This window comes from Haliotis asinina, chromosome 8 (genome assembly GCF_037392515.1).
Source record: "Haliotis asinina isolate JCU_RB_2024 chromosome 8, JCU_Hal_asi_v2, whole genome shotgun sequence".
NCBI lineage: Eukaryota > Metazoa > Mollusca > Gastropoda > Lepetellida > Haliotidae > Haliotis > Haliotis asinina.
Window position 1 is genome coordinate 56,809,880 of NC_090287.1, and position 144,179 is coordinate 56,954,058.

Below are 144,179 nucleotides of genomic sequence, written 5' to 3' on the forward strand. Positions count from 1 at the left end.
TTTCACAAGATGAATGAGCTCCCAAACCTAAGCCAGTAAATGATGGTATCCTTTAAGTTTTGAAATAATGTCATCGGAGAATAGTAGCACAGAATCAGTTTACATTCCATAATTTGGTAAGGTAGTACCATGCATGAATTATTTACCATCAGTATTAGAAGGCACTAGCTCTTTGATGGGCTGCATATGGATTCATTGGGCTTCACACATTGTAGCTTTGAGAGGAATTGAACCTGCATCTTCGATGTGACAAATGCTTTAACCACTAGCATTACCTCACAGAAGATTCAAAGTCAGTATCTGACATTAATGTGACCAGTGGCACTCAATACAGTCTTCCACAGCACTGATTATGTTGTGTCTTTAAGTATGTACAGGTTGTTTAGATCTTGATGATTGTTGTCATAATTATGATATCTATTCCATCAGGGCTGTTTGTAAACAAAGACAAGAAGTCAAAAATGTAATAAATCATTTATTTAGGACAATACATGAAAGTCATGCACTAAGCGAAAAATGTGAAATAAATAGATGATAATAACAAGAATGTCCGAAAGCTGAGTTAAGTAAATATAAGAACAGATACTCAACTAAGGAAGAAATATACAGTCATACAAACTTAGGACTCAGGGCCTAGATTTTCGAAGCTCTTTTATTGGTAAAATAGTCGTAAATTAATGTTAAAATGTATGGCACTTACGACTATCTTAGCGCTAAGACAGCTTCGAAAATCTAGGCCCTGATGTGTCTGTTTCACTGCTCCAGTCATTAATGGTCCTTCATGCACAGTCATCTTCTGTTGATCATTGTGCAGTATGTGCTGTACCATATTAAGACAACTCCCACCGCAAGTTCTTAATAGTACCAATTCAGGTTGAATTTGCCACTACCAGTTATTGCATAGGTACATCAGTGGTATTCTGAAACAAGTTTTACATGATGGCAAAACTGGCACAGAAGCAATTGTCTCCTGGGGGTAACAAAGAATGCCTCTTTTTCCTCTTAACCTATATTGCCAACTTCTACCACTATGTTGCTATGAGATAACTCACAGTGGCAAATTTGGGCAGAATTGAGACTACGAGTATACTCATGATAGGCAGTCAACGTGTTAAAGACAAATTATAATTTTAAATGTACACACGGTCATTGTATTGCAGGTGCCATTTTGCTAATTAAAACCTGCACTGGTGCATGTTAAATATGGCAGGTTGCACCTGGTGCAGTTAACAACACATCCTCCAACATCTTATATCTGTCATTGTGTGCTTGACTGGGAAGCTAGGAACTGCAAGTGATGTGTGTCTACCCGTATGACTTGTTACAAGCAGAAATATTTGTACACTCATAAATCAGTTTCATAGCAGTAATCATATACTGAGGGGAAAAAATAAGGGGTCGCATGAAAGCACAAGTGTTTCCTTATTTGTTTCCATGTTTTTGTCACAAGCTTTGTATTGCATAGCTTGTAAAGAAACCTGGAATACAAAAAAAAAGAACACTTGTCTTTCATGCGATTCCTTATTTTTTACCATCAGTATATAACTGAGATTTATAAATGCAGGTAAAGCAAAACGGAAACAGAATCATTCTTAGTTTATCATCACTGGGTCAGGTTCTGTTGAATGTATCTGGTACTGAGTGCTTGCTTTCGAATTGGTATGTATGTTACTTTTTAGAACTGGTGACATATCATGGTGCAAGCAAATGGCTGATTGTGCAACCAAATATATAAACTAGGTTGCACTCAGTAAAGGTACTAAAACAAAAGTCGAAATTGTGCCCTGTAATTTTGAGTAAAATTGTAAAACTGATTTGAACTGAATGCACAGTTAAACCCCACCTGTTGTAACTTTTACTGTTATATACATTTTTTTAATAACCCATACGGTGAAACGTAACTAGTGTCACATATATCATATCAGCACATATCACTTTTGCCTAGCAACCATTGTTTCTGTATTTCATCGTCTGTGACACCACCATTGAACAACTGAACTTGAAGTCGTTGAAGAGGGCCCTCGCACTTGCTTAACATGTGTTTTACTATACAAATGTTCATGAATAAACTGAATAATAAAGAAATCTCTATGTACAATCGGTCCACCCCTAACCCTTGGATAATGTATGGGTCACCTTCTATCAAAACAAAACCTCAACATTTTCAGGTGAAATGCTATAGAACCAATTAGAAGCTTTCAGACAATTCTCCTATTTGTTCAGTTTGTAACTACCTTCAAAGTGATTACGTTGGCTTAGTAGAAATATAATCACCTTCCCTGAGGCAATTAATGGGGAGCCATTTCACTGTCTACATCTTCTCTGTGGCACCACATGGAGAGCCAATGTAATGTCTACACCTTAGATCCATAGATTTTATGTTATCAAGGTTACCAATTACTTTTTATCAAAATATGTGTGAAGATAATTAGAGGTCATATTAAACACGGTTTGGAATCTGCATTTACAGTGTTAAGCTGATTGGGATAGTGTACTTCCAGATCTTATAGATTATTGGTCACATTTTAACAGGGAATGTTAACAATTCCCCTTCTCTATGTCATTTGATTGTGAAGTCATGGTTATAACTAACAACAATGACCTGCAAAGCTTTGGGATGGGTCTTTATTGCAGCAGCATTTTGAAAGCCAGTTCTGATTAAATGATTTACCATACTTGTGTTCACAAACTGATGAAAACAAAAATATTTTGGAAACTGTTCATGAACTTGAATAGCAAATTGTGTATCTTAATGGTGATTACCAGCTACTGACTTCCAGAGAAATCCTGGAATTAATTCCATGCCAGAAGAGCTCTTAGAACTCCAATACTGAGCAGGCCGGTGTTAGCTGAGTTATAGAAAACCCACTGGTAGTGATAAGCTGCCATTCCTTTTGTATTTGATGTAGCACACAACCTAAATGAAGTACTGACATGTTCAGTTTCAGCATCATTATATTTGACTTGAAATCAATTATGTCAACAGTGTTTAGGGTATTTATCACAACAAAATAGGCGAATGTGTGAGTTTAGTACCCAAATGGAGTATTGATCCCAAGTGTTTGCCGTGACAAGTGGACGCTTTACCCACTAGCTACTCCACTTCCCCAAAAATAGAATAAAGAGTATGAAACACCGGTAATTCAGAGTGGGGAGAACCAAGCAGGTTCCAAGACCATCCTCTTTTCTAATAAAACCCAACCATCCATGCCGATTGTCTCACTTATGTACATCTCAGAAATGTTACATGACTAAAACACTTTTTGCAGGTAATGTCCCGTCCTGTGTTGATAGTGTATCTTATATAAACCATTATGAATTTGTTGTTACTTGATGCTATGTATGATGTTTGTTATTATTATTAGATTTATGTTTCTACTTTGTCATATTAATGCATTTTGCCAAGTAAAAACTAATAAACCATGTCATCACATGTCACACATTCATTCATATTCTTGACTCATCTGTTTTTTTCATGTTCTTATCATGTTCCTCTTTCATTTTCCTATTACGTCGTTCCTTTTTGTATGATTTTGCCTGGAAAGAAGACATTATAAATATGAGTAAACACACATACATATATAGTGATGAGCATTGATACATGCAACTGGGATACGATGATGTGTTAATGAAGTCAGCAAGTCTGACCATCCAATCCTGTCAGTCACCACTAACAACATGCAATGGGTTGCTGAAGACCAGTTCTTACATGGATATTCAGAGATACTCTTGAGTAAGTAAAATTTAACCAAGTCCATTGCCTAGAGTGAGTGAGTGAGTTTAGTGTAGTTTTATGCCACGCTCAACAATATTTCAGCTATATGGCGGCGGTCTGTAACTAATCAAGCCAGGCAATCCAGTGATCAACAGCAGGCGCATCAATTTCCACAATTGGGAACTGATGATGTGTGTCAACAAAGTCAGCGAGCTTGACCACCCAATCCCGTCAGTCGCCTCTTATGACAAACATAGTCGTCTTTTATGGAAAGCATGTGTTGCTGAAGACCTATTTTACCCCAGACTTTCACGGGTAACCTTCAGTGAATATGAATAGGGAAGTCATACTTTTCTCTCTGACACCTGTTTTGGGGGTTTTACCTTTTCAAGTAAGGTCTAAGGTTTTACTTTGAATAAGATAGATATTCCTTGAAGTTTTACTTTGAATCATAAAGACATCCTTGAAGCTTTAATTCAACAAGTGTCAAATCATTACCATCAAGATATTTTTTCACATGTAAAATACTAAATTCCTTTTGCTCAGCTTGCAATGGCACACATCACATCAAATTTTGTAACCCATTGTTTTCTAAATGCTTCCAATTCATACTAGGGATTCCACAGTTATATTCACTGAATCAAATTACTTACAAGACACGTAAAGCTTCTGTGAAAAAAGTAATCATTCCTTCTTACAGTACTTCATTACTTGAATTCGTAATGAAGTTCATGCAAGGACCTTATGAAATTAGGATTGTATCTAAGCCACAGTTGCAAGTGATAACACATGTTTTGAGACAAGAGTGTTTCTTAAAGGTCACATGAAACCAAAACCTCAAACATAATTAAAACACAGTTATCACTTGTTCATGATATATAAAATGCATTGGTGATTGTAAAAAAACAAATGAACAAAGTTATAAGCATATAGTCGCAAGTCAAATGTGCAATATTTTGTTTACCTCCCTTGAAACGAAGCAGCCAAGATACCGAACCCAATCAGAGCCGGTGGGTGTGCACTCATGTGTAACGACACCTTGTTGCTGGCTACTGGCTCATTTGCCGATACGCTTAGCCAGCTCTTTGTTTATGACTTATAAGCCCGATAGGTGTTAATTTCAAATTGCATGTTGTCAGTGATTGAAGTTGTGCATTGCATATTGTCATTAGCAGACAGACAGGCAGACATATAGATGTCAATAAACCAGACATTGAGATTTCTATATGACAGAGTCTGCTTTTCACAATCAACATATTTTTTTATGTGACAAATGAGATTATTTACTTGTTTGTGTACACAACCAAGATTAGACGCCTCTCATGTCCTCATACTCTGGGCAGGCATACTGTTTCAAACTCTGGGAACCTACTCACTGAACATGCCTTAGGAGCGCAGCATAGTTGTTGAAACCACTTTTTACCCTGAGTGCTAGGGGAAAATTAGTGAATCGTTTGAACTCTGACTTTGCAGGCTTTTTTCATCGCATTTTTGTTTTCAACTTAATTTATAGGTTGAATTGGCATATTTGATGATTTGTTTCGGTAAGTGCATACCAAAAGGTATCAGAATCTGCAAAGTTGTGTTGTACATTGCATGTGACCTTTAAACTTTTCTATTTATATGTTGCAGTATAACAAGTAAATGCATTGTTCTGGATTCTAGTGGTTAGAACCACAAACAGAAAAGAGATGTTTACCTTTTCATTAAATTTCTTCACCCGTCTGTCCAGTTCACGAATCCCCTTCATCTTTCTGTCAAGCCGCAACATACCTCTTGCTACAGGACAAAAGAGAAAAATGTATCTGATCAAACTAATCTGACTCTTCATAGGAAGTTCACCTTAGATGGTATAAAAGACAAATGAGTTTGAAACACTACAGTCTTCTGGCATGTTTGACTTCCATGTTCCAACAACAGGGATTGGGACAGTGAACTTTGAGAATTGGCTATGTTCAGGATTATTAGCCATTTTCTGAAATGGAATGGGCCACTGCCCTTATATCAACAATAAACTTCCAAAGTTTCATTGGTCATTTTTTATTCTAATGTGCAAAATGGCCCATGGCCCCTGCCTTTCTCAGTCTCTGCAACAGGATGAATCCTTTTCTAGCCTTCATCACAAATTCAGGGAGCATGGTTTTATGACCTTTCAGCAATGGAACAAGGGGCAGCATAATGGGTTCCACTTAATTTAATTATGTTTGGAATTGAGCATGGGTCCTCATCAGATTGCACACGTCATAGAGAGAGGGATACAGTAACTTGAAATGTATACATAGATTGTGGCATAATTTAAATATATTTATCTTCCGGACGTTATAAACGAGAAAACAAAGCCATCAGTATCCCCTACAAAGGCAAAATACTCTTCATGAATATGTCTACTAGCTATCATAATGTCAAATATTTTGGCAAAGTGGAAGGAAAATATAGAAAATATTTTATTCAGAATCCAGAACTACCGAAAGGCACACAACCAGTACACCACCAGACCAATCAATGTGCCAAGTTTGAGGAAGAAATATGAAAAGGTTTTACAGTTCTCCTCTGGAAAAGAGTGCTATCACCAAATTCAGTCAATCAAAATGGTTGCCATGGAAATGCAGAAATACATTTTATTCGGAAATCCCAAACTACCAAAAGGCACCAGTACACCACAAGATCTATCTATGAGGCCTGGTCAAAAAGTTCTTAAGCCTACATAACTTTACACTGGTGACACCAGCTGATCTTAGGGGTGTTGTTGGACAGTGTTCATTATCAGCATTTCCAGTTATTTTACTCAAATAGATCAACTAGCTTGAAAGCAGCAGGTCCTTGAAACACACTGGGGTTACAAACACTGCCTTCCAACATACCTTTTTTCTTGCGTTTTTTCTTTCTACGATGCTCTTTCCGGCTTCGTGTTTTAGCTTTAGACTTGCTACGACGTCTTGCCTGCTTCTTCACTTTCTTTAAATCTTTGCGAAGTTTCATTACCTGACTGTAAATGTACTTCTGGGATTTTAATAGACTGGATAAGTCTGTCAAGTCCTTTGATGTCTGATGTTAATGAAATGCAAAAAATGACATTCACGTTAAATTGTTAATGAATGTTGTAGCATTTAATTTTCATTGCATGAGGAATTTATCCCAGAATTGACTTTTAAGACGAATTCATTCACTCTGACAGTTCTAGTGAAAACTCATGTTAGGTGGAGGTCCCAAAGGGAGATAACCAATTTCAGTAGTGCTTGCCAACAACTGATCCACCACAAAGCAGTGAAATGAGCATTGTGTCATAAAACTGAAATAGTTGTGGATTTCATCACACAAATTTATCATTACCAACATAATTTGATAATATGCAAAATGTCATTAGTAATCATTCCACCCTGTTCATGGCTATCATATCTTTACTGAATGTGTAATCAAAAAGTGTAAAACAGTAACAAACTTGGGATGTATATTAAGGACATTTTCATAAACACGTTTGATTCTGAAAGTGGCATTCTATATTTTGAAAAAGTACTAATTATACGGAAGCAGGGATAGAAATGCAGTTTTTGCAAATGGTGACATAGATAACTTAGGTGTATCTTTGTGAAAATAAGTGTGCCCATACTTTTTGATGAACCGATCACACTTACAACATTACAATAATTTCAAGCATGAGCAGCGACAATATGTTCATCATTTTCATCAAAGACTTAACAATTTACTCCTTCACTCATGAACAAAGTGATTTTGTTTACCATCTCAGCACAACTTAGCTTTCTACAGACAGAATATATAGTTTTCCCATAGGTCACATTTGAACCACAAATCATATTTCTTGTGACTACCTGTTTTGAGGAATACTGTGTCTGTTTAATTTATTATTATGAATGACTTTACATTAAATGAATCATGGTGATTATTGTATAATTTTAGATGAGCTGCAGGACACTGAAAACGTTCCATCAATGCTATTTCATTACCAGGCCATTACCATACCATGAAACACAAGTTCATCACAATTTCGATCACTGGGAAGATAAAAAAATTGAAAAGAAATTTTGACCAGATAATGGCTTTTGTTAAGCTGTGCCTGTCTGCCAATGCTGAATGGCCATATTCCATTAAATTACCTGCTTCCCCTTCTTTAAGCCCTTTCCATTCCCTTTTGTTGCTCCTAAAAAATTGGCATTTAGCCGTGAAACAGCTTCTTCATAGCGTTCAAGTTTATGCATGACATTTATCTCCTTGATTTCCAGGTTGTGCAGAGCGGTTAGCACGCTGCGGTACACAGATGCCAATGTCTGAATCTTGGTCATCATTTGATCCTGAAAAGAAATAAATGCTCTAATATGTTGGTGCTTTTTCTATACAAACTTGAACATAAAATAATGTGAGATCATGTAATTAAAAGTATATTGATAAAGCACTCAATGACATTTGATTCATACAACATGTTCAGCTTGACCTGAGCTACTCTCCACTTGCATGACTCAGGAGGTCAAATGGCACAAACAGCAGGTCAAGTTAACTTCATTAAATAGGAGAGAAGAGAATGTTATTAATGTTGCTTTCATGCAAAGCATTCATGCAGCGGAAACATGAAACCATCTGCAGTTTTCATTTCATCGAAAGTTAGAATATTGCTGACAATTTCTTTACACACAGATGTAAAACGGCAGCCTTGTCTCTGCTGCTAACAATCTACTGACAAAGGTGCACCCCATCACAATAATAGACCTAACCAGTTGGGACACAGTCCCACAATTCATTAATATTAATTTGATCAGGTCAAGCTGAACAAGCTGTACAAGGTCAAAACAGCTATCCTGTCACATGTTTCTTCAAGTGATCCCAGAAAGTTCTATTTTCATGAAGGTTTCTCCTACTTAGGTAATTGACAACTTTCTCAGGTTAGTAATTTGCAAAATATTTCACTTGACTTCCTCTCTCTCAAATTCAGTGGGAATGAGTTGGGTTCAATGCTGCAATGAACTTATCCAGATGTATATCACTGTTTAAATTCTGATGAAATCTGATGTCTATCAGATATAAGAATTCATGCTGAAATTACACACTGAACATTTAACCATTATGACATCAGGCCTGTAAAACATCAATTCTCCATCAAAGATTAAATTGATAAATGTTATGGGAACAATGTTAAGTTACTGGGTACCAATGACAATGTTATGTGACCAAGCTATATAGGATCCACTATGCGTTCCGGGTGAAACGGTATACAGAGTTTTTTGTAGAACCAAGGTATTTGTCCTTCGGTTCAGTATACCATAATGGAATGAAAGAAATTTGGTATTTTCGGTTTTTGCACTGCCATTTTAAAAACCTTTTTATAGCTTTTCTAACATGTATAGAAACTGAATCATGTTATCCAAATCTATGCGGACGCTTTTTCTAATAAAAATATCTGTCCAAACATGCAACACCTTCTGTAACTGGGTACACTATCAGATTATGCAAACACATCATTTGCATTAATGACGAGTTGTTACAATATCGTAGGTATAAACTTCCCACTGGGTTTATCCAAATAGAATAAACACAAAACTGATCTGACACATAAAAAACCCTAATAGGAAGCCTCTCTTCCACACACACTAGTGGGTTGTGTTTGAGGGTTTGACTCAAACATGTTGCTGGTTGTGTTTCAGCACCCTTTTCTTGCTTTTTTTGACACTGTTCCATTTCATTCAAACTAATATTGAATTGGTTACATCAATGTAAGTTTCAGCATGTCGTTTAAAGTGCCCATTACGTGCACAAAATGTTTACCTATCAGCACAAATTACCTCACCATGTTTCTGTATACATGTGGCTATCATATTTTAAGGTGTTCCCATACTTTCTGTTTGTAGCATTATATAGAGATAACCATCAAAGGGCAGTTTGTCCAGTGAAAACATGTACAAAGAGACTAGGGTTCTTGAAAACAAAACATGAACATCCCTTGTGATCTGCCAGATCTGCTATCCTTTTCTCTCCAGCTCTTATATGTTAATTTACTTATTTTAATTGATATAATTTATATAATGACTGTTTTGTTCATTCAAAATAACAAAGATCATGAATGAGTTTTCCATGTTACTAAACAAGGTAAGGTTTAGTTTGGTTCTTGTCAATTTTCTGCATTGTGTTCCTATTTCACATACCGAACTGAAATGGACCGAACTGGAGGCCTTGTACCACAATATGTACTGAACTGTGGTGAGAGTGTACCGTTTCACTCCTGCTAAGCATCTTTAAGCCTGAACAAAGCAACACGTCATTTGGGATTACACTTTCTCAGTACACCAGGGATTTTTCAAATTAGAATAAAAAATGGTTCAATAAAATTTTGAAGATTACTACTGATAGAAAATAGCTAATAATCCTGAAAATGGCCCACTGGCAAAGTTCTCTATCTCAATCCCTGGTACACAAAGGTCATGGGGAAGACTACCAGCTGTCCGAGTTCCATTTTTGTAGTGGAAGCCAAGGTGGCTGAGTGGGTTAGTTACTTTGTGAACTGTGATCAGGCGCCTGACTTTGAGGTGTGGGCTTGAATCCCAGATGTGATTCAACCCAATTAAAGTACTAGAATCTGTACTTTACTAAGAAAGAGTAATCCCAAATATACTGTGTTACATTTGACCACTTACTAAATGGCATTGCATATTCATGGCTCTAAGCATCCTTTTCAAAATGCAGTGTAACCTATGAACTATCATGATTATAGCTTACTAGAGAGAACAGAAATAACTAGACTCAGTCTCTGGACAAGTGTTTAAAGATCAAAAACATACACATATCATGTTGGATAGTGTCAATGGAGCTATTCTCCTTAACCTACCTGATCAGACTTCAAAACCTTGTAGTTCTGTTTGGTGTTGAGATTGGCCTGTGCAAGAGTTTCAATGCTTGCAATGCTCTGCTGGTGTGCCTGTTGAATCCCTACAAGATCCTTCAACAGAGAGCTTAGCTCTGTCCTTGTCTGAGACATGTCATAGGTCACTTTCTTGTTTGCTTTTGACATCATCTCCAGTTCAGACTGAATTTCTTTCATGGCGTTAGTCCTCTCAATATTATACGATGACTACAATGAATAAATATCAGCATTTTGAGTCCACAAGTCTTCATAATGACAACACATAGACAAACACTTAAAAATGCAGGGTTTCATCTTGCTTTTCACAAAACTAGCACAATTGGCGCATGGATTTGAGAAAGAACAGGAGCCAGTTTATGACCTCACCGCTTCAGCTCTACAAGAAAATGGTATTCAGGTGTTCATGTCAGAAATGAAGTCCCTATACTTCAATCTTTGGTCCTGGAGCATCTGCCTGGAGAGCAGAAGGTTGCGGGTCATACCAAAACATGCTAAAATATGGTAATTGTTCCTTGCCTAGGTTGGCTCAGAGTCAGTAATGTGTCTGATTCATGGGGTATGGGGTATTCATGCTTATCTCAGTGAGCTAGCACTATAAAACCAGCTTAAGTCTGGGCTGGTACAAGCAGTCACACATACACATACATGCATACATACACATCATATGAGCGAATTATTCTAAGTATGATGTTAAACCTCACCTCACATTATCTTTGGTCACCTTTAATCTTATTTCTATAAGTATTACTACCAATCCAACCATTCACCCTTAATTTCAAACAAAAAACAGTATCAAGCCCATTTTATGTAATCATGGCAACAGAACACACTAACTTTTTCTCAAAAACATGATCTTACCTGAGGATTGATAATTTTTTTAATGTTTGCTCTCATGTTCTTCACAGCTTTTGTTAGTATCTGAAGAGCATCATTGATAGTTTTTCTGTGAAACTCTTCTTTTGTTTGTCGACCTCTCAGCTCATCAGTTCTCTCATCAATGTGTCTAAGTTTGCTCTGAAAAACTGTCAATTCTCTATCAATGGACTCAAGTGCCTCTGCCAGTATCCTTTGATTCTTTGTAATTTTGAAGACCGTTGGATTCATCTGAAAATATAATTGAGTCCATGTATCCAGTTAACAAGACTGAAATATTATTTCAGCCAGTAGTCACTTCCACCCAAACCTATGTTTTGACTACTCTTCTATGATTCTGCTTTAGAAGACAAGGTGATGTTAGCACTAGTGATTGATAGTTTGACATTGTATTAATATAAGCTGTTGTAGTTGTGGTTATAGCATTCGAATGTAAATTTGACCCTGGTTTGATTCCCCACATCGGTACAATGTATGAGGCACATTTCTGGTGTCCCAATGTAGGAAAAAGTTAAAAAGCGTAGCAGATACGCACCACAGCAATGGTGTACGGTCTTAGAATCATTTATGGACATATGTATCTGAAACGTATTGCTTTATTGTTCATTGACCTGTTTACACAAGAGTAGCAGTGTTGTGGTGCATATATGAAACAAAACACGAGATTACTTACATGCCATTAAATTCCATTCAGTACTCTAACTTTTCCCAGTACTCTTATATTGACAAAATAAGGCGTACGTACTCCTCATGTTGAAAAATTATCTGGAGCCCTGTTTGTATTCCCTACTCTCTCTGTTAACATTTGTTCACAGAGTGAGTGTTTTGTGTCATATTGTGTCATATTCCAAAAACACTTTGAAGTAAGGTAATCACCTTTGAGTGAGTGAGTGAGTTATAATTTAACGTCACATCATAATATTTCAGCCATATCGTGACGAGAATAAACATGATTATACAGAACATGTAGATATTATAAAACCCGTCATCAAAGTACGGTAAAATAACTAGAGTATCACAATTCGAGTCTAAAACTAGCATATGAAGTTAAAACTACAGCACAATTTGGACAATACATAAGATAAAAGTAGGCTATAGATCACCAACAACTGAAGGTAGATCACCATACTAGGAACCGAGGGGACTTACGTTACTTTAGCAACCTGCATGGCCCCTAGCTGGATTTACACCATCCCCTCAGCTGCTGGCGATTGTAGGAAAATGTCATCACCTTTGAAGGGATTAGGAAAGGCAGGGATCATGGGCCATTTTGCACATTAGAAAAAAAAAATGGCCCATTAAAATTTTGAAGTTTACTGCTGACACAAGGGCAATGGCCCATTCTAAATTCAGAAAATGGCTAATAATCCTGAAAATGGCCCATTGTCAATGTTCTCTTTCCCAATCCCTGCCTTTCCAAATTTGCATAATTTCATTGTAGTATATATACATTTTCAGCTGAGGTTTCTGTCAGATTGTAGTAAAATGCTATTTTAGGGATGAGAACTTACAAAAGTATGGTGTAGCATGGTAGCCTTAAATACTTGGCAGTAGTCCTGCAGGTTTGGAGAAGGGCCAGTAACTCTAAAAATGGAGAAAGACCATTGATGGCTACATAAAAATTGGTTAAATTTATCCCAGCATAAATCAAGGAAATTACCTCTGTTCTTGTTTTCAGTTCTGCCACATCCCTCATCAGACTTGCCAGCTTCCTGTCAATAACTGGGGAACTGCCACCAGAATCAGAGAACTGTCGCTGCAGCTCATCATTTGTCATTTTGATTGAGGCTACGTCTGTAGATACTTTGTTCAGTTTTGATGCCAGTTCCATGATAACGTTCCCCATCTTCCCCTCACCCTTCAGAAGTTCCCTAAGTCTTTCCTCCATCTTTTTCTCATTTTCCCGAATCTTCTTCAGGGCCCCTTCTTTACCATCACGAACTCTTTTCAACAAATTTGTTATCTTACCCAGCTCTTTTTCATGATTTTTCTGATTCTTCTTAATATTTTTAAGATCCTTCTCCTTCTTTTCCTGCTCTCCAGTTTCCTTTTCCTTTTTGGAGTCTTCTTGCTTTTCATCTGATTTGACTGAAAAATAAATAATTGTCATTCCAAGTGTCACTTAACAAGCATTCATAAGGACAAAGATCCATTTTATTGACACATTTCAGTTATATTTATTCCTGTACTAGTTTTGAAGGCAAGGTGAGGATTTTAATGCTAAGGAGATCGTAAGTCCCTTACATATAAACCTAAAGTGCGCTTCTCACTATATATTAGGTCATCTTGTCTTCCCAGAAAAAACGCATTTGAGGTTTTTTGTTTTGGAGGGACAGGTTTTAGTTTTCATTAGTAAGACAGCTTCCCATGTTTCACTTTTCGTTAGCAAGACCACTTCCGTGGGTTTACTTTTCCTAACTTTATATGAACATCAACATTCAAATGATACATGAGTATTTTAAATCAATCGAAAAATATCACAATACAAAGCTTTTGTGAAGCCGGATTGGAACCGCAATTCTCTCATCCGTAGGCAGACACTCTACCGCACTACCTCCATGAAGGTGGAGGGGTTAAATTACCTACTTATAGTTACTGTTATTAAATTGATTCTATGCGCACTTCAGTAATTGTTATGTAGCTTCATTAAATGATCATCTACATTGTAATTACCCATCATTGACGGTATGTATGATAGAGAAAACACTTTTCCTTGGTTTTGGTAGACAAAGTAAAACCCTCCCCTACCAGTTTTACATTGTCTACCAAAACCTTGGAGGCTTGTTTTCTCCTATACTTAAACACTGGCCCATGAGCTAAGAACACTTTGTGGATCCTGAATTGAAAGTCAAGACAAGTATTCAGGAAGTGCTGGTAGCCTTACCTTGTGGGATAACAAGCCCTCTGGACGTCATGAGTAAGCAAGACTTCCTTACTTTCATATATCTGTAGTATTTACACTTTATGAGGAATTCATTTTGACATGCTTTTTCGCAGTCACCCAGCTCTCGGCCTCTTCGGATCACCAGCAAGACTCTATTGCTTTTAATCAACTTCCCTGTTTTACTTAACAGTACAGACTTAGGCAAATCCTTATCTTGTCCAGGGAAATGTTGAACATCTTTTCCTGTCTTCTTTTCTTTTACTGTTGCTAAAAACAAAAGATGTAACACTTATCAGTAGTCTGATGGTAAACTTACCTCACATCACTCTGTAAGGGATTGGGGCAGAACTTTGACAATGGACCATTTTCAGGATTATTAGCCATTTTCTGAATTTTCATGGGCCATTGCCCTTGTATCAACAGTAAACTTCAAAATTTTCAAGGGCCATATTTCATTCTAATGTACAAAATGGGGCATTTTGCACATTAGAATGAAAAATGGCCCTTGAAATTTTTTTAATTTACTATCGCGATGCAGGGTCATGTCTTGACTGTATAGGACCGCATCGCGGCTCTCGGCTAGGGTACACCTACAGAATACCAGATACATGGCATATTGTTTAATGTCAGGTCTCCCTAAATCTAACCCTAAGGCTTAACGTTACCCTAAACCTAAACCTTACTCTAACTCTAACCCTAACCCAAACCAAAAGTAAGATGGCGATGGTATTCTGTAGACTTGGGCGGTGGTTCGGGACGGTTGGTTGGTGTCCGGTGTAATGCATGTGTACAGAACCTGTGTATACTGGGCACCTGTATACCCAATGGGACTCCCAAGGACACGTCCAATAAAAACGAATTTGAAACATATATTTGGAGAATTATGGTCCTGGATCTGCGTACGGCTATGAAATTGCCTCTTTCCGCTTTGACATCTAACATGTATGTTACAGCATTACAGGTCAACGTCAATATGTCAAAGCCAGAGAACCGGTTCATGTGCAGCCATACAGCGGATACAGCTTCTAAAGAAGGGTAGGGTGGGCGGTGCACACTTCTGAGAAAGGGGGCACACTTCAACTTCACCCGAATTTCAATGGTCATGGTCAGTTAACACGGGGTGGGGTGGAAAGGAGCATCAGCCAGGAAGCAAAATCCCAAACGTATTGAACTAAGATGAAACCTTGACGTCACCTCCATGCATCCTATTAAAAACTAATGTACGGCGACTACACGGCAGTGTAAGGAGTTTCAGGTCTACACCTGCTCAAAGTGTTTCTTGGTGCCGTCTGTTATCTTACAGCTACTTACCAGCATGTAGTCCTTGCAAAAGGAGGAGGAAAACCAAAAGACTTATGTTTGTCATTTGTGTTTACTCTTGCTATCAAAGTAATCCAAACATGGCTGTGTTATCGTATTTTACCACCTCAATCGGAAACCGGAACTTCGAAACATGTTACGTCACACTTTTCCATTACGTCACATTGTCGCTATATTGTCACAGAGCCACGTTAAATTTGGCGCCACAGTGTCTCGACTCGGACTAAACGGGTTTTTGACGATGCGACATGTAGTGCCAGCTTGTTGTCTGCAACACAGCTATCCTTAATTTACTGGGAGTTCAAAACGATAAATATGTGCAAGGGAATCGAGAACCTTTGTGATTTGATCAATCAAGCTGTTCAGTCCAGGATTTAACCCTCTGGATGCCACAGGAACATATATGTCCTTCCTCTTCACCCCTCACTTGTAAGTCCAATAAAATTCTAGATATACCACTCACATATATATACTTCACAGGTTTGAATTCTGTGGAAAATTCCGTTTCTTGATACCATCCGCTATCATCTCAGACCAAGCTAAAGTACTTAAAATTGCTTTTCAAAATAGACTTCATTGTAAATGTCGCCATTTTCACCTTATCTAAAATCGCGATTCAGAGCGTTATTTGCTGTATGTTTTGAAATGTGAAAATCGGATAAATACTGTGAGTGTTGAATCTCAAAAATAGCACATTATTGATCACTGATATCAAGTTTTCATGTAACCAGTAACGATAATTCTGAAACTTCGCCGATGAATCCATTGGATGGTGTTTACAAAATCCCGTTTCCAGAAGGCCGGTATTGAGATGCCGATTACGTCGCTTATATTTCATAGTCAGCTGCAAGAAATGCATCATTGAATTCCCCACAAATCTTAGAATAGAATTACAAATGGTCTTTGTCACCAATACCAACTGTCTAGCTAAAACGAAACGAAAGATACTAGGTATGAAAACGAACGCTGTGCTCGAAAGACAGCACTTGTTTGAAATGTAAACAAAAAAAAAAAAATCCGATATTACACTGCGTAGCATTTTCGGAGATTTTCCAGCATCCAGCCGTGTAATTATCGCTTACAATGGCTCAATACGCATAGCGGAAGAGTATCGTAGCAAAAATAGCAAATTAAAAATAGATACAATGCAATCATTTGATAATTCATATGAAACTGTCAAACTTTGAGTGCAGCGTGACGCCATGAATGACGCAAAAATGACGTAGAACGACAACGGTACTTACCGTCATTTCTGGCTTTTTCCGTCATTTACAATGTAAGCTATAAAAACATAGAACAATACACAGATAGTCAGAATAATTCTGATTACTTACATCTCTCATTTATGTACAAAAGATCCCTGAATCAAGGAAAAAGTCCTCATAAAATCCTGTCTACCCATGTCAGCGAAGCCGCCATTTTGAAAGAAATCTGTCATAGGTACTGATCTCACACGTCAACATTGTTGCACATATTAGGCAATTTCTTTGAGGTGAAGGTCGGTTGAACAAGAGAAAACACAATGGCCATATCAGTCCGATTGCACTTTCAGTACTGTGATGTATATTTTGCGTATCGTTCAGACATTTTTTTCATGAAACTGATTTCAGTATCTGCATATACCCATGTTCAACATCAAAGCATATGTGGATATAGGGTATGCGTTTTTATTCTTTGAAAGCTTTTGATTGAATAATATTTACATGGGGAATTGACTCAGTAAGTGTACTATACCACATTTTAAGCCATTACACAAGTGTTAGAAGATCACACGTAGCCATTACTGCAACATGTGCTTTAGTTCCTGTGATGTACAATATTCAATACGTTGGGACAAATATTGCAGTTTCATATGAACAGGTTAATAAACAGCGATTTAATTCAATCTTATAAGTAAAACTGTTAATATTAATGAAAATGATTTGTACATTGTATGAAACGTATAGGCACACATATTCAAAAGACTTGTCTTCTTCATTGCATTGGTTTGTGTCGTTTTTATAGACAAAATAGTTATGAAAATTGACTGACCAGGTGCGAGTTTGACAAAATCGTTTTATGATTCATTATCAGTGTTTCAGATAATAAAGTCAATTCAAATTAAAACTTACTTTAATGGCAGAATATCTAACTCAAACAATAATTATACCAAAATTGTTTAAAAATATATAAACCAGGTCATGTCTTAATTTGGACAAACCTTACGTCCATATTCTAATAGTTCCATACTGAAAATTGAAAAAGCGATCTCTTTGTATCTTTCATTGCATACTTATGAAGTGAAATAATTACATAATCATAAGGAGGAAAGTGTATATCCTAAATGAATATTCAATGAATATTCAGGCGTTATGAAATTTTAATTTACGCTAAATTGATGCCAGACAGGTGCGCGTGCTGCTCACAATAAGATACGTAGTAAAACCGTCTAATTGTTGATATATTCAGGACACTATTTCAGTGGTAAAGCCATTCATTTTATGTTTTGTCTAGAAAGTGTTGTATTCTGACACAGAAGCCGAGATCTTTTACACACTGAGTGGAAATTAGGTTAGAAATATACTAATCAGCAAACCAGTGCTTTTTCCGAGGTCACAAAATACACAAAACATGCCATGACGTCAACAAAAATGTCGTATTATTTTCAGTTATTTCATTACATTTGAGGATGTGTCTATTACTCCGTTAATAATGATGCAAAATTAATTAAAATACATACATACAAACAGTAGAGTATGGGAATGCAAGACCTAAATTATGAATCGGATTGGGACATTCAAATTGCTATTACCTGCTTTCTGATGTAGTACATTCAATTTGGTATCTTTTCTTATAAATTGAAAAACTCCCAGATGGTATCCGCTCACCTTGGGGAACTTTGTATTGGAATAGTTTGGTTCAGTGTGAACAAAACATAACGAAAATATACTGTCCGTATCCACAGCAATTTCTCCCCATGTGATCGGAGTTACATTGACCTAATGTAAAGCATAGCGGACTTATGCCCCCTTATCTATATACGTGCATGACCTCTCTGTCGATTTTGACGTCATAGAAGAAAATCGATTTTTTACATTTATTGAGGGTCATTTTTTATTTTGTACGTATGACGTTATGCATTAGCACATAAATCCACTTCATATACACTTATGTCATTCAGATATCAAGCTATATTTTCTTCGCTCACACTTTACGTTAAGATGACAAATTACAAAAATCATAGCAAAGTGCTTTTATCGTTGCACGATAAAAAACGGAGAAATGTACTGTTTTTTAACGCATACAAAAGTTTTGGACAACATTTAGCAGTGTCTATTTCTCAAACTTCTGAGGTCGTCGCAGTTATATATATACCAACGGATAGGAAATTAAATATTCTACAGTTGTGTGTAATTTTATAGCCGTACGCACATCCAGGACCACGCAAGCGCAATTCTTGCACAACGCTCACTTTTCAAACCTTACGAAAATGTGCGCCTGAAAAAAACAACTCGGCATCTAGGGGGTTAAACTACCGGGGCCGTATTTCCTCTAATACGATCCTGACGCTTGTTTTTTTCAACTGACTTCCATGCAAATGTATAAATGTTGGGAAATGTATACACCCAGTGCTGCTTTGCATGGGAACGGAGGTCGTTTCGTACTTCTTTTTCAAAATAATAACACATATAGTCTTCAAAGTTGGTTCTCCTCAGTCTATTCGACCGCCATCACTTTATACCTCATCCCATTACGTCACCATTTCCTACACAGAAACTATATCTAAATCAACTTGAGACTAATTATCATTGTGACAGCGGTTTGCTGCTGACTGACGTAAATGTCACAAAATATAATGATGACAGATTACATTATTAAATAGAAAAATGAATGTTTTACATGTAACAGAAAGTCCTTACACCAGAACCAGTACCTACCTACTACAAAATACATACGCATATTGTGGGGTGTTGGTGGTGAGTGTGCGTGCGTGCGCGTACGTGTCCGCGCGTCCCCGCTCAAGATCCGCCCCTGAAATGCATTTCTCTCAATAATCAACCCTCGATGAAGCTACCATTACAATATTAGTTAAACTTATTAGGATGTGTTAGAGTTATGCAAGAGTTGTCTCCCTTAGACCGCTGTATCGTTTCTGTTTTGTAAAGATGCTTTTTGAATTACCTCCCCTTCATGTCGATGCTAGAACAAGCAAGGAAATTAGTGAGATTAAAATTAACACATGTGCAAAAAAATTGGCAAAGGCAGAGGCCAAAACCAAACCAAAGATACCGGACATTTTGGGTGCTCTCAGGGAGCGTCTGAAGTTTTCACTCTACAATCTTCATCTTTGTTGAACCTTGACAAGGCCGATGGGGGATTACAACAGTCGCCATTTCGGATCTTAAATCGGACTGTGTGGAATTAGAGACTGACGTCATGAAGGTCAAACTTCTGGACAAACAGCACGAGCTCAAAGATCACATATACTCTATGGGGTAGAGTATAAGTGAAACCCCGTCACAAAACTACTCATTTCGGCATTTAATTACCTTAAATCGATCTTTTTGATAACAGTGCACAATTCTCTCCCGCGAACGAAATTTCAACCAATCAGAGGGACGCGCCTCTGTGACGTAATATGAGGTACATACTTGATTGGGTGCTGTACATAGTATCAGGGAGATTATAGACAGATTGTTGTAGATTATCCCTAATAGTATTCATGAACATTTACGGGGGTAGATTATCTTGTTTGTAGGTTGTCTAAATGAAAGCCAGCTCTATGTTTTCACAATCTTCTGCCATTTAGCCTTGTCACCTGCTTTGCTTATTTTTCGAGGCACAACTTATAATTATTTTCATAGACGATTCCGCAATAGTTATGTCGTTCTTGTAGTTCTGTCATGTAAAATCAGTTTGGTCATGATTCAAAAACATATTTAACTGCGGATAGGAAGTAGTTTTGATCTTTTTATTGATGAAAACAAAACACAATCTAACTGACACTCAAACTGACTTGAGACCGTGGCACCACGATTTTGAGAATGGCGGCGCCTACATTTGCCAATCAGCGAATAAATGCAATTTAGGATTGTTTTCACCAAGTTACAAAATCAAAACTACTTAGTTCCCACTGGTAGTAAAATATGTATTTGATTGATGGACAATAGGATTTTGCATGACATTGCTTATAACATAACAACTTCACTCTTAGAAGCCAGGTGGGGGTCAAAATGATACGGCATACAATATTATTAAAAACTGTCACTTCGATCACAGCCTCCCGCGCCCATGGTCTATGTACGTATATGTCACCAGTTACATTGGCCCAACGTCGGATGCTAACGTTGGTCCAACGTAATCGTAACCGTCGGATCAACGTTGGCCCTACGTTGGATCAACGTCTGTTTAATTCCCCAGACCCTCTCACCTACCCTGAAATGTTTGTACAAACTCGCAATGCTATCACATAAGTTGAATCCACTCTCCCTGTCCATGCTGGACGGTCCTCTGGACAGATTGCTGTAGGCTAAAAAGTTTTAAAGCGTTTCTGAATACAATGAACAATTTTCAGGTCTATATATATCACAGAAGCGTCACAACAATATTAAACACTTGCTAATTTTCAAATTGCTAACCAGTAGAGAATTGGCCCTGGAAAGATTATTTAAAACATTAAAAGTTTTCTGGACTTATACAACAAATGTTAACACCATGGACAAGAGTGAGAGCAGCAAAACAGCCTCCGCATTTGATGTACCACAATTCATTTTCTTGGTGTCTGAAGTTTGGTTATGACAGCAACAAAACAACAACAAGAACCCCCCCCCCCCCAAAAAAAAAACAAAAAAACCCCCCAAAAACCAAAAAAACCCAACCAAACAAAAAAAACAACAAAAAAACACAAAAACCAAAAAAAACCAAACAAAAAACAAAAACAAAACAAAAAACAAAACAAAACAAAACAAAACAACAAAAAACAACAACAAAACCCAACCAAACAAACAAAAGATAATTCTGGTTAAGATGACCTTAATTTATTTCTTAAGTTACAAGTCCGAACTTGGCAGGGCAGCCTTCTATTTTCTGTCATCAAGAGGACAGGACGGGAGAGGGAAAGAATCACAGGTCTTTGTCTGTATCAAGGTCTGTTGTTGGGCTTTGGCTTCTGAATACAAAATGACCTAAACATCTAATGGCTTCACGAGACATCTATGTATTTTGATATATGCTAGCATTAATTACTTTATGAAACATCAATGAATGTCTGGTGTCACTGGATCGCCTCCGAGGAAGAAATCATTATGTTACAAGTGTTCCATGCAAAATCCTTTTGGTCATCAATCATTTACTATAACTAGTAAGTAGTTTTTTTGTACTTTTAACTCGATGGAAACAAATCTAAATTGCATTTTTTATTCTGGAAGCGAGGTAGGTCTGAAAGTACCCGATTTAATACACAGAGGTTTCCACAACGCTCGCTTCACTCTCACAAACAACATATTTAGCACCAACTGAGGGGTCCGGTGGAAATCTGTTCACGGTGACACCATCAATCGACACCTGGAAGCATTTGACGGCAACACAATTCGGCATGCATATTACATGTCTTTGTTGACGTCTGGAAATCATTAACTTGACGTGTTTCTTACACATTTTATATACAACTACCTGAAAAGCCTTCCTCACATGACGTCACTGCAGTGCTCTGACCACAGAGTTACACTACCCTGTCAGTGGTTTCGTTGGCTGGCGAGAGCGAAGCAGAATATATTTTGGCAACTTTTAATCGCTCGTTGATTAACCACACGTTGTTTAAGAATGAGTTTGATGTTCCGCTTAAAGAGGAGGTAGAAAGGCTGAAAAAGAAGAGGAAAGAGCACATGCTACGGAAGACGTCACAGAGGTCAAAAACTCTCAAGGACAAAATGCCAGACACCAACAAGGTCAACGCAACGAGGACTCGTCGTTGGATGGCCAGAGACCACCCACTCAAAGCCGAGGTAAATTGCCTAAGAGACGGAAAACTATATAATAATCTTTGGATAGATTCCTTGGACAGTGACTCCATGGAGTGACAGTTGATGATTGGAACAAACCGAAAAGTAGACTTGGCAGGTTACTTTGGAAATGTGGTCATGTGTAAGTCTGGGTATGCTACAGGAAATGTTTGGTTTAAATCAGGCTGATATTGATGAGGTTCATTCTTAGGACATATCGGGACACTTTAAACAACTGATAATTGTTTGTGACAGAGTTATCTCCTTTCAAATATCACGAATAAAATCTTAACCTCTTTAGTAGCATTGAACTCAGCTCCATTTAGACTTTCGTGCTCACAAATCTTCGTTTTCCCCGGGTCAGTTGTTCACAATGTTTCCATTGCGCGCTGGATCAATTCTCCAGATACTTAAAGCGGTATTTTAATTACCGCTAACATGAATATTTAAACGGTCTTGTTACTCAAAACTGTAAATATAACATAACCGGTGTTCATGCAATTTGGTACCCTTAAGAATCAATCAGGCAAAGTTTCTTTAAATCTGAATCAGTCAGGTTTCATGCCTTTGCACGTTGCTTTTCATAATGCTGATGTAGTTGTCATCACCAACACCAATCCTGTTTAACTCCGGTAATTTAGGAACAAACAGGTTAAAGTAAAACGCAAGGCTATGTTTGATTTCTTTTATTGTATTAATTCAATCAACATAAATGCACTTCATGCTAAATGCTACATATATATGTCATTTCTTGATGACAGTTCACATTAGTTACGAATAGCATAGCGGTAAACCAAATTAATTTAGCATATTAAAAAGAGCGCTACGGGCTGTGCAAACTCTAGTAGAAAATGTAATATGCTGTGTAGCCTGCCGTCGGCCATCTTTAAAATCTAATTCAAACACCATCGGCCAACTACTGATTGGCAACAATAACGAAGTTTAAAGTACTCGTAACATGCAAAATGTGAGCTTCGGGACTTCCTGTTTTGAGGAAGAGGATATCTGAAGCAATTCACACAAATACACAGGCGTAAAGGTCATAGCAAGTGTCAAACATGCAAATGAGATTAAAACCCATGCGCTAAGTTGTCTGAAGCTGGATAACGAGCCATGCCATACGCCTATCGGGCCTTTCATGCTAGTGGAGCTTAAAAATTAAATAACACAAGCCATAAAATGTCGTTTCCTATCCCATTAATGACTTAACTTTATTCACCGAACCTTAAACACCTTCACGGAGCTTTTTTATCTACAAGTGTTCAGCATTCAATTCGAAAATATAATTATTGCATACAAAATCACTTTTAGCAAACTCATTTTTAGAGACATTCTTCTGGAGACATAGAAAGCTAAGAACTTCATTGTATTTTACCTTGACCAGGAAGCTGAATAACAAACTGCATGATCGATGTTCCCTACAAATATGAAAAAAGTTCGAAAAACAAGATAAAGATGAAGTCGTATCAAGTGTTACTTTCTCGACGACCTTTTAGCATTCAAAACTTATAAAGTAAATAAAGCAAACCTCATTGAATCAGTAATGGTTCAATTTTGTTTACATTATGTAAACGGAAAACAATCAAGTTCTCGACTTCGTCAAAATATAAACACTTAAATAATCCTAAGGTTATCTTTCACAATTTTCGACATGGGACATTGCTATTCATTCACTGCAGTAGAAAACACGTACGTTTACGTTATTTGAAAGCAAACTAGCATACAAAATAATCACGTTCTCAAATCACGTAACAGATTCCTCTAAAGGAGAGGACATAATTATTAGAGCTGGTTATCATTACATATTGACATACCGATAGTCGCTTTTGTCCGATCGATAATCGATCGATTATAATCGTTTGTACTGTCATTTCATAGTCGAACCGCAACTTCCGGGTTGTCAGTTGCTAACGCTGTCAAGTCACGGACACTTGCAGCGTCATTGGATCACCAAGGAAAAACAATAAACGTCTGTCTTTCTGTTTTGTGTTGTTGAAGGGTGAACAAAGACGTTCTCCAAATGTTGAAATTGAAAAATCTATTCTGTGAAGTACTGTAATTAAGTTTTGTATCGGTATGTTCTACAGCATTCATGAATCCGAAACAACTCAATATTTTAGCCGCCACACATAAGTCACGTGTTTGTGTGCAAATGCAACTCGAATTTTCTTCCAGCCAATAACAAATGTAAATATATCTCAAACCTGAAATACCTGTATCAGTGTCGCCATGTGGTTGCGAGATTTGACGGATGGAACATGGTGAGTGCATGAAGTTTGTCACGTGCTTGTATGCAAATACCAAAGATCAATTCAAGGAATTCCCCTTTCAGCCAATTAGGAAATTGCTAACCTGTAATACCTGGGTCGGATTGTGACGTATGGCTGCATGATAGGACGAATGAGGCTGGCACAGTTTTTGCTCATGAATGTTAATTAGTTCTCATGCGGCTGAAGAACTTGTAAAAAGTGGATGTGTCGGAAGAAATGTTCGTTTTGAAAATTGATTTTTTAAAGGACAAATTATGATTTCTTTATAAACAGATTTCGTTTACATTTTGATAGATATTTTCCGTATTTAGAATTGTAACTTTGTAAACTTACTCACTTAGTGTTTAACTTCATATTTAACTTATATGTGACTCTCTGCAAACAGTTGTACTGTAAATATTTAAACTCTACTGTAATTTTTGTTCAGAAATATCAGTTTGTCCACATTGTCGGGTTTAAGACTATCGGTTATGGTGTTGCCACACACGCTGAATACGTGTTCACTGGGAACAGACGTCGCTGGTGTCGCCAGGTATTTCTTAACAAGTGGGGCCAATTTGGATTAGAATTGGTAGTTTTGTTTCCACTAATTTAAACTTGGCGGGTCCTGTGAGATATAGTCCGCCAGCTCGCTTTTGACGATGTCACTGGGACTCTTGTGTCCCTCATCAATTTTGATGACAGTGGCACCTGAAAACCATTCATCGAGAAAGTTGTCCACTTCAAGTTTAATGTTTTTTGCATGGGTTTGAAACCTCTACTTTCTCCGGTTCGGGCTCACCCGTCTCTGGAAAGTTTGGCAACATTTGGGAGTCAGGTGTGGAAGAGGGGTTGACCGGGTTCTTATTTCACGGCAGTGACTTCAACAGCCTCTCTGACCATGTGTTCTCGTGCTTCCTCCTCAAATGAACTGATGATAGGTAAACTTTTATACCTTGGGTCCAGTATGGAAGACACGATGGGATAGCGCCTGATTGTTGGATTCAAGTAGCGTTATTGAAGGTTGCTTAGAATGGATCTCTTCACGTCTCTCACGAGAGTGTTGTCACCGTCCCTGCTCTCCAGATTCATCTCTAGCTTTTCCAGAATTGGTAGGATCATAGCGACAGAGGGATTCTGTTGATCACATACTACGACAGCGGCAGTTTTCATTGGGCCTATAACCTTAATTAGGTCTTCAACATCTTGTTTCGACGCAGATAGCAGCTAACTACGCGCGTCTTTTTTGATCAATGCATCTATAAAGGACGCGCGTATTGCCGCAGTTTGCTCTGTGAGTAGGACCATCATGTCATGGGTAGAGTTCCACCTTGTGTCCACGTCTTGCAACAATTTGTGGTCAGGTAAGCTGAGCATTTTTCTCTTTTGTGTTAGAATGTTTGTTGCTAATGGACTTCTTTTGCAAACGCCAACAAGTTGACGGCATTTTGCCAGGAGCGGGGATAAACATGGGAGGGACATGCCTGCTTTCACGGACAGATTTAACGCGTGGGCTAAACAGGGTATTTTTTCTCGTTCAAGGGTATCTATGACTTTTTGGATGTTTGCAGCGTTGTCACTTGTGACTATCGGGCGCATGATACCCAACTTCCTGACACTTTGTCGCGTGTTTGAAGAACCAAATTGTTAATGTTCCAGTCATCATCAATGCAGTGAGCTGTTACAGTCAAGTATGCGTGCGTGGCTTCAGATGGCCTGCAGTCCGTTTTTATGGAGACGGGTACGTCTACCTGTCATTTTAGACAAAACCTGCAGTTTTGTATCTTGTACATTTGGGGGATCAAGTAAAAGTAAAGGCATTTCATAAAGCGAATCTGTAGCCACATCAAATATTTTCTTGAATTATTTGGAATCAACTGTAGAGAGTGGCTTCATGTCTAAAACCAAGTGTTCGGTGATTGCTTTGGTAATGGCAATCGATTTGGGGTTAGGTTTTGCCATTTTTTGTTTAAGCTTGGTACTGGTCAACATCGATGATACTGATATTTGATTGGATACACGCGTGTTACTACGACTCTTTGGGTGGGTGTTTTTCAGGTGGTTATTAAGATTCGTGGTATTGCCATTGTAACGTATTGCTGTCGAGCACAAACGGCATATCGCCTTTGATTTGTCCAGTTTGAAACCATCGCACTCTTCGCGATAAAAACCAAAATGTTGCCAAACCTGAAAAAGTTTAGATCTTGTTTTTTATCACTCATGATCAGTCAGAATTCGCCACTTTACTCCAGTTTTACAACTCGTAGTAGTTTAATGACGTCGTGACCTTTCCGGGAAAGGGACACTCCAATCTAAATATAGCTAGATTTGCCATTGGTTGACAGGGGAGGCATGCGTAGTTCACGGCTTCCGTTCAAGAAGTAAACAAGCAATGGCGACCAGGGCCCCGTTTCACAAAACTCTCGTAAGCCTAAGATCTCGTAACTTTTCTCGTAGCATTCGCATCTCCTATGCTACAGTATAGGAGGCACAATGGCTACGAGAAAACTTACGAGATCTTAGGCTTACGAGAGTTTTGTGAAACGGGGCCCAGGGCCCCGTTGCTCAAACCGATCGCAGTCGTTACGACAGTCTAAGTATATGTCAAAGTACAAGAGATACGATCACCATAGCGCTACGATCGCTTTTAGGAACGGGGTGCAGATTGCTAGGTAAAAGAAAACACGAAAGGCAGAATAAAACCAAATCAATATTTTCCGATAAATCGATCTGCAGTTCATCAGTAATCGACAATCGTTTATTTTGACTTGGATCGAACGATTAATCGCTCCAGCACTAATAATTATACAGACACACGGTGATACACAGATATTTTATTTTTATGATATTTCACTTTACACCTCGGATTCTAAACAACGTTCGAATGCTATTAAACGTTCATCCAAATATGAGGTTACTCAAACATGCACACAGCAATCACAAGCTGAAACTATTCTACGTCACCTGGAGGTATATTTCATAAAAAGATGATAATGAATTTATTTTTCATGTTGTAAAAATATTCATCTAAACCAAAAGCAAACTTCTTTGTATTCAACTCTCATACTTAACATCAACACGGACTTGCTTGCATGAACAAAAATTAAGAAAATATAATTGCATGAAATAAACGAACGCTATCAGATGTCCAAAACATTGACAGAGCATATCTACACCCTCTAAAGAGTACAAGTGTTAACCATAAAGACAAGAATAAAAAGAAGCAAATTATCTACAGCAGTACAAATTCTTTTACTTTCGTAGTCGAGTGATGCAAGTCTGAAACCTACATCTTCGCCACCGGGGCTCCCCGTGGCCATCATAGATGAAGCCAAGGTTAAAGCGGTGTAACGCCGACTTCTGGCGAGAGGTGTCTTACTGAAGCTGTCACTTGTAGCCCCTCATCCATTTCAACCACTAAACTACAGGAATTTGTAATCCGAAAGTCAGTTCCGTTGTATTTGTTCCCTTAACAAAAGCGAAAAGTTTTGATATTAGATATTATATGCCAATAAAAAAAAATTGATTGTCGGACGAACCGGCGCGAAGAGTGCTATGTTATCTAGCATAACGTGGCGAGGATGTAAGGGAGTCTGTCAGTGAAACGCCAATCTTTCAACATGATTCTTACTCTTAAATTTAAACTTCCTCTGCTTGTTATACACTTCTGTGAGGCGAAAAGTGTACGTCTGCGTCACTCGAACTACCTTGTACATGTAGCTAACTGTGTCCAGTTCTCAGTTTACCCTTGTATAATGCTCCAGCAAGAGGATTCGGTTTTGCTTCTGGGGTATTTGTTTCAAGGACGTTTTCCCATGATCACTTGCTCTGAACTTATAATCTCCGCCGAAATAAAGAGTAAGATTAGTTACGGTATCGTTACGTTTTACGAGCGGTTGCTGAGTGAATCGAATAACATTTCCTTGAATCTATTCATGATGTTCATGATGCACATCTCTGATACGCATGTACATGCAGCTTGATCCATGAATTCATCTCAGAAAGACGCTCCACTCACCTTTATTGCATCAAACCCATCCCATTGTCAGGCAGTTCAGAGGCTTTAGAGACTTTTGTGAGTTTCAGTTTCTCGGGACCTTGCTATTCACGATTCTCTATTGTCTGTGTGTCTTTGTTGATAAAAAATCCAAAGTTTATCCTTGATTCTTGTAATTGCTTCTCCAATCTAGACATTATTTCTATGAAGGTCAGCTTTGAAACAAGTATTTGTATTTACATTGTCCAACAGTCTTAATTCAAACACAAGAAGACTGAACAGCTTATCTGCAACTTTTACAGTTGGTCCATCATCACGTTTCTTAGTGGTATATTAGGATCATTTAATAAAGAATAATCAGATTTTGGTTTTCTTTGCATTTTGTCAGTATCACTATTCGGTGCCTTATAATCAACCCGTGCCCCTCTGTTTGAATCAATTCACCATTTTTCTTCGACTCGATAACGTTCCTGTTTTGAACACTTACAGTAAATACATGTGTGTTGAGATGCAATAGAACGTATTCCCACAGCAATGAGTAAGAACTTATAATCTCCACCGAAATAAAGAGTAAGTTTCAACGGTAAAGACCCACGTTCAATTTATTTGATCTATTTCTTTCCTTAGATTGGAAAGGGTCTGAGTAAGGTTACAATGTCGTTCCCTCGTACATACAATGACGAGAGGATAATTTCCTAGCGCAGAACCACATTTACTATCATTATGGATGATAATAGCCACATTCATCACATGTAAGTGTTTCCCGATACGAGCTCCATCTGCCGAGATTTTTACTTTAAGACAAATCCTGTCAGTATGAGCATCTGGGTCATTAGCGATCACATTTGGCACAACAGCATGTAACCGCTCTGGGAGTGGCTGTTCAGATCCTAATCCATCTGGAGAATGAGGACTATGTAATGTGGATACAACAATTCTTTTATTCAGTGACTGCGACGTTTCGACATAGATACTAATGTCGTTGTCAAGCAAATGGTACAGTTTGCTTGACAACGACATAAGTATCTATGTTTTACTTTGACAACAACATTAGGATCTATGTCGAAACGTCGCACTCACTGAATAAAAGAATTTGTATATCCATAAATCAGTCCTCATTCTTCATCTACTCAAATGTAATCCATCTGGAATTTTCTTTATGTTAAAGCTACCGTTTAACTGCGAATATGTCTCTTTAATTTTGTGAGATCTGGGAATATTTTTTAACAACAGTAAGTTCATGATACGCAAGAACTAGCCCAGAAACGTTGTGAAAAATAATCAAGAAGTGGATATCCAAATGTCTTTGAGGAATCCTAAGGCTATTATAATTTCTCATTAGAAGCTCATTATGTTGCAGGTGTTGATAACCAAAGATGGCAGATGCTGCTTCACTATTACATGGACATGGTAACTTGTCACGTCTCTTCCTGCATGTGCCCAGCCTGAATTAATGAATATTCCCACGGAGAAGTTCAATAATCACATGTCCTGTATCTTTTTGAATTCTACATGGAGGCGTTATCAGGCAGTTTAGAGAGGGTATAGAACTGCTCAAATCTCGTGCTTGGGCGGATCTAGAGTCTACTAGGGCTGCATATAGTAGTCATTTTAAGTGTTTGTTAATGTATTGTAATGCAGTCAGTATTGATCCTGTCCCCAATTTGTTGCATTGCTTTTCTCGTTGATGTGAATTTTTTAAATACATTTTATAATTTTAATATTCCACCACACACACCTCCCAAATACAAAAGGGTAAAATGGATGGGGAACAAACCCTCCCGCCATAACCAACTATAGTGCAGGAGTTCAAACGACGGCAACTTTAAGCATCAGAGTGATGCATAAGCTCGTAAAACAGTCCATATTCAACGTCTACCTGTCCAACGGCGCATGTTTGCAATGTGTATTCAAAAGTTTCTGACCCAAATGTAGCATGTCTTCATTTGTTTTAACTGAAAATTGGGTCTTTCTTACAAGATCGGGTGGTTGACACATATCACCGTATCCTAAGTGAGTTAATAGATACGCATGATGTTGACCACTGAATTGTCTGATCCAGATTTATTTATAGACCGCCGCCACAGCAAACACGATAGAGTTTCATGTAATCGTTTCACTATGAGATTCTTTTTTCACTTTTCAGCTGCAGCTTCAGAAAACACACGACGAAAACATCATGCAGACGGACGAATAAACATTAACGTGTATTTCTGCTTTGCTTCACGTGTGTTCACTGTTAAACTACTGACGTTAAACAGACCGTTAAGACAACGTAAAATACGTCTACATAAAACAATGTCAGGCCACAATGTTGAGCATTTATAGGTTCAGTACTAGTATGTCATTTTACTATTTTATACATCTTGACGGTGTATAATGTTGCTGGTGCCAATTCAAAACTTAACGTCAACTCATCTTCAGGTAACCCTGATGTACGTTTGCAGCCCAAGACTGATGTAGTTTGCGCAACAACTGATGACGTTGTAGTGGACATGTCGGGTAGGGCATTTCTACTAGTCAATGGACAGGAAACGTCAACACTAGAGAATAGGGCTCGTAACTAGGTCACAGCACTCGCGAGACCTTAGTACTCCCTAAGACAGACGACGTACAGTTTGTACAGTCTAGTAAAGTCATGTTTGGCGGTCACGCAATTTTGAGCCAGAACTGTTTTTGTAATAGACGCTTGTCACCGGAAATGTTATACCGGAAGTAAACTGGGCCCATTCTCGCATATTGCAAGTCGATGCGCACAAATGGAGCCGGGAACCAGTTTAGTACCGGAAGTAGTGCTTCATGAGACTTAGAGGCCTTTACCTTACACCGAAACGGATTCCACAACTGTTGAAACAATTGCGGTATAAAACGATTATCTAATAACCAGTGATGATAACAGGTGTTCGTTTCAAGGGTCGAGTCGCACCCATATCCGCAAAAACTGTTTTAAGCAGTTAATGAAATTTCAAGGATGACTTTTGTTTTCAACTGCAAGAAAACATGATTATGGAAAGGGTACCCTCCCAAATGACCTTGAGTTTACCGTAATTAATAAGATTTAATTCATTTTTACATTTGAAACATTGATTGACTGAAAGCATTTAAGGTATATCTCACAGAAGGCATTTTTCAAAGAAACATATTTTGAACTATAATTTTAACCACAGGTGTTACAGATAAATATGTAGAAGTGACGTAAGTCGCAGATGGTGTAGTGCAGGCCTGTAAAGATCAGGGTTGAAATTGGTCAAATCCGTAGATTGGTGCGTATACTGTTGATCACTGGATTGTCTGGTCTAGACTAGACTTATTTATAGACTGTCGCCTTACAGCTGCGGAGTCCAGTGTAAAACGAAACCCACAGAGGATTCCAGTCTTGATGTCCTGCGGGATGTCTACATGCTTGCATAACACAACCATTCGGTTGAATATATCATGTGTTTACAAGCTTAACACTGTAAACACAGATACCAATGACAATACGAGACTGACACAAAGCATGGGTCGCAATACCCATGCTGACGCTGCAGGCCTGCCGGGCGATTTGCCCGGTGGTTCTCTGATGTAAATTTTGAACTTCCGCTGTGGTTTTGTCACAGTTTTGTTTAATTCGAGGATCTCGCATGCCCCCTCCTCATCCTCACTGGCCAAACATACTTCCTTTTCCCTTTTGCCATTCACAAGTGTTAGATTGAACGTATCCTTAAAAATCTCTATATCCATCGTGAACCCTTTATAGTGGAGACCTCTAACAGCCCAGTCTGTAGAGTTAGGAAGCAAACATGGTCTTAGGTCCAGGTGATCATCGTGATATCGAATTCCTGCATATCCAAATAGGGCTGCTTGAAGGAGTCCCCCTGCGGCGGTGATGAAATTGACACAACGGACTCCCTGAGGATTTGATGCCGGCTTCTCGCTGAATATCTGGGGAAAATACAGATGTTTGTCACTTTCTTATCTAGAATATGACTTAGAATATGGGGCAGCAAGAATGTAAGACAACCACTGACCCTTCTGCGTGCCAGGTTGAGGCTGTGTCCAGTTTATGTATTAAAAGTATCGTCATAAATGTGGAAAATTAAAATCGTAATAATATTTCTGACCTGTTGTTTTCCATTGTAATAGAGGCCATGTGACTGGCATTCATAAGCATATGAACTGCACATTTTTAAGTCTACGAAGCTATTCCTGAAAGGACTCTTGCAGTCCTGGATATGCTTTTTTCCTCAGAAGGATATGATATAAAGACATGGCAGAAAGCAAACACGGAGCAATATAAGTGCAATATAAATCTCAGAAATTACAAAGGTCGGACCATGCTGAGCTTAAACAACAATAAGAAGGTACAGACCTATTGTAATAGTTTATTAATCATTACCTACAAGAAAAAAGACCGTTCGATTTTTCAACAGTTGAAATAAATACAAAGATTGTTTCAGTGGAAAGACAGGATCAAGATAAATACACATTCACTATTATTCTGACGCCGGCAAAAGGAACGAATGTACCCCCTCCAGTGATAACATGGTTTGTACTTGAATAGACACATTTGGAATTCGGATGCAACCCAATCGTAGACGGTGTTGCAGTTATGATCTAATTTTGTAGAACACTACCACATATGGTCAAACCTCCGATAAGGCAGAAATAGAAACGCCTAAAATATTTAATATTGTTTAAGTGTTGTTTTAGCCGTGATTCTCGATTCCGGATTCTGGTACACACATTTCTACCAAAGAATGTAACATTTTGTCACGTCTTTCCAAAACACTGAAAAGGAGAGAAGGAACTGTGTTTCCCAACTATGGAGTTACCCAAGTAGAACATTTTCCTTGTTGAACTTTATACAATGTTGCACCAATACTCCACATATCAAAACCATGCTGACCGGTGTTCTCCAGCGTGTACCTCTGGTGGCATGTATATCGGAGTGCTTATGGTTGGCTTTCTGTCCTGCAATGTATCCTCCCGCCACAACTTCGTTGCTCCCCTAAAGTCGAGAAGTTTACCTTCAAATCATTCCCAGTGTACGGAATCCTTATATTGCAATGTGCTTTGTTTTCTTGAAATTTCAAAACACATATTAAGTTCAAATTTCAAGTAAAGTATCTTGAAGCTTCAAGCCGAGAAGCTGAAATTTCTAGATAGTTTATCTTGAAATTTTATGATAATAAGTTGCTAAAAAACTGCATGGCCCTAAAAAGGCTTCCGTACCAATGAGTGTATTTGCCGGATTTATATCTCATTGAACACTGTTCTTGTGTACGTAATTGAGTGGCTTTTAGAACTTGTCTTGAGATATTTTTCAAAGCGCTTTGTCTCTGCAAGATGTTGTTCCAACCATCGAAATACTCCATTATCACCACCTGCAGTCCGTGGTGGGTAAACAGAACACAGACTTGGATTATATTCTTGTGTTTCAACGGACTCGTGATCCGGAATTGTATGGCCCATTTCTTAGCTGTCGTCTGCGGGTCGAATGAATTTCGGCGGACTCTTTCACAGCGTATGTTCGCCCATCTTTGATGACTTTGTATATGATTGCGGTTCCTCCTGATTCAATTACATGCAGGAATCTGTACTTTCGGATGGTTTGGCCAAGGAATAAACTTCACATTTCGCATACTTCCGCAGCAACTCTATGCACGCTTTCAAAGAAGGAAGTTGAGGTTAACGTGTAATCTGGAGAGGAAAAAACCCCCCACAAACCTACTAATTTTGCTACATTCCAGTGTTTACGTGTTTAAACAAGCTGATATGTGTATAATCGTATGGAATTTCAGAGGTTATGAAGGAAAGCACTGCGAATTCATTGTTTTCATTTAGAGAGACATGGGGTCAAATAGCCCAGGAATTAAGTAATAAGTCTATTTCATGATTCTCTGCGCGTTAGTAGGTAATCGATAAGAATCGTCTAAACAATTCAAAATATATATCTTAAATATTTCTAAACTGTTGATGAAAACGTGTTATCATTCGCAGATAAACACACCAAAAAATATATATATATAAACAAACAAAAAACCGAAACAAAAAACAACAGAAAAAACAAACAAAAAAACCCACGAGTTTGTCATTTCTGTATTAAAAAATCCGTGACATTTTCTTTCCGTGACGTAAGATTGTGACGTTGAAAGATTATCAGCGCTCGGCATATTCCGTATCCCGAAACGACACGAATTGTCACGGATGAGAACTGTCAGAATAGTATACGTTTATCAGTAATTGGTTAAAATATACCAATGACATTTTCATTTTATTGAATTTTCTTTAACATATATACATTTCCACATTCATGATACTCTTCAGTTGATGACTATCATATGGCTTTCACATAGGACATCTGAAGTGAACATCCGGACAACTACTAAAAAAACCCCCAAAATAACGAAAAAAAACCCAAAACAAACAAACAAACAAAAAAAAAACAAGAAAAAACAAAACAAAACAACAACAGAAAAAACAAAACAAACAAACAAAAGAAATTAATGTTATAATAAGATATAAAACTATACTATTATTTCTACAGTGCCTGGCCAATGTGGGTCATCAAAATGGCTGCCGTGCGAATTTGTCCGGTGCGGTGTTACGTCTCGACTTTTGCAAATAAACGAAATACATAGTAGTTACACTTACGGTTGGTGATCAATATTTGGTCATATCACCCTTGGCGAGAATTGGGGCGGTGGGGTAGTCTAGTGGGTAAAGGCGTTTGCTGGGCATAAAATGTGAAGCCCATTTCTGGTGTCCCCTGTCGTGATATTGTTGGAATATTGCTAAAAGCGGCGTAAAACTAAGCTCACTCACCCACTCGCGTATCTCAATCTCCTAGGAATCGACTGATATTAGCTCTGAACATAGTGAAGTAGGAGATAAGTCTAGAGTCGGGGGACCGTTCGCACTAAGTCTTTCCTGCTTTTGATGTGTATTTCTTTTTCCAGTTGAATTTACAATGTCAGACATTTGTTTTCAGTAATGTTGATTTCAGGGTTCTGTGACGGCCAGGCCATACAACGGACATTATTTTCCTGTTTTCACCATTTTGTTCTTCGACGTGAGTGGACCGGCGCATTGGTGTCTTGGATAATCCCTTCGTTATTGACAAAGTTCTTGGTGATAAATGGCCACAAATTGTCTTAATGGACACTGATATATTTGACTGAACTGATGGCACCTTCAACTGGTACCCGACTCCCCACACCGCTGAAAGTGACCTCCTGGGCTTCCGCCAAACACTGACACATTTCTCTCGACCAATTACAACTTGGGTCTCGTCTGAAAATATGACACTTGTCCAATAATTATCCAAATTAATCTTTTTTCCACCATGCGACACGAGGTTTTCTGTTTTCCTGACTCATATTGATAACCTCTCCAACTTTCCTACGGTAAAATCCACGAAGGCTAAGATATTTCATAAGGTAATGACAGATTCACAAGGTTAGCAAATACACTCAAAGGTGTTCTTTCTTTCCGATCCACCCAGTGGATCAAAGAGGGACGATCGCTTCGTGACCCGTTTTCGAGATTTTCCCTTTCATCAAAAAATGTACAGATAAGACTGACTTGCTCCTAATATTTCAGAAATATATCTTTGACTCCGGCCATCCAGATGTATATTAACACCCATCTCCTTCTGCTCAGTTGTCATTTGTTTACGAGTGGCAGCCATGGCTAGCAGACGACAGGAAATGTGTAACTTACCTCCCTTTAGTCCTATTACCGGTTTGGATTTAACCAGACAACTTACCTGAACTCATTTCTATTTTTAAAACGATTACGAGAAATGGCAAAAACAGAACAGGTACCGCTATTCAAATATTTCCGCCTACCAGGCTCAATAAATGTGACTAATTTCATCTTTAACATTGGACTTATAAATTTCTTTGACTGACGTTTGAGAGGTCATTCATAATTCAGTTGAGTGCATTCTTTTTAAATTTCCACCAGTGGCATGGCAACAAGGTTAAACAAATGTTCTGTTTGAGAAATAGTTTATTAAGTCATTTTTGAGTTTATTGTTCTTGTTCTTATTGTTCTTGTTGTTCTTATTCAATTTTTATTGCTTCGGTGATATTAAAAATCGTTGGAATTAAAAAGGAATAAAAAGTCATCGTTATAGTGTAAAGTAGTTCTGTTGTTCATGCGCCAGTATGAAATCCCATCAGATGGGTACGAATCGCTCTTCGACTTGTTCCTGAATAACACGAGTTGGTCACGAATGTCTGTGAAGGTTCATACTGAATGAACTCACGTAAAATGAGAATCTAATCATAAATATAAACGATCAATTTATTCTTGGGCACTGACAAAAATTGTATATGTTTTAGTGAAGTCTTTAGAAAATAACATTACAATATCCCCCAAAATATTCATTACAACTTATTCCATTGTTTGGGATATATTCGAATATGTAACGTACTTTGAAGGGGCCATTGATGTTCCGAAACATCATCCGGAAGTCGTCTGCTGCCTCTTCCTCCTCATCCAGTTCCAAGCGGGTCAGTGAGTGCATGCTCCACGTTCCGGTGTCAGGGCCCACCCGGTCTGTCAACTGAAAAGAAAGTCCATTTCCTATTAATTTGACTGCTCGACGCTTCCTGTTGTTCATTTGCGGTATGATACCTTAAGTCTTGTGCATATCAATAGACAACATGTTTTTCATCTCAGCTCATGGTAATATATATCGTAGACTGATGGCAACTTTTGTATTCTTTTCATGGGATATTGTGCGTAGACAAATTAATTTTGTAGCTACATCTAGATCTGCAAAACCAGAAATATTTAATTGAAACTATGAACGTGAAATATTCTGCCTGTCGCTGTAAGCTAATATGCAAAGGTATATCCGATGTCATGGCTGGCCTCAGAAACAGATACCTTTTGGTGTAATGTGCAAATTGATAATCATATGAATGGATTATTGACGATCGCGAAAATGGCAACTATGCCTTTCCAGCCGTACAAGAGATAATTTCATTTCCCCAGTCAAACTTACATTTTCATAGATGATAAGGTCGTTCTTCCTGACTGTGCGTGGCATTGTCATCATGAGTGGAAATCCAAGCAGCACCACGTCGGACTGTTTAATGCTCTCTGGGTATAACATAGACTCGTATATAAATACACAATTTGTAGGGACGCATAAGTCATAAACTACTCAGTGTCTCTATACAAACAATCGAGATAGATTATTATTCCTTCATAATAAAATAATAATCAGAAGAAGATTTCAATTAAATTCCATTTCTTTCTTTCTTTATAGGGTTGTGTTTATCACCTCTATTGGCAATATTCCAGCCACACGAACACTATCAATAATCAAGTCTGGGTCAGAACATCCAATGACTGACACCATGAGCATTGATCGACACATCTGGTACACGATGACTTGACTTGCTTTGGAGCACGAACACCCGACACGCCATAAAACATGACAAGCATGCATATGGGCTGCTGAAGATCATCACTGTCGGGTTTCACGACTCTGAGACATATGACTTTTTTTATTTGCAGCACAACCAAATTTAATTTGGCCATATGAAACATTCAGATTGATGTCTGCTTTCAAATGCTAATTTGTTAAGTCGTTTTGGGTAAAAGGTCAAATCCGTGCACGTAAGTGTTGCGATAATGTAAAGATACAAATGGCAACGTGACTTGCTGGAGATCACTTCAAGCCCCAACCAACACCAGGTCAATTCGACATTACCATTGAGAGCAAATCCCTCGAACTGAGGATGGTATTGCTTCTCCTCGTCAAACATAATCAGCATGTTCTTGGCAATGTCAGAGAATGTCTCTATCTCGCCTTGTTCGGTCTCACTAAGATTCCTGCAGAGAAACAAACTGCGTTACAACTAGGGGAGGGTATTAGAGGCTGGGGGATACAAGTCTTGCGATGGCGATAGTCTATTGCGACCAATCGCAATAGGTTTTTATTTTTGAATTGTCCCATTTTAAGCCAGTTCCCAAATGAATGTATAGATTATATGAAATCAAAAGTAGTTTCAGTCTATTTAATAACCGACAAGAAATTTGAAACCCAGATCAGTTGAACAATTAAAACATAAACTTATTGTTCTTCACACCGAGCCGCATGTTGTGTTTGCTGCCATCTTTGTTTGAGTCGTATCATGGGCGGATAACTCTAAATCAAAGCTGTAGTTCCTGTATTTTGTGCCGCACATTTATCAACGGAAGTCAATTACTAAACTATCGATAGTCACACATACTGTCAGTGCATCGATAGTTTTTGTTTCTACCATCGATTTTTGTCGGAGACTCAACAATTGCAATCCATCTATAGTTCGATGCACCGTTACATCACTAACAACCCTCGCAAGTGAAAGCAGCGATGTAAACACTTGTCAGCTATTCCATTGATGGATCGCCAATCTTTTGTGATGCATCATGACCTCAGCTTACGGGTTGTAGGTATCTCTGATATAGGCCGGCAGCTCCAGACTCAGTCTGGCGTTGTAGTTGGTGAAGACAGAGTTGTTGACGTTGTAGTGGTATTCGTCGGGTCCCATGACGCCTGCAAGCATAAGACACGACAATGATGTGCATCCGGTTGGGTGATGGGTGAGGGGTAGTGGTTTGACCAAGGGCTCAGTATTTTCTGAATAAACAGACCTTTTTTAAACATTAAGTGGTGGGCATATCTCACTCATGTCATGGATCAGATGACACAATAATGAAGCCGGTGCATAGTGAGCGTTACGGAACAGCCTTGACCCTTTGACCTTGGCAACGACCTTCACCCGTGTATGTATTACTTAAGTTAGAAAATGAGTCCCTGTGAGACTAGGAATTCAGACCCCAATAAAACCTTGACTGGCTTGATTCAGAGCCTTTGAATCACAGAAAAACCTGGATGGAAGAAAAACAAACACGTTTCTCTGTCAATTGCAATGAGACCAACGAGGTGGTCTTTACGCAGTCGATTTTGGATCAGTCAAACCAGTGGTTCAAAGCATGAAAAGTATGCCAAGCAGGGCAAACTGAGAATTTGATCTCCATTTCACTTCGCGAACAACAGTTTCTGGGAGTTTATCTTGACCCAGAATCCTCATATCCTGAAATATACCATTCCAAAAAGGAAGGGGATATTCCATTTTGCGAGCTGACCAATAGCCAGTGCCAGTACATCTGAGAAAAAGTAATACATGTCCATACAGATGAAATATTTCCAAAGGAATGGCATAACTTGTCACATTTTCCCTTAATTTCTCTTCGTAATATCTGTTTCCTCATAGACATCATCATTTGCATTTTATCAATCTTGTAAATCCAATATCTCCTACTTTTTTAAATGGTATATTATTGGCATGTGATAAAGCACTATGATCAACGTGTACATACCTAGTATCTCATATTGACCATTATCACTCCGGACAACTCGACTTGCCCAGAACCGGGCGACGTCCATCGCCAGCTCTAGTCCATGAGCATCTGCGAGGATGGTGACGTCATCAGTCGCATACAAATATTGACGGAGAGCTAGACTGACGTCAGCGGTCACGTGGACTTGATACTCAGCAGCCTCGTTCCATGGACACACCTCTTCACCTGAAGCAAGACTGGTATCTTAGGGAACGGTATGCATCATGTTGTATATCTGAATTTGACATTAGAATGTGGTTATTCCAACAACATGTATCTGTAACGAATGAGAGTTTACTGAACTAGCTACTGTTTGTGGTGTTTAATTCATACATGGATTCCAAACGAATGCATTGCAAACAAACTGGCTAAAACGATTATATCGAACAACATACGAAAAGCTTAATTCTAATGCAGTTTTAATAATAAAAAATGTAGCAGAAACTTCTTTTGAGTTGTATTTGAGTTATGTATTTGAAAGTTTTACTTTTTGGATATAAACAGTGTAACTGAATTATGTCATGGTCAAGACAGCAGATGCATGTTTTCCATTGCGTGACTTTTAGGAAATGTGAACTGTTCATACGATGTTTGCTCGGGAAAAGAGCAAAAGTTACAATGGTGAGTGACTTCATGTAGGTACGACTGCCAGTCTTTCTCAGCCCAGTGTCGGGGCATTAGCGCAGGCGTAACTGACTCAGGGAACCAGGCTTTTCTTCAGATCTGATCAGCATTTGATTTGAACAAACTTAACTCAGTGAGCAACTGTTCTGACCAACTCATTGAGCAACTGTTCTGACCAACTGCTTGAGTATGAACCAAAGGACAGTAATAAGCACCTCTGTCGGGGTAGTACTCGACAGTGAGTGAGTGAGCATGGTTTAACATCGCTTTTACCAATATTCCAGCAATAGCACAGAGGGAGACACCAGAAATGGATTTCACATAGTGTGCCCATGTGAAGTATCACACGGGTCTTCGGCTTGACAAGCGAGCACTTTAACCATTAGTCCATACCACTGCCTCACATGGTCAAGATATAACGTGAGGGTGATCAGGACCAGTGTATAATATCATTTAGCTATCACCACATCTGGCTTGTGTGGGAGTATTAATGTTACCTGTTTGAGCTTGTTCCCATGGAAACCTGGCCCCTTGGTAACCTGTTTTGTTTGCGTGTTGTCTAACTGACGGCAGCACCCTTGTTCTTGAACCAATGAGCAGTGCTGCCAGATGAGGATGCAGAGACATGACTGGTGGCAGTATCCACGTGTCCATATCCCAGAACACGTGACCGAGGTAGTCGTTGTAGGGGGATGTCTTGTTGGGAAAGGCCACGCCTCCTCGGGACAGTCCACCTGTACATTGACATAAGAGGACAGCTTCGTGTAATGAATGAGCGACTGAGTGAAGTTAGCTTTACACCACATTCAGCAGTATTCCAGCTATACCGCGGCGGTCTGAAAATAATCGAAGCTGGACCAGAAAATCCAGTGATCAACAGCATGAGCATTGATCTAAGCAGCTCGGAAACGATATGTGTCAACCAAGTCAGCAAGCCTGATCACCCGATCCCGCTTGTTGCATTTACAGGTGCCGCTTAATGAACCACAGTAAGAACCTTTGATCACTGCGGATTGACGAGGACAATGTCCCCCGAGTATAGCCTGTCAAAAGTCACCATCACTCATAAAACAGATTTTAAAAATATACAAAAAGGAGGAACATTTTGATTTTCAGTGGTTTTTAAATTTTAAAATAATCAAACCTCTCTTTAAGTGAAATATTTACATGTACCTCACATTGTAGGAAAGTCATTACATGCTCTTTTCCACTAGGGCAATGAGTATATAATATCTAAAGATAATTAATAATGTTTGAGCACCTTCCTTTGGATATTGAAAATGCTCAAGTTTATATGAACGTTGTACGGTAAACAATATTCAGTTACAATATAGCAGACAAAGTGATACTTGAGTGTCACGTGAACCAAAATGGTCGAGACTCTTCTATACACGTTAAGCGACTTCAGCTCGAAGTATGTACATCCGACAAGGTAACAGAGCCTTATTACAGCCCCGTGGGACGGCAGCTTATTGTGATGGATGGGTTACCTGGACTGAGACCCATGAAGGGGTTGAGGGGGTCATGACTGAGGGGAATCGAAGACAGGATGTAATACAGGCCGGCGTTAAGAGTCCGAGCAACATCCGGGTTGCCATTCACCTCCAGGCTACCCTCCTCCCACACCTTGCGCCATGCCTGACATTAAAATAAATTTTGTTCATGTAATCAACATGTGACATGAAAATTAAGTTTTGCTCAGTAAAAAATATCCGACGTGAAAAGTATAATTTGTTCAGCAATCACCACCTGAAATGAAAAGCAAAATTTTGTTCAGTAATTAACATCTGACATGGAGAGAACATTTTGTTCAGTAATCAACATGTGACATGAAAATTAAGTTTTGCTCAGTAAAAAACATCCGACATGAAAAGTATAATTTGTTCAGCAATCACCACCTGAAATGAAAAGCAAAATTTTGTTCAATAATTAACATCTGACATGGAGAGAACATTTTGTTCAGTAATCAACATGTGACATGAAAAGTAAAATTTTGTTCAGTAATCAACATCAAATGAGTCTAATTTTGTTCAGTAATCAGTAATTAATACCTGATGGTACCAGCGCCATATTTTATTCAATTGCAAACGCCACAACACAGCAGCAAGGTGCATATGGAAGACAGACAAACATAGAGTATTGTCTGTGACAGAGGGTGCTTATCACAATCAACACGTTTTTATGTATAGTGTAGATTATTTGTGTACACAACCAGGATATACGACTTTATAATCCGAGCATAATCCGCTTCAATCTGCGCGAACCTATTCACTGTGTATGCGCTTTGTAGCACAGCACTGTTCTTGAAACCACTTTTAATCCCACCTGGGGTGAAATTAGTGAATCGTTTGAATTCCGATCTCGCGGCTTTTTTGCATCACTTTATTTTTCAACTATATAAGTTGAATTTGTGTCTTTGATAATTTGTTCCTGTAAGTCCATACCGAAACGTATCAGCATCTGCAAAGTTGTGTTTTGCTTTTCATGTAAGCTTTAAGTATTTACAGAACAGAAATATATTCATCTCAGGCACAAGTACATGTATACAGGCTATAAAGGTGATGACAGAGCCTGGGTGGATGTTTCTGCACTATAGCTTACGGCTTAAGCTTACGGCTTAAGCTTACGGCTTACCTTACTAAGGGAATCACCGGAGACACTCAGATGCTCCAAGAGAGTTAAGTGTTTTATTGTTAATGTATTGGTGCAAAAACTGACCAGGGCCACTGACTGTCCCACAGAGAGTTCGTTACTACCATTCGTAACTCTATACTACACCATTGACTTACGAATGACGTAACGCCACGAACGCTTTGTGAATCTGGTCCCAGGTAGTTCTGATCTGAATATGGGCGGATGAGGCCTACCTCAACGTGAGTGTTCAGTAAGCTGTCAGAAGACATCTCGACCGCGCTGTCATAGGCGAGTAGGGCGTCTCCCTGGTCAGTGCTGACTGCGGTGATGAACACCGACGACATATTGGCAACGTCAGGCTTCAGGATCATGACTTCTGGCACGTGCGTCCAGACCTGGAATACTCCGGTTGTCTGACTTCCGTCAACTTCCGGTACTTTTGTCCTTGCCAGATAACCTCTGAAGTGTTGAATGACGTAGAGCCAAACATGGACAATTTCCATTCGATCTGTGGCTTATAGTAATGAAAAAAATGCGTCACATTGCCATCAACTTAAGTCAAATGTATCACAGAATTTGTCAGGTAAAAAATGTTTGTTTGTTTAACGCCGCACGTGAGCTGCTTGCGTCAAGCATGGGTTGTTAATGACTAAGCCAGACAAAAGACAACATTACAGCTATCTTTATGGTGGATCAATACAGAACAACAGACAAATGATAATTCAATTAAGATTTGTACTTAGAATGTAAATTCATAACAAATGCGTGGGATTCATTAACGGAGTTTATATGCGGCAAATCCGATCTAAACCAATGAAATGAGCAATTGTCTCAATGCCAAACACCTGATTCTCATTATCTGATTATATTTAGAACACAGCGTTCGAAATAACCGCCGGTCCGGAGGCCCATCGCCGGTTGTTATTGTATCGGGCCGGCAGTTTCAAATATCTGCAGGCCCTTGCGGCCTTCAGTAGATTATCTGTCAGTTATGTTTCAACTGGAATGCTTCCCAATTTGTCCTTTATTAAGGTTCTGAAATAATCCATGATCCATCAACTTACAGGTTCACTTCCTGGTATTTCAGCGTTTTGACGTTGAAATGTCAACACAACAAATCAAAACAAAAGAAATAACTCCTCTGTGTGTCATAGGATTCACTTGATTTAGTAGAAACAGGGTGAAACTGTTTTTCGGTTTGACTTTAGCCAACAGGGCCTGCAGATTTCATTCAGGGCCTGTAGATTTTGAAGCCTGCATGCAGCAGCGGGCCATGAACACCGGCTTGCAAATTAAACACTGCTAGAACACGTGTAATCTTGTTTACGACCAAATTCATATCATAATGGGTTAATCTCATAATCGAAACCTTTTTCTATTTATATGGTTAACTGAATTGAATTTGCAAATCAGATTTACAGAAACGTGAATGATACATGCAGACGTTGTCCATAAGTGAGTCATCATAAGCGAAATTCCCATAGACTTGAATGTTAATGAACTGTTGCAAGAATAATTTTCAAAAATGTAGTTTTGGTCGAATTGCTTTCAATACTTATCTACCAGCTGGGAAATCATCTTACCTACATAATTTCCATTCCGTTTGCCGATGAATATTAAGAAAACTGCAACTATTTTGATAACATGTATTAGACTTACCACTTACCATTTTTTTAACATGACTGTCTAGGGATAGATTAAAAATAACTTGTACTTATGGTGCTTAATCAGGTTTCATTCGATAGCTAATCAACGGCATGATTAAAGAAAATTATGTACACGTAGATGCAGATGATATCCGAGCTATGAAAACATGAAAAATATGTATATAAAATGACTTCCATTCAATTTATGAACATTATTCTTGCAACAGTTTATTAACATTTAAATCTACCGGAATTTCACTAACGATGACTCACTTAAGGCCAACGTCTGTATATATCATTCACGTTTCTGTAAATCTGATTTGCAAATTCAATTCAGTACATATGTATGACCAAGGATCAATTAAGGAAGCATAAAAGTATAAATGTAGGTTAATTGAATGATAATTCGAAAAATGGAATTTTCCGAAGTTTGAATTATCGATCACGCTTGCTTGTATTGCTTATCACGCCGGTAATTCCACACACTCCCCATTGTCTCACACCTTCTGTTGCTACGATCGGTTGTGTTAAGGGCATTCATCGTGAGATCTTCACTATCTTCTCCACGGTTTACGCTTAGGTTTAGAGTTATCTCCCCCTGGCGACGCCTGGATACATTGATAATAGTGATCAGTAGTCTCGTCATCTTCCTGTGAGCAAAATACTGGATGTCGATGTCTGCATCTTCTCTTGTGATATTCTGTGTGAATATACCTGTTGAGAAAATCGGAGAAAACAATAACTTTGAATCTGATCTGAAACAGCATTTTATACTTTAAGTTATCTTATTTAGTACAAGGTTTTATGGACGAAACGAAGAAGGAAGAGAATTCTTACCGTTAATGGTATTGAGGTTCCAAAACATGCTTATATCATTGCACACTGCTTAAAAGTGATAATTATAACACGACTGAAATGACATTTATAAAAAGTATGAATGAATTCGCAGTACGGGGAGAGAATTTGACCTTGGGCAAGTTCTTGACCGCGACTAATATTTTTGGTCATAAACTTCCTCACGTGAGGGTTTACCAATATCACTTCTATAAAATTCCTTGAACAACATTATGATACGCCCCTACCTTTACATGTGGTTTCCTTTAAAGTGAGTGAGTATGGTTTTACGCCGCATTTAGCAATATCCAACAATGGCAGAAATGGGCTTCACATTCACATGATTATGATAAAAAAAGCTGCGGCGAAAAACTAAACTCACTCACTCATTACATTCCTGTCACGTGTCTGTGTACCTCTGAACATGTCAAGTGAATAATGTCGTGAAGAGTTGCCTCCCCTGTCATTGACGTCAATGGATGACGTCGCGGGTATTCTAGTCCTGTGGCTGTCGCTCCCCTTGCCGTTGTAGACGCCGTTCATGTATACAGTGTCGCTGAGAACGTTTGTGGCAATATGTCCATTACCGATCGTAGGCCGGAATCTGTCGTCCCGAGGAAAACTGTTTGGACAGAAAATAACATACACTTCATTTAAACTGTTCCTGTTAACCCCCTTAATCCCGATACTGTGTTCCCGAACCCACGTCTTTGTAAAATCTGAATGGTGAACGTTGTGCAAGAATTGCGCTCATGTTATGTAAGAATCACGCTCACGCCGTGCTGGATATATCTTCAATTATTATATTACACAGAGGGTTGGGATATTATATTTCCAAACCTCGTGGCGTAAATTCGAATGCAAGACTAAGGCGGAATGCAAAAACTGTCACTGCTAAGAAATTAGAAACAATCAGTCGCTTTTGTATAATATTTGGCATCTTCGCGGAAACTACAGGCCACTGTCTGATATTTGCAACTATTGTAATACTTGTAATATTTGTATTTGTTATATTGGATGGCTTGCCATAAATGACGAAGAAAGATATTTATCTTTGAGTGAGTGTGAGTGAGTTTAGATTTTCGCCGCTTTCAACAATATTCCAGCAATATCACGACACCAAAATGGGATTCACACATTGCAGCCATGTGGGAAATGGAACCCGGATCTTCGGTGTAAGGAGCGAACACTTTAACCACACGGCTACCCCACCTCCCTACCCCATACAGCTGGAATATTGCTGACTGCGCTGTTAAGCCTACCTAAATCAGTACAACACTCTATCTTCTAGGTTATACGACTGCTTTCGGTTTGAAACACTAACTTGCAGGTGACCCCACAACCTTCGGATTAACACTTTAGGGTTATCCTACCACCAACAGTTTAACGCTTTAACCTCTGTATTACCCTACCACCTTCAATTTAACAATTAAGCCTCTAAGTTACCCCACCTCCTACAGTTTATCACTTTAATCTCTCGGGTACCTCACCACCTACAGTATAAGACTTTAACACTAGGTTACCCCACCGCCTACAGCTTATCTCTTTAATTTCCCAGGTACCCCACCACCTACAAATTAACACTTTAGCCTGCAGGTTACCCCGCCACCTACAGTTGAACCTCCAGGTTTAACCATGGCCTATACTTTAACATCATAAGTTACAGGTTACCACGTCGTACTTTGAACATTTGAACCGTCGAGTCTTCAAAGGAAAAATAGTACATCATACCAAAATACAGGTATTTGTAGTGACATATATAGGTGAGAATCCGATGTTCCCATGCATGAAATGTCGGACGTGCAGCTGTGTATGGAAAGGTGAAATTAGTAGGAGAGTATACTTTTACGTCACTGATATGCCATCAAAGCATACACTGACGTACACTGGCTTGTCACATTACACTAAAGAACACGTGTCTTGCTTAATACGACAACAACTGCATACAATTCTAACAAAAACGAAGCAAATATAGACAGCTGCGAAAGTATCTCATCATTGGTTGAAGGTGAATTAGTTAAACCGATGATTTCACAAAGTTAACATTGCTGCTCCACTCCAGTGACCATTGCTGACGTGATACAAGCAGTTTTGATGACATCAAAGGGAAAGTGATGCGGTTATTGTTTTATTATTTTACGAAAATCATGTCATGACATAAAATTCTCCACGCATGCTTGGAGATATGGCATGCCGATCTGACAAACTCCCACACAGGTTTAATGTATGATCTCCTAGAACCTCACTTAGGCGAGGAACGGTATATGCATCTACCTTGTAAATTATCAATTCCGCTTTTAAATCCCGTACAAATACACATTTCCTACCTGTGGAGACCGGCATAAATTAAATATAAATTATAAATGCCGTGTCTCCAAACTGTGTAATTTACAACTTGTCGGGCAGGAATGCCATTACCTACTTGTATGTCCGTATTTCATAAAAGAAAGAGAGAGTTATTTCAATATATTTTACTAAATCCAAATAATGATAAGTTGCAACTGTTACTATGAAGGCATACAGGCATGCGATTATATGAACGTTAACTATGTTCATCTATTGTATCAGTAATGCATCTAAGTTAAATCTGTAATTTTTCCACACTTATAGCACAGTCAAAACTATACAAAATACGTGTAATTTCATGTACTACGGTGTGTGGTAATGTATGGAATCCTAGAAGGGACACTATGGCGTTATCTCAAAAACAAGCGAAAAGGGCTAAATAACCAAAGTTCGACCATTTTGTCACTTTTTTCACATATTTTTCTGTTTATCCAAAGAGCAATGTGCGATATAGTGACATGTTTCAAGGTGAAAATATGTCGCTGTGTCCCCACTTCTAAGGTGTGTAAAAACGCATAAAAATATGTCGCATTGTCACCATTTTCGATTGCAGGTGATGGAGAGTTAATTAAAATACGCATGTGTAGGAAAAGTTATGCTCTATTTCAGACTTAACTGGTCTTTTCGTTACCAAATAAATACTCTTAAGGACAATGGACGCTGATTTTCTTGAACTCAATGCGAATCTTTTATTGTTGCTTTGAAAATTATTTCATATATTGTGAACGTCGGTGTATTCAGCAATCAAACGAGTTTTACCAATACGACACACATCACACAGTGACCCTGTCATTTAAAGTGGGGCAACTGGTTGTGCGGGGTTGAGTTTCTTAGTCGCATCAGGAGACTATGATCATAGGTTTGAATCCCAGCACAATACACAGTCATCACTTTGGACATATCTCCCGTATGACATTTTGTATAAAACGGAAATTTTGTTCAAGGCGTCGTTACAATTCAGGCCACATCGGTATAAACATCGCCATACAAATGGATTGTTATCATGGAGATGAATACAAAACTGTGAATTCGCTTGGCAAAGTGGTGTACCCTTGAAGAGCAAGAAATCTATACTCACTCACACACTCACCCTTTCATTTTGAAGGCGAAGTCTGTTTACGTAAGTACAATCAACTGTTGAATTATGCGCATGCGTGTGTGTGCTGCCATTTATTGCATAGTAGTCCTATGCTCTCCATTATAGATTTCCGGGCAGATGTTAGCTAAATGTTTTCATATTTCCTCATTTGTAGCTTATTTGAAGCCTTCAATATACCAAACAGCTCACGAAACCCAATTCCTATCCTAAATCATCAATTCCTGATGTGTATATGGAATAATGAAATGGTACACATGCTGGTTTATGTCCTATTTAATGTGTTCTGTTTTGACCTGAATTGAGTGGTTTTGAACACTGATAACTTCTACTGTACATGTTTCGTTTCTAATCATGTTTTATTTCTAATCGACCATTATTTACAGTTTCATCGGCATTCTATACAGAGTCAAAAAAGAAACTTCACATTCTTTATTATTCTATACAGAGTCAAAAAAGAAACTTCACATTCTTTCTTCAGGGCACTATAGAGAACAAGAGACGGTAAGATAGTTAAATTGTTATTATTTCATTGCTGAGATCTGTGTGATGTACTTGATACACTGACAGTGCCATAATGAGTTCCATTAGGCTACATCACCGTTCGTAAACGTGGGTAGACAGAATGTCAAGTCATAAGTATACAAATTCGAAATTTCTCAGTTCAGTAGTGTGTATGACTGCCCCGCGCATTCACCACGTGATCGACTGCACGTGCAAAACCTGATTTGGCACTAACGTCATTTGCACGACTAAAGGATGGGTTTGAGTGGGTTTTGTTAACGTTTTTCTAGAGTCAAAAGATAGGGATCCCATTTCGGATACATAGATGTATCATAAGAGAAACATTATTCATTATTTTTAAAAATTACATTTTGTGAAGTTTAGAAATTAACACAATTATTCTCTGAAACAACATGCAAAATGAGTGGCATGAGTGTGTTCCACACTTCACACATGCGCTCTAATCTGTTAAAACCTCCCCGTTAACCACTTGTAATCATTTCTCTACTGCAACAAGCGGGTCCTAACTTCATTTTCATTGATTATAATGCCCGAGAAAGAGTTGTTTACCATGTTGATAAGATAACACACAAGGGGTGGTCTGATATATATGTAGCAGTGCTTTTTATTTATAGTGTAAACTTTTTTCAGTCATAATTCACAAACATAACAAAACATGATGCTTCATAAACATCATTATATATAAAATGTTCATTTGTTGGTCCATGTTGTCTGAGTCTTGCCTTTGAATGCCACCTCTACACATCTTCGCCTTTTCCTTCTGTTTCCAAAAGCCTTGTTAACAAGGATTCCCCTTAACTTCCTCTCTCTTCTTAGCCAGGTAATCCATCCTTTGGGATTTTCCATTGTCTATTTATAGGTCAGATGAATGACTTCCTTTGATGTGTTACCTATTTCCTCATTGGCTATTGTGTCCTCTGACTTTACTTCCTTTAGCCACCTGTTTTCCACCTACTAGACTTGCTGTGGAGCTAGAAACACCCTTTCCCTTTCTCAGGCTTGGCTCAGCAACAGCTTCATCCTAAGATTAAGATTTTGCCTCTTCTAGACAAACACCATTTGGAAAAGCTCTCTTAAGCGAAGACACCCCTATGCACGAGACGCTAGCTCCACTATCTATGACAGCAGTGAAATACTCGCTGCCAAGACGGATTTGTGTGGTTGGTGAATTTTGAGAAACTGGAGGAGAGTTACTGTTGGTGTCTGACTAAACACAATGCACATGCGATTTATTTGGACATTTGGACGCAATATGCCCATATTTCCGACAGTTATAACACCGAATGTTCCTGAACTTTGACATATTACTTGACTATGCATCATGACCATCAGCAGCTGACCTTGAAGAACAAAACTTACCATGAATATTTGATGAACCTAAATCTCGTTTCTTCTTGTAACACTGTCTCTCTTTATGACCTGGCTTCTTGCAATAATTACACTTGATAAGAAACACAGACTTATCACTGTCCTCACACAGAGAACCCACAAGACGTCTAGCCATGTCTACAAGAGCATCAAATTTTGGAGATCTAGATTGTTGACAAATGGCAATGTACAGTTGTTCTCTTAATTTCTTACTTGACAAGCCATCAAAACATTTTTGAGCACAAAGTTAATTTTTGTTGTCTTTTGCGAATGAGGGGTAGGCTTCATCAACCTTGACCCGACCCAACCATCGATCGATTCATAGGTTTTTTGACACATGTCTCTGAACTCCCTAGCAGCAATTTGAGTACGCTCTTGGGTTCTATCAAGTTCTTTAATCAAAGCGGCTTTCAGAATTGCATAGTCAGCTTTGTTGTCATCAGAAATATCTCGTGACCAAAACCCTGCAGGAAGTACTAAAGCTAAACAACGTAGCTTCTTATCAGGGTTCCAGTTTAGGCCCCACCTTTCACTTCATACACATTTTCAATAAAGTTCGCAAAAGTTGACTGTTTGGGATCAAACATAGGGATTTTGAAATTCTTGATATCGCAAGAATGTTCTTGACTTGTACCACCTTCAGCCGTGATGAAATGAAAGGTATTCTTGCTTAAATGTTCAATGTCAATCACACTGAAGAAACAGTTCAACCACAAGGTCAAAATGGCAAAATGGAACAAGCTCACGTTACAGTTCGATGAACAGCACATTCCTTGTAATTCTCTATAAAGTTGCAATTTCTTGTAAGTTCTTCTCGGCCACCGCTGCCACCACTTAAAGGTCTTCAGGCCCACATAAGACAACACAGACACAACACAAGACGTTTACTGGACGAAGACAAAGACAAGACTGACAACAATCGAAAAACGATCTCGCATCACACTTTATGAGTCTACGTGCAGGCTCACGCTAGTGTTGATCATTGATGCGTTTGGGCGATGCTGTCCAATTACCGGGAACAACCTCACACATCTCAGGCCTGACCCAGCGCGCCTAGGACATTAATTCCAGCAACCATGACCTAGAACATGACCTAGAACACCTTCTGACTGTGACAATTAAAACAAATATCAAACTGTTTCAGATTTGTCAGTCTTATCAAAACATGTAGAAAGAGTTGCTGCTGAACGTCTCTCGTCGCATCTCGGTCAACATGAATTGCTTGATGAGGTTTAGTCGGCCTATAGAAAGCACCACAACACAGAGACAGCTCTTGTGAGGGCCCTCGGTAACTTGACCCTTGGCGTGATGAGAGGTCATCTTAACTTCTCGTTTTGCTGGATGCGAGTCCAGCATTTGATATGATCTATCACAGCTGCATGGTCTCGAGACTTCGGACTGAATATCACATCGGTGACCAGGCCCCAAGACAGAAATGGTTTCACTTCACAGAAATCTTTCACAGAGACTGCAGTCTGTTATCATTGAAGGAACTTTATCTGAGACCCAGGAAAAGACATGTGGAGTACCACAAGGCTCAGTACTAGGCCCTGTGTTTTTGACCCTGTACATAACGTCTCTTGTCAGCGTTGTTCAACATCATGATATTCTTCGCCATCAGTATGCTGATGATTCACATCTGTTGAAGATGTTCCAGCCTGATGCCTTGAGTGTCACCAATGCTGCAAACAGCATTTCGGAGTGCTTTGATGGCGTCATGGATTGGATGTCCAAAACCAAATTGAAGTTAAACGACTTTAAAATTGAATGTTTGCTGATTTGGAACCGAAACGGAAACATAAAGACTTGCACTCTTTCACTTCTGGACAATGCACTATTTCCTTGAAAGAATACGTCATGATCTTGGGGCCATCATCCATGTGGAGCTTAGTCTCGAAGGCCATGTCAACCATCTTGTCAAAACGTCATCTCTTCAACTCAGAAACACCGAGGGCATCAGAGAATATCTGACAGACAAAGTTTTGGTTCTTTCCCTCGTCATCTCGAGACTGTACCATTGTAATTGTGCTCCTCTGTCCCTTCCAAACAAGCTCCAGCGAGTGCAGACCACCGCCTCCAGAATCATCTCAAAAAACTGAGAAACGAGACCATATATGACCAGTTCTAGTGGATCTAGACTGGTTTCGAGTGTCTCACAGAATCACTTTCAAGTACATTTACCTTACCTAAAAGTACCTCAAACAGTAAAGCTCCTTCCTATCTCTCGAACTTACTCAACCACTATGTCGTTAGTCGTCCCTTGCGCTCTATATCAAAGCAAACCCTCGGTGTGCCTAAAGACAGAACAACTTGTGGTCAACGTTCATTTCATTTGCCGTCGCCACATATTGGAACCCCCTTCTCCTGTCTCTCGGGATCTCTACCAACTTTCAAAACAGGCCTTAAAACCAATCTTTTTAGACAAGCTTTTCTTCCCTGAATCTTCTCTCTAGAATTTTGTGAATCAGTAATGAAGCACATGATCTTGGATAACGACATCTTGCTTCATGCATAGGATGACGTTTGACTGTAGATGTTTACACCATTATCAAACTAATAGTGACTACATCCAGTTAATGAGAAGCATATCAACATATTATGTTATGTCAATTAGCAGATTAACATTCACAACAGTATGTAATAGAATAACGAGTAACATAACAACACAACACACCATAACAGTTGATCTGTTTAGCGCTTGTTCCATTCTAAATGCATGCTGAAAGCGCACAGGTGACAGGATTCAAAGTATATGTAATGGCTGATTAGCAGCGATGCATTTACATGCTATGAGCATCCATGAATTCAAAACCACTTAATTCAGGTCACAACAGAACACATTAAATATGGCACAAACCTACATGTATACCATTTCTTTATTCCATATACATATCACGAATTGAGGATTTAGGATCGGAATTAGGTTTCGTTCGGCGTTTGATGTTTTTCAATGATTCAATTAACCTAGAAATGAAGTAGATGAAAACAATTGACTAATGTTTTCACGGAAATCTACAATGGAGAGCACAAAACTACTAGACAACAAATGGTGGCATTTCTTCAATAGTTTATTGTACGTTTTCATCTTAAAAACAAAATGGCAAAAACCGCGACAATACGATAATGTCGCGTTGTCGCACTGTCGCGTTTGTAGTGGTACGTTATTATACATAGTAAACTCAATATTTTCACAAAGCGCGACAAGCGAAAATGCGGCATTTCATCAAAACGTCGCATTGTCCTATTGTCGCGTTTTGTTAGTTACTGGGGAATTTAAACACTGTGACAAGCATGAAGTCTGGATTAATAGTCGTTGGTTAATGGAATGGGTGTATTCAGAGTGGCCATTTTGATGAAAATATTATGATTGAATAGGTCTATGTTTGAAGCGATGCTAGAGCCTGAACATCTCTGGGTATGGTATCGTCTGAACAAAAATATGGAATTATCGATGTATTTTGAATCATGGCATGTCCAGTATTGATTATATATTTATATTAATTATATATGAATCAAACAGAAATGAAAAACAGACTACACATCACATTAGTATGATTAAATTCCTCGACAATTCACCAAACTCCGTATGTCTTGAGTGAGTGAGTGAGTGAGTGAGTGAGAGAGAGACTAGGTGATTTATATCATAATGATAACAGTTCATTTGTACGACGTTTTCCAAACAGGAATATCAAGTTCAAAGCCGACCTAAACTGCCTCTGAGATGCTCCAAGTCCTTTTGCCATCTCATTCTACAAACTCATCAGCGTGGGACAGGACTGTCCAAAAAAAACTCTGCCACGAGTCAAACTGTCGATCGAATATAGTCACCCATTCCATTCGAGACATCACCTGATGTTTATGTCGATGTTTAAACAATATTTCAGTTTTTTCACAACCTGTTAGCTTGATATTGAAGAAATGTCGACCAAAGTGATGAATGTGTACGGTTGTGTGATTCGAACCTATGCTTACACGTCTCTTACAAGGCAAAAACACTCTTCTTGATTGGCTAAATGCATTTGCAATTTATGGAATAATTATCAACAATGGTTGATTTGGCGAGAGAGAGAGAGAGAGAGAGAGGGAGAGAGAGAGAGAGAGAGAGAGAGAGATTATGATGCTAAACATTGTGCGATTATTAACATACTTAGCAACCGCACTCGTTCATCTAATTATGGATGATATAGTTTCATACTTATCTGTTTCCAGAAGAAACTGCTGATGGGTTAGACATATGGCTTTATGAGACATCAGGACGATTTGTACGATCCACAGAAACAAATCCGATAACTTCTAACTTGGCCACCTTCGCGCTCTGACCAGAGAAAATAGCGATAAATAACAACGCAGATATTTATGAGTCACACATGTGGCCCATTCCTGGATGTCAGTCCATCAGCTCTGATTAATGAGCCAAAGTGAGTGACTGAGTGAGAGAGTGAGTGGGTGCGTGACGCTCTGTTTAAATAAAAAACAAAACAGTCATTGCTGCACGACACACAAGTATCGCACTAAGAGATATGCATGCTGTCTCCCTAGTCCTTCCAAGAACAACACAAGTCCGTCTGAGGGTCCGCCACTGTTTATTCAGTGTAACGCTAATAGGCGTAGGCTCCAACTTCTCCACAGCGTTTCCCGACCGAATTTGCAAAACCTATTCCTGCACAAGCTTATATATCCAGGGTTTGTCATTCTTGGTCCTTTGTTCTTTGGTTCACCCTTCGCTCCTGGTCAGTGATGGGTCATCCTTAACGATCCTAATTAGGCCCCAAATTATCCTAATTAGACATGTGAACTACTGGCCAAAACCCGCTTTGATCGATGTTGTCTTAAACTTAATTACTTTGCTTCATTGCCGAGATGCATGGGTATCGGTAATGATCTGACCAAAAGCCCTTTGACCAGTGTTCTACTGGTCAGGGGTCATTGTTTGATCCCCTGCCCACAACTAGATTTAGTGCCAGCATGTGCACGCTTAGTGAGGCCGGGCTGGTCAACTATTAGCACTGTGTAACTACAAAGGATATTGCTCAGAGGCAACGGTATCTCACTGACCAGTGCGATTGTTAATTGTCCAGTTTGCTTAAATGAGTGGGGGCCAGTCGGGCTCCTGATATCGAGTATTTGATAAGTAAATTCGCTTAATGCGTGGCGGCCAGCTGGGCTCCTGATTCTCTGCCTAGGACACAAGAAGATCTTTCGAAACTACGGGTAACACAGTATGTTTTATTTTCACAACAATCATGTCATCAAAACATTTTTTGGGGAAAACTGAGAAAAAATGTTTTTCAATTATTTGCCAGCTCATAACGCCGACCTTTCGACCAAACTTCACGATTGAGTGGAAAAAGATATCGGGGTCCTGATACTAGTGTCATTTTGACGATTAATAAAGGATTACGAGGACATTGAAGGATCAACGAGTTGTTAGAAGAGGATAGTCCGGATTATGTGGATGAAAGAACCCCTAATGAGAAAACGACAACAGTTTATATTTTTATCAGTTTATTTCCATACTCGAACCTGTCATCAACAAACTCAGTTGACATATCTTAACGTTTTTGCACAATGATTTACATAGATAAATACATTACATTTTAAATATATACATCGCACATCCGATGCGTATTTACAACACATATAGCACACATTTTTTTCACGCAGATTGATCGACAGATTTTAACCAAAATGCAACAGGTGGGAGGCTGAATGAGTTAACTGTCTCACGGACAGCTGCAGTGTTCTTCGTCTGAGCTGGTGACGTATGTCATCCAGTCGTCTCTCCAAGCCCAAGTCGTTGTTGGTTCTTGGTCCATCAGAGTTGTAGTGGTTCCTTTACATCATGTTCAGATCTCACTCCTGTGAGCTGCGACATGTTCACCTTGCCCGACGAATCTAGAGTAGATTGTCTGTAACCCAACGCCTAATCAGAACCTAAACTTCAGTAGTGACCGCAGGTCGGCGCCCTGAGAACAGTGGAAAATCGAAAGGTCGGGATCGACTTGGGATCGATGCACTTTGTGACTTGTGATCGATGCTCTTTGTAACTTGTGATTGATGCTCTTTGTGACTTGGGATCTGTGCACTTGGTGACTTGGGGTCTGTGCACTTTGTGACTTGTGATCGATGCTCTTTGTAACTTGTGATTGATGCTCTTTGTGACTTGGGATCTGTGCACTTTGTGATTTGGGATCTCTGCACTTTGTGACTTGGGATCTCTGCACTTTGTGACATGGCATCTGTGCACTTTGTGACTTTGGGTCTGTGCACTTTGTGACTTGTGATCGATGCTCTTTGTAACTTGTGATTGATGCTCTTTGTGACTTGGGATCTGTGCACTTTGTGACTTGGGATCTCTGCACTTTGTGACTTGACATCTGTGCACTTTGTGACTTGGGGTCTGTGCACTTTGTGACCTGTGATCGATGCACTTTGTGACTTGGAATCTGTGCACTTTGTGACTTGGGATCTGTGCACTCTCTGACTTGGGATTTGTGCACTTAGTGACTTTGGATCAGATCGGCGTCCTAGGGCATCTTTGTGACTTGGGATCGATGCATTTTGTGATTCGGGAACGATCTACTTTGTAACTTGGAAACCAATGCACTTTATGACTTGGGATCTATGTACTTGGTGACATGGGATGCACTTTGTGGACCAGTATGGCAAGATTCGACAAAGTGCAATTTGAGATCGGGCGGTGAAGTTGTAGTGTTCTCGACTATTCTTGGTCAAGGTAACATTGACAGAAAGAGTATTATTAGAATGGGACAATAAATACTGCCATTGTACTTAACCCACTTACTTATCATACAGTAAAACTGATGAGCAAAAATGTTATGATTACACAGTGTTTGTGGTAGGTTTTGCATGCAAAAATAGAAATATAAATATGCAGTTCAGATCTTTTGCGTGTGAAATTTTCATTACAATCCTGAATCATTTCAAACTTACGTGTTTTTTATATGTTGTTGTTTTAAGATACTTTTAAAATAGAGTAGATCAGAATCAATAAATCCAAAACACGTGTTTTTATTGCGTGACAAACGAAAGTTACTGCGTTAACGCGAACACTGCGTATGGAATCAATGATTCGATATGATGATATAAATGCGTGTGATACTTCAAGGTAGATCACCGTACTGGGTACCATGGGGACTTACAGTACAGTTGCTTCCTGCATGGTCCCCAGCTGGATTTACACCGTCCCTTCTGCCGTTAGCAATTTCGTCATATCTAGCCATACATTAAAATTACAGTATGCCACTAGTGAAACAGTGGAAAGATTAAATTTATTTCGAGGAGGAGGACAATAAGTTTACAGTACTTTACCCCCCCCCCCCCCCCCACCCCACCCCGTGAGGATCATGCTACGAACAATCTCAGTTACTAATTCAAAGTTCCATTCGTAAAATATTTATCTATTTACAACTCAGATAACAGATCTAACTCTTTTAAGAAAGCAATAAAGAAATGAGTACTATTATTAATAAAAACACAAAGTTCGTGATTTAAAATATTTATCCCTTGTGATGGAATATTCAACACAGTCAGGCCAGACATGCTTGACTGTGATTCTTCCATCACAAGGGATACAAAACGGAGGATCCTCACCTTTAAGCAAATATTTATGTGTATATCTTGTGTGGCCAATACGGTATCGTCGTATGATGACCTCCTCAAATCTGGACTGACAACCGAAGTAGCTGGAACCAATATAGGGGTTTATTTCATGTAATTTATTGATACCTACTTGAATGTCCCACTTCTTTTGCATTATATCACGGATATAAGATCTGATATCAGTTTTATAATCTGAGTAGGGAATAACAAGTGGTGTTACAGATTTGTTGAGTGCTGCCTTCGCAGCAAGATCGGCCATTGTGTTCTCAGTAATACCAACGTGGCTGGGCAAAGAACAAAAGACGACGTCGTGTTGGTCAGTACCAAGATCATAATACAATGCAATAATTTCTATGAAATGTGGATGTTGACATGATACGTTTTAATCGCCTGAAGGCATGAAAGAGTGTCTTTGAATATATTTTAGGACCCGTTAATATGGTGTTGGCTTCTGAAGTAAATATAGAGCTGTTATCAGGTAATCTAGAAGATTATCTAAAAATGAAAATCTAGAATGACAGTGACACAAGCCACTTCGCCAACGTCCTTGGATCCGTCTGCAAATAAGGATTTGTAATTGCAATATTTATTTTTTAATTGATTATATTCTTGTTTATATTGTAATTCATTAGTTTCTGATTTTTTAAATGTAGTCAGTGTAAGGTCCACTTGTAGGCTCACCAACTGCCAGGGAAGAGAAGAAATCAAACGGGAGGGAGCTTTGTTGTCTAGCGCTATGTCAGCAGCAAAGAGGAAAGGTTAATTATAGCGTTTTTGACAAATGATTCTAAACGCACTAAGTGATCAATGGTACTTCTGTTTTTACGAAAACCACAGTGTATATCTGTTATCAGGTTATTGGTCTCTAAGTGCCAAACTAGTTTACTTTTTGTTATACGATCTATGGTTTGCAAATGCAGCTTGTGGGAGAAATTGGTCTATAATTTGAAGGATCAGTATGATCATGTCCAGGTTTAGGGATTGGGACTACTATAGCATCTCGCCATGAAGACGGAAATTTTCCCGAAGTCCAAATGTCATCAACTATATTTAAAAGGGTTTCTAAACTGTGTTTCAGGAGTTGATCATGTATATGACCAGGTCCTGTACCAGTATCATGAACTTGTTCAGGAGCGGTATGAAGCTCATGAATAGAGAATATTTCATTATAATCTTCACCATTATTTGAATTGAAATTTATAGCTTTCTTTTCTTGCAGTTATTTTTACATTTTTGGAATTCAGGTACATAATTTAAAGAAGAAGAGTGTTTGGCTAGGGTTTCACCAAGTTTATTTGCAATATCTGGTTTGTTAGTCAATAGATGATCCCTATCTTGGAGGTGTTGAATGCTGGATTTAGTGCCCTTACCTTTGATTTTCTGAATCATGTTCCATACCTTTGATATCGGTGTACGTGCATTGATCTTTGATACATACATTCGCCAAGAATGATGCAATAACCCATCACCTATAATAATGGAAGGATTTGGAAGTTGGTCGAAAAGCGCTTGAAGATCAGTTAATTGAAGCAACGATGTTGGAGGAATGTAACTGAAACAGCCTGAAGATTGGTATAAAGTAAAACAGTTCTATGAATCACACCCTGCCTGACTAAAACGGAAGATAAACCAGAAGCTTTAGTCTCTGGTGGGGAGAAGGAATGGTATGTACTGTAATTAACAGGAGTTACACCTTGTGAATGTAAATGATGTCAGACTCATCCATATCTGAAAGGCAACGTCCCACATCACGGACAATGCCTTTGCAACTACTGAGTGCATTAGCCAGTGATTTGGTTGAAAGAAGTATTGGAAGTGATTGGATTTTCATTTTACACTCAATCAGAAGAGATCCAGAACGTAGCTTCTTGATTTCCTTGACATAGCCAGCTAAACCTTCTATGTCCTTTGCAATGACGAAAGGATTCAATTTTAGTGGACCATCATTTGGTGCTGACATGAACAAAAAGAATGACCAATGATCAGGATTTGGGAGAACTTCTTGAATTTCATCCTCAGAAGATAGTGAATCATCAGATTCATACGAACGTTTTTTCAGTGGGGGTGTCATGGTGGTAATGAATATGATTCACCCTCCTAGCTCCCCACCCCAGGGAGTGCCAACGGGACCGACGCATAATGTATGCGGGCCTCCAGCACACGGCACCAGGGATACGTGGAGGGTATGCTCACGCAGGAAAAGATCCCCAAAAGATAAATCCTACCAGATTGGCCCATGAGCCATATATGCATGTAGACTCTAGGCAAATTTAAACATGAGGCCTAAAAGTAACAATACAGTTCATTCAGAATATAAGCTGTTGTGCAAATACAAGTAATGCACAGGCGCGACATGACCAGCCGATTGATTGAACCGGGCCCATTTAACCACCCGTCTAGGTGAAGTTAGGACCAAAGTGGTGTTTTGATCATTAGGAACACGGGTGCAGGCTTCCATTGCCACCAGGATCCCATCCTCCACCGACACAGGGCTGCAACCCACGGCAAATAGGTTGGTGGACCAAATATCACCCCACACCCCCACCCCCACCCCCACCCCCCGCCGGGTCTACGGGGTTGAACGGCCCTTAGCGTTAACCTGCACCCAACATGAGGAGGTGGCCGTTCACGGGTGCCTGGGCTGTAAGGACTGAGTGAGTGAGTATATTTTACACCGCAATCTGCCTTATTTATGCTGGACAATGACAACTTTTATCTAAAGCTGTAATGGGAGGTCTCATTTTGCACCCAAGCCCGTTGTTAATCACAGATGCTCCACAGAGAGGAAACGTGTGAATGATTATTCTAAAACTGACGTTTTTACCAAGAACTGACCACACCATGGATCAATGAATGCAGCGACAGAATTGGTCAAGCCATGTTTCTGAGGAGGTACGCCTGTTTTCAATAACAACCTATCAGGTGACTGGTTGAAATGTTGGGTATTGTTATCGGAAGTTCCTGTAATATTCTTGTTAAAGTAGCTCTGGGTATGGGGCTTTTGTATAACGTCACACACGTCTTGGATCTGTAAACACTGGTATTTGTATTTGTTTCCACTAAGGCTTTATATTTTAGTAAAAGCGTTAATATTTTAGTAATTGTGTTCACGACCGTGGTATTAGTGCGGAACATTATGGGTTCACACAAACCTCGCTGTGTTCACAGTTCTAAGTCTTCATAAATTTTCGCATCACCTACAGTGCCAAGGTTTAAGTCAAAGTCAAAGTTGCAGTAACCCGCCGAAGGTTGAAACCACACCACCTACCTCTCAATAAAAAAGGATGAAAAATCTGGACATTTAGCACTTAATTGAGAAACGTGGTTTGATGTCTCTCGTTGCAGTTATCGAAGTGAAAAAGTGAAAGTATGTCATTGTCTCGTCTGAATTCCTGAAGTTTTAAACCGTTAGTTACAATATATATATGAGAGGGAGAGAGATATAGAAAGAGAGATAGAGCGTCACCCGTGTACAAGTACACACACACAAGCACTTGTTCTGTCTCACAAAACATTCTGTTGTTACTAACATACTTAGCAACAGCACTCGTTCATCAACAGTAACGTCAAGTTTCATACTCATCTGTTTCCAGGAGAAACTGCTGGGGGATCAGGCAAATGGCTTTATGTGACATCAGGACAAGGTGTACGATCCACAACAAATTCGACATCTTCTAAAATGGCCACCTTCGTGCTCTGGCCAGAGATAACGACGATGGATGGCAACGCAGATATTTCAGTGTATTTATTCTGGTTGTCAGTCCGTCAGCTCTGAGTAGCGACCCGAAGAGAGTGACAGGGTGAGAGAGTGAATGACGCTCTATCTAAAATGGTCATTGCTTCATGACACACAAGAAAATCATTCGAAACTACGGATCACACAGCATGTTGTTTTCACAACAATCATATCATCAAAACGTTTTTGTAGCCTTTTACCTACTTTCATTCAAAGACTCTAGGGAAACAGGCAAACAAAACATGATTCAAAGGTTGCAAATCGTTGGCCACATGGGCACGATGTGTGAATCCCATTTCTGGTGTCCTCTGCACTGGGAAAAGCGGCGTAAAACTAAACTCAGTCAATCATACAGTCTTTGACGCACACAGGAGCCAAAGGACATATGTCTGAGGTGGTTTCTTTGCCTGTTCTCTCACGCCACTATCAGCAATAGATATGGCGTAGGTTTGTAAATTATCGGGTCTGGACCAAATAATCCAGTGATCAACAGCATGAACTTCGATCTACGAAATCGGGATACGATGACATGTGTTAGCCAATTAAGTGACCACCCGAACCCATTAGTCGCCTCCTTGATACTTAGCGGTTTTTTACATCATTGACCAGTAACTAGGAAGTGGCTTAAGTCTGTAACGAATATTCGTGAGTTGTAAGCACCTTGGAAAAATCTTAACTTTCCCCCGCCCTTCCCGATAAGATTCCCCTTCCTTACACCTAATAACGTTACTTTCTCGTTGTACTGCTAGAATAAGAGACGCTTCGAAAAGTCAGCGGCGGACGACCATGTTTTTCATCGAGCTCAAGTGAGATAATACACTAGATGGATCAAGCAGTTGATAGATGCAGATGTTAGAGGGGGGAATCTCTTCATTTAAAAACAACAAGCATACATACGAAAAGAACTGTTTATATTATTTTTTCAGCTGATATTCGTAAGTACCGCGAGAATAGGAGACGCCAGACGTGACAAAGATTGGGGAAGAGGTTTGCGAGCGAAGTTAGCAAAACATGCACTATACAACTTAAAGAAAGCAATGTTAAGTTATAAATGTTAAATTATAAATATGTAGTCCAGATCAAATCAAACAGATCAGAAAATCTGCGCCCAAAGCACGCACGCAAAATATGTTTTATTGTGTGAAAACCGCAAGTTACTGCAATATATTACAGATATATCACCGAACTCTTGAAATATCGCCAAATGTATGCCAATATAGTAATAATTCATTCACCCGCGACCGAATAATCAAGACTAATTGAACCTGTGCGATCATTATTGCTTTGCATACAGCCTGCGATACGATGCTAAAACCATTTAGTCACGACGATATATTTCCAATATATTATGCACCTACTGCAAAAACCTGCTGCGATACGATACGCTTCGCTACATCAAAATCTTTAACTGTAACATCAACTATAACACACCTTATTGAGGCTGCATAACAGATATCAAAATATCATGAAATTGCTAAATTTGGTATTATTTTGTAGAAAAAAATGTGTCCCAAATCGTATTATGTAATAAAAATGGCAAGGCAACTTGGCATCTGTTTGACAAATGACACCCTCTTGTGGCCCCGTCTGTAAAAAGTAATATGTCAATAAAAGTCCTCTTGAAAGTAAATTGTTGACTTTCATTATTCAAGATGAGTATTTTATGAAGATATTTCAGCAGTGATGGGAAATAAAGCATTAAAATCAATTTTCAAAGCACTATGTAGGATTTGACTTATTAATGAACTTCTGAAGAAACAGAACTTATAAAAATAAATAAAAATAAAAAACAAAAAATTGAACAATTTTTAACAATACTTTTCCATAAAATGAAAATATTATTAGTGAATTCACTCTAGATTAATATTTTTTAAAAATATGGAGCCAAAGGATATCAACGTTACATCCGATTAAAACAGCATATCCAAATTAAAATTTGATATTTGAGTAGGGGAGATAACTCTTGCCCAGGGAAACACCTACCTAACATAAATACGCGATCTTACTGTCACATCCCGTCGCGCACGGGATTCGCACAAACCACGGTACCCAACCTCTTTAAGATAAATAAGCAAATTTAAAGTATTTCGTGAAATTCCGGACTTTGTGAATGTTGATAACAGGCGAGCGCTATGTCTGACGTTAGAGACACGCTTATATTTTCATCATCAGACTATATGAGTTTGTTTCCCTGATAGATATTGCGATTCGGCAATATTCAAACCAAGTTAAACATCGATGTATTGTGGCCCATTTGAAGTGTCGTATCGGGATGGACATCAGTCTAAAACTTTGTACTGATTCACTGTATTGGCAGTCCATGGATCGAAACATCGATGCGTATCGATAAATCGTCACACCACTATGACTCATCACTATGGAATATTTACAGTTATATCATACAGTCGTTGTAAAGTTACCCCCTAGCACGTCAAGGCCACGTGGTGGTGTGTGTATGCGTGCGTGTGCGTGTGCGTGTGCGTGCGTGTATTATATAAAAAGTGTAAACTTCATGAAATGATCATATGACACAAAGTGTTCTGTGTGTTTAAAGGTCACATGCAACGTAAAACACAACTTTGCAGATTCTGGGACCTTTCGGTATGCACTTACCGGAACAAATCATAAAAAATGCCAATTCAACCTATAAAGTTGAAAAAAACGCGATGAAAGAAAAGCCCGCGAAATCGGAGTTCAAACGTTTCACTAAATTCCCCCCAGCGCTGGGGGGAAAACTGGTTTCAACAGCTGTGCTGCGCTGCGTCCATAATGCATGCGCAGTGAATAGGTTCGTGGAGCTTGAAACAGTATGCACGTCCAGCGTCTTAGGTCGTGAGCAGTAGTCTAATCCTGGTTGTGTACACAAACATGTAAATAATCTACTCGTTACGTAAAAAAAATTTGTTGATTGTGGTAAGCAGTCTCTGTCACAGAGAAAGCTCATTGTCTGGTATATTCACACCTATATGACTGCCTGCCTGTGTGCTAAAGACAACATGCAATACACAGCTTCAGTCAGTGACCACGTGCAATTTAAACTTAGCACCTATCAGACTATACGACATGAAGAAAACAAGTTGATTTATGACTCGTGCACTCGAGTCCCGTGCCTGTCACATTATGTAATTAGGTACGTGTGATACACATGACATGTTTTTATGTCTGTGGGTTGCAAACAAACTACATTCATTTTCGGATGACTGGATCTGACGGAAACTTGTGCAAACTCAAGTCCTGCTCTGTACTTGGACAGATTACAGCCACGCACTAGTTTACCATCTCTACTGACATGATATTTGATTGGATCCAACTCAAATTCAGAGAACATGTATTTTCCAAACCCAACATCTGTATGTACATTCTTCATGGATAACGACTTCTTTTAGTGTATGCGATTTTGTTTGACAACACTATATGAATCCATACTGAAACGACGCATCAAGTACACAAAAAGAAGTTGTTATCCATAAAGAATCTTACTTTCTTGTGACTGGCTATACTTCTAAAATGCCCATCAAACAGATCATCTTTCTGTGCACACAATGAACCCTCAGCATATCAGCAAATGAAACAGCCAATCGGAAGCCGTCGTTACACTTGAGTGCATATCCACCCGCTATGACTGGGTTCGGTCTCCCGAAGGCTTCGTTTCGGGGGAAGTAAGCCCAAATACAAAATATTGCACATTTGAATCGCGATTGTACGCTTATAATTTTGTTTATTTGGTTTTTTTAAAGCATCAATGTATATTATATGTCATGAATAAGTGATAAATGTGTTTTAATTATGTTTGATTTTTTGGTTGCATGTGACCTTTAAGTTATGTCCTCACGGAGAACTGTCACAGATTATATTACACGTATCATGCATCTTGTATCATCCATCTTGTATCATGCATACCCAAGCCGTGCCTAAACATCAGTAAACATCTATGGCTTTATGTGACATCAGGACAAAGTGTACGATCCACAACAAATTCGACATCTTCTAAAATGGCCACCTTCGTGCTCTGGCCAGAGATAACGACGATGGATGGCAACGCAGATATTTCAGTGTATTTATTCTGGTTGTCAGTCCGTCAGCTCTGAGTAGCGACCCGAAGAGAGTGACAGGGTGAGAGAGTGAATGACGCTCTATCTAAAATGGTCATTGCTTCATGACACACAAGAAAATCATTCGAAACTACGGATCACACAGCATGTTGTTTTCACAACAATCATATCATCAAAACGTTTTTGTAGCCTTTTACCTACTTTCATTCAAAGACTCTAGGGAAACAGGCAAACAAAACATGATTCAAAGGTTGCAAATCGTTGGCCACATGGGCACGATGTGTGAATCCCATTTCTGGTGTCCTCTGCACTGGGAAAAGCGGCGTAAAACTAAACTCAGTCAATCATACAGTCTTTGACGCACACAGGAGCCAAAGGACATATGTCTGAGGTGGTTTCTTTGCCTGTTCTCTCACGCCACTATCAGCAATAGATATGGCGTAGGTTTGTAAATTATCGGGTCTGGACCAAATAATCCAGTGATCAACAGCATGAACTTCGATCTACGAAATCGGGATACGATGACATGTGTTAGCCAATTAAGTGACCACCCGAACCCATTAGTCGCCTCCTTGATACTTAGCGGTTTTTTACATCATTGACCAGTAACTAGGAAGTGGCTTAAGTCTGTAACGAATATTCGTGAGTTGTAAGCACCTTGGAAAAATCTTAACTTTCCCCCGCCCTTCCCGATAAGATTCCCCTTCCTTACACCTAATAACGTTACTTTCTCGTTGTACTGCTAGAATAAGAGACGCTTCGAAAAGTCAGCGGCGGACGACCATGTTTTTCATCGAGCTCAAGTGAGATAATACACTAGATGGATCAAGCAGTTGATAGATGCAGATGTTAGAGGGGGGAATCTCTTCATTTAAAAACAACAAGCATACATACGAAAAGAACTGTTTATATTATTTTTTCAGCTGATATTCGTAAGTACCGCGAGAATAGGAGACGCCAGACGTGACAAAGATTGGGGAAGAGGTTTGCGAGCGAAGTTAGCAAAACATGCACTATACAACTTAAAGAAAGCAATGTTAAGTTATAAATGTTAAATCATAAATATGTGGTCCAGATCAAATCAAACAGATCAGAAAATCTGCGCCCAAAGCACGCACGCAAAATATGTTTTATTGTGTGAAAACCGCAAGTTACTGCAATATATTACAGATATATCACCGAACTCTTGAAATATCGCCAAATGTATGCCAATATAGTAATAATTCATTCACCCGCGACCGAATAATCAAGACTAATTGAACCTGTGCGATCATTATTGCTTTGCATACAACCTGCGATACGATGCTAAAACCATTTAGTCACGACGATATATTTCCAATATATTATGCACCTACTGCAAAAACCTGCTGCGATACGATACGCTTCGCTACATCAAAATCTTTAACTGTAACATCAACTATAACACACCTTATTGAGGCTGCATAACAGATATCAAAATATCATGAAATTGCTAAATTTGGTATTATTTTGTAGAAAAAAATGTGTCCCAAATCGTATTATGTAATAAAAATGGCAAGGCAACTTGGCATCTGTTTGACAAATGACACCCTCTTGTGGCCCCGTCTGTAAAAAGTAATATGTCAATAAAAGTCCTCTTGAAAGTAAATTGTTGACTTTCATTATTCAAGATGAGTATTTTATGAAGATATTTCAGCAGTGATGGGAAATAAAGCATTAAAATCAATTTTCAAAGCACTATGTAGGATTTGACTTATTAATGAACTTCTGAAGAAACAGAACTTATAAAAATAAATAAAAATAAAAAAACAAAACATTGAACAATTTTTAACAATACTTTTCCATAAAATGAAAATATTATTAGTGAATTCACTCTAGATTAATATTTTTTAAAAATATGGAGCCAAAGGATATCAACGTTACATCCGATTAAAACAGCATATCCAAATTAAAATTTGATATTTGAGTAGGGGAGATAACTCTTGCCCAGGGAAACACCTACCTAACATAAATACCTGATCTTACTGTCACATCCCGTCGCGCACGGGATTCGCACAATCCCAACCTCTTTAAGATAAATAAGCAATTTTAAAGTATTTCGTGAAATTCCGGACTTTGTGAATGTTGATAACAGGCGAGCGCTATGTCTGACGTTAGAGACACGCTTATATTTTCATCATCAGACTATATGAGTTTGTTTCCCTGATAGATATTGCGATTCGGCAATATTCAAACCAAGTTAAACATCGATGTATTGTGGCCCATTTGAAGTGTCGTATCGGGATGGACATCAGTCTAAAACTTTGTACTGATTCACTGTATTGGCAGTCCATGGATCGAAACATCGATGCGTATCGATGAATCGTCACACCACTATGACTCATCACTATGGAATATTTACAGTTATATCATACAGTCGTTGTAAAGTTACCCCCTAGCACGTCAAGGCCACGTGGTGGTGTGTGTATGCGTGCGTGTGCGTGTGCGTGTGCGTGTGCGTGTGCGTGTGCGTGCGTGTATTATATAAAAAGTGTAAACTTCATGAAATGATCATATGACACAAAGTGTTCTGTGTGTTTAAGTTATGTCCTCACGGAGAACTGTAACAGTTATATTACACGTATCATGCATCTTGTATCATCCATCTTGTATGATGCATACCCAAGCCGTGCCTAAACATCAGTAAACATCTACATATAAGCAATCTTTCCAGCTTACATCACGTAAACCACATGCTTTCATAAGTTTGTTTCCCTTGACACCAAATGACTTCTGGATCCCCACGAAGGAGAGAGTGAGTGAGTTAATATTTAACGTCACATCGGCAATATCTCAGCCATATCGTGACGACCTCACGAAGGAACAGCATTTTCCAAATTTACTTCTGCTGGGAAATGAACGTTTCATACGCAAGCCTAAGAAAAACGTTTCAAATCTACGTATGTTTGGGCTGAGTTATATCTGCAAACGTTTACGGATATGTCGAAACAAACCGACACTCAACTCTGTATTTACATGTGTTTTGTAAGAGCGTAAATCTAGCTATTGGTTTCAAGAATTTTCTAGTATGTGTAACAAACGTAAATGCAGTGGTTGTAGGACATGAATGCTAATACCCTATAAATCTCGTATGACAAGGCTCAGGTTTGTCATATGTGTAATACACGGGCAAATAACTGATAATGGCTAAATAGAGTATTACAACTCTGAAACTACTGTAACATGTATTTCTATGGTACTGTGATGTAACTTCGAGTTCGTTTGCGCCCCCGGTCACGCCATAATGTATACGTACTGACATAATCAAAAACACATTGTGAAGTGGTACCCATTACTGAGCACCTACAATGTAAAGAGCTTTCTTAACCCACACATAGTGAGTGAGTTAATATTTAACGCCACATCGGCAATATTTCAGTTATATCGTGACGAGAACATATTAACATAGAAATGGGAGATAGTGTATATTATAAAAAACTGTCACCAAAGGACAGTTAAACAAGTAGAAAATCACAATTACAAATGAAACTAGCGTGGAACATTAAAAACTAATAGCACTATTTGGACAATGTAATATAAAATCAGGCTATAACAGTTAAAAAACAATAACTGAAAGAAAATACCATACTTGGGTCCTAGATTTACACCATCCCTTCAGCTGCTGGCGATTGAGTTTTAGCTGTATTAAAGAAACAAATATACTACGATTAATGGTGTGGTAGAGGTACACTGAACTTGAATGACCCACACATACCGTGTGTTTAAATGGATCGGGTGAACCATCCGGTTTTCTTTAAAACTTGGTATACTGTGTAAGTGTAGAGTGATGAGTAATACACGAACGAGTTCAGCAATATTCCAGCTATATGGTGTCGGTCTGTAAATAATCGAGTCTGGACCAGATAATTCAGTGATTAACAGCATGAGCATCGATCTGCACAATTGGGAATCGATGACACGTGTCGAGTAATAAATACTTGTAAGGTGCATTTTATTGGTACTTTGCGTGTTTGGTAAATGGGTCAAAATAAACTAGTAGTAGGTAATAACTTTGACACCTGGTGTTGTGGAATTACATTACATTTTAAGTAAATGACCTTATGTAAACTGTTTATGAAAATGAGAAAGTAACACTTACACAATTGAGTTATCTGAATGATCTTTGCTGCAGAAATAGTATCAGCTACACTTAAAAGCAACTTACAATGTATTCATGATTTCCAGTGATAAATACTGTTGTAAGAAAGCGCAAGCTTGGACATTCTTGCCATAACCTCTTTAAAAGTCGAAATCCAGACATTATCCCAGTCGAAAGTTTTCTCATTTTCATTACCATACGCCTATGTTGATGATACTTAATTGGGTATGCATATCTACAATATAGAAAATATTATTGATTACCTTTAGTTCATGTCCCCAGATAACTAAACGGATCCGTAATGTTATGTTAAAAGAAGTGTCAGTATTCCAATTAATGATCAAGTAGATATGGTTGACGTATTTGCGGTAGGAGTTCGTATCTATGTCGTCGTGAATGATTAGAAATATATATTTTACACTCAGAAAAAAATCAGGTGTCACCTTCACCGGTACCCGGTAAAAAAGAAGTCACAAGAGATGCGTTCGCTTTAAGTATTGTATGAACAGCTTCACACAGATTAGACGCATTACAACATCTTATGTAGTTCGGCATCTCCTCCTTGAATGACTTTTCATACTGCCTGTCTGTCATATATTCATAGACTCTACTTCTCTGTAGCAAAGCAGGTCATTCACCGTTATCTTTGGGAAAGGGAGATGACGTCAGGAAGTCATTGCATTGAAGAGGAAGTGGCATGTTAAGTATACAGTGGAAGCTGTCGAAACCGGCATCTGTCCAATCCGGTATGTCAACATTGGCGTAAAATCCCAGTCCCGTCTGTGGCTTGCACATTTATCATCATCTCTAAAATCTGGCACATTGCCCAAACCGGATCATTTCTTCAGTCCCAATGAATGCCGGTTTAGACAGCTTGCACTGTAATTTGGTTACGAATAATCTTTTCAGATTACAGCAAATATGTATATATGATCACCTTTGTCATATAGTTACAATGCATGACATAAAGTTCAATGTTATTAATTAATGTCACGGGTTTAAAGCACACTATCACGCCACATTTCTCTAAAAATCGGTATTGCACTAATAAATACATCATTAATACTATCAACCCCCAGCGAAGATACCATATAATATATTTGAAAATAAACATGTTAAAGATTACAATATGAAATTAAAAAAGTTCGAAAGAATGCAAAGTTGGATTGGTACCCTCGTCCTCTACCGACCAAAGTTAATTCCAAGCGAACCCCATAGAGTTATGTCTCTTGGAACGTTCTTTACGAATATCCTATAACTCAACCTGAGGCCAGTTCGGCAAACACTGAAAACACAGCTCGCGACACTTCTGGACGGAGCAATCGTTTTTATTCCAAATATATCAAGTTTTATCTGTTTGGAAGATGTTCGCCTCTGAGTTTCAGTTATCGATTTCAGCCAAGTTGTGAGGAATAATGTTCACTTCAGAACACTAAAGTGAATACATGTGTCCCAGCATATATTTTATAGACCAAAATATTGTCGAAAAACTGTGACATTGTGCCTTTAAATACTCTTGAAATCGCCATATTTCATGTTCTCAGAAGTATTTGATCATAGGATTTCAATTACTAATATATTGACAGAAATTAGCATTTATTGCAACGTTTCTGTAATATATATTGAAAAGTAACTGTGCATGACATAAATTGAAAAAAAATTATATGCATATATAATTGTTGACCATTCCAGTCTCCAGTATACCCACGGCGCGTAGAGGCCGATTTTTGGGCAACCGTGGCATAATGTACGCGCAGTTGAGGTTGAAATTAACATGGTTTCCGCCATATTCTAATGTTACAGAATAATCAGTCTAACTTCAATTTTCAATATCAGGGATGTGAACTTATGGTGTCAGAAAGTATGCAAAAAGTGAGTATGTTCACTGTACACAAATTCCACGTGCCACGCGCGTTATCAGATTTCAGGCAATATATATATATTGAAATCTGACATCGCGCGTGGCACGTGGAATTTGTGTACAGTGAACGTACTCACTTTTTGCATACTTTCTGACACCATAAGTTAATATATATATAAAGGTTATAGAACTGACTCTAGATAAACATATAGCGAAACACTTTGCCTGAAATCTGATATACTGGATATACTGGGTATACTGGAGACTGGAATGGCCAAAACTTAAGTGGCCAGCCATCTCGACGTTCAATATATAGCGGTGTTCAAAGTAATGGGAACACGAGACATTTGCCTCGGACCGCATTCGGCTGACACATCTAAGGAATTGATTTCAAACTGCCAGTTTGGTCGCCGGGACCATTTCTTACTTACATCCAATCAGTTCCGTGATTGTATGGAACCGACTGAGAAAGCACGACATCAGGCCCCGACGACCCGCAATACGTCAAATTTTGCTCCAACATCACCGACATCCTCCAGTACAGGAAATCGGATAGGGAAGGTGTTTTGTTCAGTGACGAGTCGAGTGAGTGAGTGAGTTAAGATTTAAAGTCACATCGCAAATATTTCAGCCATATCGTGACTAAAACCAGTTCTGAATTCATTATACATACATACATATAATACATGTATATAAAACCCTGCCGACGAAGGACAGTAAAGCCACTAGATTCTCACAGATTGAATTAACACTAGCTAGCATTTTGGATAATACAATGTAAACGTGGGTTATAGATCGCCAGCAACTAAGAACAGATCACAATACTAGGGACCATGAGGATTGAGAGCGCCTTTGCTGCCTGCATGGGTGGGTTACCTGTTTTATCTAATATGAGTTTAACAGCAGTGCGTCGATGGCGTCTTGGTTAAGAAATAACCACGAACACAAGAAACGTCTCTCTGTGGGAAAGTGGTTCACCTTGCCAAATGTTACAAATGGTAATAACTTCTTATTTTCTTCTTAGAACGACGATGAGTCTGCTCGTCCGAATTTTAACTCTGTCTGAACAGATTTATATGATTTATTTTGAAAAAAAGGCACTGATGACAACGGCGTGTATGTTCGTACTATCTGACGATCACAGTAAGAGATACTGGCCTTGGATTATGTCCTATGCTTTGTCATACACATCAATGTGTCCCTTGGCAAGTTTGGGATAGCGGAACAAAGTTGGTTTGTCTGTACTACACGTACTTCCAATCAAATATAACGCAATAAGGACTATTTGTAACTCTTTGTTCATTTTCTCCATGTTAATAGTACACCCCTATCCTTTCAAAATCATTGTGTGTTCGAAATATATTTGTTGTTATGATACCTCATACGAGGTGACATCAACACACACAATAATAATGCTACACCTGCCTTTGACATAAGGAGGTTAGTTTAACAACATAAAATTGATCTAACGCAGTAGCATTCACTGACACATCTCTCAGTGATCGGCAGTCACATTTGTCAAAAAGTAGTGCTGCACCTTTAAATTGATCCACACGTTTTTATGCAATCCCACTGACTGGTTATGTGCATGTGAGCATGTTGACTGTGCCCGGGATATCGATAAACGACGTACTCTAAGTGTGTAACACAATATTCAACTGTTACGCCTTGACATTACCAACGATGTTTGACTGTTCCCCTGAAAAGGTATCGTTTATTTGTCATTGTTTATTGTTAATTATACAGTTATATGTTTCAGAATTTCTCACAAATGTCGCATTACATAAAAAGGAAAGGTTTGTACTTTTCGTTCTTATAATTAATTTACTTGTTACAGATCATTAGTAAATATGTATCAAATCCGGGTTTTTAAACCATGAAGACTATAAATGTTGAATCACAGACATATGATTAACATTTACCTAAGGTTTAAACATATTTGTATTTCAAAACAACTGACACCTTGATAGCTTATGAGTAATAGCGGGATACGTAAAAAATAATTTAACAACAAATGGATTACACTGAGGAGGAATGTTGAGAGAGCATCAGACATTCTATTTAATGTACGACTAAACTGCCGCAGAAAATTCATTTATATAAACATAAGTTATATTGAGTATATATGTCGTGGTGTTTATCACTGGAAGTTGTTACTTTTGGAAATGAGTCCCGTGAAGATCCCGTGGTAGAATAGGCTTTAAGCAACCCATGCTTGCCATAAAAGGCGACTATGCTTGACGTAAGAGGCGACTAAAGGGATTGGGTGGTCAGGCTCATGTCATCGGTTCCCAATTGTGCAGATCGATGCTCATGGTGTTGGTCACTGGATTGTCTGGTCCAGACTCGATTATTTATAGACTGCCTCCATATGGATGAATTATTGCTGAGTGCGGCGTAAAACTAAACTCACTCACTCACTTGAAGAGATGAACTGGTGTAATGAGTTGAGAATGTTGTTATTAGTTGAGTTATTAAATGCCTCGTTAAGGCATAGAGTAGTTTTGACATTGTATGAAATTAAAAGTGAGTGAGTTAATATTTATCGTCACACTGGCAATATTGCAGACATTTCGTGGCGAAAACAATACATAATTACATTGTATGTCAAGAAAACGAGTAACTAAAACCTGTTGACAAAGAACAATAAAACCACTAGTATATCACATATATCTGTTTAAAACAAGCAATTAAATCTAAAACACTTTAACTATAGAGGACAATACAATATAAAAATGGGCTATTGATTGCCAACAACTGAAGGTAGATCACCATACTAGAGACCATAGTCTGAAATTCAAAAAAGGAACATAGGAGTTCTTAAATTTTTATATTTCTGACATGTGAAAAGGGAGTGAATGCCGTTTTCGTTATAATGACCACACGAACACTTGCATGTTTCCGATACATGCCGATTACATCATCACAACCGAGTTTGAATTGACAATGGATGATTTGGAAAACATCTAGTCCAAATCAAAGTAATTTTGAGGTTCTGTTGGGTTTATCATGATTTTAAATTGATTCAGGGAAGCAGCATTAACAGTAATAGATTCCACACCATAATTACTCTCTGTAAATATAATTGAGAATACTTTACTTTCTACCGTCAATAGTTTCAACAGAAGAACTGTATTTAGGATTATAATTTCGGTGTTCAAATACTCTGCCTAGTACAAGATCGTTCAGATAATAGGAATCATGCGATGGTATATGTTCTTGAAAGTAAAGAGTTTAGAGGAATATCGTCTTTCTTTCAGTGTGCTGTAATAAGTTTCCCGGCATACTTTATCGTGACTGGTGCTACGAATCGCACCGCAAATTGTTCTTAATGCGTCCAAAAATACTTTCCCCAGTAAAATCGCCAGTTCAAACGTACAGGAACGTATATATGAATAATAAATAATAAATAATAATAATAATAAAGTGGTAAGATAAACGGTATGTCAAATCTATTAGACAATTGATCGCTGGTCTCATTTCTGTATCATGTCATCTACATGTGTATGAACTTTGAACTGTTACACCTAAGTGTTTATGGTTATCAAGCTTTTTAGTTTCACCATTCATTGATAATAAACTTGGGTCTGATATTCAGTTTTCGTTTTTTCTGCGAACGTTATAGTCTCATTCTTACTAGGATTAAATCTAAAGTGCCATTTTAAATGTACATTTTTTCCAAATCACTGATTATGATTGCGTAGGCTGTACTACGCATCTATTACAACATACATTGATGTATCATGTATTTAGACTCCGAAGAATATCGATATCGTGAACATCCACATTACGTGTTGTGACAAATGACATAGCATAATCGATTTCATGCGGTCCGATTCAGAGCAGATCAACGTTATAATCACAAGCTTTAAATCGCGATTTCCTCTAAGTCCAAAGAAATATGTTTAAATGGATATTCGATGCTGATTATTATCTAGTGTTGACGTCTTATATTTACAAACAAGATTACAGATTACATAGAAAACTAAAGTCAAAGATGCTATGAGATATGGAATTCGCGATAAAACGATTATCTTATCAGACGTGCTAGATTATTGTAGTTAATAATTATCTCTTTTAAAGGGCGGTAGGGTAGCCTTGTGATTAGAGCGTTCGCGTGTCACACCGAAGACCCGGATTCGATTCCCCAAATGTTTACTATATGTGAAGCACATTTCTAGTGTGGGGCGGTGGGATAGCCTAGTCTTTCAGCGTTCCCTCGTCACGCCGTCAACCCGGGTTCAATTTCCCTAACATGGATACAATGTGTGAATCCATTTCTCGTGTCCTTCGCTCACCCACTCACTCATTTCAAGTGTGAGATTATGAAATATGAAGTTACTGAAATATTGCTAAAAGCGGCTTAAAACTAAACTCATATATAAAACAATGATGCGTTTAAAGAAAGCAGGAAGAAACATTGTAGTGCAACGTTATTATTGAAAGTGTTATCTGACATGCTGAATAAATTATTTAATGTGATTATATAATGTGTTTTTTAAACATGAGCTGGAATTTGATTTGATGTTCTCATCCAATTAGCAAATATTCTGTAAGGTAAGAGTTACAATTCATTATTTGCCTGGAACAAGTCAAAGAGAGCGGAGGGTAGCGGGTTCGATACCAAAAAACATTAAAATATGTTACTTGCTGGGCCGTCTCTGGCGTTCGGCATCAATGGGTGAAACGGGGAACTGGCAGGTTTTGAGTCGGTATAATGTGTCTGGGTTGGGCATTCATACTTAACTGCGGCATGGTAAACACACACACACACACACACACACACACACACACACACACACACACACACACACACACACACACACACACACACACACACACACACACAGACACAGATACACACGAGTGAAATATTCCTAACTATGACGGTAAATCCCATTTCATCTCACCTTTCCTGAGGTGACCCAAATACCTTAAGTTGAACACACGGCAATCGTAGTAGTTCATTAACAATGAAGACTTCACAAAAAGAAAACGTTTGGAAACCATAGAACTTCGCCGCCACGAACCTTTGGTCAACATACTGCCCGACATTTAGGACACTCCCGTTTATATATGGGTGTTACCCTAATTAATCCACAGTCCAAATGTCTGACATTTAGGGTGTCCACTAATGGGATGTCTAACTGGAGGGACTAAATCCCAGCTAAGGAATAATTAATCAGGTTACAGCACTCTACTAGCTTCTCTGCTGAGTGGTAATGGGGTTATCACCGTGATTTAGTCTTGCAGTTATATTGCATATTCCGTAACATGGAGTGAGTGAGTGAGTGAGTTTAGTTTTACGCCGCACTCAGCAATATTCCAGCCATATGGCGGCGGTCTGTAAATAATCGAGTCTGGACCAGGCAATCCCGTGATCAACAGCATGAGCATCGATCTGCACAACTGGGAACCGATGACATGTGTTAACCAAGTCGGTGAGCCTGACCACCCGATCCCGTTAGTCGCCTCTGACGACAAGCATAGTCGCCTTTTATGGCAAGCATGGGTTGCTGAAGGCCTATTCTACCCTGTGACCTTCATGGGTTTGTAACATGGAACTTTATCATGAGCTGAGAGGGTTATAAATTTATATCTAGGATACTCCAGTATGTTACTTTGTTTCGATGACAGGCTCCTACGTTCTAAAATTATTCATTTTTATACTGCTATAAAGTTAATTGTTCTCGTCACAGTATGGCTGAAATGTGGATATGACGCTACATTTTCCCCCCACCCCCTCACTCATCATCAGACATGCATTAGTAACAAGCATGAAAACGCGCTACTTTACTTCACATTTTTCATTTCATTTAATCTTATTATATGACATACGGTATGTGTCAAATGCAAGGTATTGACTGCGCTTAGAGAATGACTTTGTTGCCTTACAGTGTCGTTATTCTGCTTGATAAACGTTCTGCCTAACACCGATAACACTTCTCGCATGGCCTAGTTGCACATGGCTTATTCCCAGGCGTGCAGTTGTTGCCAGACTGCCTTTGAAATGCTTAAATCTGCTGCACTTTGATATATTACCTTGAAATATATTATCCTGAATTTACCACACTGGATTCCATGTGACGTTTTTATCATCTTTCAGGCACTGTGGTACATTAGGGTAAACATTTATTATACTTTGCTCGTGACTAAGGACGTTTTGTTGTTGTCAAGATTGGCGACGAAGGACGGGGTTGAGATTTGAAGTTACAGGTAGTACTTTTCAAACACCACAATAAAACGTTTTGTCGTGTGATATTTTAAATCTTGTTAAACCTATTATCTCAACGTGAACAGCGTGCAAGTTTGGAGGGTGACCATGTTTGCGAAACACTTTTTTATGGAATTTGATTTGTATATTATTTAAATTCAATTTCCTTTTGTCTGAAAAATAATCGTGAAATCCGAATATGTAATTTCTGGAACTAAATAATACGGAATCAACAGAAGAAAGTCATGCAAACCTTTACCTCAAACCATAACCCAGTCCATAAGATTTTGATTGTTATAAATGTGCAGATGTGCATTCTGAGAGTATTTCACAGAAAGATCGAAATGCACGTGCAAAATAAGAAAGATGTTACATTATCAGTGGCCATTTCAAAAATGAGACTCGAATACCGTTCGGCATCGTGATATTTGGGAACAGCTGTGACGTGTCATCAATATATTTCTTGGAACGTATTACCATCTAGTTTGAATTTATGTTCTTAAAGGGACGCGGATCCTTTAACGTCGCCGAGTATGTAACATTGTTGGTATCTGCTTCTTTTCAAATACCACAACAAGCCATTTTGTGTTGTGATATTTAAACCTCCTATCTTACAGAACACAGCAGTGGCCATATTTCGTGGACGACCATGTTTGCGAACACTATTTATTCAGTTTGATTTGTATATTATTTAAATTAAATTTCCTTTTATCTCAATTTGATCCAAATATTTATTTCTTGCACAACATAATATTGAATAGACAGAAACAAATTATGCAAACATTTAGCTATTTCAGTCCGTACGTTTTTGATTCCTGTGATCAATAAATGCATTTTGAGAGTATATAACAGCAAGATCGAAATGCAAGTGCAAAATAAATACGATTTTACATTATCAGCAGCCATTTTAAAAACGAGATTCGAATACTCGTGATATTTGGGTGAGTGAGTGAGTGAGTGAGTGAGTGAGTTAAACTTTATCGTCACATCGGCAATATTTCAGCCATACCGTGACGCGAAAAATTAGTTTCATACATAATAATGGTAATTTGTAAAAACCTGTCTGCAAAGGCCAGTAAAACAACTAGATTATCACATCTAAAACTAGCAACTAGATCTAAAACAGTTTAACCATGGAGGACAATACAAGGTAAAAGCAAGCTATATATTGCCAACAACTGGAGGTAGATCACCACACTAAGAACCACGGGGTTACATCATCTCCTCAGTCGATAGTAACTGAGACACATCTAGCTACAAGTTAAAACTACACATATTCTACGATTAAAAAAGTGGAACGTTTAAATTTATTTGGAATGTCCTGGGACTTACGTACCCTCTCAGGAGGACAGTAATTTTACGGTACTTTAACCTCCCTCGAGGATACAGCCACTAACAATCTAAGTTACTAATTCAAACCTCCAATCATAAAATATTGACATGTTTACAAATCAGTCAACAAATCTAATTCTTTTTAAAATGCAATAATTAAATGAGAACTTATGTTGCTAAGCAGATCGCTCATAGTACGTGATTTGAAATAATTATCCCTTGTGATGGAATATTCAACACAGTCAAGCAAGACATGCTTGACTGTGATTCTTTCATCACAAGGGATGCAAAATGCAGGATCCTCACCTTTCAATAAGTAGTTATGAGTGTATCTCGTATGGCCAATACGACATCGTCGCATGATGACCTCTTAAAATCTGGACTGACAACCGAAGTAGGTGTAACCGATATATGGTTTTATTTCATGTAATTTATTTATACCTACTTGAGTGTCCCACTTTTTCTGCATTAGGTTCTAGTGGTGGCTTTATAATCAGTGTATGGAGCGTGTTATTTGGGAACAGCTGTGAAGCGTCAGCAGTATATTTCTGGGAACGTATTACTGTCCGAATGAATGTTTAAATAAAATCGACATTTTACAACGTGGTTCTTGTTTTTCGGTGAACATTTTAGCATTAACGTGTAAAGACATTGACAGGCCATTGGCTAGAGCCTGTCGCCCTTAGAGATATATTTAGGTAACATTTATGGAGACAGATTTAATAGTTGTTTATTTTTTTCTGTTTAAGAGCTGAATATTCATCTTGTTTAGCGAGGTAAATGTACGCCTGTGAAATGGTGCATTCGTTCGTATGCTTTATGAGTATTGGGCTTAAACAAACACCAAGGTGCACTCAGTCAATCTTAAGGGGATGGACTTGAAGGTCTGAGATGACATTTATATGTTTTCCGAGATCAATAAATATGGAGGTTACAGGATGTATTCAGTGGTTATAAAGATAACACATAGAGATGAATATAACTTGAAGCGACAGGGTGCACTTGACAGTTGCAGTATTCGATTGCATGCAATGATCAGCATGGGAAAAACTATCGCAACACATATGATCTTTAAAAATCCACATAGCCATTTATAAACTACTCCTAAAAGGTAATGCATAGGTAGTATTTTTCCATGTAATGTTTCGAATTTGCATCACTGGTGTCTATGTAATCAGCATATCTATTGTGAAGGCTGTCTGCAAACATTTCTGAGATTGCATTATTGTCATTGAGGCCAAAACGCCAAAACGTACCAAAATGCTTTCCTAAAAAACTGCAATAAATTGTGAACGGGAAGAAATTCATGGGTTTCCTTTTGCACGCACATTCCATACATCATTTCCAATAAAATGCATGGGGTTTCAATGCTCTTGCGACAGTTCACAACCTTACATTTGGTGTTAAAGTCATGCCTAGACTTACTGAGGCTCAGCGCAACAATGCGATGGGTCATTTGGAGGCTGGGGAGTCTCAGTCTGCGATTGCAAGGCAACTGAATGTGTCACAGAGTACCATAGCAAGACTTTGGCATCGCTACCAGCAGCATGGGTCAACACGTGATCACCCCAGGTCAGATCGACCCCGTGTGACCACGCCCGCTCAGGACAGGTTTATTCGGCTTCGACATTTGCGGAACAGGTACATCGCAACATCCTCCACAGCATCGGTAGTGCCAGGACTCTGATCAGACTGTGAGGAACCGCTTACGTGAGGCTGGTATTCGTTCTAGAAGACCTTTGCGAGGACCTATTCTTACAGATCAACATCGGCAACAACGCAGACAGTGGTGCGCCAACATCTCCCATGTCCATGGCAAAGGTGAATAACTGTTGGCAGGAAAGATTTCTTTCATGTCCAGGGCATTTTGACAGCTTGACGTTACCGTGATGAAATCACCAGGCCTCATGTCCTTCCTTTCATGAACCGCCAGAACGTCACTTTTCAGCATGTTAACGCTCGGCCTCATACAGCAAGAATAACCAGGGCTTTCCTTCCCCAAAACAACGTTCAGGTTCTTGACTGGCCATCACGATCACCGTATCTTAACCCTATTTAACATTTGTGGGACGAATTAGATCGTCGTGTGCAACAGCGTGACCCTCAACCACACACATTACCTGCTCTGTTTGTAGCCTTGAAGGAAGAGTACCAAATCATTCCCAGGCACTTCATCCGCAGTCTGGTCCAGTCGATGGGACGTCGATGCCAAACAACCATTGATGCAAATGGTGGTCACACAAGATACTGACTGCTCTGCGACCTTGACCTTGGAACATTTGTCAGTTGTGACGTACAGTTTCTTGCAGCATTGGACCGTTAATGTTCATTGAGGTTTTCTTCATGACTGTCCTGTATTACTGAACCTTAAGTGTACAAATTGATAACAATTTTCAGATCAGATATGCGTTTCCTTTTTGGAGTAGAATGTTCGTATTACAGCTACACGTTGTGTATGGTATTTTACCCTTGGGTGTACCATACACTGATTACAGACGTGCACTTGCTACGACCAAAGGCGAGCATCATGTGTAATACGAATACCCATCATTACGCAAATGTCAAGTTTCAGTGAAATGTCCTTACATCTCGATAACTTGGAGGCACCCACGAAAAGATACCTCCTCGTGGTAGGTGTTGGGTAACGCTAAGAGCTTGTCAACGGCCCGTTTTGGACCCGAGAGCATATTTAGTCCACCATCCTGTTGTGGGTTGTGCCCCTGTGTCGGTGGAGGACGGGATCAGTTGGTTGAGGGCAGTTGGAGCTTGGTACAGCGTTCATCTGCCCAGCGCACCATTTCGGCCTTTACTTCAGCTAGACGGGTGGTAGAAAAGGTCCGGTTCTTTCAATGGGCTGGTCACGCCATGTCCTGTGCCACGCCTGTATTATGTTGCACAATTGCTTTTTAACATCATCACATAGCTTCAAAATCCTGGCGAAATTAATAATAATAACAATAATTCATGATAAACTTCGGGCCGAGTATAAATCTCGTTTAAAGAAAATCTGGAGTTCCGAGCTAAATGCTCGAAACAAGATCAAAGTCGCCAATAATTTTGCTGTGCCAGTCCTCTCCTATTTCTTTGGAGTAGTTGATTGGACTAAACAAGACATCCAAAGTCTTGACTGCCTGACCAAAAGGATCATGTCTGATAACAGAGCAGACCACCCTCGTTCCTCTCTTAATCGTTTATATATGCCAATCAATTCAGGAAGTCGGGGTTTGATTAATGTGGAGGCTCTTCATGATCGAATTTTATTGTGTACTTTCGCACATATTCATTTATCGGATGATCCTCTGGTTATGCATGTGAAGACTCATGATGAAAGCAAGGAATTCCACAGCTACTTTAAGCGTGCCAAGGTTGTTGGACACAATCTGAAATTTGAAGTTGAATTTGTTGATGGCGATGTACTGCTGGATGGTAGAGCGATGGGAGTAAACCAGGTGAAGTCCTTTACCAAGTCCGCCCAGAGTCGGTCCTTTGTGGAGAGGCTGTCTGAGAAGCCATTGCATCGTGTGTATATGCAGTGTGTGGTGCAGAACGGCAATCCAACCGACTCCTTCGTCTGGATGAAGTCGGCTGGTCTCAAATGTGAACCTGAGGGCTTCCTTTTTGCTGCTCAGGACCAGTCACTTCCCACTCGCAATTGCCAGAATGTGATTCTTAATCAAAATGTTAACATGAAATGTCAACTGTGCAATGAGTTAGTTAGTGAGTTAACATTTAACGTCACATCGGCGGTATTGCAGCCATATCGTGACGAGAGCATTCTTAAAAGAGGAATCTATGCATATGATAAAAACCTGTCGACGACGGACAGTAAAACAACTAGAATAACACAATAAGAAATAAAACTAGCGTGAAAAGTTAAAAGTAATATTCCTATTCAGACAATACAATATAAAAACAGGCTATATAGATCACCAACAACTGAAGGTAGATCACCATACTAGGGGCCATGGGGACTTACAGTACTTCTGCTACCTGCATGGTCCCTAGCTGGATTTACATCATCCCCTCAGCTGCTGGTGATTGTATGCAAGATTAGCCACAAATTAAAATGACACATATTCTACGGCTAAGACAAAATGGAAGATCAAATTTGACTTCAAATGTTTTGGGACTTACGTACCCTCTCAGGAGGACAATAATTTTACAGTGCTTTAACCCCCCTCGAGGATACAGCCACGAACTCTCTAAGTTACTAATTCAAACTTCCAAGCATAAAATATTTATATATTTACAATTCATTTAGCAAATCTAATTCTTTTTAAAATGCAATAATTAAATGAGAGCTAACAGAATTAAAAAGATCCTTCAAAGTTCGTGAATTAAAATATTTATCCCTTGTGATGGAATATTCAACACAGTCAAGCAGGACATGCTTGACTGTGATTCTTTCATCACAAGGGATACAAAACGGAGGATCTTCACCTTTTAATAGATACTCGTGAGTATACCTCGTATGGCCAATGCGACATCGTCGCATAATGACCTCCTCAAATCTGGACTGACAACCCAAGTAAGTATAACCGATATAAGGTTTTATCTCATGTAATTTATTGATACCTACTTGAGTGTCCCACTTCTTCTGCATCAGATCACGGATATACGTTCTAATGCAAGCTTTGTAATCTGAATATGGAAAAAGAAGTGGTGTCACAGATTTGGTGAGTGCTGCCTTCGCAGCAAGATCGGCCATCACATTCCCAGAAATACCTACGTGACTGGGTAACCAACAAAAGACGATGTCGTATTGGCCAGTAGCAAGAGTATTATACAGTTCCATAATTTCAATTAAAAGTGGATGTTTACAGGAAATTTTTAATAGCCTGAAGGCAAGAAAGAGAGTCGGAATATATTATATACTGTTTACGTTTCGGGTGTCTGTGAATATATTTAAGAGCTGTTAATATGGCATTAGCTTCTGCTGTAAAAATAGAACTATTATCGGGTAATCTAGAAGATATTGTTCTGGATCCAATGACAGTAGCACAAGCAACTGCACCACCGTCCTTGGACCCATCTGTAAATAAGGATTTGTAATTGTTATATGTATGTTTCAACTGATTATATTCTTGTTTATACTGTAATTCATTGGTTTCTGACTTTTTAAATGTAGTTAATGTTAGGTCAACCTGTGGCCTAACTAACTGCCATGGGGGAGAGGAAAGAAGACGGAAAGGAGCTATATTGTTCAGCTCAATACCAGCAGCAGCAATAAACGGCTTTATTCTGAGCCCAAGAGGTGGAACAAGAGAAGACCTTTTGCTATACAAATCCTCATAAAGAGGATTGAAGACACAGTTATATGCAGGGTTAGATTCGTTAGAGTATAGTTTTGTGATATATTGTAAAGATAATTTGATACGGCGTTGTGCAAGGGATGGTTCATCGGCCTCAACATAAAGACTGTCAATAGGTGAAGTTCTGAAGGACCCAAGACAAAGTCTGAGACCTTGGTGATGGACAGGATCAAGAAGTTTAAGATTGCTTTTGCAGGCTCCACCATAGACGATGGAGCCATAATCAAGTTTAGAACGAACGAGTGATCGATACAGATGGAGAAGAGTAGCTTGATCCCCTCCCCATTTTGAATTTGAAACCACTTTCAACAGGTCAAGAGCTTTCAGGCATTTAGTTTTAAGTGATTTAATATGTGGTAAAAACGTTAAATGTGAATCAAAGATTAGACCCAAGAATTTAGCTTGCTTCACAACTTTAATGGGCGTCCCATCTAGAGACAGTTCAGGGTCTTTATGGGGTTTGTATTTACGACAAAAATGTATGCAGTTAGTTTTCGATTTAGAAAATTTAAAGCCGTTTTCAAGACACCATTTATTAATCTTGTTTAAACACAACTGCAATTGCCGTTCAATGGTATGCATATTTTTACCACGACAAGAAATATTAAAATCATCCACAAATAACGATCCATCAATTGAATCATTTAAAACTTTAGATAAACTGTTGATCTTGATGCTAAAAAGAGTGACAGACAAAATACTGCCTTGTGGAACACCCCGATCCTGACTGTAATGATCAGACAGGGTAGAACCCACACGGACCTGGAATTGTCTGTTATTTAAAAACTTGGCAATAAATTCAGGCAAACGACCTCGCAAGCCGAAGTCATGTAAATCTCTTAAAATGCCATATTTCCAAGTAGTGTCATATGCTTTTTCAAGATCAAAAAAGATAGACACAGCGTGTTGTGTATTAATTAGTGCGTTTTTAACAAATGATTCCAAACGCACTAAGTGATCAACGGTACTCCTGTTTTTACGGAAACCACACTGAATATCTGTAATGAGGTCATTGGTTTCCAAGTACCAAACAAGTCGATTATTAATCATGCGCTCCATGGTTTTACAAACACAGCTTGTTAGCAATAGTTCGAAGGATCCGTATGATCACGTCCAGGTTTAGGGATAGGGATAACTATAGCATCATGCCATGAAGAAGGAAACTTTCCAGATGTCCAGATATCATCAAATATATGTAAAAGGGTCTCTAAACATGATTCCGGTAAATGTTTCAGAAGTTGATAATGTATGTTATCAGCTCCTGTAGCAGTACCATGGGCCTGGTCAAGAGCTGTATGGAGCTCATGAATCGAAAATACCTCGTTGTAATCTTCCCCGTTATCTGAAGTAAAATTAATAGCTTTCTTTTCTTGCTGTTTTTGATACTTTTGGAATTGAGGTGCATAATTCGAGGAAGAAGAATGTTGTGCCAGTGATTCTCCAAGTTTATTGGCTATATCTGCTTTATTAGTTAATAACTGGTTTCCATCTTTGAGATGGTGAACACTAGATCTAGAGCCCTTACCTTTGATTTTCTGGATCATATTCCATACCTTAGATATAGGTGTGCGCGAATTGATATTAGATACATAGTTTTGCCACGATTTACGTTTACTTTGCTTGAAAGTACGCCGAGCTTTAGCATTTTGGATTTTAAATTTGTTCAAATTATGAACCATAGGATGATGACGGAAATAATTTTCGGCCTTTTTCCGTGCCTTCCTAGCTTGTTTGCAGTCAGAGTTAAACCATGGTTTCCTTATGTGTGAAATTGTAGAGGACTGTGGGATACACTCATCAGCAATGGTGTTTAGTATGTCAGAGAAATCTTTTATAGCATCGGGAACATTAAGAAACAGTCAGGTCTAAGTTTGTCAGCACACAGGGTTTCATATAAAGCCCAGTTGGCCTTCTTAAAATTCCATCGTAATGATGGCGGAATATCAGATGGGTTGACAGGTTTTAATATTGTTGGGAAGTGGTCACTTCCACACAGGTCATCATAGACTGACCACTCAAATTCACTAAATAGGGTGGAATCAGTCATTGATAAATCGAGAGCTGAATATGTTCCCGTGCCAGGATGTAAATATGTCTTTGAACCATCATTATAAATGCATAGATCATTATTTGCGATGAAATCCTCCAGTAATTTACCTTTGGTGTTTGTATTAGTACCACCCCAGAGTGGGTTGTGGCCGTTTAAATCACCCATGATCAAACAGGGTTTAGGTAGTTGATCATAAAGAGCTTGCAAATCACTTAACTGAACAGCAGAAGATGGTGGAAGATACAATGAACATAGAGTAAATGCAACATGTAATGTAAGTCGCACCGCCACGGCTTGGAGATTTGTTTTGAGCGTGACTTGACTATGAATAACATTATTCCTCACCAGGATAGATGATCCACCAGTAGCCCTGTCGCCCGGGGGAGAAAAATAATGGTATGCATTAAAATGACGTAGATCAAAATTATCCGTCTGCTTTAGATAGGTTTCTTGAATGCAGAATATTGACGGATTAAGATCTTGGACCAACAGTTGTAAGTCATTAAAATTAGTTCTGAGTCCTCTACAATTCCACTGAATTATAGACGAAGACATTATTTCTTCCGAGGAGGATGTACAGGAGATCTACCACTCGCCTTCCGTGATGGTGACAAGCTATGTGTCCTACCAGTGCTATGGTCGGACACATCCATGTCCTCGAGGGATCCAAACTTATTGTATAGCTGGATCTCATCATTTGAACCCTTAGCGAATCTATCGCATTGGTTAAGTCTAGTTAGTTTTGGGTTTCCTTTCACAATTTGTTTAACATGAGGTTCTTGTACAGGTTTTGATGAACATGAATCTGGTCTAGATTTGGGACTGGAGGATCTTCTTTTGTCTGGTTGTGTCTTTGGATATGTTGGACCTTTTGGGGAAGAAGGCATATGTTGAGAGGACGTCACTGTAGCTGGTAAAACGTCAGCAGTCTGCGTAGCAGATTCTCCTCGCATTAACAGTTCTTGATTTGAGACAAGTACAGGAGCAGTAGACTTTGTCCATGTCAGTTCTGTCTGACATTCGATGGAGACTGTGGTTGTAGAATGTTTTCTGGTAACAGAAGCATAAGATTCACCTGGGAGGACAGATGGCACAAGTTTCTTAGCTTCAGCATAACTGATATTTTGAGTATGCTTTATTTTGTTTACTTCCATTTCCCTTTTCCAAACCGGGCAATCTTTGGACGATGAAGAATGCATGCCTGAGCAGTTGACACATTTTCTAAAGTTGTTTGTACAATCTTCTGTTACGTGTGATTGTTCCCCACAATGTGCACAAGTTATTGAGTTTGAACATGAATTCATCCCATGACCACATTTTTGGCATTTAAAACACCTCAACGGATTGGGAATATACATTTCAACCTGAAGGCTACAATATCCAGCTTTTATTGATCTCGGTGGCGATGGTGATACAAATGAAAACAGATACGTGTTAGTTGGAACCACTTCTGAATTCTGACGTCTCGTAAATCGCTTCACGAACGTGACACCTTGATCTTTAAGTTCTAGCATGATGTCAAGTTCGGTCATGTCCGCTAAAAGATGATCCCTATCTCTGACTATACCTTTACTAGAATTGAGGGTCCGATGAACTGACACTGAAACAGGTATTCCAGCCAATGTATCAATTGACATCAGGTTAGATGCTTGTTGTCGTTTGCTACATTCTATGAGTAAAGACCCAGATCTCATTCTCTTGATATTGTTTACGTCCCCTGCTATACCGTACACTGCTTTAGAAACCGCAAACGGGTTGAGTTTAAGTGGTTTTTTATCCGGGGATTCTATCACTAAAAATCTTGGCCAGTAGTCAACTTGCTTAGATGGTCTACAACTATCAGGTGTACTTTGATCAGTTTCAAGTTGACGTTTCTTTTTCAAGGGGGTTTCAGGATCCATGTTAATGTATTTAGATTCGTCATTCCAGCTCCCCACCCACCACGGAGTATCACAAGGACAATGCTTTCAAACACTATTGCAGGCCCCTATTGCCCTCAACCACCAGGATCCCCTCTCCTCCGCCGACACAGGGCCGCAACCCACGGCAAACGGGTTGGTGAACCAAATATCCCCCCGGGTCCACAACGGGGGTGTCGGCGAGCTAACTGTGCAATGAATTTACAGAGACTGTCCAACACCTTGTCAGTGGATGCCCCTCCTTGGCACAAACAGCAAGTGGATGCCCTTCCTTAGCACAAACAGCATATCTTGAAAGACATGATGGCATGGCTCGCTGCTTTTACTATCGTCTCAAACATTCCTTTGGCTTTGACCCCGAGGTCCATCCATGGTACGACCCTGAACATGTCCAGGGCGTCCTGGAAAATGATGCTTTCAAACTTCTCTGGAATAGGCCAATATACAACCTGAAACGAATTCCTGCCAACAAACCCGATCTTGTCCTTTTTGATAAAACCAATGAAATTATTCATATCATTGAATTTACTGTCCCTTTTGACAGCAATGTGATTGGCAAGATTCAGGAAAAGCATGATAAATATGCTGACCTCGCCTTCATCCCAAGTACACAGGTTCCCCATTGTTCTCGGTGTCCTTGGTATGGTACCTCCTGATCTTTTGGCACAGATCAGGAGAGTGCCCGGGTTCTCCACCGGAAGCACAGTCCTTCTGACAGTCTGGCTGCAGTGTTGGGGAGCCTTCATATTCTCCGAAAAGTTCTTGGTGGGTTCGACTAGGCAGTGTTTCCTGGGAAAAGTCCCATTCGCTGTCTGGGCTGCGTGTAGAGGGGGCGAGGGCCCTGAGCTGATTATGAGCCTTACCGGGCTAAGGCTAATTGTAACGCCTAGAATGTTATGTGATGTCTTCTCTGGCGTTATATTATTTCCCAAGGCTGCTACTAAGCGCTAAGAGCGACCGTGTAGGTCCGTAATACGCTTCTCAGGTACCAATATTTAACAGCTGAATGGACTGAGTGCAATGTGGATGAAGTACCCTCCCCCGGTACACAACACACTATGAGACCTAGGTCACAAATGTGTGGTATCTCCACCGGGATGCGAACTCGGGTCTTTGGCGTGAGAGGTCAGCATGCTATCTACTACACCACTGTGCTCCATATTTAGTTGATCTCAGAATTTCAAATACTTAAAGGTCACATGGAAAATTGAACACAATTTTGCAGGTGCTGTCGGTATGCACTTACTGAAACAAATCATCAAAAATGCCAGGTCAACCTTTAAAGTTGAAAAAAGGCGATGAAAAAAGCCCGTGAAATCGGAGTTCAAACGATTCACTAATTTTCCCCAAAGCTGGGTCAAAAAGTGGTTTCATCATCTGTGGTGCGCTGCGCTCATAACGCATGCACAGTGAATAGCTTCGAGGAGCTGTACAGTATGCCTGCCCAGCGTATGAGTCGTGATCAGTAGTCTGATCCAGGTTGTGTACTCAAACAAGTAAGTAATCTACTCGTTACATAAAAACAAAACAAAACAAAAACATGTTGATTGTGCTGAGCAGTCTCTGTCACAGAGAGAGCTCAGTGTCTGGTTTATTGACACCTATATCTTTGTCTGTCTACTAATGACAAGACCAGTGAAGGTCCCGGGGTAGAACAGACCTTCACCGACCATGCGGGTGGGGAGCTAGGAGGGTGAATCATACATGAATACAACATGGCACCCCCACTAAAAAAACGGTCTTATGAATCCGATGATTCGTTTTCTTCGGAGGATGAGACTCCTGAAATTGTTACAAACCCCGATAACTGGATTCGTTTCCTAGTTATGTCAGCACCAGATGGTGGAACTCATAAGCTCAATCCTTTTGCTGTAGCCAAAAGCATCGAAGGTTTAGCAGGTGATGTCAAAGAAATAACAAAAACCAAACTAAGATTTGGTTCACTGCTCATTGAATGTCGAAAACTGACCCCAATCTCAGATTCTGCGGTGATCTAAAGTTTTAGCGAATGTTCCTGTGGTGGTGTTCCCTCACAGGACATTGAATAGCAGTAAAAGTTTCGTCCGTGATGTTGGACGCTGCCTTTCAGACATGAGCGAACATGAGATTGTGACAGAATTGCACTCCTAAGGCGTTACCCATGTCAAACGCTTCACTGCCAAAAAGGACAACGAAACCTTCCAAACAAACACATATTTGCTCACCTTTTGTCTGCTTAAACACACACAATCACTAAAAGCGGGATACTGCAACTTGAAAGTTGACACATTTATTCCAAATCCCTTGAGGTGTAATACCTGCAAAAAATATGGTCATGGTTCAAAGTCTTGCCACAATCAGGCTGTATGTCACAGATGTGCTGGAAAGTGTGAAGATGGTAACCTTTGTGACAAAACTCCTTCCTGTGTTAACTGTTCTGGCCACCATCCATCTTCCTCCAGAGAGTGTCCTACTTGGAAGCTTCAATATAAAATTTCACAAGTAAAGCATCAGCAAAACGTATCATTTGCAGAGGCAAAAAAACTTGTTCTTTCACAAGAACAACCAGGCCCAACGTACTCTAACGCAGTTGTCGCATCTATTCAGACTTCCAAACCAAAACCTATTTCATATAATCCTGTAGGTTGCCAAACAGACTACACATGGGCAAGGACTTCTGCTCCAACCTTGCTATCTGCTAATGGCCAGTCAAGGTCTTCACAAGTGACCTGTAGTTCACAAACCAGTGACTCATCCAAAGATACTCTTAAATCGCAGACGTCAACTGACATAGATAAATCTCAGAAACGATCAAGTAACCCAGAACGAAATGTTCAACCAGCATCAAAACACAAGTCAAAACAAAATAGTGACTCTTTCAAAAAGACTCAGGGTGGAAGAACCTCGAAAGGGGCGAATAATCATATCCAAATCTTTAACAAGTTTGGATCCCTTGATGACATGGATGTGTCCGGGCAAAGCCATGGCAGGACTCATAGCTTGTCACCATCAAGAAAGGTAAGGGGTACATCTCCTGTTCATCCGCCGAAGAAGTAATGTCTTCGCCTGTACTACAGTGGAATTGTAGAGGACTTAAGAATAACTTAAATGATTTACAATTATTAATCCAAGATGATAAACCGTCAGCTCTCTCCATACAAGAAACCTATGTGAAACAGGCAGATAATTTTGACCTACGTCAATTCAATGCGTATCACTATTTTCCTCCGCCTGGTGATAGAGCTACTTGTGGAGCTTCAATCCTGGTGCGACAAAATGTTATCCATAGCCCAGTTAGACTCACAACAAATCTCCAAGCCGTTGCAGTGCGACTTACGTTGCACGTTGCATTCACATTGTGCTCTTTATACAATTCTCCATCATCAGCTGTTCAACTGAGCGATCTGTAGGCTCTTTATGATGAACTACCTAAACCGTGTTTAATCACTGGCGATTTAAATGGCCACAATCCACTCTGGGGTGGCGTAAATACAAACACTAAAGGTAAGTTACTGGAGGAATTTATTTCGAACAACGATTTATGCATTTATAACGACGATTCAAACACGTATCTTCATCCTGGCACGGGAAGGTATTCAGCTGTTGATTTGTCACTTACGGACTCTAACTTATTGAGTGAATTTGGATGGTCTGTCCACGATGACCTCTGTGTAAGTGATCATTTCCCAACATTGCTAAAACCTGTCAATCCATCTGATGTTCCTCCATCGTCAAGATGGAAGTTTAATAAGGCTAACTGGACTTTATACGAAACTCTCTGTCGTGAGAATCTTAAACCTGAACTTTTTCATAATATTCCCGATGCCATAAAATGTTTTTCAAATAAACTAAATAATATAGCTGACGAGTGTATTCCTAAGTCCTCTGCTATTTCTCATATCCGAAAACCTTGGTTTAACGATGATTGCAAACAGGCAAGAAAGGCACGGAAGAAAACTGAGCATTATTTTCGTCGCCATCCTATGGTCCACAACTTAAACAAATGTAAAATTTTAAATGCGAAAACAAGGCGTACTTTCAAGCAAAGTAAAAGCCACTCTAGGCGAAATTATGCATCAAAAATTAATTAGCGTACGCCGATATCAAAGGTCTGGAATATGATACAGAAAATCAAAGGTAAGGGTTCTAGATCTAGCATCCACAATCTAAAAGATGGGAACCAGTTACTAACTAATAAAGAAGATATTGCAAATAAACTTGGTGAGACGTTGGCCAAACATTCTTCCTCATCTAGTTATGTTCCTGAATTTCAAAAATATCAAAAAACAGCAAGAAAAGAAATCAATTAATTTTAATTCAGATAATGGGGAAGACTACAATGAAACCTTTTCGATCAATGAGCTTCATACTGCTCTAGATTAGGCTCACAATACTGCTCCTGAGGCTGATAGCATACCTTATCAACTGATGAGGCACTTACCTGAGTCCTGTTTGGAGACACTCTTGCATATTTTTGATGATATTTGGACATCTGGAAACTTTCCTCCATCCTGGCGTGATGCTATAATTGTTCCCATCCCGAAACCTGGGCGTGATCATACAGACCTATATAATTGGAAAATTATAGGCCCATTTCACTAACTAGCTGCGTTTGCAAGACCATGGAACGCATGATCATAATCGACTTGTCTGGTACTTGGAAAACAATAACCTAATAACAGATATACAATGTGGTTTCCGTAAAAACAGAAGTACTATCGATCATTTAGTGCGTTTAGAAAGTTTTGTGAAGAATGCTATGATTAATAATCAACAAGCAGTGCCGATCTATTTTGATTTAGAAAAAGTGTACGGCACAACATGGAAACATGGAATTGTAAAAGATTTACATGACTTTGGATTACGAGGCCGTTTGCCTCAAATTATGTCCAACTTTTTAAATGACAGGAAATTTCAGGTCCGAGTGGGTTCTACCCTATCTGATAATTACCTTCAAGATTAGGGTGTCCCGCAAGGGAGTATTTTGTCTGTCACATTGTTTAGTATCAAGATCAACAGTTTATAAAAGGTTTTAAGCGATTCAATTGATGGATCACTTTTTGTGGATGATTTTAATGTTTCTTGTCGTGGTAAGAATATGCATACTATTGAACGACAACTGCAGTTGTGTTTAAACAAAATACAAAATTGTCTTGAAAACGGCTTTAAATTTTTCTAATTCCTAAACTAATTGTATACATTTCTGCCGCAAATACAAACCGCATAAAGACCCTGAACTACCTCTAAATGGTACACCCATTAAGGTTGTAAAGGAGGCCAAGTTCTTAGGTGCTATTTTCGACTCACATTTAACCTTTCTGCCACATATCAAATCCCTCATAGCTAAATGCCTGAAGGCACTTGATCTGTTAAAAGTTGTTTCCAACTCAAATTGGGGAGGGGAACAAACTACACTCCTGCACTTATACCGATCACTAATCCGTTCAAAACTTGATTATGGCTCCATTGTATATAGTGGGGCCTGCAAAAGCAACCTACAATTATTAGATTCTGTGCACCATCAAGGTCTAAGACTTTGTCTTGGGTCTTTCAGAATGTCTCCTGTTGAGAGTCTCTACGTCGAGGCGGATGAACCATCTCTTACACAACGCCGAATAAAGTTAGCATTACAATATATTACAAAACTATACTCGAACGAATCTAACCCTGCACATACCTGTGTCTTCAGTCCTCTCTCTGAGGATCTGTACTACAAAAAGTGTTCTCTTCTTCCGCTTCTAGGGCTCAGAATTAAGCCATTTATATCTGCTGCTGACATTGACCTGGAAAATATAGCTCCTTCACGACTTCTTTCTTCTCCTCCATTTAAAAAATCAGAAACGAATGAATTACAATATAAACAAGACTATAAACAATTAAAGAATAAATATAACAATTACAAATCCTTATTTACAGACGGGTCCAAGGACGATGGTGCTGTGGCATGTGCCATTGTCATTGGATCCAGAACAATATCTTCTAGATTAACTCGTAACAGCTCTATTTTCACAGCTGAAGCAAATATGAACGGCACTTAAATATATTGAAAAACACCATAAACATAAACAATACATAATCTTTACAGCCTCTCTTTCTTGCCTTCAGGCTATTAAAAATATTTCTTGTAAACATCCACTTTTAAATGAAATTATTGAATTGTATAATAATCTTGCTACTGGCCAATACGACATCGCCTTTTATTGGTTACCCAGCCACGCAGGCATTTCTGAGATTACTATGGCCGATCGTGCTGCCAAGGCGGCACTCAACAAATGTGTGACATCACTTCTTATTTCATACTCAGATTTTAAAGCTACTATTGGATCTGATATACGTGATCTGATGCAGAAGAAGTGGGACATCCAAGCGGGTGTAAATAACTTACATGCAATAAAACCTTACATTGGTTACACCTACTTGGGTTGTCGGTCCATATTTGAAGGGGTCATTATGCGACGATGTCGTATTGGCCACACCAGAGACACACATGAATACCTGTTGAAAGGTGAGGATCCTCCGTTCTGCATCCCTTGTGATGAAATAATCACACTCAAGCACATTTTGCATGACTGTGTTGAATATTCCATCACGAGGGATAACTATTTTCAATCACGAACTATGAAGAATCTTTGAATGATCTTTTTAGTAATGTAAGTTCTCATTTAATCATTGCATTTTAAAAAGAATTACATTTGTTGAATGACTTGTAAATAATTAAATATTTTATGATTGGTAGTCTAGATTAGTAACTAAGATTGTTAGTGGCTGTAGCCTCAAAGGGGGTTGAAGTATTGTAAAATTATTGTCCTCCTGAGAGGGTACGTAAATTCCGAAACATTCTTTGTAAATTTAGTACGGTCAAACTTTTAATCGTAGTATCTTTGTCGTTTTTGATAATGGTATAACCACCAATGGCTGAAGGGATGTTGTCAATCCACCTAGGGTCCATGCAGGTAGCAGAAGTACTGTAAGTCCCCATGGGCCCTATTATGGTGATCTACCTTCGGTTGTTGGCGATCTCTAGCCCGTGCTTTATATCGTATTGTCCTCCTTAATTACAATATTTTAGCTTTCAATGCTAGTTTTATGTTCATAGCTGCGATAGCTTAGTATTTTTACTGTCCTTCGATGACAGGTTTTTACGTTTTCAATTTATGATTTTATAACTGACATGAATTAAATTAAACTGTTCTCGTCACGATATGGCTGTAATATTGCCGATATGACGGTAAATTCACTCACTCACTCACTCTTTTCGAGGGAGGTAAACCCAAATACAAAATATTGCACTTTGATTTGCGATTATACGCGTATTATTTTGTGTATTGTTTTTTCACAATCACCAGTGCATTTTATATATCATGAACAAGTGATAACTGTGTTTCAATTATGTTTGATTTTTTGGTTGCATGTGACCTGTAATTTCATGTCTATTTTTTTTGCCAAGAGTCGTATGCGCAGAAGGCGGTGGCTCATGGGCCAATCTTGTGGAATTATTAATCACCATTATGTGAAGTTGCCCGGCAGATGGGTAAATCAAAAAGTGTAATTTCACGCCTGTGGGATAAGTACCGTCAAACGGGTGGGGTTGCAACGAGACCTGGGCGTGGTAGACCAAAATCAACGACACCATGACAGGATCGTCTCATTACGTTAATTGCTCTACGCGATAGGTTTAAATTGGCCCCTGCCATCAATAGAGAATTCCGCACACTCACTGGAAGACGCATTTCAACCTCAACCGTTAAAAACCGACTCTATCAAGCTCGTCTGAAAGCAAGACGGCCTTTTAAGGGTGTCACCCTTTCAGCTCACCATAAGCGCCAAAGACTGGCATGGGCTAGGCAGCATCAGGGACGGACTCTGCGTTACACCATGTTCTCTGATGAGTCAAGGTTTTGCCTACGATTCACAGATGGCAGAAAACGTTGTTGGCGTCGGAGCGGGGAGCGATATGCCAGAGCAGCAATTCTTGACCATGATCGATATGGAAGTGGTAGTGTCATGGTTTGGGGTGGGATTACACATGACAGACGATCAGATTTGGTCATCATTAACGGAGCCATGACTGGTCAGCGATACGTTGACCAAATATTGCGTCCTGTTGTGGCTCCATTGGCTAGACTTATCGGTCGAAATTTTGTATTCCAAGATGATAATGCCAGACCACATCGGGCCCGAATTGTCTCCGGTTATCTCCGACAAGAAGGTATCTAGACATTGGACTGGCCCTCTAAGTCCCCAGACCTGTCCCCAATTGAACATCTCTGGGACGTTCTCGGTCGAAGGGTGTACGTCAGGGACCCAGGACCCGCCAACCTGGCCCAGCTTGGTGCAGCTCTCCAAGAGGAATGGCGGGCAATACCACGGGCAACCATCCGGAAATCGATTAACAGCATGCCATCAAGGTGCCGTGAATGTGTTGCCCAACATGGTGGACACACCAGATATTGAACTTGAAGCCTAAAATTCATTTAGTGGATATTTAAAACAGTTTCAAATTCGCTATTATTTCATTAGTTCCCTTATTTCCTGTCGGTAGTATATTAAAATCACCCACAAAGAGTCAACTGAATGATTAAAAATCTTTTATAGACTTAATTTTGATAGTAAAGAGTGTGACAGACAATATACTGCCTTATGGGACGCCCTGGTCCTGAGTATAATGGTCAGACAGGGTAGAACCCACGCGTACCAGAAATTGTCTGTCAGTTAAAAACTGGGATATAAATGAAGGCAAACGGCCCCGTAAACCAAAATCATGTAACTCTTTTAAAATGCCATGCTTCCATGTCGTGTCATAAGCGTTTTCTAAATAAAAAAAGATTGACACTGCATGTTGCTTTTTAATGACTCCAGTCGAATTAAATGATCGATGGTACTGCGATTTTTACGAAAACCACATTGCATATTTGTGATTAAATCATTTGACTCTAAGTACCAATTCAATCGGTTACTGACCATACGTTCCATGGTTTTGCAAACGCAGCTAGTCAAGGTCGTGTCGTGTCATAAGCTTTTTCTAAATCAAAAAAGATTGACACTGCATGTTGCTTGTTAATGATGGCAGTCTTAACGAATGACTCCAGTCGAATTAAATGATCGATGGTACTGCGATTTTTACGAAAACCACATTGTATATTTGTGATTAAATCATTTGACTCTAAGTACCAATTTAATCGGTTATTGACCATACGTTCCATGGTTTTGCAAACGCAGCAAGTCAAGGAAATGGGCCAATAATTAGAGGGATCTGTATGGTCACGACCAGGTTCAGGTATGGGTACAATAATGGCATCACACCTGGATGGAGGAAATTTACTAGATGTCCAAATGTCATCAATATTGTCTCTAAACAGGATTCAGGTAAGTGTTTCAGGAGTTGATAATGATATGAAGCTCATGAATAGAAAATATTTCATTATAATCTTCACCATTACCTGAATGAAAATTGATTTTGTTCTTTTCCTGCTGTTTTTGATACTTTTGAAATTTGGGAACATAATTAGACGAGGAAGAGTGTTTTGCAAGCAATATCAGATTTATCTGTTAACAACTGATCCCCAGTTTTGAGATAATGTATGCTTTATTTGGTACCTTTACCTTTTATTCTCTGGATCATGTTCCATACCTTGGACATCGGAGTTTGCGAATTTATTTTAGAAACATATTTTTGTCAAGACTGGCGCTTGTTTTGCTTAAATGTCATATCAGCTGGAGTTATTGCCTGAATAATGGTCTTAACATGATCACTGCCACACAGATCATTGTGAACTGACCAATCGAATTCATTTAAGAGATCTGCATCAGTGAGTGACAAATCAAGAGAAGAATATGTACCTGTACCAGGATGTAAGTACGTTTTCGAATTATCGTTGAATATACATAGTTCATTGTTTGAAAGAAATCTTCCCATTTCTGTTTGTATTAGAACTACCCCAAAGTGGACTATGGCCGTTAAAGTCACCCACAGTCATACATGGCTTAGGGAGCTTGTCATAAAGATCCTGAATATCTGTTTGTTGAAGAGTAAAAGATGGTGATACATAAACTGAGCACAAAGTGAAACAATATTCAGCCTGACAGCAACAGCTTGAAGTGGTGTATTCAGGGGGACAGGGCTATGCATAACACCATGCCTCACCAAAATTGAAGAACCCCCTGTAGCTCTAGGTCCTTGGGGAGAATAATAATCGTAAGAATCATATTGCCTTATATCCATAAGGTCCTTGTCTCTGAAAGAGGTTTCTTGCAAGCAAAATGCTGATAGTTTGAAGTCCTGTATCAGTAACTGTAAATCATTAAATTGTTCCTTTGTCTTCTACAATTCCACTGGATGATGTTGGTTGAGCGGTTCGTGGAGGTTCAATTGGAGTTCGTGATTTGGAGTGGGGTCTAGCTCCACTGACTGGGAGTGAAGGATTGACCTCCATCTCTAAAGGTTCAAATTGGTTGTGAACCGTGATAGGGGAAGACTCTGAGGAAGGCACCTCCAAATCCTGGATGGTTCTGGTCCTTTTGGATTGTTTCTTTTCCTTTTTTCCATTTTTTAAAGATTTAATCTGACATTGTGCTCCCAAAGATACATCTACCGACGGCAGTGATGCTACAGCCTCTGTCTGAGAAGTTGATGTAGATACATCAGTTAGAACCTGAGAAGTCAGAATAGTGTCACTGTTTATGACTTGTTGAGTGACCCAAGATAAGGAAGTTTGACATGAGGTTGATGTCACAGGAGGTCTGGAAACACTAGCTCGAGAAGAGACTGCATTTGAGTATACATTTGATGAAGTGTTAGAAAGGGGTACCAGCTTTCTTGGCGCAGAATACGAAATATTGTTAGTGTGTTTGATTTGTTGAAGTTTTGTCTCACGTTCATAAAAAGGACAGGATTTAGATGAAGCAAAGTGGGCTCCATCACAGTTAGCAGACTTCATGCCATTCCTACACTCGGAAAGTTCGTGTGCACTACCACAACGGGAACATACCGAGCTGTTGCGGCCGAACTTGGCCCCATGTCCACACTTTTGACATTTGAAACATCGGAGGGAGACGGTATATACACCTCCACCCCGATGTTGAAGTATCCAGCTTTTACAGACTTTGGGAGGACGGAATGTGAGTGAGTGAGTTAAAATTTAACGTCACGTCGGCAATATCTCAGCCATATTGTGACGAGAACATTTAGCAAAGAAAAGGACTATATGTATATTATAAAATCTGTCGGCGAAGGACAGTAAAACAACTAGGATATCACAATTTGAATTAAAACTAGCGTAGAAAGTTAAAACTAATATCACTATTCGGACAATACAACATAAAATCAGGCTATAGATTGCCAACACCTGAAGGTAGATCACCATACTAGGGACCATGGGGACTTACAGTACCTTTGCCACCTGCATGGGCCCTAGTTGGATTTACATCGTCCCCTCAGCCGTTAGCAATTTAGTCCCATCTAGCCAAAAATTAAAAAATACACATATGCTACGATTAAAAACAGTGGAAGTCTAAACGTACAGGAAATGTTTTGGGACTTACGTACCCTCTCAGGAGGACAATAATTTTACGGTGCTTCAACCCCCTTTGAGGGTACAGCCACTAACAATTCAAGTTACTAATCTAAACTACCATGAATTAAAATGCAGCTATCTACAGAACATAATAATCAAAATTCAACGATGAAATCAATTTCTTTTAAAAATCCAAGAATTAAATGAGAACTTACGCTGTTAAAAAGGTCCTTCATTGTTTTGACATTGAAATATTTATCCCTTATGATGGAGAATTCAACACAGTCAAGCAGGATATGCTTGACCGTGGTTCTCTCATCACAAGGGATACAAAACGGAGGATCTTCACCTTTCAATAGGTATGAATGAGTATATCTAGTATGGCCAATACGACATCGCCGCATGATTACCTCTTCAAATCTGGACTGACAACCCAAGTAAGAATAACCAATATAGGGTTTTATCTCATGTAATTTATTGATGCCTACCTGGGTGTCCCACTTCTTCTGCATCAGATCACGGATATAAGATCTAATGTTAGCTTTATAATCACTGTATGGAATAAGAAGTGGTGTCACAGATTTGTTGAGTGCTGCCTTCGCAGCAAGATCGGCTGTTGTGTTACCAGAAATGCCTACGTGGCTGGGTAACCAACAGAAGACGATGTCGTACTGGCCAGTAGCAAGATCATTATACAATTCAATAATTTCAATTAAAAGTGGATGTATACAAGAAATATTTTAATAGCCTGAAGGCAAGAAAGAGAGTCGGAATAGATTATATATTGTTTAGAATGTCTTTGAATATATTTAAGAGCCGTTAGTATGGCGTCAGCTTCAGCTGTAAAAATAGAGCTGTTGTCTGGTAATCTAGAAGATATTGTTCTGGATCCAATGACAGTGGCACAAGCCACTGCACCACCGTCCTTGGACCCATCTGTAAATAAGGATTTATATTTACTATATTTATGTTTTAATTGATTATATTCTTGTTTGTGTTGTAATTCATTAGTTTCTGATTTTTTAAATGTACTTAATGTTAGGTCCACTTGGGGCCTAACCAACTGCCAAGGAGGAGAAGAAAGAAGACGGGAAGGAGCTATATTTTCCAGCTCAATACTAGAAGCAGCAAGAAATGGCTTAATTCTGAGCCCAAGAGGCGGAACAAGGGAAGACTTTTTGTTATACAAATCCTCATAAAGAGGATTAAAGACACAATTAAATGCAGGATTAGACTCATTAGAAGCTAATTTTGTAATGTACTGTAAAGACAGTTTTATACGACGATGGTTGAGAGAAGGCTCATCAGCCTCGACGTACAGACTGTCGATAGGAGAAGTTGTAAAAGAACCGAGACAAAGTCTGAGGCCTTGGTGGTGAACAGGATCAAGTAGTTTTAGGTTGCTTTGAGAAGCTCCACCATATACGATGGAACCGTAATCAAGTTTCGATCGCACGAGTGATCTATATAAGTGAAGGAGGGTAGACTGATCCCCTCCCCATTTTGAATTAGAAACAACCTTTAATAAATCGAGAGCCTTCAAGCATTTGGCTTTTAGGGATTTAATATGCGGCAAAGAGGTCAAATGTGAATCAAAAATAAGTGACAAGAACTTAGCCTCCTTGACAACTTTGATAGGGGTGCCACTTAGAAATAGTTCTGGGTCTTTATGCGGTTTATATTTACGGCAGAAGTGTACACAATTGGTTTTTGATTTAGAAACTTTGAAGCCATTTTCAAGACACCATTTATCTATTTTGTTTAAACAAAGCTGCAGTTGTCGTTCAATAGTATGCATATTTTTTCCACGACAAGAAATATTAAAATCATCCACAAATAACGATCCATCAATTGAATCGTTTAAAACATTTGATAAACTGTTGATCTTGATGCTAAAGAGAGTGACAGACAAAACACTGCCTTGTGGGACACCCTGATCCTGATTATAATGATCAGACAGGGTAGAACCTACACGGACCTGGAACTGTCTGTTATTTAAAAAGTTGGCTATGAATTGCGGCAAACGACCTCGCAAACCGAAGTCATGTAAATCCCTTAAAATGCCATATTTCCATGTTGTATCATATGCTTTCTCAAGATCAAAAAAGACAGATACAGCGTGTTGTTTATCGATCAGTGCGTTTTTAACAAATGATTCTAAATGCACTAAGTGATCGACAGTACTTCTGTTTTGACGGAAACCACACTGTATATCTGTTATGAGGTTATTTGTTTCCAAGTACCAAACAAGTCGATTATTTATCATGCGTTTCATGGTTTTGCAAACACAGCTAGTTAATGAAATCGGACGATAATTGGATGCATCAGTATGATCACGTCCAGGTGTCGGTATTGGTACTACTATGGCATCACGCCATGAAGAAGGAAATTTCCCGGAAGTCCAAATATCATCAAAAACTGATAAGAGCGTCTCTAAACAGGATTCTGGTAAGTGCTTCAGGAGTTGATAATGTATGTTATCAGCTCCTGTAGCAGTGTCATGAGCTTGATCAAGAGCAGTATGGAGTTCATGAATAGAAAAGGATTCATTATAATCTTCCCCATTATCAGAATTGAAATTAATAGTTTTCTTTTCTTGTTGTTTTTGATATTGCTGGAATTTTGGTACATAACTAGAAGAGGAAGAGTGTTTAGCAAGTGTTTCACCCAGTTTGTTAGCAATATCTGAATTATCAGTAAGCAATTGATCTCCATGTTTAAGATGATGGATAGTGGATTTAGTACCTTTACCTTTAATTTTCTGGACCATGTTCCATACCTTGGACATGGGTGTCCGAGAATTTATTTTAGATACATAATTTTGCCAAGATTGGCGTTTGTTCTGCTTAAAAGTACGCCGTGCTTTAGCATTTAAAATTTTGAATTTATTTAAATTATGCACCATCGGATGCGACGGAAATAATGTTCTGCTTTTTTCCTTGCCTTCCTAACTTGTTTGCACTCATCGTTGAACCATGGTTTTCAAATATGTGGAACTGCAGAAGACTTTGGTATACACACATCAGCTATGGAGTTCAGGTGATCAGAAAAGCATTTGATAGCATCAGGAACGTCAATAAAACGTTCAGGTTTAAGTTTTTCAGAACACAGTGTTTCATATAAAGCCCAGTTAGCCTTTTTAAAATTCCGCCTTGATGATGGAGGAACATCAGAGGGAATTACAGCTTTTAATATAGAAGGAAAATGGTCACTTCCACAGAGGTCATCGTGGACTGACCATTCGAATTCATTTAGTAGTTCTGAATTTGTGAGTGACAAGTCGAGAGCAGAATAGGCCCCTGTACCAGGGTGTAAATATGTGTTGGAACCATCATTGTAAATACATAAATCATTATCAGAACAAAAGTCCTCCAACAATTTACCTTTAGCGTTTGTAGTTACACTACCCCAGAGTGGGTTGTGCCCATTTAAATCTCCCATTAGAATACAGGGCTTCGGGAGCTGATCGTATAGAGCTTGAAGATCGGTTTTGGCAAACGCCGAAGACGGTGAAATATAAAGAGAGCATAGCGTAAACGCTACATGTAAAGTAAGTCTCACTGCAACAGCCTGCATATTAGTATTAAGTGGAACAGGGCTTTGAATAACGTTTTGTCTGACTAGAATGGATGATCCTCCAGTGGCTCTATCACCCGGAGGGGAAAAACAATGATATGCATTAAAATGACGAAGGTCAAATGTATCTGTTTGTTTTAAATATGTCTCCTGGAGACATATCGCTGAAGGTGTAAAATCTTGGACTAATAGCTGTAATTCATGTAAATTAGTCCTCAATCCTCTGCAGTTCCACTGTACAATATTATTGGAATAAACTATCTTTTGGGGGGATTTATTGGGGATCTACCCCGACTCTTTTGGAGGGCGACAAGCTATGTGCCCTAGAATGGACGTTTTCAGAAACGTCCATGTCTTCAAGAGACCCGTATTTATTGAACAATTGAATTTTGTTCTGTGACCCTTTAGGAGCTCTGCCACTTTGTTGTTTTGAAGCATCAGGCGTTGGCTTCGGTTTACTTTTTACCGTTTGCTGACTATCAGCTGTCGACTGAGATATTGAGTTTGACTGAGATGATGATTTGTTATCAGAAGAAGACTTTGAGGTACTAGGAAGTGATTCCTCAGTCTGAGATGACATAGTAGGGGATAAAAGCTGTGGAGAATCGCAGTTGACCCAAGTCAAGGTAGTTTGGCAGCCTGTAGATGATTTTGTTATTTTAGATCTGGACTCAGATGGTGGTTTTGCGACTGTAGCATAACTTTCTGTAAGGTCAGATCTCTTCACCAGTTGTTTTGCTTCAGAAAAAGAGATGTTTTGGGTATATTTTATTCTGTTTATTTCCATTTGCTCTTTCCATATTGGGCACTGTTTTGACGAAGATGAATGGTCCCCTGAGCAGATGGTGCATTTTCAAAAGTCACTGTCACAATCTTCTATTGTGTGTGTCTTCTCACCACAGTGAGCACACACAACAGACAATGTGCAGGTAGATACACCGTGTCCATATTTCTGGCATTTAAAACACCTGAGCGGGTTGGAGATGTATGTATCAACCTGAATATTACAGTAGCCTGCCTTCACTGATTTGGGTGCATTTGGAGAGGAAAACGTAAACAGATACGTATTGATTTTGATGGTTTCGTTGTTTCTCCGGGTTGAAAAGCGCTTGACGTGGAGTACACCTTGATCCTTCATTTCTGATCCTATATCAAGTTCCGACATATCGTCAAACAATCGGTCTCGATCCCTAACGATACCTTTGCTTGTGTTCAGGGTTTTGTGAGCAGACACTGTGACGGGAATGCCCACGAAAGATTTGATGTTCATCAGGTTGGTGGATTGTTGTTTTTTACTACATTCAACTAACAGTGCACCCGAACGTAATCGTTTAATGTTTTTCACATCTCCAGCAATACCTTGAATACCTTTGGAGACAGCAAAGGGGCTAAGCTTTAAAGGTGTCTTGTCAGGAGTCTCAATCACAACGAAACGCGGCCAATACTCAATGAATGCAGACGGTCTATGGTCAGTATCATAAGGGTCAGTTTCAAGTAAACGTTTTGTTTTCTTGGGTGGAATTTCATAAGCCATGGTTAGTTTAATTCGGTTCATTATCCGAGATCCCCACCCACCACGGAGTATCACAAGGACAATGCTAAAGCAAGCGGGCCTCCAGCCTGCAGCACCAAGGATACCCGGATGATATACTCTAGTAGAAGAATTATAAGAAATTAATCTACCATATTGGCCCTTGAGCCATCGCCTTCTGGCACAAGACTCTAGGCAAATTTCATATGATCATAATTCACAATACTTAAATTTACAGATTAACAATAGTGCCAAGACCAAACTTCAAAATAATTCCAAATCAGATTTCTGCAATGACACATATGTAGTCTATGCACAGGGCTTGGCATGACCAGCCGATTGGTTGAATCGGGCCCATTCAACCACCCGTCTAGGTGAAGTAAGGGCCGAAGTGGTGTGTTGGGCAAATGGAACACAGTTAAAAGCCCAACTGCCCTCAACCACCAGGATCCCGTCCTCCACCAACACGGGACGCAACCCACGGCAAACAGGTTGCCCAATTTAGTCACCTCTTACGACAAGCAATGGGGTGCTGTGGACACATTCTGTCCCGGGTCCACACGGGAAGACGGAATGTGAAAAAGTGAACAAATATTTGTTGAACCTGATTATGGTGCCATCGTCTTTCTTTTTGGAAAATCTCTTAACGGCAATGACCCCTTGATTGTGAAGCTCGTTAACAATGTCTTCCTCGGTCATATCTCTGACAATGCCTCTGCAGGAATTCAGAGCTCTGTGTACTGAGGCAACAGGTGTATTCACAAACTGTTTTAATTTCAACAGATTGTCCGAATGTTGCTTACGAGCACATTCCATGAACAGAGACCCATTTCGAAGTCGAGTTACATCCTTAACTTCTCCACAGACTCCGTGAATGCCCTTGGAAATAGCCAAGGGGTTCAGCTTGAACGTGCTTTCATCAGCAGATGAGATGACAATACATCTCGGCCACGTGTCAACTAAGTCAGATGAGCCTTCATCAGATGAAAAAGATTCAACATACCGGCGTTTATTCTTTGATGAACCAGAAGGAATGGAGGTAGCCATTATGTAGGAAAAGTGTTCGACAACCCTGCTCCCCACCCACCACTGAGTGTCAACGAGGACGGCGTTACAATGGAAACCAGTCTGTTCCACCAGGGCTACAGGGATGTTATACTACTCCAGCCAATAAAAACTTGAAAAACTGTAGAATCAAACAGAACAAATGCCAGGATGGTTCGTCATTGACACTTTTCTGAAGAAATGCAGAATTCAGAGGTCAATATTGCCAGATTGGCCCATGAGCCACCGCCTTCTGGCATGGGACTCTAGGCAAATTATCACACAAAAATTTGTACATTGAAAGCCAAAGAATCCAAGACCATATAGGCAAAATAATACGTGCAAAAGTGTTCACCATGCACAGGGCTTGGCGTGACCAGCCGATTGATTGAATCGCGCCTATTCAACCACTTGTCTAAGTGAAGTTAGGGCCAAAGTGGCGTATTGGGCAACCGGAACGCGGTTGCAGGCCCCTATTACCCTGAACCACCAGGATCCCCACCTCCACCGACACAGGGCCGCAACCCATGGCTAACGGGTTGGTGGACCAAATATGCCCCCGGGTCCACAACGGGGGTTTGGCGAGCACTTGGCGTTACCCAGCACCCACCACGAGGAGGTGGCTCGCCAAGGGGTGCCCAATCTTGTATAAGATGAAGACTCAGTCGCTGAAGATTCAGATAATATAGTTGGAAAGTGATCACTTCCACAGAAATCGTTGTGAACTGACCAATTAAATTCATTAAGTAGATTGGAGTCTACAGGAGACAAATCTAGAGAAGAGTAGGTGCCAGTTGCAGGATGCAGATAAGTGCTTGAATCATCATTAAAATGCACTGGCCATTACTTGAGATGAAATCTTCCAGTATTTTATATTACCTTTAGTGTTAGTATTTGTACCGATCCAGAGTGGATTGTGACCATTAAGATCACCCATTATAATGCATGGTTTCGGAAGTTGATCATAAACAGCTTGGAGATCAGTCAGGTGAAGTGTTGAAGAAGGCGGAATATATAGTGAGCATAATGTAAGGACAACATGAAGTGTAAGTCTCACTGCAACGGCTTGGAGGTCAGTGAGTGAGTGAGTGAGTTTAGTTTTACGTCGCACTTAGCAATATTCCAGCTATATGGCGACGGTTTGTAAATAATCGAGTCTGGACCAGACAATCCAGTGATCAACAACATGAGCATCGATCTGCGCAATTGGGAATCGATGACATGTGTCAACCAAGTCAGCTAGTCTGACCACCCGATCCCGTTAGTCGCCTTTTACGACAAGCTGAGTCGCCTTTTATGGCAAGCATGGGTTGCTGAAGGCCTATTCTACCCCGGGACCTTCACGGGTCCTTGGAGGTCAGTTGTAAGTGGTACGTGACTGTGGATAACAGTCTGCTTAACAAGGATTGAGGACCCACCAGTGGCCCTATCACCCGAAGGTGAGAAATAATGATATGCATCGTACTGACGTAAATTAAAAGTATCTGTCTGTTTGAAATAAGTTTCCTGCAGACAGAATGATGATGGTACCAGATCTCAGACTAATAGATGTAACTCATTAAAATTAGTCTTCAGTCCTCTACAGTTCCATTGTACTATATGTTTGTAAGACATTATATTTCTGGTGGATTGATTAGGGATCAATTAGGATCGCTTTTTTGCAGGGCGAAAAGCTATGTTCCCTAGGATGGATGTTTTCTGACACATCCATGTCCTCGAGTGAACCATGTGTGTGGTACAGTGTGATTCTATTTTCTGACCCTTTCAGGGCTCTGCCACTTAGTTTTTTCAAAGGAATTGAGTTTTTATGTTTAGTTTTAACGGTTTCTGAAGATTTTGAAATTGATTGAGAAGATGACTCATGAGCAGAGGATGCTACTGATTGGATTTGAGACGAAAATGATTCTGGCGTGTGAGTAGATATTGTAGGTGAAAAAATCAGAGGAGCTTCTGATGTAATCCAAGTTAAGTCTGTCTGACAGCTTGCGGTTGGTTTTGTTATACTTGCTTCCGACGGTGTTTTGGTTATGGAAGCATAGCTTTCTTTAGGTTTGGACCAGGGTTTTTTTTGCATCTGCGAAACTAATGTTTCCGGTGAATTTTAGTTTGTTGATCTCCATGTGATACTTCCATACAGGGCATTCATTAGAAAATGATGAATGGGCACCAGTGCAGTTTGTACATTTCCTAACGTTACTGTCACAATCTTCCGTTGTATATGTCTTTTCGCCACAGTGAACACAAACAACAGACAATGTGCAGTTATTAACCTCATGGCTGAACTTTTGGCATTTGAAGCATCGAAGAGGGTTTTGAATGTACATTTCAACGTTTATGTTACGGTATCCTGCTTTTAGTGATTTTGGAACATTTGGAGACGAGCAAGAGAACAAATATGTATTTGTGTTTACAGTAGCATACTTTCTACGGGTTGTAAAACGTTTGACGTAAAGCACCTCGGTCCTTCATCTCTGAGGCGATGTCAAGTTCTGACATGTCAGCAAACAAACGTTCACGGTCCCTGATAATTCCTTTGCTCGTGTTAAATGCTTTGTGAGCTGAGATCGTTACTGGGATGCCGACAAAAGATTTAGTATTCATAAGGTTGGTGGCTAGCCGCCTTTTGGCACACTCAACCAGCAAAGCACCGGAACGTAATCGCCTACTGTTCATAACATCACCGGCAATGCCGTGTATGCCTTTAGCTACGGCAAACGGATTCAACTTCAATGGTGTCTTGTCAATAGTCTCAACGACAAGGAAACGTGGCCTGTAATCAACTGAGTTGGGCAGTCTGTGGTCCGTTTCAACGGGATCAGTATCAAGTTGACGTTGGCTATATTTTGGGGGGTTTCGCAAGCCATGTTAGATTTAATCATCTGAGTTCCCCACCCACCACGGAGTATCACAAGGACAATGCTAAACGCAAGTGGGTCTCCGACTTACAGCACCAAGGATACTCAGATGATATACTCTAGCTGAAGAATTATAAAATAACCAATCCACCAGATAGGCCCATGAGCCATCGCCTTCTGGCATAAGACTCCAGGCAAAGTTAATATAATCATACTTCACAATCCAAAAAGTTATAGATCAACAGTATTGCCAAAACCGAGATTCAATTCATGGGTCGTTATTTGTGGATGATTTTAATATTTCTTGTCATGGTAAAAATATGCATACTATTGAGCGGCACCCGCAGTTGTGTCTAAATAAGATAAATAAATGGTGCCTTGAAAATGGCTTTAAATTTTCTAATTGAAAACAAACTGCATGCATTTTTTGTCGTAAATACACATCACATAAACATTGTGAACTATCTCTAGATGACACTCCCATAAACGTCAAGGATGCCAAGTTCTTGGGATGAATGTAAGACTTACACATAATGTTTTTACCTCATATTAAATCCCTGAAAACTAAATGCCCGAAGGCACTCGATTTGTTAAAGGTTACACATTCTAAATGGGGAGGTGATTAAGCTACCCGCCTCCATCTGTATCGATCACTGGCCCATTCCAAACTTGATTATGGCTCTATGGTGGAGCCTGCAACAACAACCTGAAGCTGTTAGATTCTGTACACCACCGGGGTCTAAGACTTTGTCTTGAGTCCATTATAACCTCTCCTGTTGACAGTCTCTACGTCTCTTACACAACGCCGTATAAAATTTGCTGTACAATATATCACAAAAATATACCTTAAAACGAATCTGACCCCGTATATAACTGTGTCTCCAGTCCTGTCTATGAGGACAAAAAAGGCGTTTCTTGTTCCGTCTCTTGGGCCCAGAATAAAGCAATTTATTGCTGCTGCCAGCATTGATCTGGAAAATATAGCTCCTTTCCGACTTCTTTCTTCTCCTCCTTGGCAGTTGGTTAAGCCACAAGTTGATCTGACATTAACTACATATAAAAAATAAGCAAGTAATGAATTACAAACTAAACAGTAATGTAATCAATTAAAAAGTAAATTAAAAGCAATTACAATCCTTATTTACAGACGGATCCAAGGGCGATGACGCAGTAGCTTATGCTGCTGTCATTGGATCGAGAACAATATCTTCTAGATTACCAGATAACAGCTCTGTTTTTACACCTGAAGCTAACGCCATGCTAACAGCTCTTAAATATATTTCAAAAACACCCTAAACATAGACAATATATAATCTATTCAGACTCTCTTTCTTGTCTTCAGGCGACTGAAACCTTACCCAACCACGTAGGCATTTCTGTGATTGTGACCATTAAGATCACCCATTATAATGCATGGTTTCGGAAGTTGATCATAAACAGCTTGGAGATCAGTCAGGTGAAGTGTTGAAGAAGGCGGAATATATAGTGAGCATAATGTAAGGACAACATGAAGTGTAAGTCTCACTGCAACGGCTTGGAGGTCAGTGAGTGAGTGAGTGAGTTTAGTTTTACGTCGCACTTAGCAATATTCCAGCTATATGGCGACGGTCTGTACATAATCGAGTCTGGACCAGACAATCCAGTGATCAACAACATGAGCATCGATCTGCGCAATTGGGAATCGATGACATGTGTCAACGAAGTCAGCTAGTCTGACCACCCGATCCCGTTAGTCGCCTTTTACGACAAGCTGAGTCGCCTTTTATGGCAAGCATGGGTTGCTGAAGGCCTATTCTACCCCGGGACCTTCACGGGTCCTTGGAGGTCAGTTGTAAGTGGTACGTGACTGTGGATAACAGTCTGCTTAACAAGGATTGAGGACCCACCAGTGGCCCTATCACCCGAAGGTGAGAAATAATGATATGCATCGTACTGACGTAAATTAAAAGTATCTGTCTGTTTGAAATAAGTTTCCTGCAGACAGAATGATGATGGTACCAGATCTCGGACTAATAGATGTAACTCATTAAAATTAGTCTTCAGTCCTCTACAGTTCCATTGTACTATATGTTTGTAAGACATTATATTTCTGGTGGATTGATTAGGGATCAATTAGGATCGCTTTTTTGCAGGGCGAAAAGCTATGTTCCCTAGGATGGATGTTTTCTGACACATCCATGTCCTCGAGTGAACCATGTGTGTGGTACAGTGTGATTCTATTTTCTGACCCTTTCAGGGCTCTGCCACTTAGTTTTTTCAAAGGAATTGAGTTTTTATGTTTAGTTTTAACGGTTTCTGAAGATTTTGAAATTGATTGAGAAGATGACTCATGAGCAGAGGATGCTACTGATTGGATTTGAGACGAAAGTGATTCTGGCGTGTGAGTAGATATTGTAGGTGAAAAAATCAGAGGAGCTTCTGATGTAATCCAAGTCAAGTCTGTCTGACAGCTTGCGGTTGGTTTTGTTATACTTGCTTCCGACGGTGTTTTGGTTATGGAAGCATAGCTTTCTTTAGGTTTGGACTAGGTTTTTTTTTGCATCTGCGAAACTAATGTTTCCGGTGAATTTTAGTTTGTTGATCTCCATGTGATACTTCCATACAGTCATTAGATCTTACATCCGTGATCTGATCCAGAAGAAGTGGGACACTCCAGTAGGTATTAATAAATTACATGCTATGAAACACTACATTGGCTACACCTACTTGGGTTGGGGTCCAAATTTAAAGGAGGACATAATGCGATGATGTCGCACACAAGATATTCACATGCATATTTGCTTAAAGGTGAAGATCTCTGTTTTGTATCCCTTGTCATGAAGGAATCACGATCAAGCATGTCTTGCTTGACTGTGTCGAATATTCCATCACAAGGGATACCTATTTCAAATCCCTAACTATGAAGGATCTTTTAATAATATAAGTTCTCCTTTAATTATTGCATTTTTGAAAGCATTACGTTTGTTGATTTGTTTATTATTGGTAGTTTAGATTAGAAACTAAGATTGTTAGTGGCTGTACCCTCAAAGAGGATGGAAGTATTGTAAAATCATTGTCCTCCTGAGAGGGTAGGTAAGTCCCAAAACTTTCAAGTCAACTCAAACTTAATAGGCTTTTTAAACGTAGTATTCTTGTTGTTTTAATTTTCTTACAATCGCTAGCGGTTGAAGGGGTGGTGTAAATCCAACTAGGGTCCATGCAGGTAGCAAAGGTACTGCAGTGAGTGAGTTAATATTTAACGTCACATCGGCAATATTTCAGCTATATCGTGACGAGAACATTTAAGAAAAGGCATATATGTATATTGTAAAACCTGTCAACGAAGGACAGTAAAACAACTAGAATATCACAATCTGAATTAAAACTAGCGTGAAAAGAAAGGTACTGTAAGTCCCCATGGTCCCTAGTATGGTGATCGACCTTCAATTATTGGCGATCTATAGCCTGTTTTTATACTGTATTGTCTAAATAGTGATATCAGTTTTTAACTTCCTAACCTAGTTATACTTGTAACTGTGATAATCTAGCTGTTTTACTGTCCTTCGTTGACAGGTCTTTTTACCATATACATAAACTCCTTTTTTCAAGAATGTTCTCGTCACGATATGGCTGCAATATTGCCGATGTGGCGTTAAATATTAACTCACTCACTGACTCGATAACTTGGACACAAGTCAACTGACAAGAGCTAAAAGATGGTACGTTGTTGGTATACAGGTTGCTAATTCTTAATGATTGCAATGAAGAGAGACGCGTTTCCTGATCTGCAGCATCATTTTCAATTCATACTTTGGCACGCAATGTCCCATAAGTAAAGTTGGGACTCAAGCACACTCAGATTCTACTCGAATAATAAATACCTTATGCTAGCAGGAAACATCTTTAGGAAATTTTAGATTTTGACCTCAATTTATTGTTAAAATAAACTCTGCACATATCTACCTAATCTAAATTGCATAATGAAATCATTTGCAGTTGACGTGCGTCTTTGGCTCTGCAACATTCATCAGCTGGGCCGTGACTTCGTTCCTTTGCCACCAATCTACCTATCTGTTCCTGAAGACATCTGCCAACTTCCAAGATGATGGGTTTTTATGGGCGTTCATCATAACACTATGTCAGGTTTCCATGTGCTGTCTGCTCACCGATCTACATGTCTGGCACCCACGTTCCACAGAGGCCAAAAGGATATTGTGGGTGAAGGTTTCGTGCCATGTTTTGGCTACCATGGCAACAAACTACAGCATGACGATGGTACATGCGTCGTCAACGTTCGCCATAAAGCTCCTGGAACCAGTAACAAGTGCCATTCTTCAGCGTCTGGCTTTAGGAACATCTGTACCATACTCCGCCTACATTACTCTTCCTATCATCATAGGTGGCGCTGTTGGCTTCTGTGGAAATTCCTTTAACACACCCTTGACAGCTGCTGGTATTGCCGTGGCCTTCACGTCCAATCTAATCCTGGCCTTCAGAAACATGGCTATCAAACTGGAACAGAAGGACTCTTCCACTTCAAACATCCAGCTGAGATCAAAGAGGTTTGTCTTCAGGATTGCAACTGTTTGTGTTGCCTTGGCTCTTGGCACTAAGTACCTTACTTCACGAAACCTTCTTTCAACATTTTTTTTATTCCTGGTTAACACAGGACTGAGCTCCAGCATCTTCCACGTCATCTACTCCTACATCTCCACCAACGTCGTGCTTCTCTACATGTCCGTGGTCAGTCACTCTGTCGCCAACATCTTTAAGAGGGTCCTCGTTGTGCTGATGCTTTACTCAGCAGGACAAAGGGAGGCAACGCTTGCTAACTTTATTGGACTTGGCATCTGTACCTTTGGTTTAACTATCTATGTTTTGGATAAAAGAGGAAGCACCTTCTCCATCATGAATTTACAATCAAGTAAGTATTTCTCTATTTAGTAATTGCAATGGAGAATTTTAGACTACACACAGATATGAAAATTTTGAATACATGTTGACACTATATTTACTTGTGTCGTTGACACCTGCCAGCAAGTAGACTACCTCTAGGAGACAGCTGTCTGTTCAGTGAGTTCAGAAACAAACTATTCGCATGCATACAAGCAGTGATCAAACATAATGTTCTTCTGTCTCGTTGCCTTTCAGAATTGGTCGGAAGGTGTTTACTGGGGCTTTCCGGTCTCTGCTTCTGTGTTATCATTGTGGGATCCTTCATCAGCACAAGCAACATCCATGACGTACATCCATATTTCATACCAAGGAGTACTTCCAAATGCAGCGAATTCTTAGGGAAATCATTTGAAGGAAATGCATTTTTGAAGTATATCCCGGAGGTTTCCAGTAAGTATTCAAGCATAAACACGCCCAGCGTGGTTGAAATTCTACAAAGAAAACTAATCCTGAGTCCAGAGGAAACGGATACACTTTCTCCAAGCCTGACATCGTCTATTGCCGTCATTAGGGAGGCGCAGAGAATTCATTTCAACTTGTTTTCTGATATACTATCTCCTTACAAATATGCACTACTATTGGACATTGCAGCTTTTGAAAACAAAGGTGACCCTGCCATAACAACGGGTGAGGTGTATCTCCTGAGACGCCTGGGTATAAAACTTTTGTATTACTGTAACTTTTTTGCTTGTACCAATAAGAATCTTGACTATGCCAAGAACCTGACCTCAAGCTATTCCCACAATGACCTTGTTGTGTTAATTCATGGAGGTGGAAACCTCGTGGGATATTCCAAAAATGATAAACTACGCCAAAAAATATTCCAAAGGTTTTCAAACTTTAAGATGGTGTTGTTTCCTCAGAGTATCTTTCTGAGGAAACATTCCGAAAAACATCTTGAATTCTGTAAGAAATTGTACACAAATCAAGGGAACTTCACCATGATACTAAGAGACAGGCAGTCTTTGGGATACGCAAAGACTTACTTCAAAGGTAATTCAACACTAATGATGGCTCCAGATATGGCCTTTCAGATTGGAGCTGTTCCAAGATTTATCTCCCCTTCTTTTGATATTTTGTGGTTGAAACGTTCAGACGGGGAGTCTCCTGGGTATAAAATGCCAAAACTTCCGCCGGGGATTACAGTACACTGTTCAGATTGGTGGGGTTGGAAAACGCCAAAAGGAAAGACAGCAATGGAAACTGCTTTCCTGATGGCCAATAATGGCTTGATATTTCTCCAGAGAGGTCGTGTTGTTATAACGGACAGATTACATGGCCATATTCTCAGCACATTACTGGACATTCCTCACGTGTTGATTGACAACTCATACCGGAAATTATCTTCATATCACAACACCTGGACACGTGGACTTGCGAACACAGTGATTACAGACAACGCATCACACGCCCTGCACCTAGCTGTGGAATTGTTGCAGAAATATGGTGACGTTCTGCCTCCTATAGCTCCATATATGGATGTGGAAGAGAACAACCCACCCAGCTGAAGTAGAAGAAGCGCTATCGTCCATGAATGTCATAAATGTGCATGGGAGTTGCATGGTGAGAGAGACTCATAGAAAGTAGTTATCACTGCTTTTCGATGCTACATTATATTACATCCATGGTGCACAGCAAATTCTGAGTGAAAATGTATAAGCCATGGCCTTTCCCATCTCCCAGTTCAAGCTTATTTTTCAGTTTCCGGATAAACAGGCGCAAATGGTAATTTGTAAAACAACTAGATTATCACAGATTCTAATGTAAAACTAGCAACTAGATCTAAAACAGTTTAACCACAGAGGACAATACAAGGTAAAAGCAAGCTATATATTGCCAACAACTGGAGGTAGATCACCACACTAAGGACCATGTGGACTTACAGTACATTTTCTTCCTGCAAGGACCCTAGCTGGATTTACATCACCCCTTCAGTCGTAGCTATGAATTAAAACTACACATATTCTACGATTAGAAAAGTGTAACGTTTAAATTTACTTTAAATGTTTGAGGACTTACGTACCCTCTCGGGGGGGGGGGTACGTAAATATTGATATATTCACAAATCCGTCAACAAATCTAATTTTGTTTAAAATGCAATAATTGTAAGAGAACTGTTATTGTTAAACGTCACATTAAGAAAGGGGTAATGGGGTAGCCTTACGGTTAAAGTGTTTGCTCATCACGCCGACAACCTGGGTTCGATTCTCTCATGGGTACAATGTGTGAAGCGCATTTATGGTGATATTTCTACACGTTCCACTCACTCCTTTATATCAAATATCCCATTTGTGCTGGAAGGGCTCGATGTCGTCGCTTGTGATAAATTAGCAGCAGGTGTTCTGTTGATTTTCACCTGTACATAAAGCAGGAATCCAATACGTTTGCACATTTTTTATTTTAGAAACTTATCAACATTCTGTGTGAGAATTGAACTTGATTTAGGGTCGTGAATACACAAGACAATATGCCAAGATATCCAAAATATCCAATTTTATATTGACTATCCAAGGCAAACCAAATATTTGGCTCCGTGTACACTGTGTACAATCCTTGTTTATGTCTGTATGTCTGTAAGATTATACCACAGCTTCTTTCAGTTTGTCCCTATTTTATTATCTCTCCAATGTCTGTATCAAGAAGAGGAATCTATTTCCAGTATCTCTCGTCTTATGTGAATGACCACACAAAAATGAGTTCATATTGTATAAATATGTGCTTCTTGTTTGTGACTAAATTATACAAGAGGAGAAAAAGTCACTGAAAGGCCGTACTTTCAAGTATAATCCTCATGCGAGTTACATCTATGCGAGTTGCATCTATGCGAGTTGCATCTATGCGACTCCTATGCGTGAATTACTAACCTGAATGTTGTCTCCTAATGCATTTTATATGTTTGGATGAATGTGTTCAAAATAGTTGCTTGTTCTCCGCAGTTCTATTGTGATCAACTAGGAACCAATTAACTATATTTTTATAAGTGTACTTAATTTGCACACTCTGTGGTCTGTTTCATATCTGACTGAAAGAGATAGATTGTTAAATGAATTTTGATAGAAGTTTTGTAAATAAGATAAGGTTTTATGACTGGTAGTTCAGATTATCAACGGCGATTGTTAGTGGCTGTACCCTCAAAGAGAGTCAAAGTATTGAAAAATTATCGTCCTCCTGAGAGGGTATGTAAGTCCCAACACATTTCAAGCAAATTTAAACTTGCCATTTTTTATTAGAATATGTGTACTTTTAATGTATGGCTAGATTTGTCCTCTGTCATCAATGGCAGAAGGGATGGTGTAAATCCTACTAGGGTCCATGCAGGTAGCAAAGGTACTGTTTTGTATCGTAATTTGATCTACCTTCGGTTGTTGGTGATCTATAGCCCGTTTTATTATGTACTGTCTGTAGTGATTTCTTTTATGATAGCCTACTAGTTTTATATTTCATTAGTTATAATTTAGGAATTTTACTGTCTTTCGGTGACAGGTGACAGGTCTGTTCATTTTCAATTTGATATAAACTAAATTGTTCTCGTCACGATATGGCTGAAATATTGCCGATGTGACGCTAAATAAGAGTCACTCAGTCACTCATACCTGATATTGACTAGGATATGTCGGATGTTGAAGATTCCATTTGTATGTTTTAGCGTTTCATGTGTGTTTCAGCTTAAGTCCCAATCCAATTGTCCTGTCAGCTTTCATTACGATACAGATATGTGAAGCTACGTATTATGAACTACTGGTTTCCAGTTATCTGTTGTACCTTTTGTTAACATACAGGTTGTCAACGCATACAATGCATATTTGCCTCTGCTTGTCACGTTTCGCTTGGTAACAGAATCATCCTTCTACCTATTAAACAAGATGTCACCCATAAAATCTTAATGTTTCGTTATGTCTCCACAAAGTGTTTTTCTAGCTTGAATTAGTAATTACTTTAACATGAGTCAGCGTATACATCTTTGGGTTATCTGTTTGCTGGTGTGACCTGTGAAGGTTCTGGGTAGAAAGGCGACTCTGCCTGTCTTAAGAGGCGACTAACGGGATCGGGGTGTCAGGCTCTCTGACTTGGTTGACACATGTCATCGGTTCCCAATTGCGCAGATCGATGCTCATGTTGTTGATCACTGGATTGTCTGGTCCAGACTCGATTATTTACTGACCGCCGTCTGGTTGTGCGTGAGTCATACAGGAGACAACTGTTTAGTCAGTTGGCGGTTCATTGGACTGGACATGCGCAACCATAGGGCTATGGGTTCTTTGAGTGAGTGAGTGAGTCTTTAACGTCAAGTCGGCAATATTTCAGCCATATCGTGAGGAGAACATTTAACACTAAAATGGAATATATGTACACTATAAAAACTGTCGACGATGGACAATGGAAATACTAGAATATCACAGATATAGATATAAAACTAGCATGAAAAACTAAAACATTGTAATTAAAGAAGACAATACATCATAAAACAAAGACTATAGATCGCCAGTAACTGAAGGTAGATCACCATACTAGGGACCATCGAGACTTACAGTACCCTTGCTACCTGCATGGACCCTAGCTGGATTTACATCATCCCTTCAACCACTGGAGTGTGTATGAAACACGCCTTTACGTGCATCAATACTAGTATCGACTTTATCGTAGAGGCACTTTGTCTCGTTGCATCAAATATGAAAACTAGATACAATGGCGTGAAACATAACGTTAATAAATGGCATGATTATGAATGCAAAAAGCTTAAGGCCGATCGTTGTAGAGCATTGAACAATTTCCGAAAACGAAAGAATAAACAAGCATTAGATCAGTATAATATTTTAAGAATTTTAATATTTTAGATATAACGCCTTTTGTAAAAAGAAAGCAAAACGCTATTGAAAAAATACTTTTGGTATGAACTAAAATGTCTGAATAATAGAAATACGGGGAAAAATAATATCTCAACCAGCGACTGGTGTGAACACTTTAAAACATTGTTTGCAGTCGGTGATGAATACAGTAACGATAATGACAATCGTAACAACCCATCACATTTTGTTCCAGATCCAAATCATGAACTTATGCAAGAGATCCTTGATTCTCCAATATCCAGAGAAGAAATAATAAATAGCATAGATAACCTCACACTCAATAAATCTCCAGGCATAGATAAGACAATTCCTGAGTTCTTCAAGTATTCTGCTGATTTGTTTTTACCATATCTCGAGGTTGTGTTCAATTTAGTTTTGGAAAGAGGTACTTTTCCTCAAACACGGGCAGTTGGACTTATAGTTCCCTTACATAAACAAGGAGATTTAAATAATGTGGATAACTATAGAGGCATCACCTTATTAAGTATATTTAGAAAAGTGTTCACTTCGATTATTAATACAAGATTGATTTTTTTGGGGGGTGGGGTGGAACAATGGATAAAATAAATGAATCACAAGCAGGCTTTAGAGAGGGATATACCACTATTGATAACATGTTATTCTATCGTACGTCGTATTGTACAAAGACATCTTAATATCCAAGGAGGTAAGGTCTATGCACTATTTGTTGATTTCTCTAAGGCTTTAGATTCTGTATAAAGACATAAACTGTGGGATTTATTTAAAACAGGTGGCCTAAGTAGTAAAATGACAAACTTATTAAACAGTATTTATGAGAACGTGAAAGCTTGTGTTAGGACTACAAATGAACTATCAGACGCTTTTGATGTACAAATCGGCGTTAGACAAGGCTGTGTACTCAGTCCATTTCTATTCTCCTTCTTTATCAATGAATTAGCAATTCAAATTGAAAATAATTGTAGAAATGGTATCCAGCTACACCCAGATGTGTTTCAACTCTTTTTATTGTTTGCAGATGACATTGCTCTTATTTCAAGTACAACTGTTGGTCTCCAGAAGCAAATAAATGAATTAGAAAGTTATTGCGAACAGTCTAAACTGAATATGAGTAAAACAAAAGCAATTGCTTTCAATAAAGGAGTTCAATTGTCTCGACACGAAAAATGGTTCTGTAAAGGCAACCAGATTGACTCAACAACTTCATACAAATATCTAGGTATGTATTTCACTAATCATCTTTCTAGGTCAACCCATGCAAAGTACGCATCTATTCAAGCACAAAAGGTGTTATTAGGAATATTGCCAAAATACTTGGAGATTTAAACCTAGCGTCCTTCTTCAGAATATTTGATGTTAAAGTCAGTCCGATTCTATTATACGGGGCAGAAATTTGGGGATCGCAGTACTTTGACCAACTGGAAAGAGTTAATATATTTGCATGCAAGAAGTTTCTTGGGGTAAAGAGGAGCACACCTAGTGTAATGATTTATGGTGAGTGTTGTTAGTTTCCTCTTATTTTAAATTTGCAAATTAAAGTAATCAAATATTGGCTAAGACTTTTACGTATGTCGTCTTCTCGTTTACCCAAAAATGGTATGAAATGATGATTTTATGTAACAGAAATGGACACACAAATTGGGTTACGAAGGTAAAACATCTTTTATTTACAACAGGCTTTAGGGTGAGTGAGTGAGTTAATAGTTATCGTCACATCGGCAATATCGCAGCCATATCGTGACGAGAACAATGAAAAATACATGATATATATGAAGAATGTTTGAAACAATCTAAAAACTGTTAACGAAGAACAGCAAAACCACTAGTATATCACAGACATTCATTTAAAAACTAGTAATGATATCTAAAACAGTTTAATTACTGACAACAATACAAAATAAAAACGGGCTATAGATTGCCAACAACAAAAACAGTGGAAAGCTTTAATTTACTTCAAATGTTATGGGACCTACGTACCCTCTCAGGAGGACAATAATTTTACAGTACTTAAACCCCCCTTCAGGATACTGCCACCAACGATCTCAGTTACTAATTGAAACTTGCATTCGTAAAATATTTATCTATTTACAGCTCAAATCTAACTCTTTTAAAAAAGCAATAATTAAATGAGAACTATTATCAATTAAAAGATCCTTCAAAGTTCGTGATGAAAAATATTTATCCCTTGTGATGGAATATTCTACACAGTCAAGCAAGACATGCTTGACTGTGATTCGTTCATCACAAGGGATACAAAATGGAGGAGCTTCACCTTTCAATAGATGCCGATGTGTATACCTGGTGTGGCCAATACGGCATCGTCGTATGATGACCTCCTCAAATCTGGACTGACAACCCAAGTAGGTGTAACCAATATAGGGTTTTATTTCATGTAATTTATTGATACCTACTTGAGTGTCCCACTTCTTCTGCATTATATCACGAATATATGATCTGATAACAGCTTTGTAATCAGAGTAGGGAATAAGAAGTGGTGTCACAGATTTGTTGAGTGCTTCCTTCGCAGCAAGATCCGCCATTGTGTTCCCACTAATACCAACATGGCTGGGTAACCAACAAAAGACGATGTCGTACTGGCCAGTAGCAAGATCATTATATTGTTCAATAATTTCTATTAAAAGTGGATGTTTACATGATACGTTTTTAATAGCCTGAAGGCATGAAAGAGAGTCTGAATAGATTATATACTGTTGATGGTTAGAGTGTCTCTGAATATATTGAAGAGCCATTAATATGGCGTTTGCTTCAGCTGTGAAAATTGAACTGCTATCGGGTAATCTAGAAGATATTGTTTTGGATCCAATGACAGTGGCACAAGCTACTGCGCCACCATCCTTGGACCCATCTGTAAATAAGGATTTGTAATTGCAATATTTATGTTTGATTTGATTATATTCCTGTTTATATTGTAATTCAATAGTTTCTGATTTTTTAAATTTAGTCAGTGTAAGGTCCACTTTTGGCCTCACCAACTGCCAAGGGAGCCACCAAACGGGAGGGAGCTATGTTGTCTAGCACTATGCCAGCAGCAGAAAGGAAAGGTTTCACTCTTAGTCCAAGAGGCGGAACAGGGGAAGACTTCACGTTATACAAATCCTCATACAGAGGTTTAAAGACACAGTTAAATGCAGGGTTTGACTCGTTGGAATATAATTTTGTTATATACTGAAAAGATAATTTTATACGGCGTTGTTCAAGAGATGGCTCATCAGCCTCGACATATAGACTGTCAACAGGTGTAGTTCTGAAAGACCCAAGACAAAGTCTTAGACCTTGGTGGTGGACAGAATCTAACAGTTTTAGGTTACTTTTGCAGGCTCCACCATATACTATGGAGCCATATTCAAGCTTCGAACGGACAAGTGATCTGTATATGTGTAGGAGGGTAGTCTGATCACCTCCCCACTTTGAATTAGACACAACTTTCAATAAATCAAGTGCCTTCAGGCATTCAGTTTTTAGGGATTTGATATGCGGAAGAAAAGTTAAATGTGAGTCGAAAATCAGACCTAAGAACCTGGCCTCCTTGACTACTTTGATGGGAGTGCCATTTAAGAACAGTTCTGGGTCTTTATGTGGTTTGTATTTACGACAAAAATGTATGCAACTAGTTTTTGATTTTGAAAATTTAAAGCCGTTTTCAAGACACCATTTATCTATTTTGTTCAAACTGCAGTTGGCGTTCAATGGTATGCATATTTTTCCCATGACAAGAAATATTAAAATCATCCACAAAAAGTGATCCATTAATTGAATCATTTAAAACCTTGGATAAACTGTTTATTTTAATACTAAATAATGTGACAGACAAAATACTACCTTGCGGGACACCCTGATCATTGTAATGATCAGACAGGGTTGAACCCACTCTAACTTGAAATTGCCCGTCATTTAAAAAGTTGGATATAAATTGCTGCAAACGGCCTCGTAATCCAAAGTTATGTAAATCTTTCAAAACCCCATGTCCCATGTCAATCCATGTCGTGTCATACGCTTTTTCTAAATCAAAAAAGATCGACACTGCATGTTGCCTATTAATTATGGCATTCTTAGGAAAAGATTCCAAACGCACTAGATGATCGATGGTACTTCTGTTTTTACGGAAACCACATTGTAAATCTGTTATGAGGTTATTGGTTTCCAAGTACCAAACAAGTCGATTATTTATCATGCGTTCCATGGTCTTGCAAACGCAGCTAGTTAGTGAAATGGGCCCATAATTCGAAGGATCAGAATGATCACGTCCAGGCTTGGGGATCGGAACAACTATAGCATCGCGCCATGACGAAGGGAAAGTTCCAGTTGTCCAAATGTCATCAAAAATATGTAAGAGTGTCTCCAAACATGATTCAGGTAAGTGTTTCAGGAGTTGATAATGGATGTTATCAGCTCCAGAAGCAGAGTCGTGGGCCTGATCAAGAGCAGTATGAAGCTCATGTATCGAAAAGGTTTCATTGTAGTCTTCCCCATTATCTGAATTGAAATTAATAGCTTTCTTTTCTTGCTGTGTTTGATATTTTTGGAATTCCGGTAGATAATTAGATGAGGAAGAATGTTTGGCTAACGTCTCTCCAAGCTTATTTGTAGTATCTGAGTTAGTGGTTAATAACTGTTTCCCATCTTTTAGATGGTGAATGCTAGATTTAGAGCCCTTACCTTTGATTTTCTGGATCATGTTCCACACCTTTGATATTGGCGTACGCGCATTGATTTTTGATACATAGTTTCGCCAAGATATTCGTTTACTTTGCTGGAAAGTACGCCGTGCTTTAGCATTGATAATTTTAAATTTATCTAAGTTGTGGACCATAGGATGGCGACGGAAATAATGTTCAGCTTTCTTCCGTGCCTTCCTAGCCTGTTTGCAATCATCTGTAAACCATGGTTTTTGGACATGAGGAACTGGAGAGGACTTTGGGATACATTCATCAGCAATTTTATTTAATTTATCTGAAAAGCATTTTATGGCATCAGGAATATCATTAAAAAGTTCAGGTTTGAGTTTGTCAGTGCAGAGAACTTCATATAATGGCCAGTTGGCCTTTTTAAAATTCCATCTTGATGATGGAGGAACATCGGATGGCGTCACAGGCTTTAGTATTGTCGGGAAATGGTCACTTCCACAGAGGTCATCATGGACCGTTCAAATTCTCTCAATAGGTTAGAATCAGTAATGGATAAATCAAGAGATGAATATGTTCCTGTGCCAGGGTGTAAATACGTATTTGAACCATCATTATAAATGCATAGATCATTATTTGTAATGAAATCCTCCAGTAATTTACCTTTCGTGTTGGTATTACTACTGCCCCAGAGAGGATTGTACCCATTTAAATCACCCATGATTATACAGGGTTTAGGGAGTTCATCATACAGAGCCTGAAGATCAGCTTGCTGAACAGATGATGAAGGGGAAATGTACAAAGAGCAAAGGGTGACTGCAACATGCAAAGTAAGCCTTACTGCAACAGCCTGGAGATTTGTTTTAAGTAGAACAGGGCTGTGAATCATTCCGAACGAGGATTGAAGATCCTCCAATGGCTTTATCACCCGGAGGAGAAAAACAATGATATGCACTATATTGACGTATAGTGATCTGTCTGCTTGAGATATGTCTCTTGTAAGCAGAATGCTGATGGTGTAAAATCTTGAACTAAAATATGTAAATCATTCAAATTTGTCCTGAGTCCTCTGCAGTTCCACTGTACTACGGGTGACGAAGTTATCTCTTCGGGGGATTAACAGGAGAACGACCCCTCGCTCTTCTCGAGGGTGACAAGGTATGTGTCCACAAATGGCTGCTTTCAGACACATCCATGTCCTCGAGTGATCCAAACTTATTGAACAGTTGGACCTGATTATTTGACCCTTTTGGGGCTCTTCCACTAGGGTTCTGTTTTGCAGATTCAGCTTTAGATTTCGATTTAGTTTTTGTAATTTGTTTCACATTTGTGGCAGATTTGGACAATTGAGTTGAGTGTGATAATGACTGTACCTGAGTTAAAGATGAATCCTTATCACAAGACGCCTGAGACTGAATGATTGTTTGACTTGAAGGAATGGTTTGTGAACAAGAGCTTTGTTGAGAAGGCCTCGCTTGAACTGCTGTAGATATCAAAGTAGGTGCAGACGTCTTTGTCCATGTGTAATCAGTCTGGCATGCAATTGTTTGAAGAGATGTATGGTTTGTCTTTGGGTCTGAAAGTCGTGTAGACACAGTGGTGGCATACGTAGATCCTGGCTGTTCTTGAGCTAGAACAATCTTCCGTGCTTCCAGAAAACTTACATTACGGTCATGCTTTATTCGAGAGATTCGTGATTGAAGTTTCCATGTAGGACATTCCTTTGACGAGGACGGATGGCTACCGGAGCAGTTGACACACGAAGGAGGATTTGTACATGACTTGCTATCCTCGCATATTCCACCACATCGATGACAAGCGGCTCGATTACGACATGACTTAGATCCGTGGCCAAACTTCTGACAGCTGTAACATCTCAGAGGATTCGGAATGAAAGCATCTACCCTTAAGTTACAGTATCCAGCCCTAAGTGATTCAGGACGAGTCGGAAGACCAAATGTAAACAAATACGTGTTGGTCTTGACCGCTTCATTTTCTTTCTTCAATTGTAAAACGTTTCACGTCAATAACATTTTGTGATTTTAGTTCTGAGACAATTTCAGCTTCAGTAATGTCCGAGAGACACCGTATTGCATCCCGAACAATCCCCTTGCTGCTGTTCAAAGTCCTGTCAGGAGAAACTTGCACAGGAACATTCGCTAAAGATTTGGTGGAAAGGAGAATCTGTGACTGAATGTGTTTCCTGCACTCAATCAAAAGACAGCCAGAACGTAACATTTTGACTTCTTTAACTTCCCCAGCTAAACCTTCGATACCCTTTGCAATGGCAAATGGATTCAGCTTTAGAGGATTGCCATCAGTGGAAGACATGACTAGAAATCTAGACCAGTGATCAGAGTTCATTTTGTGTGTTGAAGGATCGTCATCTTCGGAAGAGAGTGAATCTTCTGGTTCATGATTACGTTTTTTGTAAGGGGGTGCCATGTTAATAGTAGTTATGTTTCATCCATCTGGCTCCCCACCCACCACGGAGTGTCAACAAGGACGATGCCTTACATCTGTGGATCTCCAACAGATGGCACCAAGGATACCAGGTGGATATACTCAAGTAGAAATATATCTAAAAAAGATATATCCTACTAGATTGGCCCATGAGCCACCGCCTTCTGGCATAGGACTCTAGGCAATGTAATTCTATGACACGATAGAACATACAAAGTCAAAATGGTCAAAATTGTTCTAACCCTTTCCAGTTATCTTAAATAATATCCATGCACAGGGCACGGCGTGACCAGCCGATTGATAGAATCGGGCCGATTCTACCACCCGTCTAGGTGAAGTAAGGGCCGAAGTGGTGTTTTGGGCAACAGGAACACGGTTCAGGCTCCTACTGCCCTCAACCACCAGACTACCGTCCTCCACCGACACGGGACGCAACCCACGGCAAACAGGTCGCCCAATTCGGTTGCTCCTTGCAACCAGCAATGGGGTGCTATGGACCTAGTTGACCAGGGCCCACACGGGGGTTTGAACGGCTCTTGGCATTACCCAGCACCCACCACGAGGAGGTGGCCGTTCACGGGTGCCACAGGCTTTAGGCATATGTGGTATGACCAGTATGTTGAGACTCCCTTAACGTTTATTAGGCTATTTACACAGAAACTGAAAGATAAATACCAACAGAACTGGCTTGAAAAACTTTCCACTTCTACGAAATGTCATTACTATGCATCCTTGAAGCCATGCATTTATACCGAGCATTATTTGTCATGTGTCACGATAAAAAAACTTAGGGTAAGTTTAATACGTTTTTGCTGTTCATCACATGAATTGTGGATTGAAAAAGGTAGGTTTATGAAGAGAAGACAGATTATGTAAATCGGGCAATATTAATATATTAGAAAACGAATATAATTTTTTTGTTCATATGTCCATTGTATGATACGCAACGTAAAATGTACCTTAAAGAATGATATTATGTCCATCCATCTACAGATAAATTTTACTCCTTACTAAACTGCAAGAATCCTGATATAATTCTGAATGTTGCGATGTTTATATACCATGCTATGAAACTCAGGAAAGAATAATTGCCACCGACCATCGTCCAAACGTCACAAGAACATTGTATGAAAACATAATAATACATAATACTGTATGTACATGTATGTCTAAAATGATTCTATATACTGTACTTTATATTGTACTATAGGCTTGTGGCCTTTGAGTACTCAATAAAAGATTGATTGAAATGCTAGCCAAAATTAAAATAACATGAATACTACGATTAAAAACCTGCTAGACTTAAATTTACATCGAATGTTTTGGGACGTACGTACCCTCTCAGGAGGACAATAATTTTACAATACTTCAACACCCTTTGAGGGTACAGCCACTAACAATTCTTGTTACTAATCTAAACTACCAATCATTAAAATAGGTCTATCTACAGAAACATATTTCTCAAAATTCAACCATGAAATCAATTTCTTTAAAAAAAATCCCAAGGATTAAATGAGAACTAGCGTTGTTAAATAGACCATTGATAGTTTTAACATTGAAATATTTATCCTTTGTGATGGAGAATTCAACATAGTCAACAAGTGATTCTCTCATCTCAAGGGATACAAAATGGTGGATCCTCACCTTTAGAAAGGTATGCATTAGTATATCTAGTATGGCCAATACGACATCGTCGTAAAATAACATCATCAAATCTGGACTGACAGCCCAAGTAGGTGTACCCAATGTACGGTTTTATTTCATATAATTTATTTATGCCTACTTGGGTGTTCCACTTCTTTTGCATAAGATCACGGATGTAAGTTTTAATGCTAGCTTTGTAATCACAGTATGGAATAAGAAGTGGTGTCACAGATTTGTTGAGTGCTGCCTTAGCAGCAAGATCAGCCATTGTGTTACCAGAAATGCCCACATGGCTGGCCATGGGTAACCAACAAAAGACGACGTCGTATTGACCAGTAGCAAGGTCATTATACAATTCAATTATTTCTATTAAAAGTGGATGCTTACAAGAAATATTTTTAATAGCCTGAAGGCAAGAAAGATAGTCTGAATAGATTATATACTGTTTATGTTTAGGGTACCTTTATATATTTAAGAGTAGTTAGTATGGCTTTAGCTTCAGCTGTAAAAATAGAACTGTTGTCTGGTAATCTAGAAGATATTGTTCTGGATCCAATGACAGTTGCACAAGTCACTGCACCACCGTCCTTGGACCCATCTGTAAATAAAGAAGTATAATTGCTATATTTATGTTTTAATTGATCATATTCTTCTTTATATTGTAATTCATTCGCTTCTGATTTTTAAAAAAATTGGTCAATGTTAGGTGCACTTGGGGCATGACCAACTGCGAAGGAGGAGAAGAAAGAAGACGTGAGGGAGCTATGTTTTCCAGCTCAATGCCAACCAAAGAAAGAAGTGTTTTAATTTTATGTCCTAGAGGCAGAACAAGAGACGATTTCTTGTTGTATAAATCCTCATAAAGGGGATTGAAAACACAGTTATAGTGAGTGAGTTAATATTCAACGTCACATCGACAATATTTCAGCCATATCATGACGAGAATATTTTGATACTGAAATGAAATAAGTATACATTATAAAAACCTGTCGTCAAAGGACAGTAAAACGACTACAATATCACGGAAAAGAATGTAAAACTAGTAATAATATCAAAAACAGTTTATCTATAGAGGACAATACAATATAAAAATGGGCTATAGAATGCAAACAACTGAATGTAGATCACCATACTAGGTACCATGGGCACTTACACTACTTTTGCTACCTGCATGGACATTAGCTGGATTTACACCATCCCCTCAGCCGTCAGCAATTTGGGAAATCTAGCCATAGAATAAAAAGACACTTATTCTACGATTAAAAACGTGGAACGTTTTAGTTTACTTTAAATGTTTGTGGACTTACGTATCCTCTCAGGAGGACAATAGTTTTACAGTACTTCAACCCCCTTTGAGGATACAGCCACTAACAAGCACAGTTATGAATTTAAACTTCCAATAATAAAATATTTATTCATTTACAATTCAAAATATCTGCTTACTAACTTCAGCGCCGTGTAATATCGTTTTTGTGAAGAGCAGTTCTCTCAAACTCACCATAATACTTTCCATGCACGTGCACTACATGCTCCTGAAGTTACATGCACTTAGATTTACACGTTACATGTATGAGCACTGTCAAACACAACGGTTAAAAACATTGTTAACATGGTGAGACAGTACTTAACGTTTTTTGCACAGAAATGGGAGGCAATAGACCGATCCAGTCTGTCAATCAAAGCTGGCGTATGCGTCGATATCGGCCAATTAGCAGGCCCGGCGCGCATTGTGGACTTATTTCCGGGGTCAAACAAAACCTCCGAAGCGATGTTCTTCGAATTATGTCACTCACAATCGCAATACCTATTATACATTGCTGCGATTTAATTTTTTGGTGAAGACAAAAAAATTAAGGTGGATCAAGCAATGCGATAGGCCTCACGATCAGTTAATTTTCGGCACCATCGTTCTGGAAACCTACGTCTGTTCGAAGTTGAGAATTTGCATGAATTTCCACACTTTCGCATATGTGCAAACCCATTACCTATTAGAGGACAACAAGTAATAGTTTAAGGCTTCGCAAGTATTATAAACACGGATGTTTTTTTGTAACTACAACACTGTTGTGCTTAACGGTTTAGACAATACTGGGCATTGATTTGATTGACCATATAGCTGAAACGAGACAGGCGAAAAGGCCTTGACACAATTTAAACAAATCTGACAGCGATCTAATTTCGGTTAGGGACGACCAGAATTGCAACACACGTTAGTTTAAAGTACAAAGTGATGGATATAGTTGCCTTCGATCTTACATATTCTTAAATTTGTCACAAATTTTATGATGTTGTCAAGTTTCAAAAGCACAATCTGAATGGCTACTGTGCAGTACACTATCTGTTAATAGCGCAATATATTTGAGGAGTAATAGTTTTTAATCAAAGGGACAGTGTAAGCAGATGCCTATCACACAATATCAAAAATATGAAAAGCATTTCAAATGAGTGTCTATAAAACCATGCCTTAAATATTTTGGAATTTCTATAAACAGATGTGGGTCGAGACGAAAACTATGTGAGAAGAATAGTGACATTCTTGAATATTGGAGGGGATTAAGTAAAATTGTATTTCTTAACTAAGACAATATTATTTGTTTTTAATTTTTGTTACAATATTTTTTTTCACGCAGGAGAGGTACATTGGTACAACTGTCATTTTTATTACTTCACTGGAAATGATAGCAAGAGATCTTTTAAGAATCTTGCATCCTTTAGTAGAAAAGTAGAAAGGTAATAAAATAAATAATACTATAATCAATTATGAATAATTATACCTAACTGACATATCAGATTCATGTGGTTTGAAAGCAGAACCAGGCATGCTTAGACAACATTATCGATATGTCATGGCAGAGCAATAACATGGCACTAACTTAGTTTCTTGGCTCTTGCTTTACTATGTTATTTTTTTTAAAAAAGATAATATATTCTCTAGTGAGATTCGTCTGAAAGTGATTACTTGTATCGTAACTCATATAAAAGTTATTTCTACATCCAGAGAGTTTGAAAAAAGACAACAACAAATGCTACGTTTTGGCCACACCCTCGTCTGGCATTATTCAGTCTTGGAACCAGATAACTTACAAGCTCACAGTTGACTATTCATGTAACCGGAATGAATATTGAAACATACATTTAACCCAGATTTGATGTAATGCTTCTTAGAAATCACCTTTTGGGGAGGTTACCAATGTTTTATGACTGAGCCAAAGTGTTGTTTATTAAGATGGACAAATTGTTCAAGGTTTGTTGATACATTGTTATTTGGAAAATTACCTTCATATTAAATTGCACACTGGTTTGCAGGATGTGAATGCTTTAGGACATTTTCCTAAAGTTTGTTAAGACTTTTACCACATTTTGAAACAACTTTAATATGTTTTTGATGACATTACTAAGTACTCCAGAAAAGGAAATAGATCAGATTTCGTGTTATGTCCTCTAGGGATATGTTCTCTGATATATTAAAACAAAGATAACTATCATCATTGTTTAAGAAGCAATGATGTCCAGATGTAATTTTATTGACAAAAGCTTTGAACATTTGAGATATTCTTTGCACCTTATGTCCATTAGTAATTATCTTTGAAGTTAATTGTTTTGGTAACTCTGGATCCTCTGTTCAGAGATTTCCAGAGATTGTTTGCGGAAGATGGGTCAGTGTACAGGTGCAGAGTTTATCTTGGATCTTCTTTGTGTTAGAGTGGTGTTATATACCTGAGCATAAAATCTGGCACTTCATGAAGTCCAGTCTTGTGGAAGTTTATAAATCAGGATTCCACAACAAAGTACACTAAGAAAAATAAATTGAAGAGGATGATTAAAAAAATATATTTCCATATATACAGTGTCATTTTAGGATGGTGTACACATTTGAAGAGGGAAATGTTACTGAGATTTGCTTCTGGGTAAGTTCAGATACATGGCAATATTTTTTCTGCTTTGTTAGTCAAAGGTATAAACGCATGATTTCACATAAATGATTGAACTAAATTATGAACATCGGATAAAAGATCGAACTGAAGGCTCCTCGCTCAGTGTTGACAATCTATTTATAGATGGTTGTGTTCACGGTTATAAAATTACGATGGGAATCTAGGAATAAAAAAACAAAAACAACATACTTCAGTTTCACTTCCCTGCTAGTATCTTAGACGGACGTGAAATGCCAGGTAGATTAATCATTTCAAAAGGAAATAGGCACCCGTGGCGAGCCACCTCCTCGTGGTGGGTGCTGGGTAACTCTAAGAGCTCGCCGACACCCCCGTTGTGGACCCGGGGGGATATTTGGTCCACCAACCCGTTTGCCGTGGGTTGCGGCCCTGTGTCGGTGGAGGAAGGGATCCTGGTGGTTGAGGGCAACAGGAGCCTGTAATCGTGTTCCTGTTGCCTAACACACCACTTTGGCCCTGACTTCACCTAGACGGGTGGTTGAATGGGCCCGACTCAATCAATCGGCTGGCTTAGTGATTGTCATAATTGCACCTTTTATACTATTGGGTCTTGGTTATTTGAAAATTTCAATACACAAATTATCATTGTCTCGTTGCCTAAAGTCCTATGCCAGAAGGCGGTGGCTCATGGGCCAATCTGGTTATATAGACCACTGAATTACGTGTTCTTAAGAACTGTGTCATGGATTGAACCAGTCTGACACTTTGTCTTTAAGATATCATGGCTTTTCATGTCTATGTATTCTGGAGTTTGACACCTTTGTAACCCTGGCGTTGCAGGCTGGCTTCCCCTGCATTACCGTCCTTGTTGACACTCGATGGCGGGTGGGGAGCAAGGGTGTTGAATCCTATTCTACCACCATGGCAAAACACGCACAATCTGGTTCATCAAAAAACTACAAAAGGAGACATGTAGATTGTGTTTCATCTGATGATGAAACAATTACTACCAATAGTACTTCATGGCCTCGGTTTATTGTTATCACTTCTGCTGATGGTAACCCGGTGAAATTGAATCCGTTTGCCATTTCCAAAGGTATTGAAAGTATTTGTGGAGTCGTGAAAAATGTTACACGCCTTCGAAATGGTTCACTCTTAGCTGAATGCACACGAAGGCAACAATCCGTTAATCTGCTGGGGTTACAACAATTTGTCAATTTCAAGGTAGTTGTCTCAGCACACAAAACTCTCAACTCCTGTCAAGGTATCATTAGAGATTATGGCCGTGTTCTCTCTGACATGGACGAAAGTGAGATTGTTGCCGAACTAAAAGACCAAGGCGTTACAGCTGTCAAGCGTTTCATCAAAAAGCAAAATGATAAAATATTCAAAACAAACACATATTTGTTCACCTTTGCTCTTCAACAACTTCCAAATTCAATCAAGGCTGGATACTTCAACATTGGGGTGGAGGTATTCATACCAAACCCGCTCCGATGCTTTAAGTGTCAGAAATTTGGTCATTGGGCAAAATCCTGCACTCGTAATACTGTGTGTGTCCGTTGTGCTGGCGCCCATGAGAACTCAGATTGCACTAGTGACACCACCAAATGTGTAAACTGTGCAAATGACCATACCGCTTCATCCAAAATCTGCCCTCGATATGTTCATGAATCTAACATTCTCAAAATAAAGTATACTCAAAATGTTTCTTACCAAGAAGCAAAAAAAATGGTTCAGCATCCTTCCATAATTACGTCTGCCAAAACATATTCTGCTACTGTTTCATCTGCAGCTCCTACTCCTGTTAACAAAGTTCTTACTGCTTCGAAAAGTTGTCAAACAACCATATCATGGGTGAAAGACGAGCAGCTTACATTTGGTGATACTACTCACAGTCACTATGCTTCACATTGTCATACTTCAGCTTCACAGACCAAGATGACTCAATCTGACATAGAACCAGAAATTGAAAGTGAACTTATTCAGGATAATGTCCAATTAACACAAAAGGAGAAGAAACAGATGAGACGATCCAGGGGCCTACAAAATTTGAAGGTTTCTTCTTCCTCATCCCCAGTCGAGGTCCATAACTCATATGGGCTTCTTGATATGGAGGCTCTCCCTTCACCTCAAGTGCATGGGAGTGGACCCCCACCCCGGTCTAGATCACCAATCGAGCCACCATGAATAGCTCCTGTAACATTATTCAATGGAACTGTAGAGGACTTAGGAATAATCTAAATGACTTACAGTTATTAATACAAGATTTTAATCCATCAGCATTTTGTCTCCAAGAAACGTATCTGAAGAATACCGATCACATGGATGTTCGGCAGTATAATTCATATCATTTCTTTTCGCCCCCAGGTGTTAAAACAACTGGAGGCTCATCAGTCTTCGTGAAACAAGGTGTCATCCAGAGCCGAGTTCCACTAAATACTCCACTGCAAGCTGTTGCTGTGCGTATAACATTACACATTGTCTTTACTTTGTGTTCTCTTTATATTCCACCATCTTCTAATCTCCATCAAACCGATCTTCAGGCTCTGTATGATCAACTTCCTAAGCCGTGTATCATTATGGGCGACCTTAATGGACATAACCCGCTCTGGGGCAGTGCTAATACAAACAATAAAGGGAAGACATTGGAAGAATTCATTTCACAGAATGATTTATGCATTTTCAATGACAATTCTAAAACCTATTTACACCCAGGGACAGGAACCTATTCGTCTCTTGACCTATCTGTTTCTGATTCCACTCTACTTTCTAAATTCGAATGGTCAGTCCATGATGACCTCTGTGGCAGTGACCATTTCCCCACTGTATTACGCTCTGTTGTACCAGCTGATAACCGTCCTTCAACACGATGGAATTTTTCAAAGGCAAACTGGTCCTTGTTTGAAAAAGAAACATCAAACAAATTAACGCATGCTCTTCTACGTAATGTTTCCGATCCGATAAAACGTTTCTCTGATGTACTACATGACATAGCTGATGCATGTATTCCTAGGTCCTCTGCAAACCCTCACATTCGTAAACCATGGTTTGACAATGATTGCAAACAAGCAAGGAAGGCAAGGAAAAAGGCCGAGCGTTATTTCCGTCGCCATCCTATGGTACATAATTTTAATACCTTTAAAATTTTTAATGCAAAAGCAAGGCGAACATTTAAACAACACAAACGCCAATCATGGCGCAATTTTGTCTCCAGAATAAATTCACGAACGCCTATATCCAAAGTCTGGAATATGATTCAGAAGATAAAGGGCAAAGGGTCTAAATCTAGTGTCCAGCACCTTAAAGATGGGGATCACCTTTTAACAGATACATACGATATTGCAAATAAACTTGGGGAAACTCTTGCTAAACATTCTTCCTCATCTAATTACGATCCTAAATTTATAAGGTATCAAAAAGAACAAGAAAAGAAAAATATCAGCTTTACTTCAGATAATGGAGAAGATTACAATGAGTTGTTTTCCATCCACGAACTTCATACTGCACTTAGTCAAGCTCATGATACTGCTACGGGAGCAGATAATATCCATTATCAACTCCTGAAACACTTACCAGAAGCATGTTTGGAAACTCTACTTGCAATGTTTGATGAAATCTGGACGTCTGGTAAGTTTCCCCCATCATACCTAAACCTGGACGTGACCATACTGACCCCTCAAATTATAGACCTATTTCATTAACCAGCTGCGTTTGCAAAACCATGGAACGCATGGTCAACAATAGACTGACATGGTACTTAGAATCTTATAATCTAATCACAAATATTCAGTGTGGATTTCGGAAATATCGAAGTACTATTGATCATTTAGTTCATTCGTAAAAAATGCAATGATTCAAAATCAACATGCAGTGTCTATATTCTTTGACTTAGAAAAGGCATACGACACTACATGGAAACACGGAATTTTAAAAGATTTACATGATTTTGGATTACATGGCCGCTTGCCTCAGTTCATATCCAGGTTTTTAAATGACAGACAATTTCAAGTCCGAGTGGGATCTACCCTGTCTGATCATTATAATCAGGATCAGGGAGTCCCACAAGGCAGCATTTTATCTGTCACATTGTTCAGTGTAAAAATCAATAGTCTTTCTAAGGTTTTAAATGATTCCATTGATGGATCTCTTTTTGTGGATGATTTTAACATTTCATGTCGTGGAAAAAATATGAATACTATCGAAAGACAGTTACAATTATGTTTAAATAGAATTCATAAGTGGTCGTTAGAAAACGGATTTAAATTTTCGAAGATTAAAACAAAATGTATACACTTCTGTAGGAAATATAAGCCTCACAAGGATCCAGATTTAGTTCTAGATGGCACTCCTATAAAAGTTGTTAAAGAAGCTAAGTTCTTAGGTATAATTTTTTATCATCACCTGACGTTTTTACCTCACATAAAGTACTTGAAAAATAAATGCCTGAAGGCTCTAGAGTTACTGAAAGTTGTTGCCAGTTCTAAATGGGGAGGGGATCAGAAGACCCTCCTCCAATTATACAGAGCACTAATCCGTTCCAAACTAGATTACGGATCCATCGTCTATGGTGGAGCCTGTAAAAGTAACCTCCAAATACTTGATTCTATTCACCATCAGGGTCTGAGATTGTGTCTTGGATCTTTCCGTACTTCTCCTATTGACAGTCTTTATGTCGAGGCTGACGAGCCATCCCTAAAACAGCGCCGTATCAAATTATCATTACAATATGTCACAAAACTATATTCCAATGAGTCCAACCCTGCTTATAATTGTGTGTTTACTCCTCTTTATGAGGATCTGTATAACAAAAAGTCTTCTCTTGCTCTACCTCTGTGGCTCAGAATTCAATCACTCATTTCTGCTGCCGGCATTAAACTGGAAAATATAGCTCCTTTCCGCCTTCTTTCTTCTCCTCCTTGGCAACTAGTAAGGCCACAAGTTGACTTAACACTGACAACTTTTAAAAAATCGCAAACTAATGAATTACAATATAAACAAGAATACAATCAATTAAAAATTAAATACAATGCATACAAATCATTATTTACTGATGGATCCAAGGATGGTGGCGCAGTGGCTTGTGCCACTGTCATTGGATCCAGAACCATATCTTCTAGATTACCGGATAATAGTTCTATATTTACAGCAGAAACAAACGCAATACTCTCAGCCTTTAAATATATTCAAAGACATCCTAAGCATAAACAATATATATTATTTTCTGACTCTCTTTCATGTCTTCAGGAAATTAAAAATTTATCATGTAAACATCCACTTTTAATAGAAATTATTGAGTTACATAATCATCTTGCTACTGGCCAATATGACATCGTCTTTTGTTGGTTGCCCAGCCACGTTGGCATTTCTGGTAACACCATGACCGATCTTGCTGCTAAGGCAGCATTAAACAAATCTGTGACACCACTTCATATTCCATACTCTGATTATAGAGCTATAATTAGATCGTATGTCCGTCATCTGATGCAAAGGAAGTGGGACACCCAAGTAGGTATCAATAACTTACATGAAATAAAACCTTATGTTGGTTATACCTACTTGGGTTGTCAGTCCAGATTTGAAGAGGTAATCATGCGACGATGTCGTATTGGTCACACAAGATATACTCATGAATACCTATTGAAAGGTGAGGATCCTCCGTTCTGCATCCCTTGTGATGAAAGGATCACAGTCAAGCATGTCCTACTTGACTGTGTTGAATATTCCATCACAAGGGATAACTATTTTCAAACACGAACTATGAAGGATCTTTTTAGTAATGTTAGTTATCATTTAATTATCGCATTTTTAAAAGAATTGAATTTGTTATCAGATTTGTAAATAGATAAATATTTTATGAGTGGTAATTTGGATTAGTAACTGAGATTGTTAGTGGCTGTGCCTTCAAGGGGGTTGAAGTAGTGTAAAATTATTGTCCTCCTGAGAAGGTACATAAGTCCCAAGGCATTCAAAGATAATTTCATTTTACCGTCTAGTTTAATTGTAGTATCCCTGTCATTTTAATTTTGGCTAAAATTCACTTCATCCTCTGCAGCTGAAGGGATGATATAAATCCAGCTAGGGTCCATGCAGGTAGCAGAAGTACTGTAAGTCCCCATGGTCCGTAGTATGGTGATCTACCTTCAGTTGTTGGCGAACTATAGCCTGTTCTATACATTGTATCGTCCTCTCTAGTTTTAACGTCAATATATCTGTGATAATCTAGGTAGTTTTACTGTCATTTGTCGACGGATGTTTTAGATTGATTACCTTGTTTTCATCGCTATATGGCTGTAATATTGCCGATGCGATGTAAAATTTTAACTCACTCACTCACTCGAAAGAAAATACGCTTCCTACATGCAGCCGCTGGCCGAGACGATTTTTCATCGGGCATGTAACTCATTTTCACTCGCTAATTACAGTCTGTCAGATATGATACATTACATAATATACGCAAATCTTTCCTCTTTGGATGCCAAAGTACCACAAGCAGAATTCATCAACATCGTTCTCAGTTAATATACATAAGTTTCACCGGCGGTGACGCCAATGTCAGAGGTTGTCCCCCTAAACGTCAAAAAACGAAGTGGGCGGGGCTTATCGGCCCGGACTGGATCGGTCTATTGGCATGGTTAATGGTGGAAGCTCATTAGGACAGGTTGCAACAACTTTTCACAAGCCTATTAGCGTGGTATCCAGACTTTGGAATCTCTATAGAGCGACTGGTGACGTCAAAATGAGGCGTGGTCGGGGACGGAAAATGAAAACCACCCCACGGGCTGACCGGACCCTACGCCTTATTTCTCTGCGAGACACATTCAAATCCTCCTCCAAAATCAATACGGATTTCAGGCGAAGAACAAACGTCAGAATTTGTTCACATACAGTGCATAATCGTCTTAAATAGGCTGGTCTAAAAAGCCCCGTCCATTGGTTGGAATCAACATGACGGAGCAACACAAGCGCTTGAGACTGCAGTGGGCACGGAAGGAAGAACCGTACGTCAATGGAGAGACACAATGTTTAGTGATGAGAGCAGGTACACACTAGACCATAAAGACGGTGGAATTCGAGTTTGGAGACGCGTTGGGGAACGTCACAGAGCCTGCACCATCAAACAGCATGATCATTATGGATGGGGCTCTTTTATGGTGTGGGGTTTACCTTTAACCACAAAACAGATCTTGTGCGTGTTGATGGCAGGATAACAGATGTACGATATCGCGACGAGATCTTGAACCCGATTGTGATCACCTTTGCGCGTACAGCAGGTCCAATGTTCGAGTTCCAGCATGACAATGGCCGCCCTCACATCGCTCATGTTTGTCGTGACAGACTGAGGGCTGCAGGTGTCCGGGGGTTGCAATGGCCGGCTAAGACTCCTGACCCCATCGAACATCTTTGGGATGTTCTTGGTCCCAATGTTCGGGACAGACCTGTTCAACCCAACAATTTGGATGAACTTTTCGTGGCTCTCCAGGAAGAATGGCGAAGAATTCCGATTGGTACCATCCCTACACTCATTTGCAGCATGCCACGACGATGCCAAGTAGTTCTACAGAGACATGGGGGACACACCCGATATTGATTTTGATCACTTGACATAAGCCTTTTCATCTGTACGAACTTTTCTCTAACTGATTCAAAGGTTAAAAGTCACAGCTATTTCATGCGTTCCCTTAAATTTTTTCCACGAGTATAATTTGGTAATATATTATAAAGACAATTTAATTCGGCGTTATGTCAGAGATGACTCATCAGCCTCAACGTAGAGACTGTCAACAGGTGAGGTTCTGAAAGACCCAAGACAAAGTCTTAGACCCTGGTGGTAGACAGAATCAAGACGTTTAAGGTTGATTTTACATGCTCCACCATATACAATGGAGCCATAATCACGTTTAGATCGTACTAATGATCTGTATAAGTTAAGGAGGGTAGCTTGATCCCCTCCCCACTTTGAATTTGAAATATCTTTTAACAAATCTAGTGCCTTCAGGCCTTTGGCTTTAAGGGTTTTAATGTGTGGTAAGAAGGTTAGATGAGAATCGAACATTAAGCCCAAGAACTTGGCCTCGTTGACAACTTTAATTGGAGTGCCATTTAAAGATAGTTCAGGGTTCTTATGCAGCTTATATTTTCTACAAAACTGTATACAATTGGTTTTGGATTTAGAAAATTTAATGCCGTTTTCAAGGAACCATTTATTTATTTTATTTAAACACAACTGTAACTGTCGTTCAATAGAATGCATATATTTACCACGACAGGAAGTACTAAAATCATCCACAAATCATCCATCCACTGACTCATTTGAAACCTTGGATAAACTGTTGATCTTAATACTAAATAAAGTGACGGACAAAATACCTCCTTGAGGGACACCCTGATCCTGATTGTAATGATCAGACAGGGTAGAACCCACTCGAACTTGAAATTGCCTGTCTTTTAAAAACTCTGATATAAAAAGAGGCAAACGGCCTCTCAACCCAAAATCATGTAAATCCTTTAAAATACCATGCTTGCAGGTCGTATCATAAGTTTTCTCGAGATCAAAGAACATCGATACAGCATGTTGTTAATTTACTATAGCATTCTTAACGAAGGATTCTAAACGTACCAAATGGTTAATGGTACTACGCATTTTCCTGAAACCACACTGAATATTTGTGATCAGGTTATTGGTTTCAAGATACCAAGTTAATCTATTATTTACCATACATACGTTCCATGGTTTTACAGACACAGCTGGTTAGAGATATCGGTCTGTAATTCGACGGATCTGTATGATCCCTGCCAGGGTTTGGTATTGGGACTACTATGGCATTACGCCATGCAGAGGGAAATTCCCCAGACGTCCATATTTGATCAAATATATCTAAAAGTGCCATTAGACATGGTTCAGGTAAGTGTTTCAATAACTGATAATGTATGTTGTCATCATCCGCTGCACTGTCATGAGCTTGCTCAAGAGCTGTATATAGCTCATGTAATTATAATCTTCACCGTTATTTGTATCAAACTTAAGTTTTGTCTTTTCCTGTTGTTTCTGATATCTCTGAAATTCAGGAACATAATTTGTCGATGATGAATTTTTGTCAAGTGTTTCGCCAAGTTTATTTGCAATTTTAGGTGTCAGTAATTAAATTGTCACCATCTTTAAGATGGTTAACAACAGCTTTTGAACCTTTGCCTTTAATTCTTTGAACCGTGTTCCATACCTTAGACATTGGCGTACGTGAGTTAATTTTGGAGACATAGTTCCTCCAAGATTGTTTATTTTGTTTGAAAGTACGACGCGCCTTCGCATTGAGTATCTTAAATTTATTTAAATTATGGACAGTTGGGTGATGGCGGTAATAATTTTCTGCCTTTTTCCTCGCTTTCCTGGCTTGTCTTCACTCTGTATTAAACTATGGTTTTCGTACATGTGGAGTTGTAGAGGACTTTGGTATACACTCATCAGCAATTTCATGTAAGACGTCAGAATATAATTGAATAGGATCGGTTATATCACTGAAACATTCGGGTCTTAATTTAGATGCACATAAAGTTTGAAATAAGGACCAGTCTGCCTTGGCAAAATTCCATCTGGTATATGATGGAAAGTCAGATGGGGTATTTTCTGATAAGATAGTTGGAAAGTGGTCACTTCCACAGAGGTCATTGTGGACTGACCAATCAAATTCATTTAGTAGATTAGAGCCTGCGAGAGAAACATGTAATCCAAATCGAGTTATGGTCATTGAGATCCCCCATTATGATGCAAGGTTTAGGAAGTTGGTCATAGAGACCTTGTAGATCAGACTGCTGGAGTGTTGAAGAAGACGGAATATACAGAGAGGAAAGTGTAAAGTTAACGCGAAGAGTAAGTCTCGATGCAACAGCTTGGAGATTTGTTGTTACAGGGCTATGGATAACATCCTGCTTCACAAGGATTGAAGACCCTCCAGTGGCCCTGTCACTGACGTAAATCAAAAAGTATCTGTCTGCGTCAAATAGGTTTCCTTCAGACAGAAGGCTGATTGTGCAAAATCCTGGATTAGTAGCTGTAACTCATTAAAATTGGTCCTTAACCCTCCACAATTCCACTGTACTATAGTATTGGAACGGACTATCTTTTAGGGGCATTGATTGGGGATCTGCCCCGCACATTTTTGGTGGGCGACAAGCTGTGTCTTCTTTGATGGGTGTGTTCGGACACTCCTAATTCCATAGCGAAGCATATTTATTATAGAGTTGAACTCGATTTTCTGATCCTTTGGATACTCTGCCACTTTGAAGTTTTTTCAGAAAGATCTGACCTTGGTTTGCGTTTACTTTTAACGACCTGTTTGACATTTGCAGTTGACTGAGATGGTATTACCTTTTGTGGTGTAGATGTGTCACGATTACTCAAAGCCTCAGATTGAATTTGGGCTGAAACTGTGGTTTGGGTGGATTGTTCTGGTGTAAACCTCTCGGGAGTATTAGTTTTCACCCGTGTCAAGTCTGTTTTGACAGGTTATTGATGTAGTTTTGGCTTTGGACTGTTTTAAAGTTGTGCCTGATAGTGGTCTAGTTACTGATGCAAACGTTTCAGTTAGTTCTGGAGACTGTACAAGTCCTTTAGCGTCTGCAAAACTGATGTTTCTTGTACATCTGTTTTTTTCCACATCGGTCACTCCTTGGAGGACGAGTGTGCTCTGAAGCAGTTGGCACACTTTTTAAAATTCCTGTCACAATCTTCCGTCACATGCGTCTTTTCACTGCAGTGAGCGCATGTGACAGACAACGTACAGGTCTTCTTACCGTGGCCAACCTTGTGACATTTGAAACATCTTAGAGGGTTGGGAATGTATGTTTCAACCCTGCAGTAACCAGACTTTATTGACTGAGAAGCGGTAAGTCGTTTGACAAATGTGACACCTTGGCCTTTCGTTTCCGTGACTATATCCAGTTCAGTCATGTCAGAGAACAATCGATCCCGATCTCTTACAACAACTTCACTTGTGTTAAGAGTTCGGTGTGCAGAAACGGATACAGGTTTACCAACAAATGATTCAATGGAAAGGAGGTTGGATGCTTGCTGTCGTTTGCTACATTCAATTAACAAAGCACCTGAACGCAAGCCTCTAATGTTTTTCACGTCTCCTGCCTTGAATGTCTTTAGAAACCGCAAAAGGATTTAATTTCAATAGTCTCAATCACTAGAAACTGTGGCCAGTAATCAACAGGTTGTGAAGGTCGCTGTTCATTATCGTTGTCAAGTGGACATTTTGTTTTGTTTTGAGGGAGTTTCATAAGCCATGGTGAATGAGTATTTTTTTATCATCGAAGCTCCCCACCCACCACGGAGTATCACAAGGACAATGCTAAAAACAAGCGGATCTCCAGCTTGAAGCACCAAGGATACACGGATGATATACTCCAGCAGAAAATTTAAAGAATTATTCCACCAGACTGGCCCATGAGCCACCGCCTTCTGGGTATAAGCATAAGACTCTAGGCAAAGTTCATAACATCAGTTTTCCAATCTAAACATGTTATGTGAGTGAAAAGCCAAAACCAAAATTGAAACAATAGAAAATCAAGTTGGTGCAATGACATTAATAATCCATGCACAGGGCTTGGCATGACCAGCCGATTGGTCGAACCGGGCCCATTCGACCACCCGTCTAGGCGAAGTCAGGGCCAAAGTTGTGTGTTGAGGCAACAGGAACGCGGTTGCAGGCCCC

The 144,179-nt window shown here is 39.1% G+C and overlaps 3 protein-coding genes across 3 annotated transcripts; 1 reads left to right on the forward strand and 2 right to left on the reverse strand.

The window, feature by feature from the left end:
- Nucleotides 1-3,447: 3,447 nt before the first annotated feature.
- Nucleotides 3,448-15,703, reverse strand: LOC137295307 (uncharacterized protein MCAP_0864-like). Its single transcript, XM_067826622.1, has 9 exons — nt 15,649-15,703; nt 14,351-14,604; nt 13,114-13,506; nt 11,439-11,684; nt 10,545-10,787; nt 7,828-8,022; nt 6,573-6,760; nt 5,415-5,490; nt 3,448-3,537 (listed from the first exon to the last, which is right to left on the reverse strand). The coding sequence occupies exons 1-9, from the start codon at nt 15,701-15,703 to the stop codon at nt 3,448-3,450; spliced, it is 1,740 nt and encodes a 579-aa protein (XP_067682723.1).
- A 16,218-nt stretch (nt 15,704-31,921) lies between these two features.
- On the reverse strand, nt 31,922-61,038 carry LOC137295308 (protein-glucosylgalactosylhydroxylysine glucosidase-like). The gene is made up of 12 exons (XM_067826623.1): nt 60,804-61,038; nt 51,336-51,482; nt 45,679-45,889; nt 43,763-43,988; nt 42,386-42,533; nt 41,393-41,629; nt 40,251-40,475; nt 39,312-39,423; nt 38,596-38,717; nt 37,882-37,979; nt 37,306-37,437; nt 31,922-32,807 (listed from the first exon to the last, which is right to left on the reverse strand). The coding sequence occupies exons 1-12, from the start codon at nt 61,036-61,038 to the stop codon at nt 32,325-32,327; spliced, it is 2,376 nt and encodes a 791-aa protein (XP_067682724.1). The 3' UTR covers nt 31,922-32,324.
- Nucleotides 61,039-112,380: 51,342 nt separating this feature from the next.
- LOC137295309 (uncharacterized) lies at nt 112,381-116,501 on the forward strand. The gene is made up of 4 exons (XM_067826624.1): nt 112,381-112,438; nt 112,664-112,713; nt 114,034-114,961; nt 115,189-116,501. Exons 1-4 carry the CDS (start codon nt 112,381-112,383, stop codon nt 116,499-116,501), a joined length of 2,349 nt encoding a protein of 782 aa, XP_067682725.1.
- The last annotated feature ends 27,678 nt before the right edge of the window (nt 116,502-144,179 follow it).

Bases quoted from the DNA above. Each gene is read 5' to 3' on its own strand.
- LOC137295307 (XM_067826622.1), bottom strand. From the start codon at position 15,703: ATGACAAACATAAGTCTTTTGGTTTTCCTCCTCCTTTTGCAAGGACTA. The intron at 10,788-11,438 runs GTAAGATCATGT...TATTCATTGTAG, and splicing joins AAAAAATTATCAATCCTCAG to TCATCGTATAATATTGAGAG. The intron at 8,023-10,544 runs GTAGGTTAAGGA...ATTTCTTTTCAG, and splicing joins AGGTTTTGAAGTCTGATCAG to GATCAAATGATGACCAAGAT.
- LOC137295308 (XM_067826623.1), bottom strand. From the start codon at position 61,038: ATGACACCCCCACTGAAAAAACGTTCGTATGAATCTGATGATTCACTA. The intron at 51,483-60,803 runs GTAAAATGAAAA...ATGCTCTTGTAG, and splicing joins TGGATCTCTTCTGATTGAGT to ACATGGCTAGACGTCTTGTG. The intron at 43,989-45,678 runs GTGTGAGACAAT...TCAACACTTCAG, and splicing joins ACCGATCGTAGCAACAGAAG to AGGTTATCTGGCAAGGACAA.
- LOC137295309 (XM_067826624.1), top strand. From the start codon at position 112,381: ATGACTCATGAGCAGAGGATGCTACTGATTGGATTTGAGACGAAAGTG. The intron at 112,439-112,663 runs GTGAGTAGATAT...ACTTCCATACAG, and splicing joins GACGAAAGTGATTCTGGCGT to TCATTAGATCTTACATCCGT. The intron at 114,962-115,188 runs GTAAGTATTTCT...GTTGCCTTTCAG, and splicing joins CATCATGAATTTACAATCAA to AATTGGTCGGAAGGTGTTTA.